The 116,561-nt window shown below is 37.6% G+C and overlaps 8 protein-coding genes and 1 long non-coding RNA gene across 20 annotated transcripts; 5 read left to right on the top strand and 4 right to left on the bottom strand.

Annotated features, from left to right (window-relative positions):
* Positions 1-5,781: 5,781 nt before the first annotated feature.
* LOC122148875 lies at positions 5,782-6,750 on the bottom strand. The gene is made up of 4 exons (XR_006162685.1): positions 6,599-6,750; positions 6,259-6,455; positions 6,044-6,130; positions 5,782-5,816 (listed from the first exon to the last, which is right to left on the bottom strand). It is a non-coding gene; the product is annotated as an uncharacterized LOC122148875 (long non-coding RNA).
* A 4,349-nt stretch (positions 6,751-11,099) lies between these two features.
* On the top strand, positions 11,100-24,177 carry LOC109057606 (large proline-rich protein BAG6-like). 7 transcript variants are annotated; one of them, XM_042776810.1, is made up of 25 exons: positions 11,101-11,248; positions 11,769-11,853; positions 12,072-12,189; positions 13,409-13,638; positions 13,766-13,837; positions 14,018-14,143; positions 14,271-14,422; positions 15,611-15,740; positions 15,836-16,039; positions 16,119-16,347; positions 16,581-16,643; positions 17,897-18,204; positions 18,583-18,661; positions 18,743-19,050; positions 19,133-19,418; positions 19,498-19,667; positions 19,964-20,017; positions 20,104-20,206; positions 20,313-20,437; positions 20,518-20,652; positions 20,738-20,806; positions 21,076-21,270; positions 21,432-21,539; positions 22,951-23,097; positions 23,382-24,177. In XM_042776810.1, the coding sequence occupies exons 2-25, from the start codon at positions 11,776-11,778 to the stop codon at positions 23,475-23,477; spliced, it is 3,585 nt and encodes a 1,194-aa protein (XP_042632744.1). In that variant the 5' UTR covers positions 11,101-11,248; positions 11,769-11,775; the 3' UTR covers positions 23,478-24,177. The 7 variants fall into 7 exon arrangements, with proteins under 7 accessions (XP_042632741.1, XP_042632737.1, XP_042632738.1 ...); XM_042776807.1 differs by having other exon boundaries at positions 11,100-11,248; positions 16,584-16,643; positions 18,583-19,050; XM_042776803.1 differs by having other exon boundaries at positions 11,100-11,248; positions 18,583-19,050.
* A 676-nt stretch (positions 24,178-24,853) lies between these two features.
* On the bottom strand, positions 24,854-32,687 carry LOC109057605. Of its 2 annotated transcripts, none has more exons than XM_042776801.1 (7): positions 32,491-32,687; positions 28,493-28,733; positions 27,623-28,297; positions 27,382-27,470; positions 26,816-27,016; positions 26,666-26,735; positions 24,854-26,304 (listed from the first exon to the last, which is right to left on the bottom strand). In XM_042776801.1, exons 2-7 carry the CDS (start codon positions 28,589-28,591, stop codon positions 26,176-26,178), a joined length of 1,263 nt encoding a protein of 420 aa, XP_042632735.1. In that variant the 5' UTR covers positions 28,592-28,733; positions 32,491-32,687; the 3' UTR covers positions 24,854-26,175. The 2 variants fall into 2 exon arrangements, with proteins under 2 accessions (XP_042632735.1, XP_042632736.1); XM_042776802.1 differs by having other exon boundaries at positions 28,493-28,728.
* A 588-nt stretch (positions 32,688-33,275) lies between these two features.
* On the top strand, positions 33,276-43,443 carry LOC109057564 (ATP-binding cassette sub-family F member 1-like). Of its 2 annotated transcripts, XM_042776797.1 has the most exons (27): positions 33,277-33,511; positions 34,008-34,054; positions 34,325-34,402; positions 34,550-34,685; positions 36,309-36,343; positions 36,517-36,615; positions 37,331-37,384; positions 37,642-37,743; positions 37,823-37,891; positions 38,474-38,551; positions 38,646-38,747; positions 38,966-39,088; positions 39,169-39,269; positions 39,713-39,798; positions 40,166-40,305; positions 40,403-40,551; positions 40,652-40,735; positions 40,966-41,090; positions 41,182-41,294; positions 41,367-41,538; positions 41,628-41,702; positions 41,810-41,880; positions 42,046-42,078; positions 42,162-42,330; positions 42,430-42,494; positions 42,577-42,649; positions 42,807-43,443. In XM_042776797.1, exons 1-27 carry the CDS (start codon positions 33,454-33,456, stop codon positions 42,971-42,973), a joined length of 2,604 nt encoding a protein of 867 aa, XP_042632731.1. In that variant the 5' UTR covers positions 33,277-33,453; the 3' UTR covers positions 42,974-43,443. The 2 variants fall into 2 exon arrangements, with proteins under 2 accessions (XP_042632732.1, XP_042632731.1); XM_042776798.1 differs by lacking the exon at positions 37,331-37,384 and having other exon boundaries at positions 33,276-33,511.
* Positions 43,444-48,164: 4,721 nt separating this feature from the next.
* Positions 48,165-50,492, bottom strand: LOC109057599 (28S ribosomal protein S18b, mitochondrial-like). Of its 2 annotated transcripts, none has more exons than XM_019074828.2 (8): positions 50,369-50,492; positions 49,921-50,006; positions 49,614-49,776; positions 49,437-49,534; positions 49,282-49,350; positions 49,111-49,177; positions 48,974-49,033; positions 48,165-48,838 (listed from the first exon to the last, which is right to left on the bottom strand). In XM_019074828.2, the coding sequence occupies exons 2-8, from the start codon at positions 49,999-50,001 to the stop codon at positions 48,633-48,635; spliced, it is 744 nt and encodes a 247-aa protein (XP_018930373.2). In that variant the 5' UTR covers positions 50,002-50,006; positions 50,369-50,492; the 3' UTR covers positions 48,165-48,632. The 2 variants fall into 2 exon arrangements, with proteins under 2 accessions (XP_018930373.2, XP_018930374.2); XM_019074829.2 differs by lacking the exon at positions 50,369-50,492 and adding an exon at positions 50,243-50,306.
* A 167-nt stretch (positions 50,493-50,659) lies between these two features.
* On the top strand, positions 50,660-64,029 carry LOC109057597 (protein phosphatase 1, regulatory subunit 10). The gene is given in 19 exon segments (XM_042776800.1): positions 50,660-52,457; positions 55,734-55,849; positions 55,950-56,036; positions 56,127-56,262; positions 56,364-56,415; positions 56,506-56,592; positions 56,703-56,834; positions 57,046-57,151; positions 57,290-57,393; positions 57,519-57,622; positions 59,646-59,780; positions 59,782-59,809; positions 59,903-60,046; positions 60,256-60,502; positions 61,097-61,172; positions 61,287-61,502; positions 61,586-61,721; positions 62,079-62,444; positions 62,524-64,029. Coding segments are annotated over 18 exon segments (2,388 nt in total). The 5' UTR covers positions 50,660-52,457; positions 55,734-55,742; the 3' UTR covers positions 62,649-64,029.
* A 2,342-nt stretch (positions 64,030-66,371) lies between these two features.
* LOC109057603 (anterior gradient protein 2 homolog) lies at positions 66,372-68,367 on the top strand. Its single transcript, XM_042776796.1, has 8 exons — positions 66,372-66,528; positions 66,692-66,818; positions 67,023-67,068; positions 67,247-67,311; positions 67,427-67,503; positions 67,799-67,862; positions 67,954-68,037; positions 68,125-68,367. The coding sequence occupies exons 2-8, from the start codon at positions 66,695-66,697 to the stop codon at positions 68,172-68,174; spliced, it is 510 nt and encodes a 169-aa protein (XP_042632730.1). The 5' UTR covers positions 66,372-66,528; positions 66,692-66,694; the 3' UTR covers positions 68,175-68,367.
* A 563-nt stretch (positions 68,368-68,930) lies between these two features.
* Positions 68,931-74,442, bottom strand: LOC109057601 (tetraspanin-13-like). The gene is made up of 6 exons (XM_019074831.2): positions 74,203-74,442; positions 72,802-72,969; positions 71,796-71,876; positions 70,985-71,098; positions 70,651-70,761; positions 68,931-69,831 (listed from the first exon to the last, which is right to left on the bottom strand). Exons 1-6 carry the CDS (start codon positions 74,263-74,265, stop codon positions 69,757-69,759), a joined length of 612 nt encoding a protein of 203 aa, XP_018930376.2. The 5' UTR covers positions 74,266-74,442; the 3' UTR covers positions 68,931-69,756.
* Positions 74,443-85,865: 11,423 nt separating this feature from the next.
* On the top strand, positions 85,866-96,593 carry LOC109057598 (KH domain-containing, RNA-binding, signal transduction-associated protein 1-like). Of its 3 annotated transcripts, XR_006162648.1 has the most exons (11): positions 85,866-86,158; positions 87,680-87,801; positions 89,034-89,150; positions 89,377-89,523; positions 89,990-90,126; positions 90,255-90,453; positions 90,543-90,610; positions 90,867-90,925; positions 91,903-92,092; positions 94,152-94,215; positions 94,559-96,593. XR_006162648.1 is itself a non-coding variant. In XM_042776795.1 (9 exons), the coding sequence occupies exons 1-9, from the start codon at positions 86,065-86,067 to the stop codon at positions 92,007-92,009; spliced, it is 1,050 nt and encodes a 349-aa protein (XP_042632729.1). In that variant the 5' UTR covers positions 85,866-86,064; the 3' UTR covers positions 92,010-93,187. The 3 variants fall into 3 exon arrangements, 1 of the variants encoding a protein (XP_042632729.1); XR_006162649.1 differs by lacking the exon at positions 94,559-96,593 and having other exon boundaries at positions 93,413-94,216; XM_042776795.1 differs by lacking the exons at positions 94,152-94,215; positions 94,559-96,593 and having other exon boundaries at positions 91,903-93,187.
* Positions 96,594-116,561: the final 19,968 nt, after the last annotated feature.

Genomic DNA, 116,561 nt, shown 5'->3' with positions numbered 1-116,561 from the left:
ATTGCATTTACACTCACAGTCAAGACACTTACGATTGCATTTTCATTGAGTGTCCCTCAATGAATGTAGCAAAATTCAATGTGCACGTTGAAAATGCATTCCGAGCCGATCACGTGTCCGCCCCCCCCGCGCGCCCATGTCAATCACTGCGTGAACAAGGCGGGGCTCGGCAACAGGTAAAACATAACTTTTTGAGGTGTTGGAAACATGGCGGCGGCAGGAGCTAATTCGAGCGTTTAAATTCACTAGCAGATGAAGTGGAGCGTGTACAGAGAAACGGTAGTATTTCCGAAGATTGTTACGCGTATATATGTGATAGAACCAATACGTTGTTGGAACGTCTGGGGAGAATTTTCTGCCTTATCAGGCGCCGACACCCGTTTGGCTGCTGACATTTTAAAGGTAGTGGAAGAACGATTGTCTTCGGATAGGCCTGGGAGAGTGGGGAGACCAGCCGTGGAGATTCCTGGCGAGGCCATAGAAGGGTATCTTATGGGCTACACGTTAAAGATATCGCGGCCTTGTATGGAGTTAGTCGATGGACGGACCATCGACGAATGCAGCAGTGTGGGACTGAAGTAAGTTAAACATCAATTTAAATACATTTTAATGCTTTTATGCAAACGCCTCAAGGCCATAATCACCGTTTTTTGTTTACAACATCGCGCATCATCATATTAAAAAGGCACTGTTCATTGCACACATTTATCCTTACGATGTTATTTTTAATATTACTAATTCTGCGCAAACAAACTTCAATCAATTTCAGAAATAACAACTGATTTACATATACTACCGGCAAGTATTATCTATGTGACAGAGAAACATACAATTGAATAGTATAATATGATAGTTAGAAATTAAACTAGGACATTCAGTTATGACATTAATAGTTAAGACACAGACAACGTGTATAGCGTTTTACACAATTCCAAGTCGTTGCATGCATATATGATGCATCTAATGCTAAATATATCACTCTATTATTCACTTGTCCCGCAGAGTTTCAGAGTTGTACTCTGGCATTGACAATACCGAACTGGACCGTTTGGTGATGGAGATTCAAAGGGAGCACCCACAGTGTGGGTACCGTATGATGAGAGCTTTTCTCCAAGCAAGTGGACATTTGATTCAGTGTAAGTTTGTTTTTGTTTAAATACTTGTAGGTTGATTTATACTTCTGTAACGGACCTATGCAGGGTTTTTCCTGGGTCAAAATTGGTCTTCGGTGGTGGCTGACCGACATGGTCATCCACACACAGCAAAGAGTACCCTAGTACCAACATGATCCGCAAGCCCAATATTGACAATACATGTTAAATTTAAAATAAATACAAAGAAACAGTTTGTGATTTTTTTTTTCTTATCCTATTTTTCATGAAAAAAAAAACGATCACTGTCAGGCTAGATAGTAAAATAAAAGCGATTACAACTTATTTTACATGTAAACATCATCGATACCAAAGTATATTTGAAATGTCAAAGGTATCACAATTTTATCTATTTACAAATTATGCAATCATCAGACACAGATATTACCTGTCACTCTCACTGTCATCCTTTATTGCGTCTTTGCAAAAAAAAGCTGTGATTTTTTTCAACCATTGGCTTTCAATAGTTTTGAAAGATAAAACCCTTTTTGATAGACCTGATAATTATTTTAGTATAAATCATATCAATTAAAAAGTAGCATTAAAAACATAGCGCGTTAAAAGGTGTAATTTTTTTTACCATATAAAATTTAATACAATTAGCAGCTAACTAGCAACAGCTTGCTTTGTGCTTTGATCTAGTTTCATCTCACTCCAGTCTAACTTTAAATTAAATGATTTTATAGGTAATTTACTACACATTGTCATAGGCCTATACTGTGGATTATTAAGGCTAAATTTTACTAACCACTCTTGCTAAATGAGGTAAGCACACACTTACTTTCTCATTTCAGATGTGTATGTTGTCTTCTAAGAAGTAATGATTTGTTATACATCGACACTGACGGGCAGACCGACTGCTTTAACCATTCATTATAATGAATCGGCTCAAAGGAGTAATTTGGTCGCGAATAGGACTTTTGCGGACGTGTTGTGTGGGAATCCTGGCTGTTAGGACATCGCGAAAGATTTGTCAACAAACACGCGCACACACACACACACGCACACACAAAACACTCACGACATAACTGATAGATTTTTTTTTGGCGTTGCGTTTAAAGTTATGTCAGCTGCATGTGCGGAATGCTCGTAACAAGTTGTAAGAGAAGATAAGGCAACTTTTTTTTTGACTGCAATTCACACCCAGCGGTAATTCAGCAAAAATATTCTCCGAATGCACCACGTGAAACATGGATTCGGTCTTCCGACCTTTAGGATCAGTTGATTTTGACGCGAGTGAGAGAGCAAAGGACAGAACTGAAGACGGAGAGTGCGCGCGCGGGGGGAGGGGCGCTGTGCTTGTTCTCTCCGTCACTCCGTCTGTAGCCTGCTTCACTCACAAAACACAATTACAGATCAAATAAGGCTTTGGCGGGACAAAAAAATCGTTTTTGGCGGCCGCCAAAAAAATTTTCAATGTAGGAAAAACCCTGCTATGGCAGACCTGCATAGCCCATATGATGTGCCCTATGTGGCTGTTAGCATTTATAGCTCTGCTTTGGTGTGTTTGTATTGTTCTGCAAGTATACATAAATAAAAATTTGTCATAACGTAAAGAAATATCTACTTCTGCTGTGCTTTACTCCAGTTGTCGACACCACTAACGTACTGGAGTAAAGCGCAGCAGAAGCCTATATTTGTTTACGTTATGACAATTTTTTATTTGGATAAATATTTATTTGGATTCATGTTTTATGAGCTTTTATTTGTACATATTTGTTTGTAATCAGCCTTTGCACTTTCATTACAAGCAATCAGGCACTATTACATTTAGTTCCAATGAATGAACTACTGCAGATATATTTTTTATAATCCTGGGCAGGGTCTTTGGTTCTGATCAATCACAGCACTTGCATTCTGCGTAAATGCAATGTATAGTTATTTTATAGAGAGGCGTAACCATCATAGCTACACAGAGCATATGGCTTTGGTCCAATGTAGAAGTATAAACCAGCCTTCAGTCTACACTCCCAAGATGGCTAATAAGATATTTGGTGTGTACACACAAACATTAAGTCCAGGTCAATTCTGGAAGATTTGAACCATTAGTCTCTATTATTATTATTATATTTTATTTTTTTTTTTCCTCAGTAACTCTTTTTGAAATTCTTGTATTTACTTTGCATCAAGTAGAGAGTGATTTTACCCAACTCTCATTAACTTTGAGCAAACACATTACAGAATTCAAAATAATATCTCATCATCTGAAGTTTTTAGGGTACGTGAATCACTACACAGAGTGGACCCAGAGGGAACACAACTTCGAGCCCTGGCTAACCGGACTCTTCATCGCAGACAGTACTCCGTTCCTGGTCCGAATTGCATGTGGCATATAGATGGAAATCATAAAATTAATACGGTAATTCGATTTTTTTTTGGAATCCAACTGAGATTGTCAAATGTTTTGATGCCAAGGACTCCCAAATACTATGATCTCACTTTTAGGGACCTACCGTACATATTTTCATTTACTACACATTTATACCCTCAGAAAATATTAAAGCATAATATTCTAAATTACAACATTGTTGTAATAATTATTTTCATTAGCCAAATGATATACAAGACACATTTATAAGGATGTTGATAGAAAAAAGTCATTGGAATTTTCTAGTCAAAATGTGTACAAACTCTGATGTTTCTTGTCTGTCATCCTTTTTGTCTAAAATCAGATGGCGATTCGTGATCCATGGAGGCATTGATGGGTTTAGTCGTCTTGTAGTTTATCTGAATGCTGCTACTAACAATAATGCCCACCACTGTGCTGGATGCTTCCTTGGTGCGTTAGCCAGTATGGGTTGCCATCTCGTGTTCGTTCAGATAAAGGAGGTGAAAACATTGAGGTTGCTCTCAATTTATGGTTCAGAAACCGCGGAAGGAGAAAACCGCAATTCACACATTACGGGAAGGAGTGTTCACAATCAGAGGTAGATGAAAAAGTATTTGTATCATTTGAAATCATGACGCTTTTCTTATATATATATATATACAGTACAGACCCAAAAGTTTTGACACACCTTCTCATTCAAAGAGTTTTCTTTATTTTCATGACAATGAAAATTGTGGATTCACACTGAAGGCATCAAAACTATGAATTAACACGTGGAATTATATATGGAATTATATACATAACAAAAAAGTGTGAAACAACTGAAAAAATATCATTCTACGTTCTTCAAAGTAGCCACCATTTGCTTTGATTTACTGCTTTGCACACTCTTGGCATTCTCTTGATGATCTTCAAGAGGTAGTCACCTGAAATGGTCTTCCAACAGTCTTGAAGGAGTTCCCCGAGAGATGCTTAGCACTTGTTGGCCCTTTTGCATTCTGTCTGCGGTCCAGCTTACCCCAAACCATCTCGATTGGGTTCAGGTCCGGTGACTGTGGAGGCCAGGTAATCTGACGCGCAGCACCCCATCACTCTCCTTCTTGGTCAAAATAGCCCTTGATTCCTTCAGTGTGACTCTACAATTTTCATAGTCATGAAAAATAAAGAAAACTCTTTGAATGAGAAGGTGTGTGTCCAAAGTTATCCTTTATGTACAGTTGCAATCAAAATTACTCAACCCCATGGACCTGTCATTTTGATGCCAAGAACACAATTTTATGAAAAAATTTAATAAAGGAATCAGTAAACAATTATAGAAAGTTTTATAAATACACATTTGAGTGTTAATTGATGATGAGAAGCATCTGTCGCCTCTCTACTGCAATCTTGGCCCATTTCTTTCTATAAAAAAACTTCCAGATCACTGATAATTTTTGGCATTCACGTTATCCCTGCTTTCTTCAAATTCAACTAACTTTTCAATGAGATTTAAATCTGAACACAGGCCACTCAAGAACATTCTAAGACTGATCCCTGAACCAAGCTTACGTATATCTGGAGGGAAAGTACATTTATAATCTAGGGGTTTGGTTTTACTGGAAAGAAAGTTGCCAATAAAGTGCTGAAACTTAACTGTAAAATCGCTTCAGAGTTTTGTACTTATTTATTTTTTACAGCAATATATAAGTTTTACAGGCAACCCTAACCCATGGTCAAACATGGAGGTGGTCCAGTCTCCTGTTCCTGGAGATATACTGTACCTACCAGCCAAGTTCTGTTCTAACCCTAATTAAACGCACATATCTGTAATTATCAAGTGCTCCTGAAGATCTTAATTAACTTCAGTTTTGTTCGAGCAGGGTTAGAGCTGAACTTTGAAGGTAGGTAGATCTCCAGGTACTGGATATTCGCATGTCACTCGTGTTCAAGACTATTCAAACACCTGTCAAATCTAAATGCAGATAATATGGCTTTGATCTATAAAAAGGTTATGAATTTTACTGATCAGTGTGATGCTTGTTTGTATCATCATCTTTTTTCACATTAAAAAAAAAATACGAAAGACAGAGTGTACATACAAGGGACACAACTTCAATCACATCTGTATCAGGACAGTCCTTCAACTCCAAAATTGGAGTATCATCCTTACTGCCACTTAAAAGGGGGAAGAAGGCTGCACTAAGTCCTGAGTAGAGTGGACCTCCATTAATAAATGAATGTCCAATCATTCTTCCCACAACTCTGAACAGGTCACCATCCAAAAGTGGTCTAGATGTCGAAGGGACCTTGTGCGATCATCTTCTCCGTTGAATAAAAGTGTTTTTTTCCACAGTTATCTGGTAAATTTATAACAAGACAAATGCACTCAAATGACATTCTTAGTAAACCTTTCTATTAACTATGCTCATACTTATTAAATTAAGTTGAACAAAACAAAACTTTTCTTAAAATGCATTACATCCTGTATTTGCCTACCCTTTGTATTACCCTAACTGAAGTGGAGGTCAAAGAGAAATTGTATGTCCAAGTACATTTAACTTCAAATTTGGAAATTGTAACTTACCAATGTCCAGTTCAAATCCATTGTGGAGCTTATCCATTACCAATGTGAAAAAATGCCGTGTTACTCCATCCCCTAATGCAGCATCTCCTGTTTTTAGCACAAATTACAATGTACATCATAACCACATTATAAAACCAAAATAGAACAAAATACGAAAATAGTATGCAAGAATGCTACGTAATATACTAAATGCCTTTATATACAAATATTCATACCTTTCAGTTTTACAGTAAACGGACTTGTCCAATCAATATTTGGACGTTTATAAAAAGTTAACATTTCCCGTTCTCGATCCTTTTCACAGCTGTGTAGATCTAGTGTAACAACTAGGTCTGGTTTGTCCTCAGCATTCTTTAAGATATGTCTTCGAAACAGCGGGCAGCTGTTTCAAGATCAGGCTCAATTTTCCACTCTATGCAAACACAGTCAAGTGATTACAACAAATCTTCAAAAGATACAAATAACTGATATGATGATTTAATAACATGATGTGTGTGCTAAAGCGAATACAGAGAAAGCAATGTTCAGTGGTATGTTCATTTAGATGGAGACAACCTTCAGTGGCAGGCTCTGCTGATGGGCTGGTAGTGGCTGAGAAAAAAAGTAGTGAGTGATGTTGAGGCCCTTTCCTCCCGTTTCAGCATAATCCTCTGACATGGTTGCTGACATTTCTTCCTGTCTTGTACTGCCAGTGTTATCTGATATCACTTTGCCCTGACTCATGTAACCTGATTTAACCATAACCACAGAACAGCCGTTGTGAACATTTTTAATTCAACATCACTCCTTCAGCAGCAGTATTACAAAACCTTACCACAATAAGTGATACCTGTTTCTTTAATAGAATGCCCAAGTAATACAATGTAAAAGTATATAATAGTAAAGTAATACTTTTTTGGGGGGAAAAAGGCATCACCAAGGTCTGTGAAAATGGTCCCAAAAACTTTTAAATCTGCATTAAGAGATTAGATAACCACATCAAATATAACCCTATTTGGTTAGACTTTATTTCGATAGTTCACTTTAGACATCCTACTAACTATAAGTAACTTTTCACTTCAGGTCAACTAAACTCTGTCAGGTTAGGTGTTCAGGTTAGGAGACTATAAGTTGAATTGTAGTTGCCAGGTTACTTATAGACAGTAGAATGTCTGTTGGGAGACCAACACAATAAGGTTTAGCAGCGATTAAGCAAACAGTCTACTAATTCTCTAATGACAGTTAGTAGACATGTAGTTGAAAAGTTACTTATAGTTAGTAGAATGTCTAAAGTGGACTATCGAAATAGAGTGTTACACATTATTGTAAAGGAAAAAAGTGCTTATGTATATAAAATGTTGTGTAATCATGTGTTAGTTTTTTGTTTTTTTAAAGGTCACTACTTTTCACAAACATCAACATGGTCTTGTATTTCCTGACAGGCTATACTTCTTATTGCAGTACAAGCATTCTGTCAGTGGTCCAGTGGATACAGGCTGGTCACTCTCAAGATTCTGAACCACAAGAAGAAGAAGAAAAAAAAGACATAAACATTAACAGATAGTAGGGTTATTTTCTTTTAGAAAAAATAATAATTTTGGTAAACTCCTAAAACTTTTTTAAACCTACCTGCACATCTATATCTTTCTGGAGTGGCCTGATATATATGACAGCCTGCCCAATCATGACTGACTCACTTAAGAGGTACTCAGGGCAATAGCCATCGTCTGGACAGGGTATTGTCTCTAATATTTTTGAACGTGTTAATCCTCTGGATCGCAAGAGCTGGAAACCGCCACACTCTTTCAGGATGGGGAAATGCTGAAAAAGATGGTCTGAAAAATCCTGTGGAGTGCAGTATTTGTCTAAACAAAGATAAAATATAAAAGACATGCAACTTAAAATCTGATTATGAGTTAGATTGTAAAAATACAAGCAGATATATATATTTTTTTATTGACTTACCTGGAAAGGTTATTTTATCCTCTTTTCTCCTATCCCTGACCTCTCTAGTTTGTTTTTTCACTGAGGGACTTGGGACCTCACATGCCTTTCTTTTGGATAGGCAAAAAAAACGATGGGTGTAGGACACACTTTTAGATTTTTTTGCTGAAGGTCCGGCAGTGTTGGGACGTTTACAGCATACGGGCCCCGTGAATTTGAGTATGGTGCAAACAATCGTAAAAACTTCTGCTGCAATATAATGGGACATAAAATATGAAATGTATATGTTAGTCTTTGGTATTTTAATAAATTGACTTTAGTGCTATATCAAGGTTGCCAGCTGACTAGTATGCAAACACATGGGAGTGAGGGAGGGGGATCATGCGAGCTGCGTTTCAACGTTCAAATTCGGTCAACTCTGAAAAAGCGATTTCGTATGACGTGACCAATAAAAGATCGATAGGCCTACATCCGACATGTCCTTTAAGTTACCTGAAATAAATTAATACCACATTTTTTCAGTGAAGTGGAGAAGCAGGTGTGATATATTAATGGTTTGGATCGACTATTTCGAATTTTTTTGGTAATATTTGCATGCTTAAAGTCTAGTAAGTTGATGTGACCGCAGGTGTCACCCCGTTTTTTGGGGGGGCCAAAACGAGCACTTTTCGTACACTCTACGTAAGAGTGTGATCGTCAAATAACGTTACACTCCACACAGTCTTTACCCCGAGTGAAAGCTGGCAACAACCCAAAGCCTAACCGTTTGACGAAAGACCCCTTGTCTCTTTCTTGCCAACTTACCCCGTGTCCCACCACTTCGATCCGGGGGCGTCATTCTTAAGCTGGACGATGGCCTCTCTGAATCTGAAGGGGCAGCATTTGCACTTCGCTCTAGTGCTTGGGCAGCTTCTCGGAGAAGCTGTGGAACTGTCTGTCCATATTCTCTTCCTTGAATCCTCTTGAGTCTGGTCTTTGAGTCTCTTGACCTTCTGCAAGCCCCGCCTTGTTCACGCAGTGATTGACATGGCGCGCGGGGGGGCGGACACGTGATCGGCTCGGAATGCATTTTCAACGTGCACATTGAATTTTGCTACATTCATTGCGGGACATTGAGTGTAAATGCAATTAAGAAAAATAACATTTGAATGATAATTTTGCCACAGTTTTTGCTTGAACATGTTACACATATCAAATAATTTCTGTAATACATTTTCGTTTTAATTTTGCACTTATAAAGCGTTTAAAATGAATATTCATTTTACACATATTAAAACTAGTGTATGAAATGGCAAATGAAAATTATATAAATACATTTTCATTTTCATTTTGCACCAAACGTTGCACAAATGTATTGGAAAATGTAAATGCAAATACAGAAAGTGCATTGCCTGCATATAAAATTCAAAATCAAATATCACAACACATACCCAACCAAATATATATACCAACACACACACATATTTCAGTGCCTATGATGTCACGCTAATGCTCTCATGAATATTAATCCTGCGTTCGTCTATAAATCAAAACGCAAGGTGAGATTTAGCCAATGGCATTACAAATTGCACATTAGCCCCGCCCACTGACGAACAATCAGCTGGAAAGCTGTGTTTGTTTCTGCTTTGGTTTTGTTTTTTGCTCGCACTGCCTGCAAAATAATCTTCTTAAATGTAATTATTTTTAGTATTATTTATTTATTTATTTATTTTTTTCATCAAAAAGCAGGGGACGAAGGTGGTATGTTATGGACTTTTCTTTTCACGTTTCCGGGTTTCTCAGCAGCAGAAGTCGTCAAAACTTTTATTTTTTATTTAAGTTATAACATTCACATGGGATACAATCAAAGCAATAAAGTACATACACAACCACTAAATACATAAAGAATAACAAATTAAATGTAAAGAGACGAGACAAGTAAATAAAAGTTATTATTATTTTTTTAAATAAATAGATTGTAAATAAATTAAATAAAAAAAATTAAATGAAAATTTACACATAAAATGTAAACTTCAAAGAACACACGGGGGTAACCCTTACATCGAAGTAATTATTTTTTCCATCAATACAGTAGTTTTAGCAGCTTTCTTATTAAGTGATGAGCAGAGAGAGATTCATAAAATAATTTCAAATCAATACAAAAAATCCTAAAATTGGGCAAACATTCAGTAACTTTACATTTGTGAAGATGAAATAGGCCAGAACAAGTTAATGGTTTTAAGATATCATCCAGCTCCTTTGAACCTGATTCCCAAATTAAAAAGAGTACATTAATTATCTCAAACCTAAAAAAGTTTGTTGTAAGCTGAAAAAAACAAGCCAAGACATTTCTTTCCAAAAATCCTTTGCATAATTACATTCAAAAAAATAAGTGTGATATTGTTTCCAAATTAGAATTACACAATGTGCATTGTGACGAGATGTCCAACTTAAATTTTGATAGTAAAGAATTACAGGGATAGTACACATGAACAATTTTATAGTGAACTTCTTTCATCTTGTTAGGTTACAAAAACTTAATACCGGCCCATATTTTAATAGTAGAAAGAAAAGGGTCATCTATTTTCCACTTATAAAATGCTTTAGGATGACAACTAAATTTTTTAATAAGGGTTTTTTCTAATCCAGAAATTGTTACATTTAATATTGCGCCAGGCCTCCAATACAAATTTTTGACATTTCAAATTTTAAAGAACTGCAACAATTTAATTTACCGTCAATCCTATTTATGCTTTAGAGAAACACACTCGCATTAGCGTTAACTAGTTTTTGTAACTTGATGCAAATGCAATAAAATACAAAATATATTGTTATAAATGTACAAACATTTAAAAAAATTAAATACAAAAAACTTTGTCGGATTTGCGATGCTGATGACCGCTGAAACGCTTCATCGTAGTCTTGAGAAAATAAGTTTGTAGGTGCGTTTATCTGATTAATTTTGTTAGTTTTGTCAACGTGTATGAACAGTCTACAATATAATTTCTAAATCAGAACTTTTAAAATAAAAATACGTAACAAACCGGACTGTATAATAAACGAACACACAAATTAAATACATTTCCGTATTTAGATTTGACGCTTTGGGAAAGCAACTATGAATGCAGCTTTATTTTGAAATCGCACCGTAGTCGGAGTACATGACGTCACTTCCTGACAAAGCACCGTTTGGGATTAGCTACAGCTAGCTGCTTAGCTAGCATGTCCCTATAGGAGTTGTGTAGGATACAATTATTATAATTAAAAACGAAATCGCCGAGCTGCCACAGCTATCCTTTAAAAGTAAGGTGTTTAATCCTTTGCATATGTAACATTAGTGTATCCTGGAATTAACAGCCAAATCGCTTTGGCTGTTGTTAGCCTGGTACCTATTATAGAAACGGTCTTGAACAATAGCAATAATGTATGACCACTGGTAAATAATATGTGTGTTTTTAAAAATAGGTGTCGCTATTTTGCTTATACACGGTATTACAATTAAGTACGACATTATGGCTTGTGTTAATTATATAAGTTATGTGTTACGATGCTAGTAGCGCCCAGCGTTACTACGGAGACAAAACGAGTCGCTCTTGTTATAATTACTGAAGCCGCACTGCAAATTTATGATGTTTCTATGGCGACATAATACGCGGTAAAACTGCGTCTGCGTTTTTTATTATAATGGGTTCTGATTTTATCGCTAGCAGTGTACCGTTAGATGATGTGCTTCATAGCATTTAATTGGTAACATTAGTCCTTGTAATCATTTTTGGAAGCGTTCTTCATCCTCTCGACTTCTTAAAGAAATTTTGAACCACAGGAAGGTCATGGAGGAACCAGGAGCTATAGAGGTGACCGTGAAAACTCTGGACTCCCAGAGCAGGACGTTCACTGTCAGGGGAGAGGTGTGTGTCTGTGTGCTCTGTGATAACATCAGTCATAGACGCAAACATTATGAGAGGAACTCATTTGCGCTGTGACTGTTTTGTATGTAACACAAATAGCTCATTTAACAAAGTATAACCCAGACCGCTATATATTGAAACGCTGTTACTCTTTAAATCGATAAACCAATTCCGTTTCCCTTTATAATCTGATTGTCACCTCTCTTACTTTCTCTCAGTGGACAGTGAAGCGGTTTAAAGAGCACATCTCTTCTGCGGTTGAGATCCCGGTGGATAAGCAGAGGTTGATCTATCAGGGTAAAGTGCTGCAGGATGAGAGGACACTCACAGAATACAGTGAGTGATGCTCGTGTCTGGTTTTCGCTCTGGGACCGTTCACGGTTTGTGTGAAGGAGTGACAGTTGCTGAATTCGGAACAACATGCTGCTCTGAGTTTGTGGGTCTTCATTCAAAATGTCTAAATGAGTCATTGATTTTTAAAAAATGCTCATTCATTTAAGAATTAAATCATAATTGAATCTTTTTTATTTTTATACATTCCTTGCATTGGTTTAAAGGGATAGTTCACCCAAAAATGAAAATTACCCCATGATTTACACACCCTCCTTTCTTCTTTCAGATGAATCCAATCTGAGTTTTATTAAAAAAAATGTTCTGGCTCTTCCATGCTTTATAAAGGCAGTGAATGGTGGTTGAGATTTTGAAGCCCAAAAAAAGTGCATCCTTCCATCATAAAAAGTGTCCCACATGGCTCTGGGGGATTAATAAAGGCTTCCTGAAGTGAGAAAAATATCAATATTTAATGGATAAATGGACAATGTCCTCCTTACTGTGTTTCTGGGCCTTGAATGTGGTAGTTCCCTTGCTGTCCATGGAGGGTCAGAAAGCTCTCGGATTTCATCAAAAATATCGTAATCTGTGTTCCGAAGATGAATTAAAGGTCATTTTTGGGTGAACTATCCCTTTTAATCTTCTCAACCTGGCAAACAGATGGATATGCTCTCTTTCCACTGCATAAAAACACCAAAAAGCAGTGGTGTAAACACTCCACTGAGATATTCTACTCACATGAAAGTGTTAAAGCTAGTCTATGTTCCTTTCATTTATGCTGTTTGTTGCAAATCTGCAAGCAAACAATCTCAGTGCAGGCTGTAATAAATGCAAACATGAATCTCAAAACTATATTGTTTACGATTATGGTTGCTGAGTTTTTTTAGCTTTAGACTATTATTTATTTTTAAGAATATTTTGAGCCAATTTTAGTATACGAGCAACAGGGCACATGTTTCTGCATTAGTTTTTTGTGTTCGACCTGAAAGTGTGGTAGTGTGTGATCCTCGTTTAGTGCATGATGCCCAGTTTTCTCCTGTAACCATTTATAAAGTGCATGATGCCTAATGTTTTCAAATCTGTTCAGATTTTAAAAGTCGTGTAGTGTATTCCAGCCTTAAGACAAAGTAACTGAGATCTGTCATAACTATAATCAAAAGTGTTTATTTTTTTTATTTTTTTTTATTTGTGTCATATTAATGATAAAAACAACCCTGTTTTTCAGATGTTGATGGGAAGGTCATTCATCTTGTGGAGCGAGCACCTCCTCAGAGCAGTCAGTCTGGGGGTGGAGGAGGTGGAGTTTCTGGCTCCTCAGGTACAACGGATGGAGGGTCCACCTCCTCTCAGTCCTCCACTTTCCCAGGAACTCCACATGACCGTAATGCCAACAATTATGTCATGCTAGGCACTTTAAATCTGCCGGTGAATGTTATGGACCCACAGCAAATACAGGTTACAGTGCTTTCCTTACATCAAGAGACACGTGTTTTCAATACGTGGTGTTTAACCTCAGACAGCTAATGTAACACATACGTTAGAGGTCCTGTTATTAAAGGAAATTGAAATTTCACCCCTCTAGATGTCAGTGCAGCAGATGTTGGCTGGTGTTGGAGAAATGGGGCGTAATGTCAGAATGAGCACCAGCACAGGAGTGAGTCATCCTTGCATCCTTCTAACTTCACATATCATACTTATATAATAATGAGCATTATAAGCAGTGTACAGAATGTTTGTATTAGAGACGCTTATGCTGTGTTTGGTCACAGTCTGTTGTTTAAAACTAAAGGTTATCTCTGGACACATCTACAGTAATTTATTTCCTCTCTTACAGAGCAGCGGCTCTGTGGATGTCCATATCAATGTGGACCAATCAGTGCAGAGCGAGCCCAGGATGAGGCTCCAGCTGGCTGAAAGCCTGCTGCGAGACACACAGGCTTTAATCCACAGACTCGAGGAGGTGAAGAACAAATATTTACATCCAAAAAATGAAACAATCTTATTGGATTTCTTAATTGCATGTAAAAATCATTCAGCCTGATGCTTATTTTCAGATAAGCAGTAACTTTATTTTTTTTTTGTTTCAGGGTCAATCAAGTGAACCGTCATCTCAGCAGGAGACACCACCTCCTCAGCCACCATCATCATCATCATTCTCCGCAGAACCAATGGACAGCTCCCCACCTCCACCCTCGTCCTCTGCTTCACAGACAGAAGGAGCAACTCACTCTGGACCCAAGTAAGAGAAGAATATTAGGATCATGGGGAAAAATAGTGTATCCAATGTTAAAGAAAAGAATTCCTTTAATTTACTCATCCTGATGCCATCCGTAGAACAGTAAAAAAAGATTTTTAGCTGAAACCATTGTCCTTGGTGATCCATAAAAGGCAAGTCAGTGGCTACTGTCACTTGAGAGTCAAAAAACATATACAGCACATGCAATACAACATTAATACCCATGGCTCCTGTTGATATATTTTAGGAAGTCATTTTTAAAAATATGATTATTCAAGTTATCATTGTTATGGGGGAAACATTGATTTTTTGCATTACATTAATATTCAAAAGTTTCGGGTCGGTTTTTTTTTTTTTTGAATGCAGTCTTATGCTCAACAAGGCTGTATTTATTTATTCAAAAATACAGTAAAACACTAATATTGTGATGTATTGTATTATTTTAAAATGTATTTTATTCCTGTGATGGCAATGTTGAATTATCAGAATCATTACTCCAGTCTTCAGTGTCACATGATCCCTTAGAAATTGTTCTAATTTGCATTAAGCAATGTTGATAACAGTTCTGCTGTATTTCTAAGCAGCTGCATTTCTGCCTTTCCAAAAGAATGAATGTGCATTTTCAGCCCTTCTGCTGTTTTTATTTAGACCAATATGAAAACCAACCCATGTTTTTACGCTGCAGACATGCAGAGTTGTAAATGTGAACTGGTGGATCCACAATTATATAATGCATTATTAAAATATAAACAATTTATAGAGTAAAATATGTTGTTTAATTAATATAATAATTGATTGATAATTGTTTAAATTAACATAATAATTGATACATTTGACTCATCCATTTTCTTAAAAATGGTTTAAAGGCTGAAATGTGAAGTTTATCATTTTCTGAATCTGTATCTGAAACTGTAAATCATGTTTTTTACAGTCATTTTAAAGTTGTTTTGCCATAGACATTGCCCTACCCTGCTCATATGGTATTCATTTTGAAATAGAAATATTTTGTAACACTATAAATGTCTTTACTTTCACTATTGATCAGTTGTGTACTTGCTGAATAAAAGTGAAAAAAAATAATAATTTAAAATCTCACTGTCCCTGAAAGTTGAACAGTGGTGTATCATGTCATCAGCTCATTATGTTTTCACATTTACAAGACAAGTCTAACTTATTTCTGTGTCTCAACAGTCACCCCAGCCCTTTAGAGTTGGTGGAGGTTCTGTCAGAGGTCCGAAGGGTGGAGGAGCGCCTCCATCCATTCATGGAGAGAACACATTCCATCCTTGGAGCGGCCAGTTCTGCTGACTACAACAACAATGTATGCCCTAGATTTGAATGCTACATCATTGTCATATGTGCTATAAATATGGCAATGTTCTTTTCCTGAAAATTGTTTTTTTTTCTTTCGGACAGACTCAAGAATGTGAGGAGGATCAGCGCACTCTCAATTTGATTGGAGAGTCACTCCATCTCCTAGGCAACACATTGGTGGCTCTGAGTGACCTCCGATGCAATTTATCAGCTCAGCCACCCCGCCACTTACATGTGGTGCGGCCCATGTCTCACTACACCTCCCCTGTTGTGCTGCAGAGTGGACCGCCCCATATTTCCATTCCAGTGAGCTAACCAACTATATGTACAAAACTATTTTCATACTGTTCAAGCAGTCAACCTCACAATATATATCATCTTCCAGATGAACCTGGGCTCGACTGTGACCATGACAACAAACAGCAGACAGACAAGCGAGGGTCAGGCCCAACCTTCACAGCCAAGCAACCATTCAGAGCCTCAGGGTCAGGCACCTCCTCCTCCACCGAATGGAGCCAGTCAACAAATGGGTCACGGTCAGGGGACTCCAAGAGTGATCAGAATCACTCACCAGACCTTGGAGCCAGTGGTCATGATGCAGATGAACCTGGATGGTATGCCCCCCCCCTGCCCCCCCATCCAATCAGACCCCAGTGTTCTTAGCACTGTATTTCAGCCATGCTGCCCATTCCCAGTCTGCTACACTTCTGAAGATCCCAGACACTTTTCTTCATCATGAAATGATTTTTACTATTTAGAATAGTTCCTTTCAGAAATGCCTTTTTCAGACCTGGAATGGGCAGTTTTAGTGTAACTGCCAACCACTGATCTGTGCATTTCTGTGCAGCAGATTCAGACAGTGGAGCGCAGGGCCAAAGGCAGCACAATCCCAGCACTGCTGGAGAGACTGGTTAGTTTGCACCTCTCTCTGTAGTCAGTAACCAGCCGTGCCAACATTAACGTGTGCTGTTGTGGAAGAGAAAAATTTAACATTAAAATTTTATGTTAATGTTAATTACATTTTATCATCATTTACACACCCTCATGTCATTCAAAACCAATTTGACTCACTGTCTTCCACGGAACACAAAACTAGAAATATTTGCAGAATTTCCACAGTGCTTGTTCTCCATGCAATAAATTAAAAGAGATCCAGATATAAAAATAATAACAATGATAATAATAAAATTCACCATATGCGTTGTAGTCTTTAAACATGGGTTGCCCATGGGGATGCTAAGGGCCCATGGATAAAAAAAAAATGTAAATACATATTTGGCATTGTTTATTTTTCATTTTAAAGACTAACCGAAATCATTATTGTATTGACAACAATAGTTTTATATTTGAAGTTAGTGAGGTTTGTGGAATTAAATGTTTATTAGATATTTAAAGAATTATTTAAACGCTATCAAGAGTGTTTGTTTTTCTGTCATTAAACATAACTGTTACAAAGACTGTAAACTGGAGATGAAAGAATAGGAGCTCCTGTGCATCTGCAGTGCACTCCATCACTGGGTTTCTTAGTCCTACTTATGACACTTATCGGCTAAACAGAAAAAAATTATGAAATGATGCAATAATTGCAAAAATTCTGTGTATCAGCCAAAATATCAGTCAACAACCAACTAGTCATTGGTTACTAAATAAAGTGCTATGTACATGTTTTATTTTAGTATTATTTATGTACTATTGTAGTGTTTATTCTTTTTTTATATATAGATATTTTCAAGTTTCATTTTAAAGATTTAGTAATTTTATGTGGTTTTATTATTTTATAATTTTTTTATATTTCTATTTAGTTTTTATTTTAGTTATTGATCGTTTTAATACTTCAAATTTATTTTAATGAACAAAAATGGTTTTTAATAGTTTTAATTAATATCAACACTGCTCTGGATGTTCTTCAAAGTTCCTCCTTTAGTGTTCGGTGGAGGAAAGCAACACGAGTCATACAGGTACAGGTATTTCATGCAGGTTTGAAACAACATGAGTGTGAGTAAATGATAACAGAATTGGTAGTTTGAGTGGTGTTAAAGTGCTGTTTTTGCATTGGGATGTAATGCAGCTGTTGTTTGTCAGTTTTCTGTAGTCTTGTCTGTGAAGTTCTGACCAGCAGTGTTAATAGTCACTTTTCCCTGAATTAAGTGCGTCTGTTTTCTGGCACCACGACACCCATCCATGTACCAGGACTGCCACCTGAGTTCATGCAGGCCATCATGCATCAGATCTCCCAGCAGGCTGTCGCCATGGCAACCGCAGCCTCTGCTGGACACCAGGGGCAGCAGCAGGACACTGCTGGCTCAGGTGCCCAGAGTGCAGACAGCCCAGCCCCTCCACCACCTCAGGCCAGGGTGGTCATCACACGGCCCTCCTTATCTCCACACATCCCCCAACCCATGAGCACTAGAGGGACCACCATCAACCTGCGGGCAACAGTGCCCCCCTCAGCAGGACAACAGACTAATCAAGTATGAATCTTTATGATACATTATTGTGTTCTGGAGAGACATAAAACCAAAGTCCATTTCAAATAATGTCTGTTTACTCTGCGGCCATATTTGCAACACTTCTGGTCAGCTATTTCAAGCATCCAAGTTCTATCTTCTTGAATGGGAAAATCCTGAAATTTCAAAAACTGCTTGCCACACTCACAGTTAAATAGCATTTAAAATCAGCAACAAAATGTTGTTTTTTCTGCTCAAACACAAGTAAAAAAAAAAAAAAACAAGTTTAGTTCAGGCTTGGGTGACGCAAATGAATTCTTTCATTCAAAATAATATGAATGTCTTGCCATATCTAATGTCCTTGCATAAAACTCATAGTTCCATTTTTGTTCTTCAATCAAGGGCAACCCTATGACGTCCTCTCCTCTCACACAGATGGTCAGTGGTTTGGTAGGGCAGCTTTTGATGCCGTTGCACACAGGTAAGTGGTCCTTACGTGTTCATTCCTGTGAAAGATCTGGCATCACACAGCTTTTAAAATTATTATGTTTTCTGTCATCAGGAGACCAGACATCCACTACCTCATCATCCCACTCCTTCTCTTTCTCTTCCTCCTCTTCCATCTCCTCCTCCACTGCTCCTCCATCCTCTGCCAACACATCCGGTCAGACGTCCACCCACACCACCAGCACGGCGTCCGTGGGTCAGGCCCAGGAGGGCGGCCCAGGAGATAACCTAGCTCAGCTGCTGAGCTCACTTTTGGGACGAGTTGCGGGAGCTGGTGGAGTGGGGTCTGGAGGTCCTCCCTCAATTACAGTGACTGTTCCAGGTGTCCCTGCATTCATTCAGGGCCTCTCAGAGTTCATTCAGGTTGGTGGCTTTCTCAGCAAATGGGTTTTTGTATTCTGATCTTACCAAATGTGTTCATTTGAACGTCCTGTTTTCTTTTCAGTACGGCCAGCCTGTGTTTCCTCCACCAAACCAGCAACTGCCTCCATCCTCACAAGCCACACCCTCTGCCCCTTCAGGAGCCGCCCACACTACCACTCCTCAGCCTCCCAATGGAGGTGGAGAGACCCTCAGCCCGGAGCTTTTTACAGGCATCGTGCAGGGTGTCCTATCCACCATGATGGGCTCTCTGGGTGCTGGTCAAGGCAACACTGAGAGCATCGCCCAGTTTATTCAAAGACTTTCCCAGACCAGCAACCTCTTCACACCTGGAGCTGGAGATGCAGTGGGTCAGTTTCTGTGATCATTTGGCAAAACTCAAAGTTGCATTTGATGTACTAGTACTGACTCGCTGTGTTTGTTTGGCAGGGTTCTTTGGAGATCTGCTGTCTCTGGTGTGTCAGAGTTTCTCCATGGTGGACATGGTTCTGCTGCTGCATGGTAATCCTCAGCCTCTGAGCCGTATCCAGCCCCAGCTCATAGCCTTCTTCACTGAGCACTATCTGCACGGCCGAGAGCCCACCGATGCCAACATAGCTGTGAGTCTGAGCTCACACTGCTTTCATACATGACTTTCATCAGATGAGTTACATACTTGAGTGACATACTCAATAATGTTAGCCCGCACTTATGATATTATCCTTGACAATATCACACACCTCTAACAGGGACTTCTTTGAACATTTTTGAGTCATGATGCAAACATATTGTTTATTCAGTGTTTTGATTTACTGATTCATTGAAATGGACACTTCAAAATAACCATGAAACAAAAATATAACATTTATATTGAGTGCATGTTGCAAAGACTGATGGTATTGTTTCTGTACCTTAGAGTGCTGCTGAGGATCTGATCAATGGACTAGAGGAGTACATTGCAGAGAGTTTTGTAAGTCTTGTTTGCACCTGATTTATCCTGAAACATTTGTTCATCAGACACCCTAACTGATAGTCTGTGTGCTGTATCTGTTTCAGTCCACTGTGACTGTTCGAGAGGGAGTGGACATCATCCAAACCAACATATCCTTCCTGAGACAACAGTTCACTCGCATTGCTACTCACATTCTGCGCTGTACAGGTGACCACCATACTGTCCACACAAACACAGACCCCAAAACTGTCAATTGAAAATTATTTTGTAATATTTTTTGTTAACAATAACACTGTTTCTTGTGTCTTTCCAGATAACACATTTGGCCAGCGCTTGCTGTATCTGTGCACCCAGGGTCTGTTTGAGTGTTTGGCCCTCAATCTCTATTGCTTAAGAGGAGAGCATAGAGCTTTAACCACCATCATCAACCACCGAATTGTAAGATTTGTTGATTCATCATTATGAAGGTTGTTTGGTGTTGCATGTTTTGACACGTTCATGTTTTACTCCTCACCCAGAGGAGGATGTCAGCTGAAGTGAACCCCAGTCTGGTGAACTGGTTGACCAGTATGATGTCCATGAGGCTGCATGTGATTTTAGAGCACAATCCAGTCACTGAGGACCAGATCCAGCATTACGTCATCTATACGCAGGTATTCACCCTCTCATCAGGATTCACTCCCAAACTGAACCACAGAATACAGAACTGAATATGCTTGTTATCTTTTTCACGTATAGAGTGAGTCATCTCAGAGAACAGAGTCAGATGCACAAGCAAGCCAGCAGTCAGATAACATGAGTGTTGAGGTATGTTTCAACCAGACGAGAATGAGTCTAGTTTACCGTCACATAGAATATTATTATTTCCAAATGAGCTGATAAAAGCATATTAGAGTTCATACTGTACCATTCTGAAGTTTTAGATTGGTTTGTTTTCATAGTGTAGTTGACTATAACACTGATCATAAGCAACTTTCCTTTGAGTATTGCCTGTCCCTTAGGCCTTGAACAAATCTAGATGTCTGTCTGCACTAGAAACTGTATGTTATGTTTGTAATATCTGATATATATTACAGATGGAAGAGGGTCTGTCTCCTGCTCCTGCCACCACTGCAGAGGAAGTCATGGCATCCTCACGAGACACTGCTGACACCGATGAACCACCTGGCAGACCATTGTTAGAGGAGACACGAGGAGCAGTAGCCATGGCCACTGCAGACAGGGAGGAGTCAATTGGAGAGGTGGAGCCATGGGCAGCAACTGTTCCACCTGTGAGACTCGATTGTCTATTGTGTCTGTTGATTTAGTGTGTCTGCTAAACATACCTTTTTGTAGTACTTTGACATATAAATGACCTCAAAGTTAACAGCACAGATAAACCAACAACTGATATAGTATATAGTAATAATGAGTGTTTTTATGTGTTAATCAGGAGTGGGTACCCATCATAAGACATGACATGTTGACCCAGAGGAAGATTAAATCACAGCCGCCGCTGTCTGATGCTTATCTGCATGGGATGCCGGCCAAGAGGAGGAAGGTCTGTACGCCAACTAAAGGTGCATCTCAGTAAATTAGAATGTCGTGGAAAAGTTCAGTAATTCAACTCAAATTGTGAAACCCAAGTTTGGTTCACTAGGCTACACAGTCACGGGGAAGACTGCTGATCTGACAGTTGTCCAGAAGACAATCATTGACACCCTTCACAAGGAGGGTAAGCCACAAACATTCATTGCCAAAGAAGCTGGCTGTTCACAGAGTGCTGTATCCAAGCATGTTAACAGAAAGTTGAGTGGAAAGAAAAAGTGTCGAAGAAAAAGATGCACAACCAACAGAGAGAACCACAGCCTTATGAGGATTGTCAAGCAAAATCAATTCAAGAATTTGAGTGAACTTCACAAGTAATGCACTGAGGCTGGGGTCAAGGCATTAAGAGCCACCACAAACAGATGTGTCAAGGAATTTGTCTACAGTTGTCATATTCCTCTTGTTAAGCCACTCCTGAACCACAGACAACGTCAGAGGCGTCTTACCTGGGCTAAGGAGAAGAAGAGCTTGACTGTTGCCCAGTGGTCCAAAGTCCTCTTTTCAGATGAGAACAAGTTTTGTATTTCATTTGGAAACCAAGGTCCTAGAGTCTGGAGGAAGGGTGGAGAAGCTTATAGCACAAGTTGCTTGAAGTCCAGTGTTAAGTTTCCACAGTCTGTGATGATTTGGGGTGCAGTGTCATCTGCTGGTGTTGGTCCATTGTGTTTTTTGAAAACCAAAGTCCCTGCACCTGTTTACCAAGAAATTTTGGAGCACTTCATGCTTCCTTCTTCTGACCAGCTTTTTGAAGATGCTGATTTAATTTTTCCAGCAGGATTTGGCACCTGCCCACACTGCCAAAAGCACCAAAAGTGGGTTAAATGACCATGTTGTCGGTGTGCTTGACTGGCCAGCAAACTCACCAGTCCTGAACCCCACAGAGAATCTATGGGGTATTGTCAAGAGGAAAATGAGAAACAAGAGACCAGAAATTGCAGATGAGCTGAAGGCCACTGTCAAAGAAACACCTCATCACATACAAAAACAGAACACACACAAAACAATCACAACCACGACACTCTGAATTGAGGCAGTAATTATAGCAAAAGGAGCCCCTACCAAGTTTTTTTTTATTGGTCTTATGAAGTATTCTAATTTGTTGAGATAGTGAATTGGTGGGTTTTTGTTAAATGTGAGCCAAAATCATCACAATTAAAGGACCAAAGACTTGAACTACTTCAGTCTGTGTGCATTGAATTTATTTAATACACAAGTTTCACAATTTGAGTTGAATTACTGAAATGAACTTTTCCACGAAATTCTAACTTGAGCTGCACCTGTACATTCATTTGAAACTAAAATGCTACCATAGATCACCAATGCAAAATGAATAATTCAATTAAACTGCTTTCCTCCCTTCACAGACCGCACAGGGAGAGGGTCCTCACCTCTCTCTCACTGAGGCCGTGAGTCGAGCAGCCAGGACAGCAGGGGTGCAACCTGTTACTGCCCCAGACAGCCTACAGGGGGAGCTGGAGGCAGCAGAGCTGCAGGAAGCATATACACAACAGGTAAGAAACTAAAATCCCACACCTGATCTTTCCTGAAACACCTGCACAGATCAGTGTTATTCAGGGTTTCTGCATGTTTTAAAAGGTCTTAAAAAGTGCTTATTTGCCCTTCCACAAATAAAGAGCTTGAAAGGTCTTAAATCAGAGCAGAAAGTCTTTTGATAAAGGCATGGCATTAAATGTTGCATGTCTTCCTCTGTATTTTTCATTAGATTCATGCAGATCTTGATCTCTGAAATGCATTGAACATTTTGAAAACTTTTTCATTCTTCATTGTGTTCCAGGTGAAGAGTGATATAAAGAAACGACTGCGTGATGATCCAGACTACAACCACCAGCGGTTTCCCAACACACACAGGGCTTTTTCTGAGGACTCCTAACCAACAGCTCGGTTTACTCTGTCTTGTCATCTGTCAAACACAGTCATGTCCATGACGTCTCGAGGAACAGCCAGTAGCATCTCATGCATTGAGGGTTCCCAGTTTTGAAATCGCCAACTGACACATAACTCAGATGTCTGCCATAGTCAAATGTGTGGATAGTGACTAAATATAGAGCCGGTGAACTAGACTGGCCATGGAGGCAGAGCATTTTTTTTTTTTCTCTTCTACGTGCCGTCCATCTGTGTGAAACCGCATCTTATATTCTTTGCAGATGTCAAAGCAGTCAGTGAGTTTTACTCGGGCAGGATTCATATATGCCCGCCAATTGTAAATTAGCTGTACATTGTTGTAATAAGTTGTTTTAATAATGACAATAATAGCAGTTGTATTACAGGCACATATATATGAAGAAAACCTAATTCATTCCAGCTTCACCTGCTTGATGTTTAGATAAAGGAGATGCCAAGATTGATGTTTACAAGCTCCAGACATGTTGAATATGATTAGATTTACAGCACTGCACATTTCGTCACTGAGGACTGGAAGCCTTTTAGTCATAGTGATGCCATAGAGCTGTTGTTTGTAATTATTTCTTGCATGCCAAAAACATCTTGTTGGCTCCATCATGTTGTTCATGAATGTGACTATTACAAAATAAAATGGTCCAAGTCTAGAATTACTTCTTGTTTTAAAGAAACAGCTGTCTGCCTCCATATGTTCGGCCATGGAACACCTTTGCTATGATTTAGTTAAAAAAAAAAAAAAAAAAATAACAATGACTTTTATGTGGATCTGGCACATTGCACAAATTTGGTCCCTAAATTGCTAGCTGAGCAATGATTTCATTTATGGTAAATTTGCAACCCTGTTAGCCATGTTCAATTAATATGATTTAAACTTTATTCAAATAAGTCAAACTTTAGCGACATGGCTGAAAAATACTAATATAAAATAAATGGAACATTTTAATAATAAAACATTTTCTATCATTTTCTGTAGGGTTGGTAAGATTTTTTGATGCTTTTTAAATGTCTCTTACACTTACCAAAGCTGCATTAATTGATCAAAATTACAGTAAAAGCTGTAAAATTATGAAATGTTATTACAATCTAAAATAACTGTAAAATGTAATTTATTCCTGTTATGCCAAGCTGCCATTACGCCAGTCTTCAGTGTCACATGATCTTTCAGAAATCATTCTAACATGCTGATTTGCATTTTTTTTGCCTTATCGATGTTAAAAACAGTTGTGCTACTTAATATATATGTGGAAACCATGAATAAAGTTTAGTCTTATTTGAACCTCAAAAAAAAACAAAAAATTCTAAATATCTAAATGGTAGTAGACGAGAGAAGAACAGAGACCAAAAATATTGATGTCAGTATGCATTTATTTGTCACACAACATATTCACACAGGTTTTTGTGTAATTATCGCAGAATTAACCACCAGAACAATTACTCAGCCATGTTTTATATGCATCTGCTTTTACAGGTTGTGACCTTTCGGATTTGAATTGCACAGATTGTGGAGTGACAGCGTTTCATGCTTTTATTGTCCATTTAAAAGCACAAGCATTTGAGACTGATGTGTTCTGACTACTTTGGGACAAAGGAAGTCCATTAAAGTGTTTGGTCTATGTCTTTACCACAGAAAGCTCAAGCAGTTGAAACTGTTCTTTTTAAAACAGACTGTGGGAGGAGAGCATGTGTTATCACATTACAGTCATTACTGACCAATTAACCTGGAGAAAAATAACCCACGCGTTGCTTTTGCAGATGCAAATACACTTCTGAACATATTTCAATGGGAAAAAAATTGAAAGCATGGGTCTTTCAAATAAGTGTGGACTTAATTTACATGGACGGCACGGCAAGACCAGTGCAGATTTGGCAAAGTATTTATGCAGGGAGCCATATTGGCTGATAACTTATACAATGTGACTTGCACACTGAAAACAATTCAAATAAGGAAGGTACGGGCAAACAAGAACAAGTCCAGACAGGAAACTAAACTCTTTAATCTCAAAGGCAGTCCCTAGCATCACTTTGCCTTAAAGGTAATCAAAAAGGCAGCAACTCTAAAGACGTTCATTGATTCTGCTACTAAAGGAAACAGCTGGTTTTCAGGCACCTTCCTCTACAACATTTAAACCAATGCAACTGATGAAAACTCCAATTAATACATAAATACAAAAAAATATATAATGAATTATTACAATGTGAGCTGATCTTGTGTATGTGTCTGACTTACAAATCATGACCAATCGTTCTGTTGATTTATTACTGTGAATGTGAGCTGAACCATCTTCAGCATGTGCTTCAAAAGGCATAGTTTTACAGCCGAGCTTCCTGAATGTATTTACAGATGGCATTGAATATACCCGTACAGTAATGTACTGGGACATCAAAACCTGTTTTTTAAAGAGTTGTGCGTTAGTTAACTTCCTAGTTAGTGATGCATTATGTATTAGTCTCTGAAACCTGTTATGATTCAAACCAGTTTGGAGATAGGGAAACAATGGAAAATAAAAAGCGCACAAAGATTGTTTCAAGTGAGAAGAGTTTTAACACGTTTGTTCTTGTTCCTGCGGATTTACCCCCAAAAAATTGGTTACCAATATCTCATTCAGTCAACCCACACAATACAGCGCTGCATCTTTTTCAGTCTTTTCAATGGCTCAGGCTCAGGTCTGTCAGAGGGAAGACAGCAGGAGTGGGAGCAGGTTGAGGGCGGGCCGGTGCTCCTGAATGCCCAGCGCCACCAGAGCCCCAGCCAACACTGAGGTCACTTTGGGCAGCAAGGGAGGACGAGCCTCCATAACCTACCAACACAGATCAACACTAAGGTTAAACCAGAGATGAAATAATCAAGGGTTGTTTTTCAATCCAAGAGCCTCAGTAGATGTCCAAGGGGCTGCAGGATGACTTAAAGGGACAGTTCACCCAAAAATGAAAACTGTCATTTACTCAGCCTCAGGCTGTTCCAAACCTGTATGAGTTTCTTTCTTTTATAGAACATAAAAGAAGATATTTTGAAGTATTTGGTAACCAAACAGTTGCTGTTCCCCATTGACTTCAAAGGTATTTAATTCTTCCCATACTGTGGATGTAAATGGGGACCAGCACCAACATTCTTCAAAATCAAGGATATTCTGAAAATATGGAGCAGCAAGAAAACCTCACCTTTTCAACTTTATGCTTATGTATTCGTCCATCAGAGCCAACATAGAAGGTGGAGAACGCATCATATGTTCTGAACAGAAATAAATAAATAAGACTACACAAAGATGAGCACAGGGCAAGGTTTTGATGACCGGTCACAGCATGTCTCACCTGTAGAGGTGGCTCTTGTCCTTCTTGTAGAAGAAGATCAGAATGGAGTGGAAGGGCAGGCCTTTGACTCTCCAGCGAGCTTTGATGGAGCCGTCTTCTGGATGCTTGGTCAGCTTCAGCACTTCCAGCTGAGCATCCGCATAGAAACACAGACACATCAATCGCCAAAGCGTCAGAGTCAGCTGGTACACTACACGACCCCTTTAGAGACAGATGTAAAAACAGACAGTATACCAGTCAGATGTGCTGCTTCAAATATAATCCAAAACCAGTCATTCAATGGTAGTTCGGAGTCATTTTGGAACTACTGTCAATGTGTAATTAACAAACAAAACCCACCCATGATTTGTTTTTCCTCTAAACTTTGCTCTAATTCTTTTTGCTTGGAAAAACTTCTGTATTTTTAATTGCTTGCAGAAAATGCTTTGGAGAAGCAAAATGTTTTTCCAACATGAAGGGAATTTGTTTTTTTTGTTTTTTTGAGAACAAATCTTGAGACATAACAGCTTCACTGACAGCTAGTATAACTTACTTTCAGGTCTAACATACACCTAGAAATTCTTTACCTTGTTTTGGTGTTTAGAAGACCATTGATGAACTCAACATCTTCAGAGTATATGCTGTAGTCATGATTTTTCACAAAGAAACTGGGAAGCTGAAACACAACGTAGAACCTTAACTATTAGTCGAGATTACATTGCAATTACATTATTAAAAAGGTATCATACATGTTATATCTTCCTACAGCCTCCATATCAAGCATTATTTCTCAAATGGTACATCTCATTCCCCTTAAACTTGTCTTACCTCCACCCTCAGCTTTTCATGCATCAGGGCCAGTTTCTCCTCATTCTCCATGTCTCTCTGGCTAGAGCTCTTGTCCACTCTCTCAGTCTCAGCATGGCTGTAATGCATGACATTGAAGGGCTGATAGATACTCTGCTCATCCTGTCCCTTTCTTGGTTTGACCCCAATCTCTGAGACAGACTCCATCCCATGGCAGTGAAAGCAATAGAAGTGAGATCCCAACATAAAAGGTGCAGGGCATCCCTCGGTCTCAAACAGACTCCTGAAGGAGCCTCTCTCTATCAGCTGGTTTTCCTCAGTCCCATCCTTTCCGGTAATGATAATATCATCCACTCTGCTTCCATCAACAGTGGTTATAGGAAAAAGCAAGTCAAAGGGTCTGTTGGGTCCCAAAGCAAGGAGCTCTCTTAGTTTGGCCGGCCCAAGAAAGGGCACTTCCACCACGGTGTGCTGCTCATCGGTCTCTCCGGGTTTGAGCAGGACAGGCAGGCTGATTGCCTCTTCCCATTCCTCCTCCTCTAGGCTGGCTGCTCGGTTCAGCTGGCACGCATGGTGGAAGGGAAGGGACAGGGATGGCTGTTTAATGGACAGGTAACGTAGACTGTTTGGAGGAGCCAAGTTCCATGATGCACTGCTCAGGGTCCTACAGCTGTCAATCAAGTGCAATTCGGTTGTCTGCAAATCAGACAGAATTTGTTTAGATTGGTCAAAGCTTTTGATCAATTTAATGCATTTCTTCAAAACAAAAACAACAAAAAGTCACTTTTTATATTTTTGTTACAAAATATATTTGGGCGAACAGATCTTATAACTTATTTTCAAAAATTGTTTTAAAATTAATTTTTTGTAGTAAAAAGTTTCAATGTGCACCTGACATAAATTCCAGCACTGTTTCGTCATTGGTTGTCTGCTGCCATGGTTCCTGACACACCCCAACCAAAGAGAGACACCCCCTCTGCACACAGCCATTCAAGTCAGGTGCTGAGGTGATCTTGATCGAGTCTCAGTAAGATGACATCATCAAGCTACTCAAAGAGGAGAAAATGTGAACTCTCCCATCCAACGCTGCCTCTGGTTACTCACTGGAAACTTCTGTCCTTCAAAACCTAACCTAGGCCAAAAAAAATATAAATAAATTATAATTACATTTAAATCACTCTAACAAGACCAGATATTCAGATCTTCTTCAATACATTTATGCATTTGACAGACATTTTAAGCAACTTCGAATGCATTCAAGGTCTACATTTTATCAGTTTGTGAGCTTCCCTGGAGTCTAACCCATGGAATTGCTCACATTGCTCTACTTATTGAACTTCACTACCAATCGAAAGTTTAGTGTTGATTAAATTTTTTGTTTTTGAAATAAGTCTTTTTACTGCATTTAGTCACAAGAGGAGCGATAGAACATGTCCCTCTGAGCGAGCTGCAGAGCGGGTTTTACAGCTGCTATTTTGTGGTGCCCAAGAGAGATGGAGGACCGATAATGGACCTGAGGCTCTTCAACCGAGCGCTTCACAAGCGCAAGTTCAGGATGACAACGCTGAAGCAGATCCTGGCACAAATCTATCTCAGGGACTGGTTTGCATCCATGGATCTGATGGATGCATACTTCCACATTCAGATCGCAACACGCCACAGGCGCTTCCTGAGGTTGTCATTCGAGGGCACAGCATACCAGTATTCAGTTCTTCCTTTCGGGCTGGCTTTAGCCCCATGCACGTTCTCGAAGTGCATCGATGCAGAGCAAGTGGTATGTGCATTCTAAATGATCTGGATGACTGGCTGATTTTAGCCCATTCAAGAGATGTGCTTATCAGTCACATGGACAAGCTGCATCGCCATCTGGGATCCCTAGGACTGCAGGTGAATGTGCAAAAGAGCGTGTTCACCCCGAGTCAATCTATTACATACCTGGGTGCAGTGGTGGCTCCAGGTTTTTTTTTGTTGAGGGTACTAAGGAGGGCTTAACAGTTCAGAGGGGGAGCTAAAAAACTAATTAAACTGAGAGAAAGTAATGAATGCCTGCTTCATTTAAGCATGCAAATTTAGTCACCTTGTGTTTTTTACATACAACAGCTTTGAAAAAGGCATATTTTACATTTAGGTATTAAACTTCTCATATCCCAGTAATATAACTTTTAATGCCAACTGCCAAATATGATGCTTACAAATTAATACAATTTATGATCACAAATAGAAAAAAGAGAAAGTAGGGCTTTATTTGTTTATTTATTTTACACATTTCTATTTACTAATTTGTTTGACCATCAAGTGTCAGTCACTCTCAATGCCTACTGGCAGGAAAACATTGTAAATTCTAAATTTTTTTTACAATAGATAAAGTACAGACAATTCATAAAACTATTTCCACATAAGCTATTTTTTTAAGAGCTGCTACTGCATGTGACGACAGACTCCTCTCCATCCGGCGTGGCTGCCCACATTCGTATTCGTAACTCTGCGTATCCTTGTCAAGGAACTCTGCGTCTCTCTCAACGGCTCTGGTTGTACCCATAAATATGTATGTATAAAAGGAAATAACACTAGTGTAAAGGGCTTGAGACTGTCGACTTGTTTTTGTTCTCATCTGAGCTATTCTGGAAAGTGTCTGAAATTTGCGGTCTTTTACTTGATAATAAATAGCGCTCCATCATGACAACTGTTGATACTAAACTTAAAATGGACGCTAATTCGCACTGTATCTAAGTCAACAGTCAACAGTTTATGGGGGAGGGATTTTTATTTTTTGGGGTTTTTAATGTTTATTTTTCAATTTTAATGAATGTGACACTGTGAGTTAAAAAAAAAAAACAGGAATATCATTAGGATATCCTTGGGGGTGGGGCTGTTCCAGGGCTAATCAAGTTTCAAGCCCCGCCCTTGCGCCGCCACTGTCTGGGTGTGTGTTTCGACTCAGTGGGGATGAGAGCTTGCCTCACTCGGGAACGCATAGAGACCATCTATGCAGTTCTGCACCAGTTCAGACCAGGTCGTTCTGTTCCTCTGAGGGAATTACAGAGGTCCATGGGACTTATGGCATCGGCATCATTGGTTTGCCATCTAGGCCTTCTGCACATGCGGCCACTACGGCTGTGGCTGAAAGCTTGAGTCCTGTGGAGAGCACAGACCACAGGGCGTATGCACATCAAGGTCACACACAGCTGTGTCAGCGCTCTGAGACAGTGGCGCGTCCCAGAAATGTTCAGCAGGGGGTTTCCTGCACGCACCGTGGTTATGACAGATGTGTCAACCTCAGATGGGGAGAAGTGTGCGAGGGTGTTCCGACTTCAGGCCTGTGGTCAGGCCTGTAGCCCTACTGGCCTTTTTTCCACAGCTGGAGCAGCGACAACATGTCTTGGGTTTTGTAAATAAATCGCCAGGGTGGCGTATGCTCCAGAGCCTTTTTCAAGCAGGCTGTGAGCCTCCTGTTATGGGTGGATCATCATTTACTCTCCATCAGAGTGGCGCATATCCCCAATCTTCTAAACCCCGAAGCGTACATGCTTTCGTAGAATGGAATACCTCATGGAGAGAGGAGGCTGCATCCCAGCTTGGTCTGGATGATTTGGGATCAATTCGGGAAGGCAGAGGTGGATCTGTTTGTAACAAGGAAGAACACACACTGTCCAATGTTCTTTCCACTGTATCACTCCCTGCTGATGGGGGACACTCTAATGTTGCGCTAGCTGAGAGACAGACTTTATGCATTTCTCCCCCTTGGTGATCCCCCTCAGGAAGGACCTGCTGTCTCAAGCGAATGGCTCGATATGGCACCCCAGCCGGAGCTGTGGAGCCTGCACGTGTGGCTACTTCAAGGGTCCTAGAGGGGCTAAGTGCCCTGCCTCTTCATGTGATTGACACAATCATGGAGTCTCATGCACCCTCTACTAGGCGTTTTTACAAGCTTAAATAGGGAGTATTTGTGAAATGATGCTGTGATGAAGATATCGACCCGGCAAGCTGTCCGTGTCAGATGTTTTACATTTCCTGCAGCACAGGCTCAATAACGGGAGCCTACCATCAATGTTAAAGGTTTATGTGGCCGCTATTGCTTTGTTTTGTTCTCCAGTTGTCAGGCAATCAATTTGGAAGCAAGCAGGTTAAGTGATTAATGACAAAATTTTCATTTTGGGGTGGAGTATCCCTTGCCGCTGTGGGATTAAGTGCTGGTTTCTACATGTATTTTGCTTTGATTTGAAATAAAACAGCACATCCTTGTGGCGCGGATGACACAAAAGAGCATACGGTGATATGGAGAGACACAGAGGAGACTGTTGACACCTAGACACTGTTATTTATTTGGGACAGTCTCAAGCCTCCAGGTTTTATAAAATTTTCATTTTGGGGTGGAGTATCCCTGTAATTCAGAAATATATAATAATAAAAAAGGGTGTAAGTGATTAATGACAAAATTTTCATTTTGGGGTGGAGTATCCCTGTAATTCAGAAATATATAATAATAAAAAAGGGTGGAGGTGCGTAACTTAGTATATTGTTCAGTCAACCGTTTGAATTCAAAGAAGCCTTGTGTCCACGTTTTAGATTAGACAAATATATTATATTTACAGTGGGGCATGTATTTACAGTGATCAGATGCAGCCTGACACATGAACATCACGCTTGAGTCACACTTTACAAATCAACAGTCAACTCAGCTGACAACCTGACAAATACAACCAATTCTTTCCGAAACAAAGTGAACGATTATAAAGAGGATAGTGCCTCAGCTGAAAGCGATCAAGGATCACAGGTTTCCTGTCTGACTGGGTTGGGCAGATAATAGTCTGTTAGTCTTCATATCTGTAAGTTACATGCCAGTCAGTTCTTAGCTGTCCTGCTTGTAAACATGAAATGCATTACATTACCTGTCCTTCGTGAATCTGACAAAGTGCTGTGGAGCGTCAGCTCACTGTGCAGAGATGCGAGAGTGTGTCCAAATCTGACTGACGCTAACTGTTGTGTGATTTAGAAAGAATATGAATTTGTTGTCAACGTTAAACAAATGTCACTCTCCTTATGTCCTTGCCCAGCGCCTGTCTGCGCTACTGCGCATGCGTCCACCGCCTTCTAGAAGCGGAATCTGCCTGTTAGAGCGGCATCAAGCGGCGACCGCGACATACTGCAAGATGCTCGCGCCCGTTACGAACAATGGCGGCTGTCACTTTTCAAAATAAAAGTCTTAAACGCAAGTTGTACATTGCCATGATAGAGCACCAACTTTATTTTCAGATTTTATTACAGTATTTCTGATATTATTTTCTCAGTGGGAAATCATATTATATTATATTATATTATATTATATTATATTATATTATATTATATTATATTATATTATATTATATTATATTATATTATGTTATATTGACTTATGGTAGTTGCTTGAAATACTGTGCATATTTTATTGCTACTATAGTAAATACATGTAACGTGTAACAAGGACGCTAAAATAAAGTGTTATATTATATAACATAATATAATATAATAATACATTAAATTAACACATCTTATATTATATTATATTATATTATATTATATTATATTATATTATATTATATTATATCATATCTACGGTAGCAGACTTTAATTGACTTTGACTTTGAAATCACTGGTTTTAGGCAACGGCAGTGCAATACCTTGGGCGGCCTGAGTGAGGGCGTGGCGCTGTCGCAAACCGAGCTCCCGGCGTTTGAGCGTGTGTAGCACTGCGCGGTTAGGCCGCATGTGATGTGAGCTGCAGTGTGCTCGTGTGCTTTGTCAGCTGTGAAACATCCTCGAGTCTCAATTTAATACCTTATTCCCAGCGAGAAAAAAAAAGGTTAAGCAGAAAAATGCCAAAGAAATCAAAAGAAGTCGCTGAGTGGGAGGGTGATGATGAACCACAAACAGGTAACGTTAAGACTGTGGCTTTCTGTTAAACCACAATCTCATAATAATAACGACATGAAGATGATGCAACTGTATTGTAAAAGTGTACATGATGACAGCTCTGCTATGTGTAGTGGAGACACAGAGGTTGTGATTTATTTTATTGTTGTTATGTTTTGCTTAGCCTATTAGCCTACGACAGAAGTGAGTTTGATATTTCACTGTCATTGCATCATTTTCCAGCCTGATATAATTTAAGACCATATTTGCTGTGTGGTCCATGTTTCAACTGAGCAAGCTTTAAATGCTGATATAGCGGGATTTGTTTTGTGGGGGGGACGTGGCTGTGCTGCTCAAAAATGCTGTCTGTGTAGCCAGCTCACTAGTTTTTCTGGGAAAGCTCTTGTTTTAAATCCTGTGCACAAACCATTCTTTCTTTGTCATTGTCACACTGCTGTCACATAGCGCATGTTCATGTGTACAGAAGTGCTTCACATAATGATTTTTCTTTGTTTAGACAAACATGTCAAAAAAGGAAAGAAGGATAAGAAGGTGAAGAAAAGTGTAAGTATTCAGTTTTGTTGATTCGTGGCTGATTTGTTATAACTTTAATTGTTAACAACATTATGCTTAAAATATCGAGAATTAATTCAAGTGCGAAAAAAAAAATATTTAAGCATTCTATAACGTTTTTTTTCAGTTACCCCTGTTCATATTTCATTAATAATTTGCAAAAAAAATAATAAATGCATTTAAAACTCATACCTCTGACAGCTGAATTGTTTTATGCAGTTTTCTGTATTTTTGTTTATATTTTTAATTTCATCCTTACAGTTTTTTGAGGAGCTGGCATCAGATAATAAACCAGAAAAAGTAGAACAACCACCAGTGAAAGAGGCACAAGGGAAACAGGTGCATTATTTCAATTTCAGTGTTTTACAATACATTATATAAAGTAAAAAAAAAAAAAAAAGATTGAATTAAATTTAAAATATATTTAAACATCAAGCTATAAACAGTCAAATATGTTATATTTTTGGACTGCCTTGTCATTTTTAGCCTCAGAAGAAAAAGAAGGACAGACGAAAATGGAAAGCGGGAGACGATGAGGATGATGATGATGCAGAGGTCATGCAGCGCCTCAAGAAACTCTCAGTCCAGCCCAGTGATGAAGAGGAAGAAGAAGAGGAAGAGGGTAATGTCATAAACTTAGTTTGTGCCAGTATGTCACACATAAAGAGATGCTCTTTTATAATATATATATATATATATATATATATATATATATATATATATATATATATAATGTAATTAATTACAGTATTTTTTGCGATTAAGTTATAGCGTTTGTGCATTTATACTAAATGTATTTTTCATACAAATATCTAGAAACCGTAGTTACATCGTTATATTGTTACCATGGTATTAAGGTGCTGTATGTGTGGTTTTAACTCTCATGATCTAAATGTATGCTACTATTGAAGACCAGTTGTTAATTTTAATAAAACTCAGTCAGAATAATTAAATTTCACCATATAAAAATGAGCTTGTTACAATTTTTACAGATGTTGCTGTTTTTGATAATGAATTTAAATTTACATCTGCATCCTAACTAAAGCTACTACTGTCAACTCAAGTCAAGCTACTGTCACATGTGCATTTCTAAGAGACAGAAATGAAGTATTATTAATATTGCAGCCTGCACTGCAAACTGTGCTGAAGATACGCATCATCAAAGTCAGGAAGACAAACCTGTTTCATGATTTGAAACTATATCACTCATTAGAACATGCAGATACTAAGAAATTAAATTTTCTATATTTATATTCATTTTGTTAAGAATGACTGGAAAAGTGTAAAGAATTCAAAAGCGTGAAGTGCTAGTCATGTTCTGATCTTAAAGAGATGTTTAAAACCACAATAAATGGCCTGGTTTCACTTAAGGCGGGTGTACACGGTGCGATTTTTGCTGTCGTACGAGCTCACAGGTAATTTTTTCCTCTCGTGAGAAAATCGCAGATGCTCGCATGGTCGGGGCTCGTAACATGTGAGAATAATTACGGGCCGATCCGAGAATGATACGAGCACCTCACGATCTCCCGATAATTTTCAAAGATGTAAAAAAAATCGTATGCTGTCGTTTTAAATTCGTGGCATATGTGCGGTTGTACGAGATGATTTGGCGATCCATCTGAAGTTGACCAATCAGAAGATGAAAAAAACCCACATATTATGTATATAAATAGTCTATATAGTAATTTTAGTTTAATTATACAACGCTATTTTTTATTTGTTATTCTGAATTGTGCCAAATTTACTTCTGGCAAAACGAGCAGAAATTCAGAAATAGCCTTCTCACCTCGAGTTGTTCATGAAGAACAGAAAGTCCACTCTTTTCAGCCATTCTCTTTGCCATGTCTTCGTTTCTTTTTTTGGGATGTCACAATAGCTGCCACAAAGAAAACTATTTAGTCCTCATAATCCATATTTGTGGTGCGAAACGTAATGCTTACGTATATTTTTAATATATTTGTGCAGTGTGTGACTGCCTCCGTATGATTTTCGGATAAACTCAATCGTGACATATGCGAGGGCTCACGGCGTTCTGACCTTCAGAATCGCACCGTGTATGCCCACCTTTAGGAACAGAAATAAACCTTTATTGTAAAATAAAAAAAGATATAAAATTCATAAAGAAAATCATAAAAATCAACACAAATTAAAAACATTATCATGATCTTTTTTTTTTTTTTGGCCATATCGCCCAGCCCTACATTACACCACATATTTACCATTATGGTTTATTTTTGTTTTGCAGTTGTTGCTCCAGTCAAAGGAGGAAAGAAAAACATAGTGAGTTGCTTTGATATACTATGCGGTACTTCTCTTCACTGGGATGCACTTTGTGGACAGAGTCAATTTCCTCCTGCTGAACAATGTATAGAACAGTGCAATTTAAATCATGTGATCAACACAGAATGCAACACAGAACTTTGAGATTTTTTTTGTCCATCTCTTTCTATCAGGGTGGCAACATATTTGCTGCTCTGAGTCAGAGTGATGATGATGATGATGATGATGATGGTGGTGATGATGAGAAACCCCAAAGCAAAAAGAGCTCAAAGGTGGGTGCTTCCCATTTCAGAATCAGTCATTGTGTTGAGTTGAGTTTGTATGCACAAGTATAGAACAAGTTTTATGATGCAAGTCAAGTCAGTTTTATGTATATAATCAGGGGTTTATATACATAACCCACACTAGTTAAAATAACAAATATTTAGTATTTTTTTTTAGAAGTACAGATATACTATGTAGGCTACAAATTAATATGAGACCATAGAATGCATGTGTAGCAATAGGAACTAATAGGTAAAATGCTGTTTAAAATAGCATTATGTGAAGTATAAATAGTTTTTCATATCCATTTTCTTGCAAATTGAGAAATTGCATGGAAAACAGTGTTTATTTAATTCATATATGCATATTGTCTTAGTAGTTATTAGTACCATCACTGTTCATTATATTATCTTAACAGCATCATCAGATTTGATGCACCTAACCATAGCACATATGCATCACACACCACATAACACATCCACTCTAATATTGTGTTTATTCCTCTTTCATTCCCTTATTTCCTCTCTCTTCATTGCATTCCCAGTGGAATTCATTCCATTTGCATTCATTCATTTGTTTTCCAGCTCAGTGTCAGTGCACTCATTGTTTCAGTCATTAAAACATTGTGATGGATACAGAAGGGAAGAACATATTGGGCTGCATATTGACTATATCTACATTTAGACCTGTGCCTGTTTCTGTATGTGTATGTATGTGATTCAGGAAGTTGAGAAGGTAACCAAGAAAAAAGATAAGGCTAAACCTAAGATAATGAAGGTGGGTACATGGGATTGTTTTTTTTATATATATTCTTATTCAGTTTTCCTTCTTCAAAATTCACATCTTCTGTCTTTCTTCCACCTTGCATTTTTGTTTTCCTTTATTGCTACATGACGGAAGTGCTTCACTCATCTTGGAAACTAACCCTTTTCTGTACATTCCAGTCTGCCTTGCTAACAATATGTGTGATTGGTGAGAGCTGTGCTCGGATTTTTCCTCCAGGATCTTTGGTTGACTCTCTTCTCTACACACAGGAGGCCTCAGAGGATGAAAAAGATGAAGAGATTGAGAAGAAAGATGATAATGAAATGAAAGGAGGGAAAAAGGGCAAGAAAGTCGCTGCTAAACCACCTAAGGTGTGGGACTCTTTATTTTGATGAAAACAAGTTGTTTTGAAAAGTGTGTGCAACCTATAGGGCATCTTAATGTTGACAGGAGGAAGAGAAATTTGAAGAGAAAGAACAAGAGAAGACTCAGAAGAAAGGCAAGAAGGAACAGCCCAAGGTCAGATTAAGTTTATGTTTATATTTATGTATATTTTATGTATTAGTGATTTGGAATCTTGCTTAAGATGACTGAGTTGAGTATTATTAAAGTTTAAAATGTTTTCTATTTGAATATATTTTAAAATGTAATTTATTCCTGTGATCAAAGCTGAATGTTCAGCTTCATTACTCTAGTCTTTAGTGTCACATGATCCTTCAGAAATCATTCTAATATGCTGATTTGCTGCTCAAAAAACGTTTTATATTATTATCATCACCAGTGTTGAAAACTGTTGTGCTGCTAAATAGTTTTGTAGACTCCATGATACTTTATTCATGATTCCTGGAGGAATAGAAAGTTCAAAAGGACAGTATTTGTTTGAAATAAAAATATTTTGTAACATTATAAAAGTCACATTCGATTAATTTAATGCATCCTTGCTTAAAGTATTAATTTATTAACTTAAAAAACGACAACTTTATATGCTTTACATATGTTCTTCAGAATATCTGAAGAACATGTTGAATGAAGTACATGTTGATTGAAAATAAGTGTTGTAGTAAAATGTCCCAAGTTAAATATCTTTTTTGTGGTTTTTAGAAAGGGAAGCCTGCTCGCCCTCCTCCTAGTGATGATGAAGATGAGGAGGAAAAGAGTGATGAAAATGACACAATAATGGTACAATCATTTTCTCTTTTTGTATTCCTAATATTCATATTTTCCAAAAGTTCATTCATCCACTTTCTATCTTTATTTGTTTGATGTTCTGTAGAGTGCCGAGGATGCGCTCGCGGCTGAGCTGGCCAAAGAGAAACAAGAGGACGACCCCTTTGCTAACATGAGTAAAAAAGAGAAGAAGAAGAAAAAGAAAATGTTAATGCAAACAAATAATAAACAAACTAATGCAATATAAGTGTTCTTTCAATAAAAATCATACACAAACTAATTAATTATAATTAATTTATTTCATTTCTAATTTAATTTTCTTATCTATTTATATTTTAGGCTTTTTTTTAATAACCAAAATAATGGTTTTAGTTTTAGTTGACAATAACAACACCGATTGTAGACAAATCCTCTTGTGTTGTGCAGATGGAGTATGAGCGGCAGGTGGCTAGTGTACGAGCTCAGAGTGCCATCGAGGGAGACTTCTCCGTCTCTCAGGCTGAGCTGTCCTCTCGACAGGCCATGCTGGAAAACGCTTCGGACATCAAGGTGAGGCAAATGGGAAACTTCCATCTGAGACATTGGAAAGCACTTAATACTATGTACTCATTTCTATGATCTGTTTTTAGTTGGAAAGATTCAGCATTTCAGCCCACGGTAAAGAGCTGTTTGTTAACGCCGACCTTCAGATTGTTGCTGGGAGGCGATACGGTCTGGTTGGACCAAATGGGTGGGTTGATGATGGTTCAAGGTATTCAAGAGAACATAACTTTGGACCACTCATATTCAACATAACTTTGTTGTTCAAGAGTGCCTTTTTCAACACACGCTTCTGAATCCGACATGCAGCTGAAACCCATGTCTTGCATACGTCTGTGTGGAGTGGTTCTTGAAGCACTGACTCCAGCTGAAGTCCACTCTTTGTGAATCTCCCCCACATTTTTGAATGGGTTTTGTTTCACAGTCCTCTCCAGGGTGTGGTTATCCCTATTGCTTGTACACTTTTTTTCCAACCACATCTTTTCGATTAATTTAATCCATCCTTGCTGAAAGTATTAATTTATTAACTTAAAAAAAAAACATTATATGCTTTATATATGTTCTGTATCATTCAGTACGGAAGTGTTGCTCTAGTAAAACTGTATTCTTACTCCTCTTTCCTGTTTGAATCAGGAAAGGAAAGACCACTCTACTGAAGCACATTGCTAACAGAGCACTTAGCATTCCTCCCAATATTGATGTGCTGCTTTGTGAGCAAGGTAAAGTACAGCCCATTTATATTAGTGTATTATTAATATCTATTATTTAGAATTTTAATGTTTATATATTTTCATTTTAATTGGTTAATATTTAGGTCATTTTGATGTTTTTGTCATTCAGTTTTTTAATTTGTCAATATAATTTGTATTAATTTTTTCCCATTTTTAGTTATTTTAGTACATTACAAGTGTTGCCTACTAGCTGAAATATTTTATTTCAAGTAAAAAATGTTTCTCATGGTTTTAGTTAACTATAGTAGCCCTGGTGCGGCCTATTTGCGCAGCTTTTTTATTTGAGCCATCTATTTTGTGCATGATATTATATGGTGAATCTAGCTGACTTTTTTTTCTCTTTGTCGTTCCTCAGAGGTGGTGGCGGATGACACTCCTGCAGTTCAGGCTGTGCTGAAGGCCGACACGCGCAGACTGAAGCTCCTGGAGGAGGAACGGCAGCTACAGAGTCAGCTGGAAAAAGGAGACGACGCCGTGTCTGAGAGACTCGATAAAGTCAGATGAGAGCAGCTCGCTGAGATTCTCTAAATACACTGATCCATGGAGTAGTGAAGGATAACTGTGTGTATGTGTGTGTGTGTGTCATTCACAGGTTTATGAGGAATTGAGGGCGATTGGAGCAGCCGCAGCGGAGGCTAAAGCTCGTAGGATCTTGGCTGGTTTGTCTTTCACTTCAGAGATGCAGAACAGACCCACTAAGAAGTTCTCTGGTGGATGGAGGATGAGAGTGTCCCTGGCTAGGTGGGCACAATGAGGAAAAAATGCATTCATTCAGTAATTAATTTAATGAAAGTAAATAAAAAATTGACGTGAGAAATAAGAAAAGTTGTCTCCCTTCCAGAGCGCTGTTCATGGAGCCCACTCTGCTGATGCTGGACGAGCCCACTAACCACTTGGACCTTAACGCTGTCATCTGGCTTAACAAGTAATTACTTTTGCTATGAAGTCAACAATCCAGTCTAGCTGATGTATTTACATTCCATGCCAATTATAAATAGCCTACTTTAAATAATGATTGTATTAAGGGGATGTTGCATCACTAAAGGTTGTCAGGCTGCTGTGTTTTGATCCTTTTTCAGTAGAAAATAAGTCACACCTTTGTCATTGCTATATTCTGCTGACAAATCACCTTATATCTTTTATTTTCCCTTTTAGCTACTTACAGAGCTGGAAGAAAACGCTTCTTATTGTGTCCCACGACCAGAGTTTCTTAGATGACGTCTGTACAGATATCATTCATCTGGACAACCAGAAACTCTACTACTACAGGGGCAACTACCGTGAGTTTCGTTTCTGAACAGCAACAGATGAAATCTACTGAAAGAAGGTGAATTATCTTACTGTATTTTATATTTGCTTGATGTCTTCTAGTGACGTTTAAGAAGATGTACGTACAGAAACAGAAGGAGCTCCTGAAGCAGTACGAGAAACAAGAGAAAAAGCTCAAAGACCTGAAGGCTGGGGGAAAGTCCACCAAACAAGCTGTAAGTCCTTGAGTTCTTCACGATTCTAGTCTTCTCAGACCCTGCCACTCATTCTCCATCATTCTTTCCCAGGAGAAACAGACGAAAGAGACCCTGACGAGGAAACAGCAGAAGGGGAAGAAGAAAGGTCAGGAGGAGGAGAGCCAAGAGGCCACGGAGCTCCTCAAGAGACCGAGAGAATATACCGTAAAATTCACCTTCCCCAATCCTCCCCCGCTCTCACCGCCTATTCTCGGCCTGCACAGTGAGTCTTTCATGACTTTCACTCTCTGTAGCATCTTTTTGTTATCAAACCTGATGACCAGTTTTGTGTATTCTCTCTTCCTCTCACAGGTGTTGACTTTTGTTATGGAGGCCAGAAACCTCTGTTCAAGAATGTGGACTTTGGTATAGATATGGATTCCAGAAGTAAGTCACACTAGCAGCTTAATTACAATGGAAAATATATTCACAAGACAATGTTAGAAAACTATACTGGTTTTCAAGTGAGCTTGAGTTAACTTTCTCTGTTTCAGTATGTATTGTTGGACCCAATGGAGTTGGGAAAAGTACACTCCTCCTGCTTTTGACAGGAAAATTAAATCCTGTAAGTAACAGTTATTGTATAGTTGTAAAAATCTAAGATGTAAATTAAAAAAATTATTTATAATATTTATTTGAGACAAATGGGTGCTTGTTTTTCCCCCATGTTTGTTGATTTGTTTCCTTCATATCATTAATTACGAAGCTTTTTTTTTTTTCTTCATTTTAGACAAAAGGAGAGATGAGGAAGAACCATCGATTGGTATGGCAGATTTTTAAAATCATTCTTTTTATCAGTTTTTATTTGACTCTTGGTAATTGCTTCATTCTTCCTCCTGTCTGTAGAAAGTAGGTTTCTTCAACCAGCAGTATGCTGATCAGCTGAACATGGAGGAGTCTCCCACAGAGTACCTCCAGAGGAACTTCAACCTCCAGTACCAGGATGCCAGGAAGTGCCTGGGTCGCTTCGGGTTAGAGAGCCACGCACACACCATCCTGATCTCCAAACTGTCTGGTAAGCACTATAGGAATGCATTCATGTGTGAGTCATCTGTTCTTCGTTGGCATTTTTTTTCTGAATTGTCCTGTTTTTTGGGTGGGGGGGTTATTTTAGGTGGTCAGAAAGCAAGAGTGGTATTTGCTGAACTTTCTTGTCGGCAACCTGACGTCCTCATTTTGGTAAGGAGTAAATGTTTTAAATATCTCAAGAATTCAAGTAAAAATGACTGCTTTAACCTTTTCTGTCCATACAAATGTACAGGATGAGCCCACAAATAACTTGGACATTGAGTCGATTGATGCATTGTCAGAAGCCATCAATGAATACAAAGGGGGTATGTTTTTTTTTCCCCAAACATTATTGATTTGTTTTATTTTTTGTGGTAAAAAAATCTTGTGTGCGTGTAAACCTATATACAATAATGATAATCATTAAGGTGGAAACCAGGAAGTAAAATCTTTATTATTAACATTTAATATGAATGTTTTCAGCTGTGATAATTGTGAGCCACGACGCCAGGCTGATCACGGAGACCCAGTGCCAGCTGTGGGTGGTTGAGGACCAGTCGATCAACCAGATTGATGGAGACTTTGAAGACTACAAGAGAGAAGTGCTGGAGGCTCTTGGAGAAACCCTGGTCAACAAGCCTAAAGAATGAACAGCGGCTGCTATTAATAACAAGAGTGTCAAACTACATCACTGAAGGGCTTTTTGTTGCATCCAAGTTTATTTTTAAAGCCTCAATAGAACCAAAAAGTTACTTGTTAAATTGACAGATTATGCTGAGCACCTGCATGCACACTGTGTAGGGTGATATAGAAAAAACCCTACAGAACCAGGATGGGGTTTTTCACATCTTTTACTTGACACGTGAAGACTGATTCCTGATCATTATTTTTACTTGCTGAAAATTTATACATACAGCGCTTGTTCTTTAGTCATGATGTCTGACATTCTTGTATTCTGCTTACATTCAGGCCGTATCATTATACCAGCTCTGTTCATCCATGTGATGCAATGATATAAAACACACTATGTCACTATCAAATGTGAACGGATGGGGCTAGCAGTGTGCAGTTTGATAATGGTGTCTGATTGCTGATGCATTTCGTATTACCCTGCCTTTGAAAGGAGTACTTTTGGTTCAGGTCATTAAATCATTATGCTTGCATTCTAAACCAGCTCCAAATTGTTTAACCTATATCAATGTTCAAACAGTAGCTCATCTGTCTCGAATGATGAAATAAACTATTGACTAACTTGATTTGAATTAATACATTGACTAAAGTATGCATCCAATTGTCTTGGAAAAAAACAAATAAATAATTTTTGCAACAAAGTCAATTTTATCAGTGCTTTTATTTGAGATTTCTTATGTTATGCTTGTCTTGCATGGACAAAATGTAACAACATGAATGGAAAATTTACATTTTTTTTTTCTTGCTCATATTAAGTACTGTTTTGGAAACTAATTTGGATGAAACTTCCAAATTTGAAATTACAACCACTCTTTCGATAGACTATCATCAGGGTAGCGCAAGTGTAATTTTTTGACAGGAATGAAAATGAGGCTGTGAGGGACAGAAGTACACAGCATTTGAGGAGTTGCTGTTTAACAACATACCCATTTTTTTCAGCTGATGAAATGTCTTTCCAAAAAGCTTTCAGTAGACAAAACGCCATAACGAGTTGACATTAAAAGTGTCTAGGACCTCCCATTGTAAAGACAGTAAGTCTATCCCTCACCAGTCAACACCCTCTTAGTCTTAGCCATGTTAGGTTTAGTTCACCACAGAATGAAGGCAAGATAAACAACCATGGGGGGCTTTATAATCACCTAATAAATTAAGATAATGGTTTAGAAGGCTCAGATTTAAGGGGAAGGCATTGAAAGACATTAAATATTAGGATGGGATATATATTGTCCCTTTGAATCAAAAGGTTTTCTGCTTCCACACCCATGGGAACAATAGAAATTCTATCTGTAATCATTTTATTTCAGACAGATGGGAAAATAAAGTGGCTGGAGATACATCTAAGGTTTCTCAAGAAATGAGCAAAGTTTGGGTGTTCAGCTGAGAAACCTAGGTGAGCAAAACAAGCACATGTAGTACAGGTCCTTCTCAAAAAAATTGGCATATTGTGAAAAAGTTCATTATTTTCCATAATGTAATGATAAAAATTAAACTTTCATATATTTTAGATTCATTGCACACCAACTGAAATATTTCAGGTCTTTTATTGTTTTAATACTGATGATTTTGGCATACAGCTCATGAAAACCCAAAATTCCTATCTCAAAAAAATTAGCATATTTCATCCGACCAAAAAAAGAAAAGTGTTTTTAAATACAAAAAAAGTCAACCTTCAAATAATTATGTTCAGTTATGCACTCAATACTTGGTCAGGAATCCTTTTGCAGAAATGACTGCTTCAATGCGGCGTGGCATGGAGGCAATCAGCCTGTGGCACTGCTGAGGTGTTATGGAGGCCCAGGATGCTTCGATAGCGGCCTTAAGCTCATCCAGAGTGTTGGGTCTTTGCGTCTCTCAACTTTCTCTTCACAATATCCCACAGATTCTCTATGGGGTTCAGGTCAGGAGAGTTGGCAGGCCAATTGAGCACAGTAATACCATGGTCAGTAAACCATTTACCAGTGGTTTTGGCACTGTGAGCAGGTGCCAGGTCGTGCTGAAAAAACGAAATCTTCATCTCCATAAAGCTTTTCAGCAGATGGAAGCATGAAGTGCTCCAAAATCTCCTGATAGCTAGCTGCATCGACCCTGCCCTTGATAAAAAACACAGTGGACCAACACCAGCAGCTGACATGGCACCCCAGGCCATCACTGACTGTGGGTACTTGACACTGGACTTCAGGCATTTTGGCATTTCCTTCTCCCCAGTCTTCCTCCAGACTCTGGCACCTTGATTTCCGAATGACATGCAAAATTTGCTTTCATCCGAAAAAAAAAGTACTTTGGACCACTGAGCAACAGTCCAGTGCTGCTTCTCTGTAGCCCAGGTCAGGCGCTTCTGCCGCTGTTTCTGGTTCAAAAGCACACGCCTGTGCACGGTGGCTCTGGATGTTTCTACTCCAGACTCAGTCCACTGCTTCCGCAGGTCCCCCAAGGTCTGGAATCGGTCCTTCTCCACAATCTTCCTCAGGGTCCGGTCACCTCTTCTCGTTGTGCAAGCGTTTTTTGCCACACTTTTTCCTTCCCACAGACTTCCCACTGAGGTGCCTTGATACAGCACTCTGGGAACAGCCTATTCCTTCAGAAATTTCTTTCTGTGTCTTACCCTCTTGCTTGAGGGTGTCAGTGATGACCTTCTGGACAGCAGTCAGGTCGGCAGTCTTACCCATGATTGCAGTTTTGAGTAATGAACCAGGCTGGGAGTTTTTAAAAGCCTCAGGAATCTTTTGCAGGTGTTTAGAGTTAATTAGTTGATTCAGATGATTAGGTTAATAGCTCGTTTAGAGAACCTTTTCATGATATGCTAATTTTTTTGAGATAGGAATTTTGGGTTTTCATGAGCTGTATGCCAAAATCATCAGTATTAAAACAATAAAAGACCTGAAATATTTCAGTTGGTGTGCAATGAATCTAAAACATATGAAAGTTTAATTTTTATCATTACATTATGGAAAATAATGAACTTTTTCACAATATGCTAATTTTTTGAGAAGGACCTGTAAATGACCCTTCTCTCTCGAGGACTGCAAGAGCTCTTCAGACTGAGGACAGCTCTGATTTTGCCTGGCACTGAATGTTGTGCACCTGTAAGACACGCTGAGAAAACCAAAGGTGGCAATCTGGAGAGAGAATGCAATGTTAAATCTGGCAGCAGTCGGAGATACGTTGAGACATATCTGTCCAAATGCAGTGCAGTGGTCCGCCATAGTGACTTTTTTTATTTTTATATTTATATATATGAAGTTCGTCCAGATGCATTCTGGCATTGCCTTGCTTGACATTCTGGAAAATTGAACACAAAAAGCTGGATGGAAACACCAAGATGTGAATAAACTGTCCAAATGTGCATTGAAACCTATTAACTCGCTTGAGATGGATGCAGGCTAAGGGGTATTTAATAGTGGGAATAATATTTAATAAATATACACTGAAAATGTTATTATTGCATACTATGTTATTGCATATTGCAGTGCAAATAGTATAGTGTGCTATACTAAAGGCCAGATTTACTATCAGTTTGTACCAGTGCAAAACCCTCTTTTGGCATTAAAAAAAACTACTGTCAGAATATACTAAAGACATGTAATGAAACATTAGCGGTGAAAAGCCATGGACAGTTAATTTTGTGGCTGATCATTTGAATTTGTAGGACTTTCCATTTCAGATGCAAAATTTATGGGAGGAGAGTATTTAAATTAATCATGTAAGGTGATTCATCAAGGCTTGCGCTAGTCAATTTACTGGTAAGTGCACCATTTTTTGACGTCCAGAAAAGCATGTCTTAATCCATTTTGCACCTGTATGGTTACCGTACTTTCACACAGGGTGTCACATAAAATCACATTACTTTTCTGGTGTTTGCACTAGGGTATATGCATAATGCAGTCTGATAGGCTGACAGCTGTGTTGGCAATTGAAAAGTTGAACATTTTTCAACTTCTGCTGCAAGCAAAGCCAATGACATAACACAACAATTCAGTTCGGCAATGCAAACATCACCCATTTAAAGTAAATGAGACGCCCCTTGTGAATGCACCATTAGTATATTACATGCACCTGATTATCATCGGCTCTCCATGTTTGTACAATTTTTGCTAATTTGCCCTGTTTAGTAAATCTGGCTCCTAACTATAAATAACATTTATGCATTATTTTCACTTCTGCAAATAGCCTCTGCCATTTTTATTCAGAAGACATTCATACAAAGTAAGACAGAGACATGTTTATTGAATAGATTCCTTATTGTTCATCAAGAGCCATGTAGCTTTCTTTAAAATGGCTATTGGGCATGCAAGTACAGCTCCTATGTCTTTCAATGGAGAAACTGTTTCTCCAAAAGTGTTCACTAAGCTTACGATTAAATTTCATATTTGAAATCATAGATGAAATCTGACAACTGTGTCATAAATGTTGTTTATTTTGCTCAAATAGCGTTAAAAAAAATTGATTTAACAAAATAGCAGCTTAGAGCTCACAGTCATTTTACAGTTATGAGTGTCAAAGAGTGACAAACTACATCACTGAAGGGCTTTTTGTTGCATCCAAGTTAATTTTTAAAGCCTCAATAGAACCAAAAAGTTACTTGTTAAATTGACAGATTATGCTGAGCACCTGCATGCACACTGTGTAGGGTGATATAGACAAAACCCTACAGAACCAGGATGGGGTTTTTCACATCTTTTACTTGACACGTGAAGACTGATTCCTGATCATTATTTTTACTTGCTGATGATTTATACATACAGCGCTTGTTCTTTAGTCATGATGTCTGACATTCTTGTATTCTGCTTACATTCAGGCCGTATCATTATACCAGCTCTGTTCATCCATGTGATGCAATGATATAAAACACACTATGTCACTATCAAATGTGAACGGATGGGGCTAGCAGTGTGCAGTTTGATAATGGTGTCTGATTGCTGATGCATTTCGTATTAACCTGCCTTTGAAAGGAGTACTTCGGTTCAGGTCATTAAATCATTATGCTTGCATTCTAAACCAGCTCCAAATTGTTTAACCTATATCAATGTTCAAACAGTAGCTCATCTGTCTCGAATGATGAAATAAACTATTGACTAACTTGATTTGAATAAATACATTGACTAAAGTATGCATCCAATTGTCTTGGAAAAAACAAATACATTTTTGCAACAGTCAATTTTATCAGTGCTTTTATTTGAGATTTCTTATGTTATGCTTGTCTTGCATGGACAAAATGTAACAACATGAATGGAAAATGTACATTATTTTTCTTGCTCATTAAGTACTGTTTTGGAAACTAATTTGGATGAAACTTCCAAATTTGAAATTACAACCACTCTTTCGCTAGACTATCATCAGGGTAGCGCAAGTGTAATTTTTTGACAGGAATGAAAATGAGGCTGTGAGGGACAGAAGTACACAGCATTTGAGGAGTTGCTGTTTAACAACATACCCAATTTTTTTCAGCTGATGAAATGTCTTTCCAAAAAGCTTTCAGTAGACAAAACACCATAACGAGTTGACATTAAAAGTGTCTAGGACCTCCCATTGTAAAGACAGTAAGTCTATCCCTCACTGCTTCGTTTTCATGCAGGTAAAATACACAGCATCTGCTCTGAGTAAGGTCTATTACAACAAGATTCAAACATCTGGTTTCAGGTAGTCTTTGTAGATCCGCTTCACTCTTGCCAGTTCTCGCTCATCTGGTTTTATGCTCCCATACCAGGAATACCACAGTTCTCCAGAGCGGAGAGAAACCGGGGCAGGGGTTGGTGCTACAGCACCATGAGTGTTCGAGTAGTCCTCTTTGGAGTAATCCACATGAGGTAACTGAACAGCAAGTAAACCTGAAACAGAGGGGAAAAGAATCAAATCACGTTAAGCACTTGTGCACCAAATGATGAGATTTATCACTCCTTTCTGGCTCTTCCTTAAAAGGACATTGGCATTTACAACAATAAATAAAAAAAAAGTCAATTTACCACAATCTCTAGCAGTTTCAATGGCCTTGTTAAGTAGTTTCTGTTGTTTCATGCACACACCTGAGGAAAGATTAAGAGGAAAATGCTGATCAGATCATGAGTATATCAGAAATATGATGCATGGGAAAATTAATTACCGGTTCGAGTGGGATCATGCACAATTCCTGTTTGAGGACTGATGAACTGCTGCAGCAGATTCACATTCTGCAGAGAGAGAAAAAAAGTGTTTATTAAAGCAAATTCCTTTAAAGTATAATACTTAAATTTTCCTCATGAAATAAAAAAAATGACAGAATCGAAAAACACACCTTGTAATGGACGATGATGTTTGGATCACGACAGATGGGACAAGGGTTACCGCATATCTTATCCCCTCTCTAAGACAAAACAATCACCATCATTAATACAAAAAAACCATCTAATCAATCAATAAATCAATCCAAAACAAATGTGTCCTACTTACAATACAGGTCTTTCTTGTCTGTTGAGGAGGGACGCCCCCCTTATGGTTCCTTCTGTAGTTAGCCCACACAGGCTTTGATCCATAACGCTCAATGTACTCTACAAGAGAGGCCTGGCCAACATTAAGCGCTGTTTCACCACAAGTGCTTTATTTAATCATATAATCAATCACATTTACCTTCACTTTCTAAGTATTCCCATGGTCTGTCTGCATATCTAGACAGTGTCTCAGGTGATTCTGTGTTTTCAGCAGACGGTGGTGATGATGATGATGATGATGATAAAGCACGAAACTTCAGCCCTGGAGCAGCACTTGAAATTAGTTTCCAATCACGAATGCCCTGCAATACAAAGCGCGTGAACAGTCCTTCATGTTGGTTGAGGTGTTTGCACGCGAATGACTGCCCTATAGCCACAACAAACAAAAGTCTACATCCTGTGTAAAACAACATTCGTTATAAAAATGTTATCGGTAACCAACCAACCTGTGTTTGAATATTTCGTTGTAAAATGACAGGAAATGTGCGGCAGATCGCTATTCCAATGCGTTGTAAGGAGGCTGCCATTTTGTCTTTGTAGCAGAGGAAGTTGTTGAGAGGTTAAAGCGAACTGTGACGGAAGTGCGCGTGTATTGTTCTCACTTCATTCGTTTTAAATGAATTAAGTTCACCAACTAGTCAGATATATGTATACAGTGTGAAAATACACCCAAAAACACCCAAAAAAAACCAATTGTAACTCCATCAGTTTTAATGAAAGGGATTAAACATTACATAAACATTACAAAGAGTATTTTCCATCCTTTACCTTGTCCGTTTCCACTGATGTATATTATATATTATAACTCTATTACAGATCAGTGTCTGTTTCTCATTTTAACCCACATTTTGAACATAATAGCGTTACAGTAATTCACATAAAGGTTGAATCTACCTCAAAACAGCAAGATCTTGAATGTGCATACACGAATATGATTATGTTATTGTACAGTGATGCAGAGTAAATTCTCACATCGTTTTTAAATTTCAAAAATGCCAACGATTTAATGATTATCTTTGCACCGGAAGACGGGAGGTGGGGGATGGGCGCGCCCTTCAACACACAGAAGGTCGTTTCGAGAGCGCGCGCGACAGGACCGCGTGATCGTCAACTCCATTTTGTTGAAAGAAACGCCCGAAAGCGCGCGCACGAGCCCCGGATGACGTCAGGACTATATATACTGAGTCCCGCCCTTCCAGAGCATTCCTGGATTTGTCTGAGGTAAGTGTCGTGTCGGAGGGCGGTTCTCTACTTTTTGCGATTTAAAAGACGATTTTTACCCCAAAGTCTGGCTACCACATCAGTTTTTTATCAGCAAAAACGACCTTTCGATCATTCTCTGGATTTCCACCGCCAGTTACTCGTTTTCTCTAACGTCTCTTTGTGCTGTTGTTTCGTTTCAGGTCTGAGTCGGTCTCAGTGAAGATCTGGCGTCGAGGATTTTTCAACTGTGCGAAGATCAAACCCCAAAAAACTAAATTTTTCTACTCGAGTAACGGACATTCGCTTACTACTACTTTTTTTTGCTCCAGATTGTTCAAGAAGGAAAAGCTCAATTTCAGCCACCACAATCCCGCCCATTATGCCATTTTTCAGCCAATAATGCTAAAGTCATGACAGTTTACGTTCTCTTAAACTGTTAAAAAGCTGAAAATTGTTGCTGTTAAGCACAATATATTAATAGCAACCCGAGACGCAGAGGAGAGGTTTTAATAGTAAGTGTTCTTTCAAACCAATTTGAATCGAAGCTACGTAACAGTTGAGCAGTTGTCTGTGTTGAAAGTGATTCCAGATATAAATAGAGATTATATGTACCGAGCGTGGCGACCTAAATGCGCCACGGTTTCTAGAAGCAGACAGCATGCTGAGATAAAGCGAGACTAGTGTATGAGCTCACACCGCAAAGCCGAGCAGCAGCTTCAACGCCCTGCTCCTCTTTGTGTGTGAGACGGAGCAATCCTAATGATTATTAAAGTACCGATAAACCATCGAATAATAAGCTAGCCATCGCTAGTCATAAGCAATCTGTACATAAAGATTGCCATAGGCAGAGTCAGGAAGTGACAGCATTTAATTTGGGCTTTTTATAAACTGCATTCTTTTCAGAGGAGAGCTCACTGGAACAATCAACGCAATCTGCACATAAAGATTGCCGAGTGGCGCCTGTGGATTTAGCCGAACGGGGGAAAAAAAAGACTGAAATGCAACTTTTTATTCATAATAATGTCGTTAGGTGTTTTTTAGTTGGCGGAACTGGATACCGTTGAGCTAGTTTGGTGAAATAAACCTCCCTAGGCAGTGATAATTTATAAAAATGCATAGCAATCTGACTATAAAGATTGCTTTTTTTTGTATTGAGTGCGTAACGTTAGGGTATTATTTGTCTTGTCGACTTTGCTTTAAAAATGGCGGACGGGTTGTCTTTTGCTCGGATCACTCGAGGCAATGGTGGCTTTGTTTTTCTGACTGGATCTACGGGAAACGCTGTAGCTCGGAACGGCTGTCTCGCGTCGCCATCATCACCGTATACAGCTCGAGGTATCGTCTTAATATCCGTGAGTCGCTAGCGGGGTAAATATAGTAGCGCTCTTTAAACGAGCGAGACGAATGCTAGGCGGGGGAAACATAGCCGTTGTGTTTTTAAAAACTTGTTGGAATTCAAAGATGGCGACCGGGCAACCGTTCTGTCGAGTGCAGCGCGTACCCGAAGGCAAGTGGCGAAAGCTAGTGGGCGTGGTTTATCTATGGCTTCAGCCAACCAGAGGAGCCGCTGTCAGCTGCTATATGAGAGAGGGAGACTTCGACAGATGGCGAATCAAATCCTCCTGTGGCCACTATTGAGCAGATGCAGAAATTCATATCACCGGCCTTTAGTCAGAACAACACTGGATGCTTTGTGTTGACGAGTTCTAACACAAAACCTTTGGGCAATTAGCTTAAAGATGTCAGTTGTCCATGTAACACTGGATTAAAAAAAGTGAAAGTAGGTGACATGGTTTTGAACAATTTATATAGCTCGCTGTAGGAAGAGTATTATACAGGACAGGGTGTCATGTGACTTTAAACAATGTGTTTCTTCAAAACCTTGACAGGTGCCATGTTAATCTTTTCTTTCCAGTGAATGTACAATCTTGTTGACTTGTTCTTGTTTGTTATGACCACTGTGACGTTTCCAGGAATTGTGTGTATTGTTCCGTGTTTAAGGAGTTCGGTTGTGACTATAAAAAGTTCTTCATCAACAGTGTTGCGGGTAAGACAAAACCTGATTTCTCACACGATCGAAAGTGCCATTAGTAGACATTTCCACTGTCTTGGGAATCATGTAGAACAAGAATTCAAACGTTGCTAAACCCTTGCATGCTTAACAGTCGTACAAATCTACATTGATTCGGTGCATATATTTCTATTCCGTGTGTAATTCGCCCCGTTGTTCATTTTCTGCTGTAGTTAGTTGGTTGGTGTCGCCGGTGTCCAGCCAAGTGTGATGTAGTGACAGGAACTGAAGAGAGAAATAGTCTCTGGTGCTCTGCGTGGGCAGGGCGAATGACGTGATCTCTCTCTCTCTCTCTCTCTCTCGACCAGAAACACTCTGCCCTCACCCCTCTCTTTGTAATTGACTCAGATATTAATACTGACAAATATCCATCTCTTTTTTTCCCCTAAGAATGTACCGTTTTATTGCATATATATATATTACTGTATTTTAATATATCTTGATCATATTTGATAATTGCATTTCTTATAATGCTTCGTGGCAAATGCACTATTTCTGTATTTGTGTATATTTAGAAATAACCGCATGGTGGCGACATACAACTTAGAAAGAAGGTCTTGCGTTCAGAAAACCCTCACGTTTACCTTTAGAGATAATACACTAATTTACATAACTTAAGGAGTTTCTTGCAACTGGATACTGATCCACAAGATGGTAAAAATCAAGTCTTACAGAGAGAGACTATTTCCTTCACACAAAAAATATATATATATATATATATATATATATATATACACACACACATTTTTTGTTTGTTTTTTATTATCACATTGTTTAAAAATGTAAGTCTTTTTTTTACCGAAAATATGGTCAAACATTATTGGGGTAATATGCATTTAATATGTAATATTGCAATGGGCAACCAGATGAGAGACAGTGCCCTCGAACGATCTAAAGTGTCCAGATAGACATTTGTTATCCATTCTCAATGTAAAAGTGCCCAAACAACATTGCTTGAAAAAAAGTTGCCTGCTAAAATTGTTTAAAAAGTTGCCCTGTGTATCATCAACCTAAGGCACTTCAAAAAATCCTTTTGTGAACATTTTTTTTTCTCCCCACCTAGTGGTTCTAGAATTATGTATACCTAAAACATACATTAAAAAAGGTGCAGGTAATTTACTGAGATTTTAAAACCAGCATTATGTAACTGTAAACTATTTAAAGCTAACTGTTTAAAATTAGTATACACATTGGTCCTACAGTATTTAATATTAGTATATAACTACTATGTACTTACAGCCAAAAACAAACAAAAAAAATGTATTTATTTGGTGCATTGTACTTATTGTGTTCATGTTCATGAGCTGGTAAGGTTAGTGACAGGTTTGGTGATATGGTTAAGTTGGGTGTATGTTTTGTATCAAATTAGTAATTAAAGTGTTAAAATGAAATCAAAAGACACTTAAGCTAAAGTGAGCTCTGCACATTTTATGTCAATCAACCTTATAGCAATGACAATTGTGGATATGGGTAAAGACTTTGTAATAAGTTTTCATGTTTTAGAATATAAGTGTACCTTAAATACATAATATATTGTAAATGTTTTGGTTTGTAAGTGTTTGCATACATCTCATTTTATTGTAGCATCTTTCATCTACTAATATTAGGTTATAGACAGATGGATCACAGCAGTGTCTAACAAAGAAGGATGAAATTATATTAATGCCAGAGTTCCCGTGTGCATCACAGCTGCCAATGTGAGGGTACATTTCTGATAAACCAGAAAATCCAGTCAATCATTTGAACACTTTTACTGTTGCCTCCCTAGTTTGGATTGAAATACTTATGATCAATGGTAGTAGTTGTACTACAGTTGAACTTTTGGAGGATTACAAGCATTATTATAAAATTTATTTAAATACTAATAAAATAAATTGTAAAAACTATGTTTAACTGTAAGTGCATTTTCAAATTTTAATGTGTCTTTCCCCTCTTATTTCTGCTTTTGTATAATTATTATTATTTAAGTGATGTAATAATCTAAATGCACATTACTGATCACAGCCATTATATTATTTTATATGTACCTTAACCAAGTCATTTGTACCTGTGATGTTTACTTTGGGTAATGTACAGTGCATATAAAAAGCAAGGTGGGTTTATGACAGTGACATTACACATGAGATGCAACATTTTACTTTTACGTTCATCTTTCATCATTTCAGATTAAGAACTGAATCATACAGCGCTTACATAAGCAATCATCCAGTTTGAGTTTCTCATCTAATTAAATAAGTGACAGACTTATTCAATTATTCAGTCTGCAATCATCTGTTAAACTATAACAGTTGTACCAGCTGCCCCTTTCTACTAGCAGAACCAGTAACTATTGACAGCCCAACAGACATCATATATTCAACCTTTTATTTACGAAGGAGGATTCTTTGTAGTCAGTTGGAGTATGATATTTAATTTCTTAGTGTTCCAACAGTTTCAGGGATCTAGTAATAATCTAAGTCCCAGCATTTTTGCAATTACACAATTTTCTAAGTGATGAAACATTATGAGTTTGAGAACTAAGTGTTGTTTAAAGTATGTTTATTAATGAAGACATTACTTGATGATTGCACTTTTGATTTCAAATCGCATCCAGTGTGAACCTGAAAACTGCTAAGATGTCTGTATCCGATTTAGTACAATATATCAAAACACATCTGGAGGTTTCTCTCCATTCTTTGAGTGCATACATGCAGTGTTGACTGCAGCTGTGCTGTGATGTCTTTGGTAGTCATGTGACCATTTATGTTCCCAGTGTATTCAGAGTTTCTTGTTTCCAAGTTCTCCGATCCACAGTCGCCTTAGTAAATGTACATTACTAAGAACTTTTGAAAGATTCAACATTGTCCTTGTGCTGTTCCAGTGAGCTCTCCTTAAGTGCCATCATCTCATTATTTCAGTATTGATTGGTTGATTTCATGCTATATCCCAGATTCTCCCCAGTGGCATAAGCACAAGAATAACCCCTGTTTTCTCTCCCTCTGTCAGTAAGCAGCTATGGCCGTGGGCCCGGTGGACCCCAGAGAGGTGCTGAAAGGAGTTGAAGCTCTGCTGGGGAAAGATGGAGAGCTACGAAGCCTTGAGGGAGTTGCTAAAGTCTTCAGGTGAGATGCTGTACCATTTTTATTTTCTGGATTCCTCTTAAAAAGCCATTCTCTTCATTAACCAATAGTATTTCTAACGTATTTTCCTCTTTTCAAATAGTCTCATGAAGGCCTCGCATAAAATGGTCAGCAGATGCATGTATCTGAACATCTTACTGCAGACAAAATCACATGATGTACTTAATCGGTAAGAGCAATAGCCATAAAAAAAAACCAAAAAAAAAGTTGAAACTTTTTTGCTTTCAAGTTTATGTTTAACTCTTTCTCTTCCGCTCAGTTTCATTCGAGTTGGAGGCTACAAGTTGTTGAACTCTTGGCTCACCTACTCAAAGACCACCACCAACACCCCCCTGCTGCAGCTCATACTGCTCACCCTGCAGAAACTCCCCCTGACTGTGGACCACCTCAAACAGGTACAACACCACGGCCCATAAAACTCTTCACGCATACCCCGCAGTCTTCTAACACCTGTTCTCTGTCTGTTTTTTCTTCTTCGCGCTCTCTCTTCTGCTAGAACAACACAGCCAAGCTGGTGAAACATCTGAGCAAGAGCGGCGAGACAGAAGGTAAGAGCACATGTTCCATGAATCAATACCAGACAGTCTGCTTACTGTCTTCCAGAGCTCAGGTTTGAACTCTCTCTCTCTCTCTCTCAGAGCTGAGGAAGCTGGCGTCAGTGCTGGTGGAAGGCTGGATGGCTATTATTCGCTCTCAGAGCGTCTCCAGTGCAGCATCACCCAATGGTAGGGTTTCCAATTTACATTGTCTTCTATGTCACTCTGTTTTTTGTTAAAGACTCGCTGCACTTTTAACTTGATTTATTGGCAAATAACCCAGCTGTGTTTTCCATCAGACAAGAAACGGAAAAAGGAGGATGGAAAAGCGCGTCCAGAGGTGAAGCCCAGAGAAAAGGCAGCAGATGAGGAGAAGAAGAAAGACAAACCAAAAGCTTATGCTCCAAGTCACGCAAAGATCCGTTCTACAGGTTAGTCACCAGTCTTTTATATTTCTGGTTATTTTATGTTTGTTTGTTTTTTCTTTCAGAATTTTAAAACCATAAATTATTAATGTCTGTATAATTTATCCTTTATAATAGATATCCAGTTTTTGTCTCAGTAACATTTACACCTGGTTTTAAAGTTTCAGAAACGCATTTTTAAAAATGATAAAATTTACTCTAAACATTGTGTCTTCAGGTTTGGAGGTAGAGAGTCCAGCTCCAGTTCCTGTAAAGAAAACCCCCCCTGCACCACAACTTGGAGACAAATACAACATCAAGCCAGCGGTTCTTAAAAGACCAAAGTAAGTGGACACTCCATTTCCTTTCTTGAAAATAATGAGCAGTCACATGGAATCCAGGATGATTTGAATGAATTTGAATGCAGTTTTACTTCAGAGTGTTTTGAAATGGATCATTAAACTCAGACTTTGTTTATTCAGCACATCGCCGACTGACGCACCACCAGTGGAGAAGAAGTACAAGCCCCTTAACACCACCCCCAACTCTGCCAAAGAGATCAAAGTCAAACTTATACCCCCACAGCGTGAGTATGCCCATTCAGCACCTGCAATATGATTATGATAATCTGCAAAAAAGCTTTGAAATGCCTAAAGGAGAGTAGAGTTTCCCCTCCGACTGGTGCTTAATATCCGTCTCTCATCCTTTTAGCGATGGAAGCCACTGGATTTTTGGATGCCCTCAACTCCGCTCCAGTGCCTGGCATCAAGATCAAGAAAAAGAAAACAAAAGCAGTTTCCCCTACCACTAACAAGGTATCCATCCAATGTTCCCTCTAAGCTGCGCGCGCGCGCGCGGCCGCGCACTTTCTTCCACCGCTGCCGCGCAGAAGAAACAATGTGCCGCGCACACGCATAAATAGTTGGGAAAGCTATTTGCGAAAGCGAATGAATTGCAATGCTCGGGTAAACTGCTATAGAGTTGATATCACGATAGAGTTAGAACCGGTGAATGCGGTTTACAGTTTCATAGAAAGGGAATGATGTGCGCCAAATGAGTCGCTGTTGAAACCGAATATTTTAATGGTTGCGTAGCCTACGAAATAACTCAACTCGAGAGCCGACGCAAACGCAATGACATGTGAAATAAAACGTCATCATTTATTAAAGAAGAGTGGCTTGATTAAGTGCTGGAAACAGCGGATGATGGGCACAGAACGGTAACAAAACTCAGAGACATTTACAGTCACACAGGTGTAGTGTACATCATAGGGATGTTTAGATAGCTATAGAAGAATTGACGTTCACGTTTTTTTTTTTTTTTAATATTTAACTTACAGATCTCAGTTTAAATGCTTCAGTTTCTATTCTATTCTATTCTATTCTATTCTATTCTATTCTATTCTATTCTATCAGTTTAAATGCTTCAGTTTGTTTTGATATTATATTATGTTAGGCCCTATATTATTAACCTAATAAATAATTGACCTTGTTTTTTAATGGAGTCTCTGCTCATCAAGGATGTATTTATTTTATCAAAAATACAGAAGAAAAAACAGTAATATTGTGAAACATTATTGCAATTTCTAATATTGGTTTCCTGTTTTAATGTACTTTAAAATATCATTTATTCCCGTGGAGCAAAGCTGAATTTTCAGCATCATTACTCCAGCCTTCAGTGTCATATTATCCTTCAGAAATCATTCTAATATGCTGATTTATTATCAGTGATAAATCTGTTGTGCTGCTTAATATTTTTACTTTTTTTTTTTTTTTTTGGAACGTTTTACTTTTTTTCTTTGATTCTTAGATTAATAAAAAAGTTAAAAAGAACAGCATTTATTCAAAATAGAAATCTTTTCTAAAAATATGTCTTTATTTATCACTTTTTCCCATTTAAACACATTCTTGCTGAATAAAAAGTATTCATTTCTTTAAAAAAAGAAAAAGTAGTGTATATTGTCCATTTCTATTTTGAATAAACACTGTCCTTTTTTTAACTTTTTATTTATCAAAGAATCCCGAAAAAAGATCACAAGTCCCAAAAAAAATATTATGCAGCACAACTGTTTCCAACATTGATTATAAATCAGCATATTAGAATGATTTGTGAAGGATCATGTGACACCGAAGACTGGAGAAATGATGCTGAAAATTGCTTTGCTTCATAGGAATGAATTATATTTTAAAGTATATTAAAATAGAAAACTTTTATTTTAAATTGCAATAATATTTCACAATATTATTTTGTGAAATAATAATCAATATTTTTATCAAATAGATACAGCCTTGATGAGCATAAGAAACTTATTTAATAAACATTATTGATCCCAAACTTTTGAATGGCAGTGTATTATACTGTATGTGTATGTGTATATATATATATATATATATATATATATATATATATATATATATATATATATATATTATCTATATCTATATATCTTTCTATCTATCTATCTATCTATCTATATATATATATATATATATATATATATATATATATATATATATATATAGATATATATATATATATAAAAAGTTTTCTCAGGTAATCTAAAATGTACATAATTTAGTCACGGGTCAAATTAAATACAAATAGCACATTAAAGTTAAAAGTTACACACTTTTTTTTTGTGCGCGCTGTACATGTCTGGTATAAAGAATGTTTTTGGCACAGGTGGCCGAAATGTCCGCCCAATAGAGAAAAGTTTTGCTCAGCAAAGAAAAAAAATTAGAGGGAACATGTTATGCCACATCAGACACCCTCATTTGTGTTTGTGCTTCATGGATTTTTATTTTCCCCAGAAATCACAAATTCTCTTGTGCTCCACAGCCCTGTCCGTTTGACAACAGGCCACAGTCATACTCGGGCACACAGGCCAAACCGTCTTCCCCTGAGACGCCCTCATCTCAGACTCCCCCTCATGAGAACAAAAACAAGAACCAGACCAGCACGCCACTCCCCCGCCACCGAGGACCCTGATGCCATGGAAACCGGTGAGTCCAGCTGCATAGAAATTGGCCACAGCCTCACTGAGAGATGTATGAAAGAATGTGCTGAATTTCAAATGCCTTTTTTCATGTTTTAAGGTGATAAACCCAATGCTCTGGCTGAACCTCGCGGTGAGGAGGAGAGTCTGACTAAGAAAGGAAAGAAAAAGAAAAGTGTTCGTTGGGCGGAAGAGGATCATCTCAAAGAATACTTCTACTTTGACCTGGATGAGACTGAGAGAGGTAAGGCAACACTTTCTTCACTTACACTGCTGTTCAAAAGTTTGAGGTCTGTAAGGTTTTATTTTTATTTTTTTATTTTTTTTTGGAAGAAGCTTCTTTTGCTCATTAATGCTGCATTTATTTGATACAAAATAAAGTAAAATATATAATATATGAAAATAGTACTTGTTCAATAATAATAATCATCACTCTTTTTCTCTCTGGCTCAGTGAATGTTAATAAAATTAAGGACTTCGGTGAGGCGGCTAAACGGGAGCTGATGATGGACAGGCAGACGTTTGAAATGGCTCGTCGTCATTCTCACGACACCATGGAGGAGAGGGTGCCCTGGACTCTTCCGCGACCCTTGACCCTCGTAGGCAGTCTGGTCATTCCAGGTTCCAGCAGCAGAGAGAAGATGACCCAGAGAGACCGAGAGATGGGCATTCTGCAGGAGATCTTCCTCAGCAAAGAGAGGTAAGACAACGCTTTGATGCCTTTCTCACATGGTGTGTCAGGTTTAGTGATCGTTAAGAGCATGACACAACATTCGCATTGCATTTAATGCCCACAATATGGCGTATACATACCCACATGATGTAGGATGGGAAGAATCCTGTTTAGATTTAACTGGATTATGTACTGTGGGCCGTGATGTTATTTACTACTTAGAATAATATTAATTAGCTTTTTTAGATTTTCAGTTTTCATTTAAATTTTAGTTTAATTTTTAGCAATTGTGTCTTGTGCTTTTTTTTTTTTTGTATGGTTTGTAAAGAGTATTGCTCTTTAGGTTTCATTTATTTTCATTTCAGATTTAGTATTTATTGTTTTATTTTCAGTATTTTTATTATTATTATTATTATTATTATTAAAAATAGTTTTTTTTCATCTCATGTTTTACTTAATTTCATGTTTAACAAAAAGTGTTTTTAATAGATGTTTAAAACACTTGCACAAATGAATCCTCCACATTGGTGAATAAAGTAAATAGGGTTAAAAATGTTTATTTCATATTGTCTTTAGGAGCTTTAAATGGACATATATGGTTTGTTTCTTTTCTCTCTGCAGTGTTCCAGACAGTCCTCATGAGCCAGACCCTGAGCCGTATGAGCCCATGCCTCCTCGTCTCATCCCATTGGATGAGGTAAGACAGCCAATGACCTTTTTATATGAATTCCCCTTCCATTTCTCGTCCTTTAATTTAGAAGTATCAGATGTGGTATGTTGTTGACCTCTTTCTTCTTCTGTGGTGTTGTAGGACAGCAGTATGGAGGAGAATTACATGGAGCCGGCTGAGGCTGCTGCCTCTGGTGGCTCTTCAGGCTCTAATGAAGGCTCCAAGCTGCCTCCTGTTCTAGCTAACCTCATGGGAAGTCTGGGCAACAGCGGCCGCAGCCCTCAGGCGCAAGGCAACGCCCCACCAGCCAATAATAACCCTGCTGTTAATGTGCAGGAACTACTCTCATCTATTATGGTGAGCCAAAATCCATATCTACATGTTACTTACCATGAGAATGTGCAGAGTCTTTGGTTTTAAGTATCTCTTCTTGTTTTCAGGGTGCTCAGGGATCTAATCAGTCTCCAGAGGACCTGATCAAACAGCCTGATTTCTCAGATAAGATCAAGCAGCTTTTGGGTTCCCTGCAACAGAACCAGAACCAGAATCAGAACCAGCCTGCTAATGCTCCGCCAAGTACGTGTTTGCTCTCAACCTTTGCAGTGTTATTTAGTGTTGTTTATATTTATTAATAATTTGAATTAGCTGTTTTGTATTTTCAGTTTTCAATTTCATTTTAGTTACATAACATTTTAGCCATTTCTGTTTTAGTTTAAATAATTGTGGTACTTATTAGTACTTTTTTATTTCAGTTAGTTTAGCTTTTTTTAAAAAAAATAAGTTTTTGTAATTTTGTAAAGTGCTTGTGTGTGTGTGTGTGTGTTTTATTTTTGTATAATTATTATTAGTTTTTTTAACAGCACTGCTATGTTGAGGACTAACTGCATAGTGGTTGATGTTAATGATTAATGTTCTGTTTCTGTCACTTCATAGTGAACACGGGTCTGCTTGGCCATGGCCCCGGCATGAACATGAACAACATGAACAACATGCCGATGCCCATGAATGGGGGTTTCCCTCCAAACAAGCCCCCTGGACCACATTTTAACCATCCTCCTCCTCCTCCTCCCCACGGCCATGGACCACCTTTTAACCCCGGTGGCCCACGCATGATGGGTCCTCCGCCCGGTCCACAGGGCCGCGGGGCGGACAATGGCAACTACTGGGGCGACGACTCCATGAGAGGAGGCCCACACCGGGGAGGACACTTCCACCGGGGCAGAGGGAGAGGAGGAGACCCAGGCTTCAGAGGACGAGGTGGACGCGGAGGACCACGTGGGGGACACAACAACATGGGCGGTAAGTTTGACTGCCCAAGCGCTTTTAATTTTCCAACATTTAAAATGAGCATGCAAGTAATCTTTTTCTTTCATTTCAGACATGTCAAAGAGGCCAGTGTGTCGCCATTTCATGATGAAAGGAAATTGTCGGTATGAAAATAACTGTGCGTTTTACCACCCCGGTGTAAACGGCCCACCGCTTCCTCCCCAGCACGGACACTAACACACTGAAAACTGCTGTTCCTTGAACTCACCACTAGTGGGCAACAGGACTCGAAATGAGCCTCGTGTACAGGAACTGAAACGGGATGTTTGCGTCTGTGACGGCACAATCCCACCTACTTCCTCCGACTGTACAGTTGCTTCATCAGGATCTGAACATTAATAGTTTCTTCTCCATTTTACACTAATTCCCCTCATCTGGAAAGCTGTGAGAAGATCTGAGATCCTCTATGACGAGTCAGACAGTGTCTAAACACATTACTTGATTCTGCGGCCTACATGTAAATAGTGATTCCTGGAGATGGAGATTGATATGTATATTTTTATTGTGATTCTGTGTATTACTGACCTGACTGCTAAAGATTGTACTACATAACTGTAACCACTAGGACAAGGTGTAAATAATGGTCTTCAGCCAGTGGTGTACAGTGACTTAAGCTTCTCCTGGTGGCCAAAACACAAGATACTGGATGTGCAGTTTTCAAAATTATAATCAGCACGTCAGTTATTAGTGCAACTCAGATTTGCGTAATGAAATGTGCACTTCCAAAAGATATTAGAGCACAGAAATTTTATTTTAGGATTCTTCTGGTTGAATGCAGTCCCTCTGAAGTTGCCGTACTGTTTGATGTTTTACTTCGAAGAGGGAGAAACCATACTTCTATGAAATGTGTAGATGCTGTCAAATCTACAGATCTGAATCACACATGGTCCTTCTTTTTTCATTTCATGATTTTTAGTTTCAAAAATACTCTGAAATGCATCCATGAATTGGCATTATGTTCACTGTACGCCCCAAATTGGAAATACTATAGGGATAGATACTATTCAGACCCATTACCTTTTGCATCTGGACACAAAATACAGCATTTTTGAAGTCCCACTTAATACTTGAATTGATACATTGTGATGGAAAGTGATCCTAGCCTGCTAAAGAAATATTAACTGTTGTTCTGTGTCGTGTGACAATCAGGAGAATTAGTGATGATTTCCTACTTGATGTTGATGCTATGGTTTGCTGTGCGTTCATGTTCTCGGACCCGTGTGGGTCTGTCCTGCTCTATCAGTGTTCAGCTGAGCCTAACCCGGGCTACAAACCACTATCAAGGCCAGACGTATTCAGGTGTTTTCTGTGAAAACAGTGGCCATTGTCTCTTGTGGGACTCGATTTTCTTTTTCATTTTTTTTGTTGAATCCACTATTTTCCCATGATTTTATTTTGATACAAGTCTGATGATTTTTTTTTTCTTTCTTTTTTTATTTTTTCTATTATTGTTGGAGAGATGTCTATGTGTTAGAGCACCGCATAAACACAATAAAAGGCACATTCAGAAATGTAAGGTGTTTTTCTAATTGTAAATTAATAAACGTTATGAAATTCACCAGAATGTGCAGTGTTTTCTCAAATTAATTAAGTGTCAATATATACTGACCACTCTCTCTCTCAGTGCCTATTTGTATTTGTAACCCCTAAAAGCTTCATTGTTTGAATATGTTATTGAATTTCCCTCCCCCTCTTGTGGCAGTAACAGTCCTCTGCTGGTGCGTTTGCCTTCCTGTTGGTCAGATCCGTGTTCTCAGGGCGGAGTCGGTGCCGATGGCTGCTGGGGTGTGTGTGTGTGTGTGATAAGGAGTGGCCTGTGCCCCCAGCCCTTCTGGATAAATATTGACTTCGGCTTCATAGAATTTCTGCTTGCGTGCAAGGTGCAGAAAGAATAAATTAGAGTTAAGGACACCTCAGCAATTCATTAATCCTACGTAGCATTCATTTCACTTTCACAAGCTCTCAGTGTGTCCTCAGCCACTGTACAGGAAAATTAATAGAAATTATTTGCGGTGCATAAAAACATCCAAGCAGTTCTGTGATCATGATGCTAAACTAGAATGCTGTTGTCAAGTATTGTTTTACATTCTTTTATTTTCTAGGAATTAATCTGTTTGTTAAATGTTTATTTACACAACTGAATAAAACAAGGTTTTTAAGATGTATTCAGACAAGTTCCTAATTTTGGTAACAAATTTGCAAATAAACGCTATTGTTCAAAGGTTTTAGCATCTATAAAATTATAAATGATACAATTTAAACAAAAATATTTAGATACTTCTATAACAATATTATACATTACATTATTACAAATATATCATATTAATTTATACAAAATATTTCTAATTCAATACATGCTCTCCTTTGGTCTTTCTGTTAATCAAAGAATCCTTAAAAATAATGTATCAATAATCAATAATGCATGGTTTCCACAGAAATATTAATCTGAACTGTAAAAACTGTTTTCCCACATTGATAGTAATCAGAAATGTTTCTCGAGCAGCAAATCAGCATATTAGAACAATTTCTGAACGATCATGTGACACTGAAGACTGGAGTAATGATGCTGAAAATTCAGCTTTGCATCACAGGAATAAATTACAATTGAAAATTTATTAAAATAGAAAAACATACATTTTAAATGCTAATAATATTTCACAATGTTACAGTTTTATTTATTTTTTTATTAAATTAGTGCAGACTTGCTGGGCATATATTATTTAAAATAATATTATTTTATTATATCACGTGAAGGTCTATTTTACTTTATGCTATTATTATATGTTTGTTATAATTGTTATACATTCCCTGAAGGTTAAGCACCTTTTGCTTTGACATAAGGATCAAATAATAGTTGACTTAAAAGCACATCCTCGGCTGTCTGTTTTTTTTATTTTTTGTTTCTTTTTTTTTTTTCAGAACACTATAGGGACAGTAAAATGTCCCGCTGAAGGACAGAGTCCTAAAAAGACTGGATTCATTGAGTCTGAGTGGAGCTGGTTGTCTTGGAGGCCCTGACTCAATTCCACTCGACACAAAGACACCATTGATCCTCGGCTGGTCACATTATCCCACAGCCGCTAGTGGAAAGAGGCTTTGTCAGGCCTTAGTTTCAGAGAAAGTCATTTTTCAGAGAAGATGAAATGAGTTGCAAACACACACCTCTCCAGCTCACCAGCAATGACTTGCTCCGGAAGTGTTAACACCGTCTATGTTTGAGCAACTCGACAGAGGATGTTACACAATAACGTCTACAACTGTCATGTAATACAGATATCAGTATCATTTCAAAATTACTAACTAAAATGTCACTTCCAATGCTTTTCCTTTATTAGAACTGGTATTTTATCAAAGAAAAGAAAAGAAAAGAAAAAAAGCTGCACCAGAATTCAAAAAAATAATAATAAAACTTCACACAAAAAAAAAGCCACACCATAAAAATGAACAGTGCAAATATTCTTACATGCAGATTGCATACAGACTCAAGAAACTCTTTTGAGCGCTTCATTAAGCAAATGTTTGAAGGGCAGGATTTCACCAGAAAACTAGACATTGTATATAGACTATTAGGAATCCTGGCAAATATTCTTACATGCAGATTGCATACAGATGCAATCACAAACTAACAAAAAACCAATAAATATAATTCTTACATGCAGATTGCATACAGATGCAATTACAGATTGTTCAATAACATATAAAGATCATTCAAATCTGTCGATTGATGGGTTTCTCATTCTAACACCACGTCATGCCTTAAATTATGAAAGCCCATAAATGTTTCCCTCTGACATCACGGATCAGAGATCAGCCAATCCTAAAAAGCCCAATCATACTAGTCTTCAATAGCTTATCGTGACTATCTGCTGACCTGTCTTTGGCGCCGGTGTCAATGGAAAGTTTGCTTGCAAAATAAGGCTGAATAGCATTAAATCACATTCCAGAACAGAAGAGGGGTGGGCGGAGCTTCAGGTGAACAGGTATAAGAGCTGCACAGGTGAGAGAGAGAGACCAGGAGTCTAAGTCTGAACACACTCAGCAGGACGGCCGAGAACAGGTGAGGAGCCAACATTACAGGGTCTTGTCCTGCTATATTTCTCTAAAAGCTTCGCTACAGGTTGTTTTCAAGCATGCAACACCACTAACTGCTGGAACTGATGTTAAAAATCCTGCTTTGTCATTTCCTAACAGCTACATATTGAAATGTTTTATTCTTTTAGCTTATGAAGATGCTTAAAGGATTACTGTCGGTGCTCTTGGTCCTGGTGACCTTGTCTTCTGCCATGGGGAAGCCTGAGGCGACCACTCCCAAGAAAGAGAAGAGGATTCCTCAGACTCTCTCCAGAGGTCAGCTTCATGAAAACACACCAAAATATTCTTTTCAGTGGCTTTTGTATAACTATGGCTAAGCAGAGTGCTGTAGTGAACCATTAGAACAGCATAACTGAAGCTGCATATCAACTAGACATGCAAAATCTAGTATAAGGAACAGTTTCGTTAAAGCTGCATTTAGGCTTTTAGGATTCATATTCTGTACTCTTTTCCTTTCAGGATGGGGTGATCAGCTGATCCAAGTGAGAAAAGCTTGTATTATATAGAGTATATGGTGTTCGATAATCAGTAATGTGTGTATAAAAGGTCTACTGATATATATATATATGTGTGTATAAAGTCTAGTGATGTGTGTATATACGTTCTACTATATATATATATATATATATATATATATATATATATATATATATATATATATATATATTTACAACTTGAATAATCTGTTTAATTAGAAACAAGCCCCTCATGGTCATCTTTCACCTGGAGGACTGTCCACACAGCCAGAGTAAGGCTTGACTTTTATTTTGACATTTTCACTGTTGGTTAGTTTAAAACTCTCAATTTGTTCTTCATGTTTGCATTATTATTTCATTTTGATATGGTTTATATTATTTGATCAGGTCTGAAGAAGGCTTTCGCTGAGGATAAAGTCATCCAGACGTTGGCTGATGAGGAATTTGTGATCTTGAACTTGGTGGTGAGTAACACTTTACTGTTTATTACCATTCGACCTACTTAACTACACTAGTTAAAAATAATCCTAAAGCATTTATTAGTCGTAGTTAGTTAATTGCATTATTTACTAATACTGCATATGTTAATATTACTCAATGTCTAACATGAACTAACAATGAACAGCATTTTTTATTAACTAACATTAAATAAGTACTGTGACAAATGTATTGCTCTTTGTTAATGTATTAATCTCTAGGTTCTAGACTGTCTGTTATGTGTATAAATGTCTGTAAAGGGAACTGTCCTGTCTTTTACAGTACGAGACCACAGATAAACACTTGTCTCCTGATGGCCAGTACGTTCCCAGAATCCTCTTTGTTGGTGAGTTGATTTAATCATGAAAGATACATAAATAATGCTACACATTATGAAGAAGTCTGCACAAGTGATTCAAATCCTTCTTGTTTCCCAGATCCCTCCATGACCGTTCGTGCAGACATCACTGGCCGCTATTCCAACCGCCTGTACGCCTATGAACCCGCCGATATGAAACTCTGTAAGTCTGAAAGCTGTTGTAATGCCAAAATTAGTTATTCCACGTCATCAAACGCACAGCATCATTCATTTGGTTTTGTTTCCACAGTGTTGAGCAACATGCAAAGAGCCTTGAAGTTTCTGAAGACAGAGTTGTGAACACAAAAGCCTAGTCTTTTTGTCCGTCAAAAGGATATTACTTCCCTGAGGGTCACTATTATTCTGTAATTTGTTTACTGATGGCATGAAACGCACTGTACTGTACAAAATTGAAATGTGTTAGAGTAGATTGTTAAGGTAAACTTCAGGCTTTCTTTTAATGGTTTTTTCAATAAATGACATTTCTTGAAAACTTGTTTATCCTTGTAATTTGTTTAAGCAGTTATGTTTGCACTGGTTATTCAAAGCAGAGGCCGTGTGGGTTTTAAAGGGACAGTTCACCCAAAAATGAAAATTTCACTCACCATCAACTTGCTCAAAACCTATTTGAATTTATTTCGTCTACTGAACACAAATAAAGATATTTTGAAGAATGTTGTAACCCAAGTAGTTGCTGGTTAGACATTGGCAAAGTAGTAAGGGGTAAAAAAAAATATTATGGAAGTTAATTGCTAACTGTCCCTTTAACGGAGTCTCCTCCGGCTAGTATCCTGGTGGGAGGAGTCAGTGGGAGGAGTCAGAGTAACTGGCAGCATGTTTTCCTGAGTCATATTGTTGCCTGGTTACTAACTGCCTTTGTAATACACTGAGCTCTTGGCCGGAGCGTGTCGGTCTCTGATTGGTTTGAGGATAGAGGAAGTTGCTCTCCTGAAATACTCAAATGAAATGGAATAAGATTTCAGACAATAAAAGCATTTGCCATAAGCATTGTGGAAAACCAGCAGTTAAGTTACACAAAGACAAAACTAGCCAAAGTACAATTGTGTCCTTAGAGTCTTTATTTTTTTCTGATTTCAAATGCTTGAGAGCATAGTTCACAGAACCATTGGATACAGACGTACTTTTCAATGAGGAATTCATGCAAGAAGACAGAACGATACACAAACTCAAGTTGGTAAACTAAGTAACACACATAATTTGAAAATAAAAAAGCAGATAAATATGTAATATGAAATCTGAGATTACTAAACAGTGCTCAAGAAAACGTTCTTCCATCGATTTTTGCATTTAATTGAATTTTTCATACTATTATGAAGTCCAATAATGTTTCTTGCATTCAGTTTTTTTTTATTGCACGTTTATAGCATTATATTGATTCAGAGCAACTTCAGTTTTACTCTTACCATTCATGCTAATTGATAACGTGCATTATAATAAATCAATGTGGAATTTATATGGATGCATTTTGATAGTCAGTATAAATAAACTGACAACATAAATAGTGTCATGCTCACACACTGCATGTTTTGATCACAGAAGCTCATTTTCTGTTTTTTACCACATAAAATGTTTAACATAAAATCAGCTGGTCTTTGTTGTTTACCCCATTAGTGTAAGTACTGCATACTAGTATTTGCTGTTCTATTCTTTCATTGAGAGGAATTCTCCAAGCATAAGTACAGCCTCATAACGTACAGTACAGTGCTGTCACACTATACTCTTGAAAAATCAAGCACATAATAATGAATAGCAGCAAGAACACGCAGACTGTTCTCCTCTTCAGTAAAACCAAACACACTCTCTTTAACAGAAATCCAGTGGACAGACGACAAACCCAGAGAATTCAGCATAAGAATCAAACCTACAGGAAGGCGCTGGGATTCGCCCTTGGGTCTTTTTGGTTTCTGTACCTGTATGTCAGCCAAACCCCCAGGATCTGAAATAAGTAGAATGACAGGAGGAAGCGTAAAGTTAACCATTTAAAAGAATAGTTCACCCAAAAATGAAACTTGTAGATGAGGTTGTTTCTTTATCTGAACAGATTTGGAGAAATTTAGCATTACATCACTTGCTCACCAATCGATCCTCTGCAGTGAATACAATCCGTCACAAAAAGAAACCAAAAAGACTACAAATAAAACAACAACAATGCAAACGACTCGAGTACACAAATTAACATTTTCTGAAGTGAAAAGCTGCATGATTGCAATAAAAGGCATATTAAGTTCTTAGCTTTTTTCAATAATCCATAATAGCTTTCTCCAGTAAAAAAAAAGTCTGTTTTTGCTTGTAAACTTAGCTTGATCTGTGCATATTTCTCTCCTGATTCAGATACGTTGACTTTTTCACTGGACAAAGCAACATAACTTATAGAGGACTCGTGTTAAAATGTCTCGATGGATTTGTTTATTACAAAAATGCAGCTTTTAACTTCACGAGATGTCACCTCTTCACGAGGTATGATGGACTGGAGTGGTGTGGATTACTTGTGGATTATTGTGATGTTTTTATCAACTGTTTGGACTCTCATTCTGACGGCACCCATTCACTGCAGAGGATCCATTGGTGAGCAAGTTATGTATCTTGGATGGCTTGAGGGTGAGTACATTTTCAGCAAATTTGCAATATCTGTATACTTTTTACAAACTTTTTCTGTAACAATTACTAATATTTTTAAGGAGCCTGACAATCAGTCTGTGAAATTCAGTGAAGAACCTGAAAGAAGAGAAAGCAGGAGTTAGTTTAGCAGGCTGACCTCAGTGAAGCTAAAGAAGAGGCCGATCCCTCCGACGAAGCGCAGCACCTCACCGGCGTGCTCCTGGATCTTTGCTGCACATGTGGTGCAAGTGCTGTAATGAAAGCAGGGCTGCACAAGGGCAGAAAAGACATTGACAAGAGCACCGAGTTATTATAATGGAACAAATAATGCGATTGCCAAACTTGTCACACACTTGCAGTTCATTATGCTGCCATCAGCATGCAAATTAGTAGCACAACCATTATCACACACACAAGTATCATTTATATCGTTCAGGACATGCAATGCTACAGGAACATAACAAAAGATGAGAGGAATGAGAGGAAATTACAGCGGCGCAGCTTCCATTGATGTCCATATGGGAGAAACCGCAGCAGTTCAGACTCTTCTCCACGTCCCTCTGAGTGGTCAGAGAGTTATTCCAGCCCACCTCCAACAAGTGATTCTACACACAGGGATGAAACACATGTGAACTCATGAAAAAGCGATCAATAAAAAACAAAAGACTCTATTTACACAGATCTGAGTTTGCAGGGGTCTATTGGAAGATGTGGCAAACAACTTCATTTTAGACCCTTTATTGACAGCACCAAATTTGTGTACATTTCTACATATACTCCATTCAAATGTTTAGGGATGGTAAGATTTTTAACATTTTTGAGTCTCTTATGCTCTCCAAGGCTGCATTTAATACAGCAAAATACAAAAATGCAGTAAAAACAGAAAAATTACAAAATATTATTACCATTTTCTATTAGGATATATTTTTAAATGAATGACAGTAATTTATACCTGTGAATTTTTTTTTTGTTTGTTTTTTATTCCAGCATCATTACTCCAATCCTATTATTATCCATGTTCAAAAAAGTTATTCTTTTTGTGGAAACTTTTCTTTTCCAGGATTCTTTGATGAACAAGAATAGCATTTATTTTAAAAATAGAAATCTTTTGTCACATTATAAATGCATGTACTGTCACTTTTGATCAATTTAATGTGTCCATGCTAAATAAAAATATTAATTTCTTAAAACCCCCAAAAGTTTTGAATGGTACTGTATATTTGTAGCACATTGCCAAGACTTAAGACCACCAGAGCGGATTTATATGTGAATATTACAGTGAAGTTCAGTGATCAGTCTTACCTGTTGCTCCTCATTGATAGCCAGACACGCACTGGACACTGAAATCTGAACTACGAACACCAGGAACAGGATAATCATGTACTATTGACATTGAATTAAGGATTACAACACGAAAATACAATGCAGAAATATTCAGAGTGATGCCACTATTAACACCAAGTCTACTACTATCTTCAATTGAATTCAGAAATTCTGTATTAAATATCAGAACGTTAGACACAAAATTAGACTCAATGAGACATAATGTAAATTAAGGCACATTTAGTGCTTGTTTGTGCTTTTTCTCTTGAAATCCAATCATAAAAGGCATGACACACAGAATTGTATTAAGCTATGCTCTAAATACAAACATGATTTATTAAATGTTTTACTGAGTATAAAATGTAATATACTGAAATAGTTTCTTATCCCTTAAAAGACTACTAGGATAATCATGAAATCATTCCTCCCTGAGTAACAGTGTGTAATGATATATAAGCTTCTTCCAGGACATTTTTAGTAATTGCCCAAATTCATTAGTTCATTTCATTTCATTTGAGAGACCTTTTTTTGCATTACAAGTAGTTCCCTGGTATGCACTCTCATTTATCATGTTAACTGCACCACTCTATGGTCACAGAGTGAAATGCATTATATGAGCAGATCATAATCCACATTTCCAAAAACAATGAGGAAAAACAGAGCACATCATGCAATGAAATGCAAAGACCTGACACACATTATCAGCACACATACTGTTTTGTTTGCATGAGGCCATTTAAAATAATTACATTAAAATGTATCAATATAATTTTTTTTTACTAATTACACAGTGTGTCTCTAGTGATGTCCAGTTTACCTTATGAAACCTGACACTACAAGCATGGATCTTACTACATACACCAAGAAAATGAAGATTCGTGGAAACCGTTTTACATGCATCACATCATTACCTTTCAGACCCTGACATAATTATTGCAAAAGTACAGTTAAAAGGATTTATTCATTCGATCATAGTGAAGGATACAAAGAACAGCAGAACCTGGTGGTGCTTCATGGCACCAATAAGTCCAGCGAGAGCAACAAAGAAGAGGAAGACCCCCACTCCAATGATGCCACCCACCACCTGGAAGCTCGACACCAACCCAAAACACTTGCCCCAGGCGGCGATGCCGATCATCAGCAGACTCACCATCTGAAGACAGGGAGGAACAGTCCTGTTAGTGTTAAGCAAAACTATAAAAAAACGGCAAATAAAAAAATAAAAATAATACAAATATTAGATGAACTTAGACCTTAAAAAACTGAAAATTCAAATGAAAATGAGAAATGTTTCCTTGGAAACTAACTGAAATAAATTGAAGTTGAAGTATAAAATTACTGAAATAGATATAAATTAAAGCTAAATTAAAATATATAATTAAAATTATATAAAACTAAAAAAAAAGTCAAACCGCACAACTGAAAAATCATTAATGACGGAAACAAAGGGAAATAATAAGACAGCAAATATTGGAAATACAGCAACAACAAAGTAATTCTCAGGAGATTCCACTTCATTTCAATAAATGCTTTGATTTTCAATATTCAGTATTACATTTTCCGATTCTAAAAGGAGGCATGCCCTTCAGTATTCAGTTTTGTAGTCAACTTTTTAATTTTTCTAAAATGATTTGAATAAAGATGGCAGAATCTTAAATAGTTACAGCCAAGGAAAAACTAAAAAGTTACTAATTAATAAACAAATTGAAATGTTTTAAATGAAACACACAAATACACAATTAAAGTTAAATCTATCAAATCATGTGACTAGGTTCAGGCTGATTCTGTCAGAGGTGATTCATGGGAACACAAATGGCAGGCAAATGGCATCGTTTTCTGAGAATGGCCCAACAACAGCTGTGATGTCACTTGAGCAATAAAACACAAGCACACTTTATAATACAACATGTTTAAGCCTATTCATTCCTTAAAGCAGAAACGAGTATTTAGAGGTTAGACAATTTACCAATAAAGAGAAATGACCCAATAAAGAGATTTGAATTAAGTAACATTGAATTATCCCAGCTGATAATCATGTTTTCTTTCTCATCTAATGTAAATGGTGAGTGCAGACAAGAGCTTAATCAGCACGACAATATCAGCTCCAGACTAATGAAGCAGGATCTCAATAAAAGTAGAACAAAAGCAGGATGCGGCTTTGCCAAAACAGACGAGTTGCGAGGAAACCGGGATGTTATTCTACAGGCTGCGCGTGAAACCAGAACCGCTCGTCGGCCTCATTCCACACAAAAAATCCCTCTAAATTATTCACATGAATCCTGAGACACCGACGACTGCAATACAGCCACACAGAAACAGTATTTATGAAGCAGATGTGCTAATGTTATGATAAAGGCTGATAGAGATGTTCCATATGGTTACTCACAACATAGAGGATGTTGAGCGCGCACAGGGAATTCTTGGAGCAGGTGAATCCAGCGCAACCCATCTTGAATGTTTTTTTTCCGGACAAAAGCGTTCACCCGTGCAAATTCTGGAAATATCAGTTACATGACAAGCCAATCTAACAATTTAAGAGACAAATTTGTAGTTGAGCAACGAGAAAATAAGATGCGTGTGGTTCAGACCAGATCACAGTGAACGCTGATGCATAAGAGGTTGCCAGATCCCCAAATAAAATCCATCCTTTTTTTTTAAGGATGAAGGTGTGTTTTTAAGCCTAATGGATTCTGACGACAAATGAAATGAAATGAAATGATAATATAATATAATATAATATAATATAATATAATATAATATAATATAATATAATATAATATAATATAATATAATATAATATAATATAATATAATATCTAGGAACCACAAAAGTAGTTATTATGCAAATTATCCAAGTTGAATGATCCAAGTTTATTTCTGTATAGAAAAATACACGATTGTTCCCACCACCGGGAATGTAAATGAAAACACATGTCTATATATATATACACACACATATACACACAGGTGCATCTTAATAAATTAGAATGTCGTGGAAATGTTCATTTATTTCAGTAATTCAACTCAAATTGCTAAACATGTTTTATGCCCAGTTTTTTAATTTATATATATATATATATAATATTAGAAAATATATATATATATATATATATATATATATATATATATATATATATATATATATATATATATATAGATATATATATATATATATATATATATAATTGTAATTATTATATAAAGAATATATTTTAATATTATTTGTATTTTACAATTTTTTTTTTATTTCTATTTTATTATGAATATGCAGCATATATTATTTAAAAAATACTGCTACTGATGCCCTCTCAGTAGGTTCCTCTGGCAGGTTCTTTTCTAATAACTACAGGAGCAAATTAATTTATTAGAAAAAAAAAAACTAATTTACTCTTTTTTTCTTTTTCTTTCTTTTTTTGTGGCCATTTTATATTTTGGCTTAAAATGTGCGAAATTACACTCCAACATTCCAGGAAGGGCTTTACTCCAACATGGCAACCATGTAAGGTGGCTGGACTGTGATTGGTCAGTTTTCTTTGAATAATAATCTCACAGATTCATTGAAAGGACTGGTTTGCACATATTCCCGCCTCCCCTTAGTAACAGTTGTGAGGACAAGCATTTATTCAACACAAAAATATGTTCAAGAAGTCAAAGTTGAAAAATGATATGTTGATATTATAACTACTGCACTGTACGGTTAAAGGGGTCAGTAGTATAGGCTACTTTGTGCTTCTTCCAGTTTATGACTCTGTGTCTGTCCTTATTCACATAATTGGCGCTGAAATAAAACATTTTAACATTCTTAAATTTGTATTTTGTTACATGGGCCAGGACTATTTGTCACAGTTTTTATACAGTTAATTAATACAAGTTGATTTTTGTGAAATCATGTCCCACGACAATGTATGGGATAATCTGTCACAATGGAAACTACTACTAAACAGACAATTATAAGCTTTTAAGAATGTAAACAGTAAAACATTTATCAAACACGAGTGTTAAAGGGTTACTCCACCGCAAAATGAAAATTTTGTCATTAATCACTTACCCCCATGTCGTTCCAAACCCGTAAAAGCTTCATTCTTCTTCAGAACACAATTTAATATATTTTGGATGAAAACAGGGAGGCTTAAAACTGTCCCATAGACTGCCAAATAAATAACAGTGTCAAGGTCCAGGAAAGTATGAAAAGCATAATCAGAATACTCCATCTGCCATCAGTGATTCAACTGCAATGTTATGAAGCAACGAGAATACTTTTTGTACACGAAGAAAACAACTTTATTTAACAATTCCTCTCCTCTGTGTCTCTCCAAATCAGTGTAGCGGCATTTTGGTAATTCTGAGCTGTACGCAGGCGGCGTATGCTCTTCTGTGTCAGCCACGCTGCACTGATATAAAGTTGTTATTTTTGTTTTCTTCATGTACAAAAAGCATTCTCGTCGCTTCATAACATTATGGTTGAATCATTGATGGCAGACTATTCTGACGATGCTTTTCATACTTTTCTGGACCTTGATCCTGTTATTTACTTGGCAGTCTTTGGGACAGTCTCAAGCCTTCCGGTTTTCATCCAAAATATCTTAAATTGTGTTCTGAAGACGAACAAAGCTTTTTTTTACGGGTTTAGAACGACATGGGGGTAAGAGATTTATGACAAAATTTTCATTTTGGGATGGAGTATCCCTTTAACAACAAAAAAATAAAAGCTCTGAAGACAGAAGAAAAAGAAAAGTCTGAAGATATGCTAGTGTGGTTTTATTGTGTATCACACATCTAAAATGTAATTTTTTAAGGAATGAAAAGATTTTGAACTTTTTTTGAACTTAAGACATTCAAACAAAATCCACCAGGCCTACCATAAAAGTATCTTTCTTCTGTTGAACACAAAAGAAGGTATTTTGAAGAATGTAACCAAACTGTTCATATAGCCACTGACTAAAAATAAATAAAAACAACAACAACATAGAAGTCACTGGACAGTATGTCTTGTTTTGAGCTCAACAGAAGAAAGAAATTCATACAGGTTTAGAACACATTGAAGTTGAGTAAATAATGACAGCATTTTCCTTTTTGGGTAAAGTATTCTTAGACAGGCTAATTAAGTAATTCACTGTGTGAAATGAGTGATTTGAACGTCATCTGAAACCTGTTGCGTGAGTGTAAAGTCCTCTTTAATAGATGTGCTGATGCAGTCACTAGAGGACAGTCGTTCGCTACAGTCAAGATATGCAACTTTATTAACTGTCATGCCAGTTAATATATAATGATAGAGAACAAACAAACTGCACAACATCTGCAATGCAATCTAATTTTAATTTATCTGCGAGTTTCTGCTGTTTTAACTGCTTTTTATCCTGTTGAACACTAGGTGGCAGCAAAGTCATTATCTTTTTTTGAAGATATTCTAAGCAGTGTTATTTTAGTTACGAGATATATATATAGTTTTTATTCATATTTTTAATTAGTTTTTATTTTTACATTTTATGTTTTCATTTTGTTTCAATTTTCGCTATGTTTCAATTTGAGTATTTTTTTTGTGTGTTTTTACTAATTTTATGAATAATTTTTTAAATGTCTGTTTAGTTTTTATTAATTTTTATTTTAGTTTTAAGTATATTTTATTTATTTTATTTTTTAGTAATTAATTAACTTAATTAAACTTAAATAATTAATTTATGTTAATTATAAAACCATAGAGTACCATGAGTACCATTTTCATTTTCAATTTTCTCATTTTTTAATTGACTGTATTACAGTATATATGGCAAAAAAAATTACATGACAGCTGGTTCATTCCTGATGTTCTTCAACAAAACAAAACAAAACAAAACCAATCAGGATAAATACTGTCAATCACATACACTATTAACAAGCTCATAAATGCCACATATCTAAAAGGTGACAAACGTCTGTGCTGTTAATGGTGTTAAAAGCAGCAGATTACTAGTCTGACTGGTGGCTTTTCTCTTTAAGATTCACCAGACACTGTAGATGTCACAATATCTCAGCTGCCTGATTGTGATGCTGCTGTTGTGAACTCATTATCACCTTTTTATTTCTTCAGTTCTACTGATTTATGTTCACATTTTATCATGGGAGAGAAAAAAAAGTGATAAAATGGTCCTGTTTTCTGATCTCAATATTAAAGCGTGTCGATTGCAGAGAGCATTAGTTGCTGGTTTGCCCTTGAGAGGGTGATAAGTTCTAGATTTGGCACCCGTACTTATTCAGCGTGTCCTATTTTAGCCACTATAAAGGGGTGCAGTAAAAAGAAATCACACTAACCGCCCTGAATCTGTCAAAATCTTGTCCACGCTGCTGGCTCTAACAGAAAATCATAACATAATCCTTGGAAATGACCACTATTTTATTGCCTTCAAGGCAACAGAGAGAGAGCGCTTGTTCAGCAACTAGGCGAGATTAAAGCCTAACAGTTATTTTGCCTGTCTTACAACATATAAAATGATGTCTTTCATGGGATGCACATACTTAAAATAAACAGAATTTTAAGTATGTATTAAGTATAGCATATATATAGACTTCTTGTGAATGCTAGTGTATGTATATATATGTGTGTGTGTTTGTGTGTGTGTGTGTGCATACACTAGCTTTCAAAATATTATTTTTACATTTATTTTATTATTCAGTGATATATTAAATTGATCAAATGTGACAGTAAATACATTAATAATGTTGAATATTAAATCAATACTTGTTTTTTCAAATTAAATGTTGTTCTTTATTTTGTCAAAGAATTCTGAAAAATAAAGTATTATGGTTTCCACAAACATATTAAGCAGCACAACTGTTTTCAACATTGATAATAATAAGGAATGTTTCTTGAACAGCAAATCAGTATATATGAATCATTTCTGAAGGATCACGTGACACTGAAGACTGGGATAATGGTGCTAAAAATTCAGCTTTTTATCACAGAAATAATTTACATTTTCCAATTATAATTACATTTTAAAATTATATTTTCAGATAGAAAACCGTTATTTTAAATTGTAATAATATTTCACAATATAACCGTTCTCAGTGTATTTTTGATCAAATGAATGCAACCTTGGTAAACATACAAGACTTTTTTCAAAAACATAAAAAAACTTACATAATTTATATTGCTATATGAATTGAGCTATACACATTGAATAAGCAATAAGCAAAAAAAAAAAAAAAAAAAAAAAAAAAAAAAAAGAAAGAAAATCATGTATTTACAGTAACCTAGTCTTCTTAAATTAAAGTGAATAATTGAACAATACAGTCGCTATGTCAATAAAGCAATTTCCAGCATTTAAGAGCATTTTAAAAGATTACAACTAGCATGATTGTCCGCAGCCATGTCACCCTGCAGCCCAAGACTGGTTACCCACTGAAGCAAAGCAGGGTTGAGCCTGGTCAGTGTCTGGATGGGAGTCCTCCTGGGAAAACTAGGTCGCTGCTGGAAGAGGTGTTAGTGAGGCCAGCAGGGGGTGCTCACCCTGTGGTCTGTGTGGGTCCTAGCACCCCAGTGTAGTGATGGGGACACTATACTGTCAACAAGCACCGTCCTTCGGATGAGACGTTAAACTGAGGTCCTGACTCTCTGTGGTCATTAAAAAAAATCCCAGGATGTCTTTCAAAAAGAGTAGAGGTGTGACCTCGGCATCCTGGACAAATTCGCCCATTGGCCTCTGACCATCATGGCCTCCTAACAATCCCCATATCTGCTGATTGGCTTCATCACTCTGTCTCCTCTCCACCAACAAGCTGGTGTGTGGTGGGTGTTCTGGCACAATATGGCTGCCGTCGGATCATCCAGGTGGATGCTGCACACTGGTGGTGGTTGAGGAGATTCCCCCTTCTATGAAAAGCGCTTTGAGTGGCCAGAAAAGCGCTATTTAAATGTATGGAATTATGATTCACAATCTGTAAGTCTCCTGAAATAAGACCCCACAGACAGATCTAAGCCCCTGATGAAGATTATCCTGGGGCTTTTTTGTGCACTTTATTTATGCTTTTTTTAAGACATGCACTGAAAGCACATTTAAAATAAACCTTCTATTACTACTGAATGAGTGTGAAATCTTTGGGATGTGCCCCGCTCCATCTCTCCAGGGTCCTGTAGGTTTTTTTTTTTATCTGGTGATGGTACATTAACGCTCTCAGAAGTCCCCTGATGGCACATTCTTTCAGTTATGTCATGGCCACATAGATTTTTACAGACCTGTTATATCAAGAGAGGACTTCAAAAGCTTTCAGAAGGCAAGACACATCCATTTCCAATGAGCAGCACAGTCTGGAGTCTTAAAAGCTCACCCTCGACCTCTCTTTCCCTCCTCTGCACCAATGTAGCTTTTGACTTGGGCCTACTAGAGTGCAGGACGAGTTGGAATAGATTCACATCAATATTACAGCCAGTTACCACTGAAAAATGTATCGGTAAACAGTGTTATCAAGGATGTTTGCTAAAGCTTATGGTTAGAGATCTGAATAAACCTCTGGCCTAAAGTATTAAACTCTGAATCATAACTTGTCCTGCACTGTTTGTGCTTCAGACCTGAATGAAACCTTAAATCGTATATTTTGTTGAGGAGTGCAGGCATGTAATTATTTCAAAGTATTTTACCTGGATTTTCACCATGGCGCACGATAAAATTAATGAAAAATCTCATAGATTTATATGTACAGAATCCTATGGGCTGTTGTGACTTGGGTCAGCAACCGCCCTTAACAACGTAGCAACAACTAAACAATGCCCTAGCAACCACCCACAACACCTTGTCAGCAAGTTTTGCACAGGCAAACTTATGAATTAGAAAAATATAAAAGATGCCATTTGTTTTTCATTTCAACTTTAGATGCCAATATATTTTACGATGTACTTCAAAGGGCAAGGAAATATATTTCAAATGTTAAAAAAAACATTTCTCAGTAAATGACAAATGTATAAAGTTCAAAAGTTTGGGGTAAGATTTTATTGTTTTTTTAAAAAAACGTCTCACCTGTATTTTTTTGACAAAAAATACACTAACAACAGCAACTTTATTGCAATTTAAAATAGCTGTTTTCTATTTTAACATATATTAAAATGTAATTTATTCCTGCGCTGATTTGCTGCATCATTGATTATTATCAATGTTGTGCTGCTTAAAAATTGTGTGGAAACTGATCATTTTTTTAGGATACTTTGATGAATAGAAAGATCAATCAATCAATCAATCAATCAATCAATCAATCAATCTTCGAAAAAGAAATCTTTTGTAACATAATAAAATGTGTTTACTGTTTCTTTATATTAATTTTATGTATTCTTGCTGAAGTATTAATAAAAAAACCCTCATACCTTTGAAGAGTAGTGTATAGATATATAAATAGTGTATAGGTAGATATATAAATATTTGTGGCCAAAAAATATGAGCTTATCAAAAATGTATTTATGTAAATATATTGTATCATCTATAATAGAAATATATTTTTGGGCTTTTTTGGTGCATTTAGAACATACACATATTATATGGACAGTGGATGTGAATTGAGTGCATGATTTGATATTCCAGTTCGCGCTTTGCTGTCTTTCAGCCCTCTGCTCTAAAAGGTCATTTACACCCTCCATCCTCCGAGTGTTTGTGTCTCTGGCAGAAAGTGAGCCCGCGCGGGGGTGTGCATATGTGCTTGTGAACACGGTCAGCCTGACATTGAGATGATACTCTAGGGTGAAAACCACACAAGTGCTGAGGGCTCTTGTTAATTCGTTGACAGGCGATTAGGATCAGAAACAGTCTGGCCTGGTACATGTGGCATAGTTTACTTCATGGCGCTCTCCTTCCTTTCTGTCCTGGTTAATCTCCACTGTAGGCAGTTGATGATTTCCTTTAGGCTCATATTCAGCCTAGCTTTTGAATTATGCATATACACATACCACGGTCCGTTGCTCGTTTGCATCACATTGGTGTCTGATCTTTAAAAATGCACCACCTGTAAGCGGTAATTAGTAGCTACCTTTAGCGTTGTAACCACAGAGGTTCCCTCAAGGGAACTACGCAACTATAATGTCACTGACCTTGCAGATGCTCAAATGTCTACTTGGTTTCAATACATATAGATTGAATAAAGTCAGACAAATCTGTTCAGATGGCATGCGAGGGGCAAATCTTGATGCACAAGTAATTATAAAGTCATTTAATGCATTGGCATGCTGTCAGTGACATGAATGACAAACACCACACGGAGGCCACCTAAATGATGGAACAAATTTTAAATAAGAAGAAAGGAAATTTCTCCAATTAAACCCAATTTTGTTGGTTCATATGAGGATGCGTGGTTTAGAGCTTCTGGATTGCACTGAATCATTGCTTGAGGTATATATGGCTGGGTTTATGTGTGAGGCAAGTAAAGTTGGCAGTACGCCATTTACTGCAAACCATGCCTGTGGCTTCCTCAAACTGCTTGTCTACATTGTGTGTTTTGAATGAGTCAGGTGGACAAGAGAAAGATAAGCATTCACCCAAACAAAAGGCCAAGCCTGATGGATCAAGTTAGACAGTCAAATTCACCTGAGCAGACCTGAGGTAACACTTTATAAATATAGTAGTTAATCAAACAACTAAAAGTAAGGTCACACAACATGTCTTCCAAAGTTGAAGCTTTTGTTTCAAGCATGCAGTGAAGGAAGCAAATTAACCACTGTTTCAGCGTGTGTGTGGAAATTGGGTGTGTGGATACTTTTAGGTAAAGAAAAGATTCAACAGTTAAAACTTCACACATTAACAAAGCAGTCATATAAAAGCAGAGAAGATGAGATTAACACAATACAATGCCTCAATAGGTTGCTCTTAGTTATACTTCATTTAAATTTCAACATTGCCTCAGATGATTGTCTGAAATAAAACAGACACAAATGAGACCATTTTTGACAACTATGTTTGAATTTAATGAAAACTTTTATTAAGCAAGGAAAAATTTTAATTGATCTCAAGTGACAGTAATGATGTTTATAATGTAACACAAGATGTAACCATAATACATTACAATTTGTATTAAATTATTATGTAACCATAATACATTAAAAATATATTACACACACTATTTTTAAAGAAATATATAATCTTTAATCTTTAGCAATCAACAGATTAGAATGACTTTTAAAGGATCACTGATAATTGAAATTATTGCTGCTGAAATTTCAGCACTGTCACAGTAATAAATTACATTTTGCTATTTAAATTAAAAATTTAAAAAGTGAAATTATTTAGTAAATTAGTATATATATATATATATATATATATATATATATATATATATATATATATATATATATATATATATATATATATATGCTCAAATATCCTTGAAATTCCTTGATAAGAAGTGAATTCGCATACTATGGTGATTTGAAATTGCTCATTAAAATTTCATGGTACCATCTTTTATAATTTAGCACTCATCATCTCTAGCAACTTTCTTTTTAAAACCAGCCCTTTATTTTCTTGAACTTCAATTAATCTGCACAAGGTCAGCTCAATGCATCCAGTGTTTGTTGCAATTTAACCTTATGTACCGCAGCGACCAAACTGTGGAATCACACACCATTAGCGAGACATTCTTGCAGTCAGGATCATTATAAGGAAACTTTCAGACTCTGAACCTGCAGTGCACATCTGTAGTTTTTCCCCCCAACCTCTCTGTATCATTACAGGTCTACTGGTGGAACCAGAGCTCAAGTGTGCAGCGGATAAAGACTCCAGACCCACACTGACATCCTGTCTATATCAAAACTGATCAAAGAGAGAGCGGGAAAAGCACATTACACATGGCATTTCACTCTCAGCCAGTGCGTATACGTGTTTGTGTGCTTGCGTGGAAAAGCTTTGAAAATGTTGTTAGCTTGAAGTGATTATTCCAGCATCATTAGTGTATCTTATGCTTTTTTTTGCTATGCTGATTAATTATCTGAGCTCCTGTGAAGCTGTGACATGTGGAAAAGTGTTACTCTGAGTGCCATTAGAGGCCTTTCTAAAAGTAGTGCTGTAGTTATTTCACATCAAACACATTGGAGTGCTAATTTTAACATATTTTCTTTAAAATAATCCATTAATCAGCTTCCCTTCAGGTCAGATTGATTGTTTGGTTTGAAGTTAGTTTTCAATCTTCATTTTTAAGAAACCCTAGTCAAGCTTTCTCAGTTTTGCACGTCTGTCTTTCATATATTAAGAAATTCACTTTGAGAAAGCAAAAAAGGGATACAGAGAGAGATTAAGGTGACGAATGAACTCTGTTTGAGATGCCGAGTCATTGGGAGAAACAACTCCAACAATTCCTCACTGAGATCTGCCTTTCAAATTGGCTTGAAAAGTCACTATTCATTGGCTTCACAATGTGAAGTCAGAGCCTGATGTGCAGCTCTAACATCAGCACTTCCAGGAAAACAATACTCCAGTAGTTAATAAAACCATGGGCGTTTTTCTCATATTGCTTGATTTACTTGCTCAGTGAGCTTATGTTACTGTGATATGCAACTGTATGGGTAACATTTTAGATCACTGTTCCATCTTGTAAAAAAAAAAAAAAAAAAAAAAAAAAAAAAAAATTGTAAATAAACAAATAGCATTATAAAATAAATAAAATTTTACATTTTTATATGCTAAGGCAAATGACAGCTTTAGTTAACAAGTATCATTGTTCCACTCTACAATGAACCATGTGAGTGTTAATCACTTGATCATCTTTAAAAGCTTTTTAAATAAGAAGATAGCAATAAATACATTAATAAATAATAGCCTATGGGATTTATTTTTATATGCTAAATCAAAAGACAGCATTACACAACACCGCATTAACCCTGTGAAGTCCTTTAGACTACTATAAATATTTGTCCTGGGCCCTGTGAATTTAAACGATGGCCCTGGAAAAGTTAAGAGAAGTAGAGAGGCAAAGCACAAAAGCAGCAGGGAAGAAAAAGAGAGGAATATAAACGCTAGCCAAATAAAGCTCAAAGGCCACAGCAGTCAGCAGCCCCTTCGTTACGAGTTTGAATAGTCTGACATGCGCAAACAGAGTGTGTTAACCTTGAGCGAGGCTGAGGGGAAAAGGGGAGCGGAGGGTGGTGGTAGTGGTGCTAAAGGCCTAAGCAGGTGTGACAGTTCTGAAAGCTTTCACTGGACAAAAAAGGTTTCACTGGCCTCCAAGCAATGGTGAGCCACAGCTGACCTCACTGCTCGCCAGCGCCAGAAAAGAGCAGCTTTTATAATAAAAAAAAAGAACAACAAAAGAAGAAAAAAAAGCAAGCACGTATTTATTTAAGAGATACATACAAAAAAAAAAACAACGACGTAAAAGTACAGCACATGTTCTCTAGTTCAAAACAGACGAACAGATCAGAGATCACACTCTGCCAGGGTTCTCTTGTAACTGTAACTAATAAATAAACATGTACATCAACTATATTATAATCTACAGATCAAAAGATACGCAGCTGATCAAGTTTTAATAATACTGGGCCAAATTAATAATACTGTGGAAATGATTCACCAATCACCACCAACCCCTGAAAGTAATTCATTTTCCATTTTCATCCAGAGGGGGGCAGCAAACATTATATTATGCAGGGTGCACCATTCCTTCATAATTCACCACTGTTAGATGAGCCCTGAAGCTTATGCAAACGTTTGTGGATGTCTCCAAGAACCTGACAGCTTAACAGTTATTAATTCATGCATAACCGATTAACATTTACTGGAAGAACAGATAATTTTTGTATGACGAGTGCAGCACTAATATTATAAATCAGAATCACATATAAACTGGTGCATATTTATGCATTCTCAAAAAAAAAAAAAAAAAAAAATATATATATATATATATATATATATATATATATATATATCTATATATATATATATATATATATATCTATATATATATATATATATATATATAAACTGAATGTGACTGGCAGCCTCTTCCCAAAGCAAATGCATACATGCAAAAAAAAAAAAAAATCACATCTAAGTGGGCGGTCCCATACGTCTAGTTTGGTGACGTTATTTCTGCTCGCTCAAGTCGTTTGCGCTCGTCTTAAGCTTTTGTTCATCTGTTTCCAAGCGCGCGCCGGAGAGCAGGAGCCATTGCGAATCGACACAGCGGTTCAGCAGCAGCAGCAGCCAGTCGTGTGCCTCCTATTACCTCTTGAAGAAAGTGGATACTAAAACAGTTTCGCCGTCGGACGTTTGGTGTTTAAATCCTCTTTAACTCACAAACTCAACATGGAGAACGAGAACAAATACCTTCCGCAGCTGCTGGCGGAACGCGACAGCCTGGACGCGTCGTTCACGCACGCCTTGAAACTTATAACAGCAGGTAAAAGCCGTTGTTTTGTGAAAACGAAGGCGAAGAGGCGTGGGAATCTAGCCCGGGAACTTTTTGCGATGTAGATGAGTCGTAGTTTTATTTAAAGAACCGGTGGGAATCGACTGTAGTCGTTCTCTGGACGCGGGGCGACCGTTGGTCTCGCTTGAGCACGCGCGGGGGGGTTGTGTACGTTACTCAGCTAGAGCCAGGCACGTGCAGCCGAAGCCATTTTCCGTGCTTTTTTGGAGGGACAAACTCCACTTTTGCCGGAGGATATCGTTTCTTTGTACCCTTCTCTTTTGTGTGCGCTCGAAACCCGTAGTGCTGTAGAGTTTTATCCCCATCATTCCCCGCAGCCCCGTTTCCGCTCCAGCGCGCTATTTGAGCCGCGTGCTGCCGCGCGTTCATGGAAGGGGAAACTTTCGAACCAGATTACGTGTTTTATAAAACTTAACATAGCTAATTAGTATTTTTTTTACATTTTATTTTTGAGATACATTTTCAGTAAGATATATATATATATATATAAATATATATATATATATATATATATATATATATAAATATATATATATATGCAATTTTAAATAAAGATTTACTGCCCATTGCTTGTAAAGAGTGCTCTGTATCTATGGGGGTCAACGTGGCGTTTCTTTTTATCTTACGCGTCGAGTCCCAGCCGACATGCACTTATCGTGTTTGTCTAGACTGGAAAGATCTGGAAAGCTTCAGATGAAGTCGTCCAAGGCTGATCAAATGAAATTGAAGACGGGTGAATGTCTTAAGTTTGAGAATTGTCGTAGTAATAAAGACCATCCGGACCATATGTGGCTTTAGTCTGGGAAGTGTTGCATCTGGAGATGAAATTGATTTTTTTGGTGTAGGAAATGTCTTTTCCTGGCCTCGTTTCAACACGTCTTATATCATCAGCCTAGCAGGAGTTTAACTGTATCTTGTGGTTTGTATTAGCAGATCAGTTCCTTAAGTTACCTTTGCAGAGGCATGTAAGTGTTCATTGTTTAGCATCAGACTTGCAGTGAAAAGCTATTTAAAAAGCCGAGTCTATTGATTGATGGCGTTTATTTCCAGTGTCTTTGTGGCAAGCACTTTTCTTTGCAAACTGAAGCAAACACTTAAATCTCAGACAAACATTTGCCATTGATGTAAAACACGCTGGAGATGTACTGAAAAATATCCCAGGCCTGTAAATGATAACGTCTAATCCGGCTTGTCATGTTAAATGAGGGAAATGTAACCATGTTAATGTTCTCCTGACTGGTGATGCCCATTTTAAAGGTTTAAAACTTGTTTCTTAAAACAGATTTTTACTCTGCAATAAATTTCTGACCCTGTTGTTTGATGTAGAAGTCAAAACTTGTGTGCAAATGTTTCTGCCGATTGAGATTTGTAATGCATTTAATAGCTGGTTAAGCAATGATTGGTGAAGTATTTTCAAATATATTAAGTAGCTCTAGGTTTTGTATTTAAATGTTCAAACCTGATGACAAAACTATTTCTTGTGCCTTTTAGAAATCGAGAGGGTTGAGAAAGGAGAGGCGGAGAAAGATACAGACAGCTACCTGGACCTCTTCACCCAGAAAAACATCAAACTGAAGGAAAGGATTCTCATACCAGTCAAACAGTACCCCAAGGTGAGTGTCACTGTGGTATTCAGGAACATGTATGCTGTGCCGGTTTACTCGATTACATGTGCGCTGCTTCAGATCTGGTGTTGAATGAATGTGTTACACCTCAGTGGATGCAAAGGTCACCTGAGGGTTCTCGGGAGGTGCTAAATTTTTTAAAGGAAAGTAGAACTTATTTTAGGGCAAGAATTGCATTAGTATAGGAAAGAACTATTAAAGAGTGAAATAGTAGGTCTGAACTCACCAGGGGCATATTTTGACAATTTTGCAAACCTTTGATTGTTGAAGCCTGTGAAAGGCCTGTAATCTGTCGTGAAGAGGATTAAGATATTTTCCAAATGCATGTTTCTTTGTGTGCGTCCTGTGATAGCTTACCTGCCAGAGGCGATCAGACCATTTGATTGAGTCCTCTGCTGGTTTGTGAGCATAGCAGTGTATTTCTTTGACCTTGCATGTTTATTCTCTAAAGTTTGCTTGCCAGATCAGTTGAGACTAGCTGATTTTAACATTTCATTTTGCTCCAACTCTGTCCAGAATCCAATCTTGCTCTTTTTTTTTTTTTAACTATTACTTGGAGGTCAGATTGGTATGCATGTTCTGCATGACTGATTATGCCGCTCAAGTCCAATTGAAAGTGTTGTTTCTCTTTAAGAACGGCTTGTTATATTAAGCTTTTGCTTAGATTAGATTGAAAATGGGTTGTCCTGAGGATGTGCATCTTCAGAGTTGTCTTTGTGTGGTCACTGTATCTCTTAGAGGCAACACATTGTGTTAGATCTTTGCTTATGACTTGATACACAGCTGTCACCTGCACACAAATGTATTCCACAGCAGACTTTTAGGTTCTCCCTGCCGTGGGTTACTTTGATTTTAAAGGTTAGATTTTACCTCTTTGCTTTTTTTTTTTTTGAGTGGCACTTCTCTTTGGTTTTCTACTAAGAAACAGAGGTTTTGTTGTCTCCTGAGTGTGATTTTATTTTTATTTTTTTCCTCCAATTTTGTCTGAATGTCCTCATCTATGCTTTCCCAGACCGTCTAACGTTACCCGTGTCTTTGTGTCTAGCGGTGCACGACTCTGGCCTTTGATCTTTGCATTCCATTTAATCTTGTCCTTTTCTGGAAGATCAAAACTATCGAGTTTTTAGTCCTTGAAACAAGTTTAGTCAGGCTGAGTGAGGTGCTGTTGATTTCTTTAAACGCTGTGGGTTTAATATTTAATTTTCTGTTGCTTTGTGCAGTTTAACTTTGTTGGGAAGATCCTCGGACCGCAGGGGAACACAATCAAGAGACTGCAGGAGGAGACTGGCGCTAAGATCTCTGTGCTGGGGAAAGGATCCATGAGGGACAAAACCAAGGTAATGTGTCATTGCATAAGTTTGAATGATTGTTGCAAGAACAACTTTTACCAGGGGCCCCTCACTTTTGTTGCTGGATTTTTAAGGTAGCTCTAAAAAAAGGAATAAAAGGATGTTTCTAGGCTATTTGATGCATCACGTTCTGGTTATCTTGCTGTGAGAATGAAGGTTTAATGACAAACTAAGGGTAAACTATATCTCATGAGCTACTTTTTGTGTTTTTCAGGAGGAGGTCTTGAGGAAGGGTGGTGAACCAAAGTATGCACACTTGTCCATGGAGCTTCATGTGTTTATCGAGGTGTTTGCTCCTGTTCCTGAGGCATATGTGCGCATGGCTCATGCCATGGAGGAGATCAAAAAGTTCTTGTTCCCTGTAAGTACTCAGAAATCTGCTCCAGATTCAAGAAAGACAGCCCTGAGATCATTGCAGTCAAGTGCTGATATTGTGTTTTGTCTAAGCTTTCTGTTTATAGTGCTGTGATTTATGAATTCCAAATGGACCATTGTTTAAGTCCAGACTGCCTGCATTGTTGGATTGTAACTCCACTTGCTTTGCCTGTGGCAGCAGATTAATATTTAATCTGATAAATCGGTTGTTTTCAAGCTCACTCTTGTCTAAACTGAGTGACTGAAAGGTTTCACTAAACTGTGTGTGTTTCCCTGTAAATGACTTTAACCTTTGTGCACTGTGGAAATGGCCTTATATGAGCTAGGTTTCTCATGCTGAAGTTACGTTGTCCAACTCTTTAAGAATCTGTTTTTGTGGAAAGCCACTATTTGCATGTCCTTATGTTCTTGTGGAGAGTGTCGTGTTAGTGAGCTGTGTGCCTACCTCGCAGGACATGATGGATGAGATTTGCCAGGAGCAGTTCATGGAGATGAAGTTTCTAAATGGCGGTCAGGAACATGGAGGCAGAGGCCGAGGAGGGCCACCCATCAGAGGCCGTGGAGGTCTTCCTCCTCCTGGAGTACCCAGGTACCCACACTAATGCGTACATCTTTTTAATAGATTCATTGTGACTCTTTTAGTTTGAGCTGGATTTGCATTCAGATTCTAAAACTGGTATTAATGCAGAGAAAACGTAACACTTTTTACTTTTGCAGGGGTCGTGGTATGCCCCCACGTGGTGGCCGTGGTGGACCTCCTCGAGGTGGAGCCACAAGGGGAGCTCCTGCAGGTAGAGGTGGACCATCATCCCAGCCGCCCAGAGGAGCAGCTTCCAACCGCGCCCGTCCACCCGCCCCTGCATCTCAGCGGATGCCCCCTCCACACCCTCCAACCCAAGATTCATACGAAGATTATGTATGTTTCTTTATTTTTTTCAGAATTTGCTTTGAAGATGTTGAGTGCCCTTTGGATTGATTGTTTTTTTTTTCCCCCTTCCTCTTCAGTCGTATGATGAGAGCTACACAGATGCAGGCTATGAATCCTATGACAGCTACTACAGTCAGCCACAAGCGTAAGTTAAAAGTAAATTTTTTTTTAGTACATTTGGGAGTCCAAGTTTCCTCAAAAAGACCAACTTATAATTATATATAATTTATAACAACAGCTTATAATTATTGTGGTTTATAGAGGCTTTTTGGAAACATCCCAGGGTTTTTAAAGCGCAATGTTCTTGGCTTAGTATGTGATTTTAGGAAATTCAGGCCAGGTTCTCTTGTGTAAGAGTTGTTCGTTTAAACAGTGTTTGTACTTGCTTTTTTTTTTTTCAGAGAACCAGAATACTATGACTACGGACATGGAGAGACACAAGAGGGATATGAAAACTACGGTAAGGTTTTTTTTTTTTTTCACGTTTTGAATTTTAAATGTTTTATGTGAAAGATTTAGTTTCCTGGTCTGATATAGGGTAATTTAATTCCCATCCAATGGTTTGCTGTTGCTAATGTTTTCAAACATTTATTATAGTTATTTTAAGGATGAGGACTCGTGTTACATTTGAAAACGCTAGTGTTACTGAACAGAACAGTTTCTGTATTTCAAGGTGGTTAAGGAAGTATTACTACCCGTGAGACCTCACTAAATGTTATACTTGTACATTTGGAAATAAGGCCTGATGCATAAGCTGTCTGAAATCACATACTGTCTAGTACAGTGGTTCTCAACCACATTCCTGGAGGACCACCAACACTGCACATTTTGCATGTCTCCTTAATCAAACACACCTGATTCAGGTCACCTTCTCATTAGTAGAAACTCACAGACTTGTTATGGGTGTGTCAGACAAAGGAGACATGCAAAATGTGCAGTGTTGGTGGTCCTCCAGGAATGTGGTTGAGAACCACTGGTCTAGTAGGTACTATATTTGGTCTGAAACTTTGTGACTTAAACAAGTACATTATATTTAGTATGAATATGGGTAGTATGATATTTTCAAATGCTTTGAATTTGGACATACTATAGCTTTCACATACTGTTTACATACTCAGCTACTCTGTAGTATGGAAGTAGCCATATTCGGATGCAGCACATAGTTTGATCCATAGCATAGATGTATTAAAATAAGTATGAAATAAAATGTGTGAATTAGTGCTCTACCAAAAACATTTTACATTATTTTTGAATAATTCCTATAAATTTGAGATTGAAACCATTCTAACACAGAGTCTTGCCCTGAGCACTTGCCAAGGTAGATTTGGTCAGTAATGTTTTTAAGGTGGGACTTAGTGAAGGTCATTTACACCTTGGTAAGCTATAGTTTGCTTGCTGTTAATCTTATACACTTGCACTGTGTGTTTGGTCCCGCAGCTCAAAATGACTGGAACGGGACACAGCACTCTGCTGCCGGTGGAAAAGCTCCCCCTCAGAGACAGACTAAGCCTGGGTTAAGGGAGCACCCCTATGGACGATACTAAATCTGACTAGTGGAACGTCACCCAACGCATCGCCATGACAACTGTTTCCCATGGCAGCTCACGCTTTAAGCTACCCGACAAAAGTAATTGTCCGTTTGTTTTTTTTGGTTGCGTTTTTTTACTCCGGACTTTTTTAAAAGAAACTTGACAGAACGGCATTTGAATGCCTCAAGAATAAACACAAACTTTAGAAGGATTCGGTTAAACATGGCTGTTTTTTTTTTTTTTTTTTTTTGGTTAATTTTTATAATTTTTTTTGTTTGTTTGTTTTTGCCAGTATCTCTTCCTCTGATCATACCTACCCTTGCTTTTTTTGCATATGTCGATGGTAAACATTTGTTCCTATGATTGGAAAAAGTATTTAGCTGAAAGGTAAATCCTAACAACTGTACAGCCACTTTTTTTGTGTCTCAGGACGCCACTTTAATTTGTGTTACCTTTAAAAACTCTGCTGAGGTGCAGTTGCAGATTCCCATGTAGGCTACATTTCAAAATTCTGTTTAATACTAGCATAGCAAAAAGACCCTAAACGTAATGTCTGTTTTGTAATAAGGAGTATAAATTACTGAAATGCAAAATGTCTTTAATGGTTTTTCCAACAGCCATTGATTATTCCTCATTTGATTTAAATAGCCTTAAAAGCTGTAAATGTAGATTTAGGCCTCAATATTTTTCCTTGTATCTTTAGAGTTTTGAAATATAGCCCAATTAGACGCTGTTGAGATGGAATGTCCTCAAATCCTTAATTTGTTAAAATTAGATGTTACTTTTCAAAAATGTTCTGCTGAATAACCCATGTTTGGCTACTTATGTTTAAAAGAAAAAAAAAAATCAAACATGTCAGATTATCATGGATGACACCATGCTATATAAACTGCATGCACAAACTGCTTTAAAAAGGATTTGGACAACAATCTCCACAAGGGTCATCTCTTTCTTATGTAAAGGGATACTGCAGCTAAAACCAACTCTATTGTACATAATTTAAAAAGGAAAAAGAAAAAAAAACAACAACCCACATCCAAACTGTACTTTACTGCCATTTAGTATTTGTATCCTCTCCATAAAATGCAGAATGACACATGTGTAAGCTTGCCTAAATAGGTAACTAAATCTGTCCAAAACCTGTTTTGCAGCAGTTGTCAATAAAGCCTAGATTGTTTTTTATGAAACTTTAACCTGGTTTATTTTTCTTTGTCTTCATAAAATCTGAAATGGCCTTTTAAATAACTTCTAAGCTCCGGTTCCAACATTTCTTCCTCTTCAAAAAAACAGATTTTAAATTTAAAACAATGCATGTAGTTTGAAGACATAAACTACAATAAATGAGTCTGTTTAAAGTGTTTGATTTGACAATTAAAAGCACACCTTTAATGTTTCTCTCTCTTTTTATACTTAAAAAGGACCCTAGAGGTAAGACCTGTGCTCTTTAAAATAACCTGGATAGCTTCCTAATGTCTATAGAGAGAACTAAAGCATTCGATGCTTGGGTATGTATTAAACTTTTCTTGAATGACATTTTATTTTTGGTCTCACTCAGAATAAGAAATGTATTACAGCCTGAAATAATTTGAATTTAAAAGTTATGCAGGGGCCATATTTGTCAAGACTGATGCAAAGACAAGTTGGCTGCTTTTAGCAAAAAGGACAGGAGAGGACGGTTAAACTTTTAAGTGCAGCATTGTAAAGGTAACCCTAACCCTAAATTTGTAAGTGAGTAGTGTTACATTTATATACTTAAAACTGTTTGGTAACAGCGTGCAATGATTTAAAAGATTCAGTCGTTTAAAAAAATATAAAAGTAAATTGGAAAAAAATATACAAATACGCATTAAAGATTTTGCTTATAATAATATTTCTGTACTAACATTTTAGAGCAGAACTGTAATGCAACTCATGCTAAAAGTACTCAGTGTCAAATCTAGATCCATCTGTATGTAATGCTGCTCCTGTTTTTTTTTTTCTTTTGCGATTTAATTGTTTAACGTATTGAAACACTCAAATGTCCTACCTGAAGAATTTACCTGGAAAAGCTTGAGTTGCATGACTCAAACTTGGCAGATTGCATGAGCTTCCTCAATACAATATAGTTTATCATGGCAGTGTTTGGTTATTTGCTCATAGCGATCTCTCTTCCCTCAGGTTGTGATGCCTGGAAATTCCTGGAAATGCAAAGTTTAATTGAGAATGTCAGACCTCTCCTCAGGTCAGTTATCTTTTCCACTTAAACATGCATCAATGCTTGTTCATTAAAAAAGTTGTTACTTTTAATTGTTTGTACTCTGTAGTTTTCATCCATCTTAATTCTGATGAGTCAAAGCTTTCCAAATCTGCATGTTCTGCAAGAAGCACTAAATGGCACAAAGTTGCACTGCCCTAATGGGCTTGCTTTCCGGGTTACACTGTATACTCAGCTCTGTAATTACTGGTAGCTCCAGTGACTTAATGTGATGAATGTACTCATCATGAAAGATGATTCAAATGTCTCAGAGTTGTGTGTGCTCCTCTCTCTTGCTTGCTTTGCTGATCGACTTGCTATTCTTCTACAGGAAAAGACAAGTGTTTGTTTGCAGTGTAAGAACAATCTTACTTCTGAACACCAGCTGCCTTTAAGGAACCATCTGTGGACAGTCTGACCGAACAGCTTCTGAACTGGGTGGAATGGCAGAAATCGATGGTCCTGTCGACTAAAGTTTGAACCAGCAACCTCTTAATGGGTTAAAGCTGAAAAGTCTTGAGTTCTTGGTGGTGTTTATATTGGCTCTCCAGTTGTAATGCAAGGTTATTTTCTCTGTGCTGAAAGTTTCTCTTTTCTGTTCACCTCATCCAGTGCTTTCTAAGCACGCTTTACTTTAAATGGACTACTTCTGTTCATGTTGGCTATGAAATTATTTTAACAAGCTCAAAAATTCTGTCCAGGCTCTCCAGACGTCTACTTCAGACAATACTCCAGTGCTTTATTCTGCAAGACAAGCATGTCTTCCTTGCTCGGAGGAACGTACATGCTAATTTAGAGCTGTCCAGCCCCTATCTCTTTGCACAGACTTTGTCCTTTAATTGCCATGGTAATTTTCATCGTGCTTTTGAGTAGATGTGTTTGAATGGGTTTATGCTGGTGGAGCTCTAATGTTTTTACCTTCTGGATAAAGGTTTTTCTTGCCTTAATTGAGAGCTTTCCATAAATTCTGCTTTTCTAATCCTCGCTGTATTTGTGTCACTGTTAGTGTACATTGCTGTTGCTTCCATCTTTTGCTCCTTCCCTCCCTCCCTCCAGTGCACATTGGATTTGAGCCTGTCACTTTGACCAATTACCATCGCTGACAGTGTGTCCGTCCCCCCGTGGAGCCGCCACTGGTTGCCGACTGGCTAACAGGACTAATGCCTTATTGCATTAGAGACAAATCAGTCCTCGGCACAGATTTTAATAAGCATATGCCACCGCTCAAGTGCCATCGAGCAATTGGAAATGGGTGTGTGTGGGTAGGTGGTGGACCGATCCGTATGCAGGCTTCACCGTAATGAGAAATCGCAAAAGCAGATAATGGAAATATTTAATTCATTTCCCAGACAGATACTAGGGGGTAAAGAAAACTAGTCTTAAGCAGGAGGAAATATTCAAACCCACTGTGTGCACTTAATGGGTCTTTGTTTACATGGTCATATCTATTTATGTCAGACATGTATGGCTTACAGCTGCTGGGGAAATGCCTCTGGGGTAATGTGCAAGGAATGTGTGGTGGTCTCAAGCCGGGGCATTGTGGCTTGGCAGCTCTTTCCTCTTAACACATTGTGCATGCTGAAAACAGGAAGCATGGCTTTGCGAATGCAAATGAAACGCTCACACCACTGACTGTCTGTCTTCCTGCATGGCTATTTTGCTAGTTTCACACCTAACCAGTACACACTCCAGGGAGTCAGGGTTTTGAGTGCACGGGGAGGAGTTGTGACTGTTTCTGGCTCACCTCCTGGAGAGCCATGGCTGCTGGCCACCTCCTTCAGTGTGAAAAGCTGGTAATATCTAAGCCTCCTAAAGGTCTCTCTCATTGTGCTGTGATGAAAATGAATTGAATCCATCCATGTGGAATCTGGCTTGAGTAATCCGTAGCCCTCCAGGACTGAGAGTTGGACACCTCCACCTTGGTTTTCACTGAAGTAACATTCCATTGCATGTTTTCCAACATCCACATAAGCAGACGCACATAACACAATGTCGGGAAACAATGGGAATTGCTTGGGATTAGTGATGAAATACAAATGCCAGGAGTCTGTATTCTTTTGTTTCCCAAAGAGATTGATTGAGCCTGTATTTACAATTCAGCTAAACTGGATTTGAGCTTACTAAAGTGCCTAGTTGTTGGCCTTATCTCAGTAGAAGCAAACTAAACCTGTGGGGTCAGAGAAACCATTCAGTGACTTTTTCAGAATTTTTCTTTACATTTGAAAGTCATTCAAACTTGTTTGGAAGTTGGTGCAACCAAGAGCACACACACTCAGCCTGCATATTATGTATGACTACAAAGAGAATACTTAAATTCACAGATGTTTTTACCTGTTTTGTCAAAAATAAAAAAAATAATTCATGAAGTGGCTCTTATGTGTCTCTTTCAAAGCTTGTCTTCATGTCTCTTGATGGCTTCTCCTCAGGGTTTCAGACTGTGACTACAGTGGACTTAAATGGAAAAATGTTCAACAGTACAGTAAGTCGGTGTATATATATAAAAAAATAGTGCGGTAAAGAAAGAAGCAGTGCACCCAATCAACTACCGTGTTTATAAAATGGTTCTGCAACTTGACTTCCCTTGAAAATTTTACGCTTTGTTTAAAGCAAAGGTCTTCAACCCTAATCAAACACACCTGAACCAGCAAATCAGGGTCTTCAGGATCACTTGAAAATCACAGGCAGTGTGTTGAAGCAGGTTGGAAATGGACTTAGCAGGAAGGTGGGGCTGTATCCAAAACCAGCCCCTCTACCCCATTCAAATTTTCTTAGATTACTCCACTAATATAGTCCCTTGAATTGACACTTAGTTTGGCAGAAGTGCTGCAGATGCCATTGTCTGTTGATATGACCAGAGTTCATGGGTGTTCTCTATCAGCTATTGATAAAATATGGTGCATTGTGGGATTGAATGAGTGCGCTTGATAATGTCCACAATGATTTGGACACCACTACAAATGACTGTCCCTTTTATGATGGCAATTTCGGAGGGTTGAAGACTTCAGAATTAAAAGAACATTTACGGTTGAATATAGTTTATATGAATAGCATCTGTTGCCTGTCAGTTGCCACAGAAAAAAACATACTGGCTTATACCTCAGATTGTAAGATCAGCAGAAATCCATTTGAAGTGGATGTCCATGAGGCAGCTGTTGTACAGATTCCCCATAGACTTCCATTGTAAGTGCAAGCAACATTCAGACAATCTGTAATAACTGCTTGTCCTGCTGGTTGCTGTGCTGAGCATGTTTTGAAACCTATGAGGGTGAATAAGACATTAATCATTCGGCTCTCATGAATAAATTAAGTCTTGTGTACTTTTAATGCACAACGAGGATAAGCCGGGCTCCTAGAAAATGATGTTTAGCTCAAACCTTGATGTAAGCAGGGTCTGTTGAGCAATTGTGGTGCTTTTAATGGAATGTGTGTTTAATGAGAGTGTGCTCAGGTATCTGGTGCAACAGATGAGGATCAATGAGACATGCAGGGTGCTACTCAGCTTGAAGGGAAGTGGGCGCCGGTCTGCCCTTTGGCTGTGCTCAACAAGCATTAAGTTGTAGAGAAAGTATCATGTTTTAAGGTGTCTTTACACAGCCAAATTCAGTATAAAGATGCATTGGCACATAAAATTCAGACTAAATTACGTCTGCTCCAATCTACCTCAAGCCCTTGTATCAAAGTATACAGTTGTAATAGCTGTGTAAATGCATTAATGGCACTTCAGAGCAGCATTAAACCGTCTGCATAAAGATACCAAAATACCACTTCAGAAGTGCTTCTGTGCCACCTTTTTGGTGATAAACTCATGGTGTTGCTGAAGAACCTTAGCTTTTAGTCTTCATGTATTTATAGATGAGTAATTACTTCCATCCTTGTGTTTTCAGAACATAATTTGGCAAAGTTAAATGACTAAAAAGGAAACTGTTCTCATTGTGACCTACAACCCACGTCGACGGTACAGATCCGCCCGCTCTCATCCTTCCTCTTTACTGGTCTGCTGCCAATATGTTCGCTCTGAGTGAGACTGAAATGGCAGCAAAGCCTTAGGAGCGTTTTCATGTGGAAAGTAGTTGCAGTTGATGCAGTTTATGCTTTTTATCGTTAGTATTTCCAAGCATATCCACCTCCTCAAGCTAACCTCGGAATGACCTTTTAAAGATCGTTTCTTGTTGGGAATCTAGTTTAAATCCAACGGTCTGTCACAGGTCACCGCAGCGGTCTTCGTTGACATGTCCGCGCATGCTGTTTCTCTTCTTTCCTGTTCACATGGAAACCCTGGTCCTCATTAGCTCACGCACTTGACTCCAGACCCCTCTCTGCGCTTCCACGGGAGCGAATCCCTCGGAAGCAATTTAGGGCTCGATATAAATCAATTTTTATGTTAAATAGTTGCCTTGAAAGGAGGTGTGGGGGTGGGGAAGTGTGTGCTTTACCAAGCCGTAGGCTTCCCACACGTCCCTAGTGTTTTAGTCACAACGTTGACCACTGCAGGCTGTCTCTGCCTTCCTCTCTCTCACTCTCCACAAGTCTTAGTAATTCACCTCGCTTGCTCATTCTCTCCTGCCAACCTGCAGTTTTCTTCTTCTTCTTCTCTCTGGTCTCAGGTTTTGACCCTCTGCGGTTGTTGTGCCTTGCCTTTGGCTCAGCTCTAATTTTAGTAGGACTGAAGAAAGTCTAGCTGGGGAAGGTTGAGGGGTCTTTCTGCAAGGCTCAGACTTCCAACCTAATTACCCATCCTGTTACCTCAGTATCAGCCTCCCTGCAGCATACACATCCAGCGGACACAGTGGTGACTCAGTCACCTCTCCATAGATCAGAGCTTTTCACTGAGAATAAGGGCCGGATTCCAGTGCAATTGCCATTTTGGTATTGGAGTGTCAACTGAAAACATAATTTGGGAAATTGGAGGTTTGATTGATATTTTATTATATACCTGTCACAAATTTAAAGGTGCCATGTGTAAAAATTGAGGTAAAAATATCCAAAAAATGACCTACACGCATCAAAAGAATGAGAAGAAATAAGGGCGATGATGTCATTAAAAAAATGTCAAGTTATAGTGCTGCAGAGATATCAACCTTAATTAGCATTAGCATTACTAGCCACGGCCCGACAGGTGTCGTAATACCAGTTTCGGCCATGGGAGGCGGTATGCGGGCAACATAACCACCAGCCAACCTGCAATACACGAATAACTCGCACGGCTTGTGGGCGTACTTGAACCTGATGTCAAGCAACCGCGCTCGGAATCACAAATCAAATCCGATAAGAAAAGGAGCCGAAACAGAGTAAACATCGGCACTGCTTTCCATCGCTGGAGACAACTGATGGACTTGAAAGAAATGAGCTTCGACTCCGAACTTGCAACATTTCTTTTGGATTGGTAAGTAAGATGCTGTTAGTATTTCGCTAGAAGTTTGTTTTATATGTTTGAGTATTTTTTTCAGGAAGTTATAACATAGAAATGTATCGAAGGCTGTTCGATAAACGTGCTAATGTTAGCGCTGGCTAACCGTAGCTGCGTTTGATAATTAGCTAGCTATAACTTACCCACAGATCCGATCCGGTTTTCACCTGTTATCTACCAAAGCCCGTCTCTACCAAGCTGATGCTAAAATGTAACATTACCTAAGAAGCTTGAAATGTCTTCGATGATAATGAACCCGAGAGAGAGAGAGAGAGAGAGAGAGAGAGATAAGCAGCCGCGGCGCGCCGCGCAGAGCGCGAGCGCGCCCCGGCCGCGCGCGCACATCACTCACTATATTCAGAGCGGTCAAGTTTTTGAAAGCGTGTGAAAAGAGTCAATTGCGTGTGTCTCCCCACGGTGAATGCTTGAGAGTTGGCAGCTCTGGTTACGTTGGTTGGCGCTAGCTTGGTCAACATCAGCTGTCTGATGTTGACCAATGATGTTGACAGAATGCTGTCTGTCAAATTAATTTAACTCAAATAATGTGTATATAAAACTCAAAATGTAATATGAACATATTCACTGGTAAAGGTGAAGGGGAGATCACAACTTGAGCTTGAAGATGTCATGTTTCAAAATCACTTGACATCACCCAACCTTCCTCTGGAGGCAAAACGTCCTTTAGGCTTCGGCTATGGCTCTAGGGTTGTTGTTGTGAAGGTAGGGGCGGAGCATAGAGACTATGCCGTTTCTCGTTTGTTACTCTAGAGTAGACCAATTCACTTTATTGAGGCATACTGCCCCCATCTGGTATGGAATGTGGAGTATGACTTGATTTTTTTGCCAGACATTACACATGGCTCCTTTAAAGGGAGACTAATTAAAAGGGTAAATAAGAGTTGCCAATTTGAGGAACTGTGCAATAGTGACTGTGGTTGATACAGCAAAGTATCAACCACAAAAGGCCAACAAAACCAAGGTCATGGGTTTGATTCTCGGCGTGCATGACATATTAAAAAAAATATACCTTGTATACCTTGAATGCAGTGTAAATCGCTTTGGATAAAAGCATCTGCCAAATGCAAAAAATGTAACATTAGATGTGAACATGATTAATCAAGCAATGGTCAATATGTCAGTCTGTCACTAAACCTATATTATATTATACTAAATTTGCCATTAGGGAGACTATTGATCTAACTAGAGTCTTATTTTCCCTCTCGCCTAAGGAGTACCAGGATACTGCAATAAGCTCCTGAATACACAATTTATCATTCCCCTTAACCTAGATGAGCAGAACTAGTGGTTAAACAGTTTATGTCTGGTGTCTTTGAGTTCAAAACTGGTAAGAGAGCTGCTAATTTGAGTCATTTGCATTTATACAGTAGGTAGCTGCATCAGTTTCATTTTATTCTGGAATTATCCACATTGTGCTTTTTAATGGTGCTTTCTAAGACAAGCATTACTATTGCTCATATTTAAGAGTTTGGGGTTTGAACCAATAAGTATTACAATGAAGTATTAAACTTTGGTCACTTTGGTAACCATGAGATTTGGTGATGTGGAGTGTACGTTTCTAATTGCTCCTATTGTTTCTCTGATTTTCCACTTGCATACCGAATTAATGGAGATCATGACAAAAGGCTAAAATGGGAGGTAAATCTGTGCTCATTCACATCAGTGATCGCTATGTTTGAATTGACAAGACCGTGATCTGAGTGAAGTGCTGGTGTGTCTGCAATATCTAGACCCATATCCAGGTTTGGTAGTGTGAGATGTTTTGACTGGAATGCTTTTTTTTAAGTAGTTAGCCAAATAGCTAAATCCAGTGTTTGACAAATTTATATCAAACACAATTTTTCAAAACACAATACAATTTATATAAAAGTTGAGGGTCTACTTTCCTAATGTAACAGATGGAAAACAATATTTAAAAGGAATAATATTTCAAATTTTATAGTATTTGTGAAAAGTACCCGGATGATGTACTACTGGCGAGATTCTGAAGTGTGCATTTGATAGACACTTTACTATACCATGAGGAAGGTAACATTACAAAGTCAACATGCCAGATGTAGTACATCCAGATGTAATTCTTACTGCTACTGTACTTACTCAGCATGCAATTTTGGATGCACCTAAGGACTCAAATTGACGAATCACATCAGATTATAGTGCTATAAATGCTAAGGTCTTAGGTTCGATATCCAGAGAATAAATGAAATGCTAAAAACGTATGCCTTGAATACAGTGTAAGTCGCTTTGGATAAAAATAAGGGGGGGGGGGGGGCCTTTTAATTTACATAAACCATTTGAATAAACTGATTTACTAGAATGAATTTGGCTTTTCAATGCTTCATATAAGAGAGTGTAAGAATGGACCATTGAAGTAAGTGCATTTGATTATTCCCTCAGATGCTCAAAAACATTAGCATTAGAATTTGATTGTGCTACACTGCTGGATAAAGTAGTACTGAAAAAGTTAGACTTGTGAAAATAGCTGAACTACTGTAACTGCTGAAAAATGTAGTACTTTTAGTTAGCAAGCAGTAGCGGCAACTTATTTCTGAGTAAACTATCCTTCTGAAGCCAGCATGAAAATTTAAAGCCTTCAGTTTAATTGCATATGCTTTGCCATTCACAATGAGAACCTATATGGATACTGTAATATGTAAATACTTTGAACACAACTAATGTGTTTTTTCACAGTAATTTCGCTGAATACATTCCCCATGAAGACTGTGAATGGAAACAGTGCCCTGCTTCCACATGACTTGGCTGCAGCTGGTGAACCTTTTAATCAATGCTTGGAACATAAAACACCTCAAAGCGTCGTCCTCCTGCACTGCCAAGGCCAACGAGAAAGAGGTTTGAAGAATGTACTCTTGGAAATATTCCTACTTTAGGTAATAGAACGTGTCGACTGTTGCTGCCTGGCTTTCTCCCACCCTCTCGAGCTGTCAAACCGAATTGAGTCACATCTGCTCTCTGCATTCCTTTGAAGACGAAGAGATGAGTTTAGCAAATAAACCAGCTGCCTGTAGGGAAAGCCAGCACCTGTAACGAGGGATGTCATTAGCCACCGACTAGACAACCATGTCTGCATCTCAGCCTCCATCCGTAGCGTCCCTCACCCGTCTAGCTCACCACAGATACCTGACCCATCGTTCTTGGCGTCCCGCACTAGGTTTTAAGCTCTTTTGCTGGCTCTGCTGTCTCTATCTGTTTTGTCTCAATTTTGCCCTCTCTATCTCTCTTTGTGCAGCGCTCTGTCTGACAGGATGCCTATTTCTGAGTCACAGCCAGACTCATGCTCCTATGGGCCCGCTCATTTTATTGATCTCTCTCAAGTCTTTTCTGTCCTCGTTAGTGAGAGAGAGCAAGCTGGGGGCTCGATGCTGTAGTACCGCAGGCTTCTCTTTTGCTGTTGGCTGGTTGAGAATCCAGTCCAAGTTGTGATTGATGATCTCTGTGCTTCTGCCGGTGTTCAATGGGTTGGTACCCCTGCCCAAGGGTTTTATACAAGATTCTGGTGCGTGGACTTTTTAGAATTAAAACCGTTTTGCTGATTCTCTTGCTTGCGTAACAGACGGTTTGTCAGATAAAGTGGGCTATTGTGGAAGATAAAGCTCCTTTGATGATAAATCCTTAGATTTTTATTTTTTTTGCCTCTGTAGGGAGTCTGCTACATGTTCATGAACTCTCAGAAATAAAGGTACAAAAACTTTCACTGGGGCGGTACCTTTTCAAAAGCCACACCTTTGTACCTAAAGAGCTCATATTGGTAACTTAAAGGTACATATTAGTACCTAAAGTGTACTTATTAGTACCTAAAATGTACCACCTCAGTAACAGTTTTTGTACCTTTTTTTCTGAGAGTGTGGGTCATGTGTCTGAATCGGGCTTGACGGGAGGGAGGTCTGCCATGATTGTGCAGTGACCTGAATGGAGTGTGCGATTCAAAACTGGAAGAGCTTCGCTAGCTTGCACAGGACTGTATTTTTAAGGTCTCTCGTATTCCGGCTGAATAAAAATATTAGAAAGATTAATCTAACAAAGATGTGCCATATTACACCGTAGAATGTAAAAACAAACAAACAAACAACAACAACAACAAAAAAACTTTGCATTTACAAAATTAAGCTTTTCATTGACATTATTTTCATGACAATATATAAAAAAATATATGATTAATATTATGTAATATTCCCTTATTAAATATTGAACTGATTACTATTAGTGACTTATATATTGATATTGTTCATGACAATATATTAAATGTTAATATTTAATATTCAATTAAATTATCTAATTACTATTTAATTGTAGTCACTTTCCATTAAAATTATATTAATTACATTATGTTCATGACAATATAGTAAATAATATACATTTATAATTTAATATTCATTTATTAATCGCATGATTATTAATTTTAGTCACTTTTAGTAATTTTTTTTAAATTACAATTAAGACTGAAGCATTCACTCTTCAAAAAGTTGTCCATGCTAGTCTTGCACTATATTGTTTTGTGAAGGCAAACAATAGTTTTTTTTAGGAGAAGCAAATATTGAGGTCATTTTTCACTGTGAATTGTTAACCATTGTGACGGAATCACTGAGTCAGTGAACTGAACTGGATCAGTGTGATTCAGACTGGCTTGATGAACCGAATCATCACAATTCACTGAAATAGCATTACTTCTCTCATGAACTACACAAGACCTAATGTCTAGACTTTCAGTGAATAATGAATTGAAACTAGCTTCAGAAGATTTTGAATAGCACACAGGTTGATTTTTTATGGTGCTTTTGTATCCTTTTTTATTTGATTTTTATTTTTGGGTGAACTAACCCTTAACGGTCCTTTTAACAGTATTGATTTATTTATACAAAATATGATTTCTTTTGACTATTTCTTTTGTTTTGGGGAATTCAGTGTAGCCAGGATATTTCTTTGACAATATTTAAGAGACTCACTCACGTATACTTGACTTAGCTCTGTCCTTTCAATCTTTTTCCGATGTCTCTTTGCTCTTTTTGTCCCCTGTCCTCCATAAATAGTGCAGCAGCATGCTGTCGTGCAGTGTCTTCCAGTGCCGCTGTCTGTGTGGGCCTCAGGCTGAGTCTGTTCTGTGGCCCATAGTGGCATTAACACTCCCTCTGAGATGAACACACACTCTGCAGAAGCACTAGCACAGCTGGCACTTTACACTCAAACTCCTGACAAGACTAACCATGGAAATAAACACGTATATTGTCAGTGTGTTTAGTTTCTTCTCACTTTTTCCTCTTTCAGACTGCCTGACAGTATGACAAGAAGATGCACCGCACTGAGGGTGGAGGTCTTCGTGTACATGCTTACTAATGAGATGGTTCTCTCCATCTCTCTTGTGTCCTTCCCTCTTAAACCCCTTCAGGCTGGGTTTTAATCTTTTGTAAAGGAATCTTGGCATCAGTTCTACCTCTGTAGTGTAGACTGTTGGGTCTGTGGAGTTTCTGGAATTGGGTGTGTGAAATATTTCAATGTCGTAAACAGATAACACTCCTATCCCTAGATTTGTTAACTAATTAGTTTTGCTGGTTTCATTTCACATCCCAAATTTGTGGGGAATTAAACACAGTACCAGTATTGTTTATCACACACAAGTAAACAAAAATGTCCTCAAATGAAATGGTGAAATATACTGTATGTATATGTATGTTATAGACTAGGGTTGTAACGGCATGATTTTCACGGTCTGATAACAGTCTCAGAAAATACTAGTTTCACAGTCCCGCGCTCTGCGTACTATATAATACACTGTGATTTTATATTAATTCATTTGTAAATACTCCAGATACATTTTTCTTGGTGGAAAAAATCAACTATGCTGCCTGTCAACTATAACTCATTCAGCCTATAATATTCACACTCAAATAAAAATGCTGTATGGCTTACAGTACAAACATTTAATTGCACACATCACAAAAACGTACAGACCCCAAACTTGAGGTGGTTTTTGACTTTCGAAAAAAGGTTGATGTGAATAATGGGAGTAAAAATGCGAATAAACTCCTGCAAGCGCATCAAAAAAGTCATGTGACTTTGCGCTATGAAACGGAAAACCTGACTAACCAGCGGACCGATCTCATTCCACAGCATCTGAAATGTTGTTATGGTCATTTGAAAATGCACGTGCAAAGTCTGTAATCAAAGTATTTCTGTATAATTGCCTCCCAGAAATGTCTTACACGACTGCGTTCCCAAACAGCAACATCCCAAAAAGCAATGACCTCATTCACTGTGTTTCGTCTGCTCGCTCTGAGGCGCAAGTATGAAAATTATTATATTTTTCCTACTTTTCTTAGTGATTTATTGTGCCAGTTTATCAGGAAGTGATGATTTTGTTCTCTTTGACTCGTTGAATGGAAACAGTGCTTGTTCGCAAATGTTTTATGCAATATTCCAGGTTTGCGCTTAAGTTACAATCACAACTTCGGATGGAAACCCGGCTAATGTGTCCTATACAATATATGTCTAATTTGAAATGCTTCTACCAAATTACAGGAATATGTAACCCCCCCCCCCCAATTATGAATTCTGTGTTTTCTCCACTTGATTATGTAGTTTAGCACTCATGACAGCAGTAAGCTGTGACTGACCAATCAGATCCAAATATTCCTGAGAGCTGTGCATGTAATATTATATAGACTCCACTCAGAGTCATGCATTTTTTCAATTTACCTTGTGAGAAAGCAATACTCCATGGTGTTGTTGAATAGGTCTACAGGGTCATGTCCGTAGCACCATCAAAATAGTCCTTTTGAGATTCACAGTTTGTCATTTTACGAACGCACCAGCTTACTTTGTAAGAAATCAATGCTATCACACTGTTTTCATAATCGCAAGCGCTCCACACATTTTATATGGAAAATGATATTACTCTTCAATATAGAATTATAAAAGAAAAAAGCTCTGTGCCTGAGATTTATCTCTCTTCCTCTCTCTCTCCCTCTCTCTCTCCCTCCACCTTTTAGCAGCTGCTTGCACAATCGATCAGTTTAAAATTGCTGCCCCTCAATTATGCAGTGTGTATGTTTTGAAAAGCAAACATCCAATTTGTGAGCGGTTTTGTTTGACCTCACAGTTGATGTGGCCGCTTTTGACCTTTGAACTCTGACATTTTCTACTGCTTTTTATTAGATGCTTTAGGTTATTTTTAAGAAGCACAGAAAGCTTGAATTCATCTGTGTATAGCTTAAATACTGAGATGGCAGGTGATGCAATTCTGCTACAAGCACAGCTGCTCTTCTGAATCTAGTTTTTCTCTAGTCTGCTGTTATATAAGAATAGGTATTTTAGTATTAAATGAAATGTATTTCACAGCCAATTAGCACAGCTAACAAAACTGGGGGATTTCTCACTTTGATTTAGCACTGTGCATAAGCCATCTTTCTTTTTGATGATGCTGGTATATATATATACTTTAAGTTTTAAAAATCTGAAATCAAATTTTTTTCTTTTTCATTTTAACCCAGAAATAAAGTTTAAGAATTTGAACATTTTTAAAACAAACGATACGACAGAAACATAGGCAGCCAACCAGAATCCATCCGACATTAAAGAGCTTGAGCATTTAATGAATTTATAATAAACAGAACATTATCATCCATTGGTGTGAATGCTAATATAGTTATCTTTATAGTTACAGAGCATGTTTTTTTTTTTAATTAAAAACGTGAGACAAAGGCAGTGGAATGGGGGAAAAAAATGTCGAAGCCAAAGACAAATTACCAATAACTAAAAAACATAAAAAATAAAAAACACAAGATCTTGAGTTTTTTTTATTTTTTTATGCTGCAAAAGCACAATGGTCAAACAGATCTAGTGCATGTTTACATTAAACATAAAAACAAATAAAAAATACATACACATATATACACCGATTTTTCTGCTATATATATTATATATATATATATATATATATATATATATATATATATATATATATATATATAATAGCAGAAAAATCGGTATATATATATATATATATATATATATATATATATATATATATATATATATATATATATATGTGTGTGTGTGTGTGTCAGCATAAAATCTGTGTAAAAAGAAGCACAAATTACAGTTATCATACAGGAGAGGCAATTTCAGCCCTATTATACTGTAAAGGCAGTTTCCTCAACCTGTCCCTAGTAACTAGCCATTTTAAAGAAAAAAAAATGTCAATGTTTAGGGTCCTCAAATAAGGCAGTTGTTAGTGGTTCTTTCACACTGGGCGATCTGAGGGATGCACCCATGCTCTGGAGTTGAACAGGTAGATGTACTGCAGGCCTGGAGACTCGGTCCTGTTTGAGTGTGAATCTCTGTGGATGCTTCTTTTGTAATGAAGTATTGATGCAGTGGTTCTGAGAAAAAGGCAGGTGATAATTGGATTCTGTTCTGGGGCCCGTTGCACACCCCAGCAACACGTGTTTTTAATGAGCCTCTCTCCCTCTCTCTTTCTTAGCTCGTTGTGTTTCTAGGCCTCCCCCTTTGTCTGTCTCTCATCAGTGGATGTGTTATAAGCACCTCTGTTCTGTCTGTCTCTCCATCAGCAGCAAGCCTTGCGATTGTTTAGGTAGGGTGGTGAGAGGAGCTCAAGGGAAGAGTGAGTCACAGTGAGCCCTAATTTACTTGCTTGTTTTCACTTGTCCATGCAGCTTTAGAGTTGGCTGCTCATCTTGATGATCTGGTAACGTGTCTTCAGCAGAGCTCTAATGACACCCTGATCCATCCTTCATCGTTCATTAATTGAAATCAAAATCAATACTATTTAATACATCTTTTTTTCCCAAGTTTCATTCTCGGCTGACATCACCAAGCCCTTTTTAACCTCTCCCTTCCAACCAGTTTCACCATCCAATCAAATCTTCATAGAACAATATACATATATATTTTTCATTCATTGTATAAGCTGTTTCACCTTGAAATGTGTCATATTACAGATACAAATTAGGCTGTGATCCATCATTATTCAACGGTTATTTTTGTTTTCAAACTTGTTTGACTGCTACAGTCCAGCTGCACAGGTTGTTTCACTTCACTTGTCAATGTTTGTGACTGTAGACTGTTGCTTTTGGAAATATTTATTTGGAAATATTTTCACCAAATAAAATAAAATAAAATAAAATAAAATAAAATAAAATAAAATAAAATAAAATAAAATAAAATAAAATAAAATTTACTGGTTAAATATGAACTGAAATGTCAACTACTGTAGGATTTTTTAAATGTTTTTGAAAATGTCTCATATGCTCACCAAGGCTGCATATTTGTCAAAAATACAGTACAACAGTAATATCGTGAAATATTATTACAATTTAAAATAACTTTTCTATTGTAATATATTTTAAAATGTAATTTATTTTTGTGTTGCAAAGCTGAATTTTCAGCATCCATTACTCCAGTCTTCATTGTCACATTATTCTTCAGAAATATTTCTTATTATTATCAATGCTGAAAACAGTTGTGGTGCTTAATATTTTTTGTGGAAACAGGGATAAATTTTTGAATAGAATTTATTAAAAATAAGATCTTTTGTAACCTTACAAATGTCTTTGCATTTTTGATAAAAAATAATGCAGACTTGTTGAATAAAAATATTAATTTATTGACTTCAAACTTTGAAGTGTAAAGTTACTGTTGTAGAAAAGCAATATCACACCTGCAGTCATGCTATTGGTCTGAATGTCAGCACGTCATTCAAAACAACAGTAATCGTTCTCATGTCATTGCTTAAATATTACATACTGTTTTTGATTATGATTTAGATGGATTTAAAAAATGCATTGTTTGTCATTGTTTTTGAAAATGCATTAAATACCTTTTGGCTTGCTTAGTTAGGGACACTCATTATTTGGCAATATTGTTAACTTGACAGCACAGACACTAGTTGATGAAATCTGAACTGAGCTCATCATTCACACGGTCCTGATTGATCACCTGACCCTTACATGTCCCTGTAATTATCAAAAAAACCCCAAATGTGAAGAAGAAGAAGAAAAAAAAAACGCTCTTACATCTGGGCCTGCCTACAGAGCTGTGTGACCTTCTGTGAACATGTAGATTATCCAAAGACTGCCTTTATTCAAAGAGACTGTGAGTGCTTAAGAGTTAACGCTACAGTAGAGCGTCTTTTCATCTCCTCAAGAGCAGTCTGCTACAGAAAGGATGCTTTTTCTTCAAGACTTACATTGTCTTAATCCCTGGGTCTAATCCGACTTGTGTCAAGACGCCGCGGTCGTCTTGAGTCCAGGCTTGGCTGAACTGAAGGATTTAAAACATTAGTATGAGACTCCCTATATATTCTCTTGAATCACTCTCTCAGTGCAACTGGGGTGGGAAAACCAGCAGCAGGCCGAGCCACGGGAATGTAAAAGCCAGTGAGAATAAATGCCAAGCAGCATGTAATGGTGGTGAATTTTCATTTGAAAGCACAGAAATATGATTGTACACTTCTAAATGGGCTTAAGACACATCTAGAACAAGGTTGTGAAAAGCATAACGTTATAAATGTGCATCTGGAGAAGCATTTATGGCTGAATGGACAGTTAAACCAAGGACGTCTGCTTTCACTCTGGGGCAAGACTGCAAAGGATATGCTTTACTTTTTTTCACAATAGTCTTGTTATAGAAGCATTTGGAAGCATTTCTTACAGTTTGGAGTCCTGCTCTTTTTAGTTTTCCAGTATTCGAGAGTATGATTGATGGCAGTTGTCGGCTATTAATAATATATAGGCTCTGATAAACCATTAAATATAGAATAAAACTGTTCAGACTTCTTTTTTGTGGATTTATGTTCCAATTTGATGTCATTAAGTTATCCGAAATGCACTGTAACTGAATATGGCATTTTTATTATACAGGATTGGAAAGTAATAAACTGTAAGTTACAGTCCACAGCTCCATAAACTCTAATGGACTTAATAAATGAATTAGATCCAGCATTCATAAAGCGCACATTTCAGTCACTGTAACAGGACTACTTGTCCTTAAAAGGACAATTAAGTTCACCCTAAAATAGAACTGTCATCATTTACTCCCCTCAACAAATTTAATGAATTAATAATTTACAAATATTTGTGAGTTTCTGGGGAGTTGCATCACATGACATAACACAGTCTGAACTCACTTTATTTTTTTAATAAAAAAATATATTTTTATTAAATTATAATAAATGTAATTTATTAACTTTTCATATTTATTATATAAATAAACACGTTTGAGGCCGATAAAAAATATAATTTTACAAAACATCAAAATTGTGATTATTTTCAGCTGAGATCCTGCAAATGCCACGTGCAACTTGGCATTTGCTGTCTACATATTATTTAAGCAGCACCTTTGTTTGTGCAAGCATGACAGAACTAAGAGAACCAGAATGAAAAATAGAGGATAAGAAAAAGTACCTAGTTTACTTTACTATTCTCCTCTACCTTTCAGTATGCTGAGTCACTTAACATACACAAATTCTTCCTTTTGTCAGTGGCCTGTTGGCCTTTCAAAAATGAAGTATTGCTTGGACACCACCCCCCCATGCTGTATTCATATAAATGCACAAGGTGAAAACCTGCATTTCACAAGTACACTTTAGTTTGTGAATCATCAGTGTCAGCGCTGGGGTTAGTTTTAGCCTGATGAATATCACGGCACATTTGCTCTGCTGATTGAGTGTGGAGTACCTGTGAGGAGAGCCCTACAGAGACCCTACAAGTCATGGTAGATGCACAGACATAACACAGTATGGATAAAGTTGGTGATGCTGTGTGAAAACAAACTAAAGGGACTGTAATTGTGAGCTGTCACAGGAGAAGATGCAGAGAGAAGGCTTTATGTGCTGGTAATACAGAGAAGGCTGTTTCTAGCATTATATTTAATGAAGCACAGGTAAAAATGAAAGCATCTTGTGTGTTTCATGAAACCTTCAGATGTGTCATAAAGGACATCACTCACTTAAAGCATCAATTCATATCTTCAGGTATTGGTAATTATGTATTCAACAGATGCAAACTGAGCTATGTTGATATTCAGAAAACTGTATAATTGATATTTAGTTATTGTCAATGCTGGTCAACAGTCATATTGATGATACTTACAATACGGTTGTGAGTGTGATATTGCTTTTATTCAGTTTTTTTTTTAGTAAAAAATAACTTAATATTGATTAATTAATATTTTAGACACAATATTTCCAGTTACTGAGTGTACTTTTGCTTTGCCATTGAATATGTTTCCAAACGAAGTTAAAGCAGGAAGTGTTTTATCTTAAAGCAACACAGTAGAATAGTGCCTGAATGCATGCCACTGTTATGGTGTGTTCTAGTATGAATGTAATCAGGGCATACTACATTTGCCATGTTGTCATTTTCATGTGACCTACTAGGGTCAGTTGCATCACTTCACTGCTATTCACAACCCCTCCCCTGTGGCGTCATGGGATAGTAAATTGTCCATTGGATGCACAATTCAGAATTTTGGTGAAAATAGATTATCCAGGGACTGTGTTTCTATCGTATGTTTTTTTTTTTTTTTTTTTTTTTTTTTTTTTATGGACATACTCCTCTTTTCACTTTTTTTTTTTTTTTGCAAACTGTATAGGGAAGTATGTGATTTCAGATTCAGCCATTTTCTTTTTGATTAAATCAGTAGGTTGAATGATTCAATGATTCACTCAACTGATTTACTGAAAATACATATGGTTGTGTCCAAAATCACATACTCTCTGAGTAGGTACTTCTTTTGAATAAGTAATTAACTTGCAACCATTAAAAGGATGCTCTATATAATAAGATTGTGTTTAGTATGCATGTAATCCAGATGCACTACATCTACGATGTTAGTATTGTCGCGTGACCTACCAGTATCAGCTGTCTCACTTCACTGTCATTCACAGATCCTCTCCTGTAGCATCATGTGATAGTAAAGTGTCCATTATATGCACAGTTCAAAATCTAATCAGAAGTCATCCAGGTACTTTTGCCTACCACTGCCATACTACTCTTTTTAGTATGCGATATCAGACACAGCATTGTTGTTGTTGAACAAATCAGTAGAATGTATGATTCAGTGACAAACTCATTAAGATGATTCATTGAATCATTTACTCAACCAATTCCATGAAAAAAAACAAAAAAACAAAACAAAACACTGACTCATACAGGATATCATCTGTCGCTACCTACTGGCATAATGCTGTAACCTATAGAAAGAATCACTGAAAAATCTAATGCTGATGCACAGGCTAAGGCTAAGTCTAAGGCTACCCTTATTGTGACACTATTATGGTCCCATTTGAAATCAGTCCTTCAGCAGCCACACTAATGTCTTATGCCAAGAATAAGGGTTATTTTATCATTATGCAGATTGGCGTAACAGTTCTAACCTTTTCTTTTGAAAATCTCGTATGCATATTCACTGTGTGCCAGAATCCACATAGTGTGACTGTGCATACTGAGCAGTAAGTAGATGTTATAACAGATGAGATTAGGGTTAGTGTCCTTCTTTCAGGTGCTATTTGGTTTTGAGAGCTTTTATCTTGTGTAATCCCTTGCACATATAATCAGAGCTGTCATTTAATGTAAAACGGTGAGACTCCATGAAGATACAACGTTAATAAACAGGATGTAAGGCATTCTGGCACCTGCCTGTCCTGAGGCAGCAAACATGCAGCTTTACTGGTCCCCTCTCACATTCCACCTGACGCCCCTCTCTCTCCAGATTGGATATTTATTTCCCACCTACTTAAAGGAGCATCATTTAAACTCTTTATCTGAGAGGTTTTTACACTCAGAGAGTGCAGAGGTATCAAAGGCGTTTGGTTGGTTCCATCGTGAAGAGCTCTTCTTGTGAAGTGCTGACTCAGTGCACCTGAGTCTATAGGCACTTGATTGAGTCCAGCCATTATGTTACACACTCTCAAAGAAAGACCTCCATCCCACTAAGGACACACCAGTAATGAGATAATTCACTGGCTGCTGTCATGTTTTATTCCAGCTGGACTGAATCAAGGATTAAAATTAGTATTTATAATATAAATGGGAAGGCTGTTAAGAATGACCTTAAATGTAATTCACCCAAAAATTTTAATCCTGTCATCATTTACTTGCTCTCATTTTGTTCTGTATTTACTTACCCTAATGTCATTCCAAACCGGTATGATTTTCTTCAGTGAAACACAACAGAGGATATTTTGAAGAATGAAAAATGTTGCTAACCTAACAGTTTTGATGACCATTGTATGGTGGCCAAGAAGTGCAAAACAGATTACAATTCTGAAAACAAAATAACAAATTACAAATGCAAATGCAAATCTAAAAAACAAAATAACAATTCAGAAAACACAACAACAATCCAGAAAACATTTTAACAAGTCAGAAAACACAATGACAAATTCAAAAACAAAATAACAAGTCAGAAAACACAACAACAAATCAGACAAACCGGAAGAGGTAGGTATAGTCTGAGACAACGCCATTGGTTTGGGATTACTCACTGCTGACTGGACGAGACATCTGTGAATCAACATATACAGAAAGAACCAGCCGAAAAACAGCAGAGTCGTGGTAGAAAGTTCAGAGATGGTCTTAAAATAGCTCAGTTTAAATGTATTGTATGAACACTTTCTGCAAATAACCTGCCTTATTAGCATTTTGGCATTAGTATTTTGTCTGGTTTAGTGGTGCAGGTGGTTAAGTGTGTTCCTTTGGCATTTTGACGCAATCAACCCAGGTTCGATCGCACCTTTTGCCAAACTTTTTTTTCTCCCTTTTCAAATCTCGTATTAGCAATGGATTCTATTTACACTAAGTGAAAATAGCAGTATTTTTAGCAATATGCTATTTACACTAAGTGCAAATACCTATTTACACTATGTTAAAATAGCAGGATTTTCTGCTATGTATACTACTTGTTGCAAATAGTGGCAATTATCTGCACTTCAGTATTGTAGTACATTATAAAACAGTATGCAATAATAACTTATTGAGTGTAAATTATAATTTCAATTCAAATTAATAAATGGATGCCACCTTATTGGTACAATAAAGCCCTCCCTACACCTACTCTAACCCTACCCTATACTTTATTTTCACATTTTTTATATTTCCTTAATTTTTATTGAAAATAAATGCCTTTACGATGTGATACGAGATTTGAAAAGCGAGAAAAAAAAGTTTGGCAAAAGGTGGGATCGAACCCAGGTCAATCGTGTCAAACAGTCAGAGTCACATGCTTAAGCACCTGTGTTACTGCAACTGACAAAATGCCAATGCCAATAAGGCAGGTTATTTGCACAAAGTATAAATATACACTCAGTATGTTTTATTCCATAGTAAGCGCAAATTATACAATACATTAAAACCGAGCTATTTTAAGACAATCTCTGAACTTTCTACCACGACTCTGCTGTTTTTTGGCTGGTTCGTTCTGTATACGTTGATTGACAGATGTCTCGCCCAGTCAGCGGTGAGTAATACCAAACCAATTTTCTTTTACAAGGAAAGAGAAAGGTTACTATTACTTTAAATTTGGGCAAAAACTTATTTTTGTTGTGTCACTGTCTCGTTCATTTATCGCTTTTTAGGTGACAAGTAATTTTTGGAGGTTTATTTCACACTTTTCAAAACGTTTGCCTGATAGGAGTGTGTCATTTATGGTGAAATTCACAGTGCTTTTTGATGGCTCAATCTAGGACTGGAACAGTCTGGGAGAAAGTGAAGCATGGCATTATTTATAAAAGCCAGATGATTGTGTTGTTACATGTTTTACCTGGTGAGAATCTTTCCGGGACGACATCTTGAAAACATTTCTCTTTAGACATATTTAGCACCCTGTACCAGAGAAGCAGAGAGCAGGAGAGTGTGTGTGATAATGGACTTCTTATGTTCCCTTGGCTTGTGGTACTATGTCAGGCATGTTGAAGTATAATAATAATAAATGCTTTTATTTATCAAGGGTGCATTAAATGCAAAGACATTTATCTACAAAAGATTTCCATTTCAAATAACTGGTTTTTTTTTTTTCAAATATTCTAATAAAAAATGTATCTCTGTTTTCTTTTTTTCTGCAAAAACACTGATAATAATAAGAAATGCTTAAATCAGCATATTAGAATGATTTCTGAAGGATTATGTGACACTGAAGACTTATTTTAAATTGTAATATATATATATATATATATATATATATATATATATATATATATATATATATATATATATATATATATATATATATGATTGTTTTTACTGTATGTTGATGATCAAATAAAATGCAGCCTTGGTGAGCATAAAAAAAATGTATTATTATTATGCTACAGTTGCCACACCTCTAGATATTGTTCAGATATTGTGTTTCAAGACATTCATCAGGTTTTTGTCCTTAAAACGCTCTTGTTTGTAGGATTAATTTCTTACGCATTTCATCCCATGCCTCCGTTGCTAATTCCAAAAGGCATCTCTACTAATAGCAAAACTGTAAGTTCATCTGCTTCAATAACAGCACTGCTGTTACCCCGTTAGTGAGAAATATGTAGGTTTTAAGTTGCTAAACTAGGAGGGCTGGGTGGAGAATCTTTTGTTTTCTTAAAAATGAGCAGTTTCCTCTTCCTCTGGATTATATGGCTCGTGGATTGACAGTGAGCGACACACCACTTCCTCAGTCTCACCCACGACACCCCGTATCACCAGTGACCAAGAGACCACGGTTGGAGGACACAATGCTTTCTCACACATCTCTAGCCAGTCCCTCCGAAGACACAGGGAATCATGTTGGTGTGTCACTCTGTCTACCAGGTCCTTCCCATCAAGCTATGCCTTCTGGGCCAACCAGCAGGGTTCTCCACAGCTACACCACAGCCGTGCTGATATACTGCCATATTGCACAG

The sequence above is a fragment of the Cyprinus carpio genome, chromosome A19 (assembly GCF_018340385.1).
Source record: "Cyprinus carpio isolate SPL01 chromosome A19, ASM1834038v1, whole genome shotgun sequence".
Lineage (NCBI taxonomy): Eukaryota > Metazoa > Chordata > Actinopteri > Cypriniformes > Cyprinidae > Cyprinus > Cyprinus carpio.
Note: the sequence above shows the minus strand (reverse complement) of the source record. Positions and strands in the feature narration are given on the sequence as shown.

Excerpts from the sequence above, each read along its gene's own strand:
- LOC109057598 (XM_042776795.1), top strand. The coding sequence starts at position 86,065 with ATGGAGAACGAGAACAAATACCTTCCGCAGCTGCTGGCGGAACGCGAC. Across the intron at positions 89,151-89,376 it reads CCATGAGGGACAAAACCAAG|GAGGAGGTCTTGAGGAAGGG; the intron begins GTAATGTGTCAT and ends TGTGTTTTTCAG. Across the intron at positions 90,454-90,542 it reads AAGATTCATACGAAGATTAT|TCGTATGATGAGAGCTACAC; the intron begins GTATGTTTCTTT and ends CTTCCTCTTCAG.
- LOC109057564 (XM_042776797.1), top strand. The coding sequence starts at position 33,454 with ATGCCAAAGAAATCAAAAGAAGTCGCTGAGTGGGAGGGTGATGATGAA. Across the intron at positions 38,552-38,645 it reads ATGAAAATGACACAATAATG|AGTGCCGAGGATGCGCTCGC; the intron begins GTACAATCATTT and ends GATGTTCTGTAG. Across the intron at positions 41,881-42,045 it reads TGACAGGAAAATTAAATCCT|ACAAAAGGAGAGATGAGGAA; the intron begins GTAAGTAACAGT and ends TCTTCATTTTAG.
- LOC109057606 (XM_042776803.1), top strand. The coding sequence starts at position 11,776 with ATGGAGGAACCAGGAGCTATAGAGGTGACCGTGAAAACTCTGGACTCC. Across the intron at positions 11,854-12,071 it reads CGTTCACTGTCAGGGGAGAG|TGGACAGTGAAGCGGTTTAA; the intron begins GTGTGTGTCTGT and ends ACTTTCTCTCAG. Across the intron at positions 12,190-13,408 it reads GAGGACACTCACAGAATACA|ATGTTGATGGGAAGGTCATT; the intron begins GTGAGTGATGCT and ends CCTGTTTTTCAG.
- LOC109057605 (XM_042776801.1), bottom strand. The coding sequence starts at position 28,591 with ATGGCTGTGTGCAGAGGGGGTGTCTCTCTTTGGTTGGGGTGTGTCAGG. Across the intron at positions 27,017-27,381 it reads CTTCTAAACACCAAAACAAG|GGGTCGTGTAGTGTACCAGC; the intron begins GTAAAGAATTTC and ends CTGTCTCTAAAG. Across the intron at positions 26,736-26,815 it reads GACAAGAGCCACCTCTACAG|AACATATGATGCGTTCTCCA; the intron begins GTGAGACATGCT and ends ATTTCTGTTCAG.
- LOC109057603 (XM_042776796.1), top strand. The coding sequence starts at position 66,695 with ATGAAGATGCTTAAAGGATTACTGTCGGTGCTCTTGGTCCTGGTGACC. Across the intron at positions 66,819-67,022 it reads TCCTCAGACTCTCTCCAGAG|GATGGGGTGATCAGCTGATC; the intron begins GTCAGCTTCATG and ends TTTTCCTTTCAG. Across the intron at positions 68,038-68,124 it reads ACCCGCCGATATGAAACTCT|TGTTGAGCAACATGCAAAGA; the intron begins GTAAGTCTGAAA and ends TTGTTTCCACAG.
- LOC109057599 (XM_019074828.2), bottom strand. The coding sequence starts at position 50,001 with ATGGCAGCCTCCTTACAACGCATTGGAATAGCGATCTGCCGCACATTT. Across the intron at positions 49,535-49,613 it reads GGAATACTTAGAAAGTGAAG|AGTACATTGAGCGTTATGGA; the intron begins GTAAATGTGATT and ends CCTCTCTTGTAG. Across the intron at positions 49,034-49,110 it reads GCATGATCCCACTCGAACCG|GTGTGTGCATGAAACAACAG; the intron begins GTAATTAATTTT and ends ATCTTTCCTCAG.
- LOC109057601 (XM_019074831.2), bottom strand. The coding sequence starts at position 74,265 with ATGGGTTGCGCTGGATTCACCTGCTCCAAGAATTCCCTGTGCGCGCTC. Across the intron at positions 71,877-72,801 it reads ACCAGGTTCTGCTGTTCTTT|TACATGATTATCCTGTTCCT; the intron begins GTATCCTTCACT and ends CAATGTCAATAG. Across the intron at positions 70,762-70,984 it reads TCAATGGAAGCTGCGCCGCT|CCCTGCTTTCATTACAGCAC; the intron begins GTAATTTCCTCT and ends GCCCTTGTGCAG.